Here is a 109,090-nt window from a genome sequence, read left to right as displayed (position 1 = left end):
CTCCATACAGCTGCCTTCCATCTCCGATGCTTCCAAAGCACTGGAGGGCCCAGTGCACTAGATACTTGCCCATACTGTCCCACACACCCTGCCACTCATGGCTGTCCAGCCTCAGGGAGAATCTCTTGGTGGTCCTCCTATATCGACGTCTAATCCTAGCCAAGACCCAAACCCGACTCCACTTAACTTTCAAGATCAGATTAAATGGTTGTGGGTAAAACATACACGGTATGTGTGCCAACATGGTGATGATCCCCATCACAATCAGCAGGCAGGTCTCGAGGGTACCCAAAGGCCATTCAAAACCTTCAGAACTCTCAAATGATGCTGGTGTACTTGTCACTGGGGCTGGTGTAGCTGCTGTGCTTGGAGCTGGGGTAGCTGTGCTGTCTGTTGTAGTCAGAGTTTGAGTAGCTGCTGTACTTGTCACTAGGGTGTGTGGGAATGTCTCCCTCCTAGGCTGACCACCCAAGGAGACGAAAAAAGATGTGTAATTGCTATACACTTCTATTCTATAGTTCCCAAAGTATAGAGGTGATGACCACACTGGGAATGCAAGCCAGATCAGTTTCATGATCAATGAGTCTATTGTATTACAAGTCATTACCATAAAGTACAATGAAACAAGCCCAAGGCCTGCAGCTGATGTACACTAACACAGCAAATACCGGCTGTAAGTAAGGTATGATGTGCTGAAACTCCGAGATCAAGAGCAACAACTTTGAGAGCCAACAAATCAGCATTGTGACGAGTGACTATTAATCCAAACAATGAATGCTTATCACAAATACGATTAGACACACTCTGGTCAGATCTGTCGTTATCTCAACCTTCTGTGCCTCACATTGGGCACCAAAAAGAACTGTCGTGGTTTAAGCCCAGCCAGCAACCCAGAACCACACAGCCGCTCGCTCACTCCTCCCCCTTCCTCCCCCCACTCCCGAAGGGATGGCGAGGAGAATCGAAAGAACGTAACTCCCATGGGTTGAGATAAGAACAGCCCAGTAACTAAGGTATAACACAAAACCACTGCTGCTACCACCAATAACAATAATGATAAGGGAAATAACAAGGGAAGAGAATACAACTGCTCACCACCCACCGACCAGCAATCTGTCCCTTCCAGGTAACTGCCCCCAGTTCATATACTGGGCATGACATGCTGTGGTGTGGAATACCCCTTTGGCTAGTTTGGGTCAGGTTTCCTGTCTCTGCTTCCTCCCGGCTTCCCCTCCTCCCTGGCAGAGCATCAGACTCAGAAAGTCCTTGGTCAGACTAAACATTACTGAGCAGCAACTAAAAAACATCAGTGTTATCAGCGTTGTTCCCAGGCTGAAAGTCAAAAACACAGCGCTGCACCAGCTACTAAGAAGGAGAAAAATGACTGCTACTGCTGAACCCAGGACAAGGTGCTTACTTGACGGCCACTGCAGTTCAGCACAGACTGTATGTGCACCACAATTGTACCACATCTGTGGGACAGCTGCTGGCGTCCTGGCATACGTGGAACGGCACCCCATCTACAGGCAGCTGCCAGCACAGGGACCAGCCAGGCAAGGAGTGGGGACACGAGGATAGAGAAACCCCAAACTTTAAAAGAAATGACTCATGAGACTTTAACCCAGACACATAAGACCTGGAAGGGTCCATCTGATATGTGTCCTCCAGAAAAAGATAGGGACAGATCTTCAGCAAGGCCAAACTGATCATAATCCGAACGACTTCCTGAGCAACATACTATATCCACATGAGATTACTACCCCAAAATTCTTAGCGTTACAAGGTAAGGATTTTCATTTAGACTCGGTGTTGACACCATAATCCTCTTAAAGTCCAGAGAAATATGGTACGGTTTATTTCACCATATAGCAAGAAAAGTTTAAGGATGTTACTGCATTGGCATCTGTGGGAGGTGGGAGTAACCATGGTTTAGATGCATTTCTAAAAGTTTAAACAATAATAGTTCAGGCTGTTGGGTAAACTCTTAATCTAGCAGTTCTCAGGCTTGCCAGGAACATTCTGACTCTATGACAAATACTTCACAGTACTTTAAATGATGCCTGTAAGGCCATTTGGAAGCGGTGGTGCAGTAAGATAATGACATCACTTTGACAAATAACAAGAAATTTGGTTGTTTAATTTACAAGTAGAACAGTTCTTGCCTTTTCCAGTTCCGGAAATAAATAAATAAAAAGTCTTTCTTGCTGACATAAAATCTTCAGTTTGGAACTTCAAGAGTCAATAATCTCTAGCAGCCCAAAGCAAAGACACTATCTCAAGGTCTGAATTCAGGCACTCCATCAGTGTGTTTGTAGACAGCGAGAATGTCACATCCCTTAGAAGTCTCCACTGTCAAATATTCAAAAGGGGGAGTTTCTATTTTAACATTAAAGCTCAAGTCTAGTAAATGTTTCCAGCCATCTGCGTTGGAAAAGCCTGAAATCAAACCATCTCCAGTCTCTTGGCTGCTGCAGCAATTGTTTTCAAATGCCTATGCACAGCAGAGCCTACCATGAGTCCACTCGCATCTCTTCTAGCTGGTCTGCTGGATCTTGGCTCATTCCCCAACACTTCACAAAGATTCATGATAAACAGATTATCTGGGCTTCTTCCAGTGCTCAGCAGGAGCACAGCAGGATCAGACACGCTGAGTGCTGAGCACAAACTGGAACTGGTCTGTGTTTCTGTATTTCCACTTTAATTCTAGTCACTGCAATAACCTCATTTTCAGAAACTTTAAATCTCATAAACATGTATATATTCCTAGATACATGTGTAGAATACATATATTAAACATATGTCTCAAGACAGGACTTGTCAAAATATTTGGCATTCATGTTATCTGTGGATGAACATATGAGTGCACATAGACATACACACAATTTTGGAAGGCAGGGAAAGAGGGCAGATCAAACCTGAGTAGGGCCAAATCCTCACATAGCTTGGTTTCTGGAATGGGAGAGGAATGGAGTTTTAGTATTGACTGCCATTACAATTAAGTGAGGCTAACAGGAGGGTAACAATGTGCAAGCATGCTGTAAATAGTGGCACACTATAAGGTACCAATGGGTGTAAAGGGAAACTAATTTTACAGAAAGCATAGCCAGAGATGCCTTAATTTCAGTACAAAGGTAAGATATGCCTTACCTAATTTTTAAAGTCACACATACTCAGTGACCAAAACTTTTGTCCCCCAGACATTATTTTAAATGCTAGAAGTTTAAATTACTTTAAAAAATACCTGCTGTTAAATCCCAAGGGGGCTACAAGGTCCAAGACTTGGAGATAGTCGATATGGATGGACTGGAATTTTCCAGTTTCTGTCCACTGCTATTCAAGAAGCAGCATTCCATTGTCATAAAACTAAAAAAATACTTACAAATTTCTTAGTTTTCAAAAGAATTGTTTACCAAAAAACACACTACAAAACATTTTGCACCAGGCATTATTGATAAAAATGTTCTCATCAAGAATCAGAAATAATTTTACTAACTCCTTTCCAAAAATCATATCTCTTGTAGAAAGTTTTTCATCTTGGACTCATTTCACCAAATCACAAATATATTTTCCTCTAAATTTCTCCAAAAGGATTTGGTTTTGTTTTTAATTGAAAAACTTGAGATATATACCTTGATAAAAGCAAAACAAGAAACAACCAGACCAAGTCTGAAAAAGGGGTATGAAGACTGAGGTGGTATTAAGCAACTATGACTAATTCTGGATGAGAAGTGTTTCTTCCTGCCATGTAAACAATCATGCAAGTAGCCTGTTACTCATCACCAGCTGGCCAGTTTCTCCTAAACACTATGGTAGAAGTGGCCTTGTGGAACGCACAGCACGCAGAGTGCTGCCAAATACAAGATAGCAACCTCTTTTCAACGACTCAGGGTAAATAGACATAAAAGCACTTGTGTATGTGTGTGTATACATCTATGTATGTGTGTATACATCTATGTATGTGTGCATGCATGTCATATATCTATGTATATCTTTAGATATAGATATGTAAGTGTGGGTGCCACAGATTCTGCAGGTCTAATCCATTGCTGCAGGCAGGGGAGCTTGACTCACACCAGCACTAGAGCCAAATCCACACCCTATGTTTCTCAAAGGCACCTCTTTGCCAAGATATCTGGTTTGTCTGTTCTGTTGTCCCCAACAGCAACAGTATTTCTCATAATCCAACATCACATTTCTCGCATTCTTCTAGAAGTTATGCAGCTCCAAATTTCCTCTCTCCTCATTATCTGTTCTCTTTTCACACCCCACACACATCTCTTGAAACATTTTGATTATAAATCCTTTATGATAAAAACATTTTCTTTATTACAGATGAGGAAGAGAGAGGGGAAGGTCCAGAGAGGCTCTGGCATGCCTGTGGTCCAATATTAGAAGGAACCGACTCGTCACAGCTTTACTGTAAGAAGAAAGAGGGCTGACCTTGATGTTTCTCCATCCCCAGAATATCCACTTGATGGTCCATAGCTGTTTGAGATAGGCTAAAGCACAGGTAGGGAAGTAAGGAGAGAAGGAAGCACAAAGCTGCCCCAATCTGCACTGAAGGACTCCAGATAAAAGGAGTGGCTTTGTCTCAAACTTTGCACAAGCTTCCTGCTACTGCTATGGCCACCACAACTTTATTTCAGTCTCACCTAACAGCATTCAGCATGAAAAACAAAATCCAACCCCTGCTGTTCAGATTAGATAGAAATAGATTTCATTCTTGTTTTCAAGTTAATGGCACCCTTAGTCGTATCGATTTTATAATTATTCTCTTCCATCAGAATAGCATTTTGGCAGTCTTGCTCCAGGCTTTGTAAGACTTATACTACACATCCTAATCCACTAAGAAAAGAGAAGGATGTTGAGGGCTTTTTGTTTGCTGGTTTCTGGGTTTTGTTTGGGTTTAGAGAACAAACAGAGGATAAGCCGTTCAGCCCTACTGGTTTTTAAAACTGAGGATGGAGATCACACCTCATTATGTTGGTGTTCTGTAAAATGAAAATAGATAATGTTTAGTAATCATCTTCTACTTCCTTGCAATAGAGCAGACATTAACAAGAGAAAAAGACACAGTGATATCAGGAGCCTTCCCTTAACGAAAACTGTTTAAAATTCTGAAACTCAGGGCATACAAAGACACTGTTTACATTCTGCTAGCAAATCTTATCTTAAAATATGATTTTCCACTTTGTTAATGTAAATGTAATCTTTAGGGAGAAAAAAAAAATATTATTTTCCATTAAGACGGATCAATGAATTGAAGCCATCAGCAAGAAAGTGCAAATTCATTCTAAAGCACAAAGATGTAAAGGCCAACCTGCAGACTTCAATATTTAAAGCTTTTCTTCTGAAATTCTGATAACAGAGTATCATCAAGCCAAATAATCAGTTAAATAAGCTAGGGAAATTGTATTACTATTCATTTGCAAACAGAAGCAAAAGAGGGAGGTGGAAAATGATTTAATGCAGGACAACCAATCCTCAGTTGATAGACTGTCACTTATATGACAGAATAAGCACCATGTCTCAAGGAGAAGGGATCCCAGCCAATCTCCTTCATCTAACGACAACTAGAATTTACTGTTGTTCATTAAGAACAGACCCCACTGGTCCCAGTTCATAACTGCCTGAATCAGGATTATCTGACCATGAAAAATGTGGCACAGTGATGAAGTAGATTTCTGGACTCAGGCATTCATGCCCTACCTCTCAAATGGGATACCAAAGCAAAGAAAGTTGAATTAACCCATATCCTATTCAGAGCCGTGAAATGGGCACACCCTTACCTACTTCTCTCCATTTAAGTGACCTGATGATGAAAATTCCTTTAACTCCTTGCAGTGCAATCTCACAGGTGACTTGCTCCTTCTAGGGAAACAGGACACACTATGCTGCTAATCACATGAGCTTCACCCAGCCCCAGATGTAAAAGCCACATCAAAAGTAGACATCAAAGATCTGCATATTGTAGAACAATGACCCAGAATGAAGACTAGACAGGACAGCATGAAGGCAATAGCTCTGAAGCTGCCTGTGAAAAGCCACCTAGTAGTGATTTCAATTGGCTGCCAAAACAAAACACCACAGGGGAAACCACACTAAATCCCCTAAAACCATTATTCTGCATCCCTACCCACTGGTCTTGTCTATGTCCTGATACGTGTCCAGGTACCACAGAGAAAGAGGAGAGAGTGAAAATAGAACATCATAGATGAAGGTCCACTGACACAGATTGCAGGCACAGGTGTACAAGTGACAGTGTACCTGCACAGAGATCAGCCTGAACATAACTTGATCCAAAGACAGGGAAGAAAGTAACTTTTAAAATCATGGCTGAACAAAATGCACACTTCAATAGCGTTCTCTGAACAGGGTATGCAGAGAGCTTTTCAGAAAGCTTTCAAAAGGAATTCCCACCTCAGTGAGTAGCAAATCAAATGCCATATGCCTGATTCACTTCTCATTGCAAGCTCCTCTCCAACTGAGCTGTTTGGGCTTATAACCACTCCTGAGACCAGGAAAAGCTGCTGCCAAAGTGCCACATAATTATTGGACTAAGTGTATATAAGCTAGTTAGAGAAATCAGGGCTGGTGAAAATGCCAGCAAAAAGGTTTGTAGGAAGAGGTTGTACCTGTATCTAGATCACTAAATGTAAATACAGAACAGGCAAGATTTGAAGAACACAAGGCAAATGTTTTGTTAATTATAATGCTGGTCCCTTCCCACTGTCATTTGTCACTGCTTCTGACAGTATTTGCTGTACAAGACACTGAAAAGGCCCCAGAGAATGGGCAAGTTACACCAGTCTCTCTGCCAGTTACATCTTGATGAGAAAGTAATAGAAAGCTACAGCATGGCACAATCTTGCTGAGATAAGGTGTATTTACCTGTATGTTATTCCTACCCATTGCCTCAGGCCCTCAAAAACAAACACCTTTTGAAATTTGAGGAACTAAAGAAAAACTAGAGTTTGCAATTGTAGAGTAATAAATAAACATTTGGCTACTTCGAAGTGTGAATGACAGTAACCTATTCAACACTATGTTTATGCAACACTGATTTGAAGGGAAGTAGGCAGGATTGCACTTCCCAAACACAACGGTGACTTGGTGCTAAAGTACTCAAAGTAAGAGTGCTTTGCGAGAGTAACTTTGCGTAGATATTCCTGCATCCTCTAGTGGGGAGCTTCTTAGACAAACCTCACAAGCCAATCTGGGACCTAGCAGACATTCACATGCGTAATTAGCTAGGCAGCAGCTCTAAAGAAAATTACATCTGTTTGTACCTAGCCTGACAAGTCAGTCAAATGGCTGCTTCTGGGCAGTGAGCCACACATTCAAGTATGCTGTCTTGAATAGAATGTTGTAATCTTGCATTGGTTTTGTATTTGCTGAGATTTTGATTCATATTTTTAATCAGATTACCATGGAGAAAGACATTAGAGGCTTAAAGTTTCTCCTTTGCTGTGAGGGGAAAATCTGTGTTTTGTAAACATGTCAAATGTTTATACAGTGAAATTAACAAACCCTGATGAAACTGAGTTCTGTGATACCACCTGATCTGCAAATGGATTTATGTTTGGTTTATCTACCATCCCACTTATCTTCACAATAAAGCTTGTGGGGCAACAATATGTTGAAAATAAGATGAAAGCTAAGCACAGCAGTTAGCTTCAGTTCAGTTCAGGTTACCCTGAGACACCAAATACTGTAATCACCTTTCCAGGGTTTTCTTTCTCTCCTTCCACCACACTCACTTTCCAGCTTGGTCACATACTCTCTCCCCTGTGAGCCACTGCAAGGCCTCCTTACCTCAGCTCCCCTCCTGAAGCTGCACAGCTTACTATTTCCACCTCAGCAGCCAGCCTGAGCATCTCTATATTGAATTATCTCTGAGGCCTTCAGGACATTCTTCCAAATTCATCAAGGTCATTTCAAATTTTAATCATATCCTCTCATGTTTCAGCTCTCACTGCCAGCCTGATGCCATCTACAAAATCGAAAAGCACACATTGTATGCCAACATTTAGATCATAAACTCGACTCCTAGGCAATGCCAAACCCTCTAATTTCCCCATGCTGCTCCTTTTGTCCCTTATCCCCTGCCCCTTTCACCTCACTTCCTCCATGGGGAAGCTTGTGTTCAACTGCTGCTGACTGGGAGTTGGAACAGATGATCTCCAGAGGTCCCTTGCAATCCTAACGGTTCTGTGATAGCCAATGCTATAGGCCAGGCACAAACCCTTACTCACTTCCACATGAGATGACATCATCCTACAAAGCTACTCATGGATGCAAGCAGCCCCGCCGCCACTGCTGCAGATGCATCACTCCACACCACATCTCACCTTGCCTCCCCCCCGGCCCTCCTGACACAATTTCTTTTTCAGAATGTTTAACTTCAGGTTTTAGCAGGAAAAATCCTTTAATCAAAACTCAAGCCTTCAGATTTTAACACAAGCTTCCCATTTTCTAAAATGTACTCATAATGCATAACCAGGGGTAGCTAACCCTCCCCCTCAAATCAAAATACTGCATTTCCAATCATTTACATTTGTACTAGCCATCTTTGGTCCTGTTTATATTATTTGGGTAAATAAAAGAGAGAAAAACATTTTTGACACAGTCCTACTTTATCACCTTATTCTATATTATTCCCTTTCTTTTTGTGAACCAGTACCTCTCTTACATGTGTAATAATTGATATAAAGTAATAACAGTAATACAACGTTTGAGGGAACAAAACTCATTCTCATCAGAGAGCCTGAAAACCAATATATCACACTGTGTTTATTTCCTTACTGAATGGGTCATCAGAAGATCTGAGAACTTCTCTGATGTTACACTGGCTGCAGTTTCACCTGTTCTGAAATACTGTTGTAGAGAGAGACGAAGTAAAACTGAACCCTGAGCTAGGAGTTCTAGCCTATGATCAAAACTATCAAAGACTAAAGGGTCTGAGAGAATGCTTATCAATAAGGCAGTGAATTTTGCTTAAATCTGTTTGATCTAAATCAATTTACATTGCTTTTGGCTTACCAGCAGAGCAAGGAGGATATAAGCAAATTAATAAAAGAAAAGGAAAAGGAGAAAAAACATCCAAGCTGCAACAAGCTTAGCTCTAGTTTGGTAGCCTAATATCATAACCAGTATGAAACAATAAAGAGCTACTGAAAATTCAGGTCCAGTATGCAAATGAACAGAACTGTAGAAACATCACCCAAACATTTAACAGGTACAGTGTAATACCATTAGCTACAGCAAGCCATTTCATCAGAAATAACTGGCAAGGAGCTGATGCCTAAAAATCAAACCATAAGAAAGGGAATTCTTACAGTTCTGTAAGTTTGGATTGGTTTAGAAAAAAGGAAAAGTGAGAGAGAACAAGATGAAGTGAACAAAGTGATGGTATTTTCCTGATTCATGACCAAGGAATCCCTCTGTCAGCAAGCTTCTGAAAAGCTTCAATGAGTAATAGCAAAAGCTGGGGGAGAGAATGTGAGCTTAGACATTTGATAAAAGACAATCCCAGCAGTGGATAATAAAAGCAATAGCTACTTGTTTCATATTTATTTTTGATCTTTGGCATTAAGATGAGTCTAATATATCTATAAAGACTTTTTATACATATTTTTCCCCAGCTTCATTTGCATAATTACTGACTCAAAAAACATGAAAGAAAGCAAAAGAATTGACTAGACCTAACATACATTAAACTAAAACTAGCTTCTATTTGTATTTCTTCTAATCAAGATATTCTTTAGCCTTAGAAAGCAGTATAAAATCAGCCAATGAGCAATACAAAATAGCAAATACATTTTTGTATGTAAAGCAAGAATGCCTGCTGCTATCGTTTTTCAGGATTTGTTGTATTATAGCAATTGGCATTTTATTTGGAAGTGCTATGTTCTGTGATAAATATGGAACTGGAGCATTGAAAAGTTTTACTAAACTAGACACATATATCAGTTTGACTTATTTCTCAGCAACAAAAACGGGCATGAACCCTCTGACTCTGCGCTTACTGGCAATCTTCCATGATCATGTAACAACCAAGATAGTGACACCAAAAAATATGCAGGAACATAAGTTAGAGGTTAAGATACTCACTACCCACACCTTTTTACACCAGTTCCACTGAAAATATCAGAGAAAAGTTTTAGATCTGATGGTAAATTCAGAGAGACAGAAATAGCATTCCCATGGAAAGACAGATCAGATTTTCCTAAGCAGGCTTTGAGACATACAAATATTGCAAGATTCAGTCATCGATGCCACTAGCAAAACATGAGCGAACAATACATTCTTAGGAGATGGAATTTTCAAAGTAACATGACTTTACAGGCTATTATGACTTAGACAGTCTCCAAACCCAGAGAGTATGGAACCACACACCCAAAACTGACAGAGGATGCTACAACCATATGTCACTATCCTGCCAGGATAGCCCTGACTAGGTGCATGAAACTTGCCCTGGCTGAATGGCACAACTCTGGGGAACCAGGCATTAAATCTCATCTTGTATGGATATTTTGCCATCAGAATCGCACCTTCCATCTGTACAATTAAGTTATGCACCTTCATGAATGTCTGCATATTGAGACAAGGGGGCACAAAACGGAATATATAAACCTTTAGAATCAGTTTTAAGTAATGTTAAGTTTGATGGCTTTGTAACAGTAGCAATGGAAAATTACTGAGGTGCATGATACATAGAGGAAAAAAGTAGACTACAGCTAGAGAACATACTGAGAATTCTTGTACAAGATAAATCGTTATAGTTGACATAGTTTTAAGAAAAACAGTCTAGAAGAACAGGATGCAGGGATAAGGAGTATCTGGGAATGGCAGGTGTCCAGGATGGGCTACAGTTAAACTAACTGATAAGTAGGAGGACAGAAGGATTATTATGTCTCTGGTGCTAACGAACCAATTAAGCTGGCATAAGCATCTACTGCGCGTGCTCCAAAGGTGGCCAGAAGTGATGAAGATTGTTGGAAGAAGTAAACGACCCTCAGAGACCACCACCACAATTCTGTACGCATGCGGGGAACTTTCTGGAAAATGATGTAATCCATACGTAGCCTCATGAATATGTATGTATGCCCAGTGGCTATAAAAGGACGATTTGCGTGGCAATTGGGGGACACATGTTAGGAGGAGCTACCCCCCGTGCCTCCCAGCACCGCAATAGAGAATACCTGCTTGTCAGCTTGAAAACTTTGTTGGCAAGTTTGTTCCTGGAGTTTTCTCTGAATCAATGTGTGTCATCATAAAACGAAACAATTAATTGCAAATTTACCCCTCGATAACAGTGGAATTCACTTCAGCATACTGATCTTGGCAACATAAACCTCTTCTGTTTTTTTTATATGGCACAACTGCAAGATCTTTGTGCGTTAATTCCCTTCTATAATATCATTTATCCTGCAGGATTCCAAATTAAAAGATCAGAATTTCTTGGCAATAATTATCCATTCTAACCCCACATTTCTCTGGTAAAATTTATGGAAACTGTACGACTACAGTCACCACTACAAAAATATCACAGTCATATGTCTTGCATCCCTTTTCTTACACACAGAATTTTCTATGTAATAGATCCTTACATTTGCATCTTTTCCTGCCTTAAATGTCCATGTATACGTAGTTGCAGCATTATTTTTCATTAATTTCATTTATGTGCCTAGTACTTTAAAAATTACATTTAATCCATTTTATATATAGGATAATCAGTTCCCTCACTGAGAACAAAAATTAATTTTGTTACAACATGAAGAATATTTACCTGTTTCTCCTAAAAAAGAGAATCAGTTGAATGATTTATCCATGAAGCCCACAATTTCTTATACAGCTAAATAAGAGGGAATAATCCTTAGAGCCGCAGCAAAGCTATAAGGCAGTATTTCTTACCTGGGCACTAATTCTACTCATTCACTGACACAAATTCAGAACCATAGACAGATATTTGAGGAACAAGTTATAGGAGAAAAACAAAACAAACACACACAGAAGTATTCCAAAGAACTAAGTTTTAAACCGTATTACTTAGATATGCTAATAATTAAATAGAAAAGTCAAAATAATGTAATAAAAGTATTACATTTAAAACCAGAGATATTGTTTAATGTTGCAAAGAAATCAGGGGGGGAAAATCTGCCTGAACATGTAAGTTCTTCTAAGATGGTAATAAACAGCAGCAGGTAGCCAGCCAGCTGGGATTAAACCTTGCCCATACAAAAGTGAAGTGAAGGTGCAAGGAAAACAGTGTATTTTGTTAGCTGCAGGTGGAAACCTTAGTAAGAACATGCAGTCCACTGCCAGAACACAGCTCCAGGACAAAGCCCATCTTTTATTCCCTAATCACTAATAAAAAGCTGAATGATTATGAATTGATTATGGCAAATATGATCAGTGAATGTAAATAATTCACCATCCTCCCCTCAAGCAGGAAATACGCAATGTTTTAACTGTTCTTAGAACATGCTGTCTCTCGATCTGCTGCTTCTACTCCACACCTACCAGACTGAAAAAGCACATTAGAAGCCACTGATGAAGTTTGGCAATGCTGAGGACCACCCTATGTCATGATTTACTTTAACGACTGAATTAATCCCAAAGAAAGACACTGTAATGACATTTCAAGAATGACTTCACTTTACACGACCTCCTGTCAACTGATCTCAATGAGAGGTGGAACAGGATAAGATTTCACTCCTAAAGAAAGGCTGTGCCATTATGACACCAGCATGGATTCACAAGAAAAGCAAGGGAGGGAAGCAGGAATAATGGAGGCATTGTTCACAGCATGATGGTTCAGAGCTTCAGAAACAGCAGTGAGGAGACTGTGTTATTACTTATTCACTCTTTTCAGTAACTGCTGAATGGGTTTCCTACAGAGTTAAGGCATTTTCCAAATGAGGCATTTGCTGAGTAGGTATGTCAGATTGGCAGCTGCCTGTCTAAATTTCAGCATGTCTACAAATCACCCACTTCAGGCCCTGCAGTGACCTGCCAAGACATCAGACTTGACTGGAAGCAGAGGAACTGAATTTCCAGGTCTCCTCCTCAACTGTGCATGCCAGAGACTACTTAGCACCTGCTAGTACTCACAGCAACCTGTGTGGAGGGTAAACCCTCTATAACAATCTCTTCTGGCTGTCCTCACATACATGACAGTGCGGCTACTGCTGTCATTTTCTGCTGCCAGTGGCTCAGCAATGGTGTAGGTTTTCTGTGCAGAGTACTCAGCAAGTTTTGACTTGAAGGTGGTCTTAGTAATTGGCTTCCTCCACCAGAGAGTAAATGCTGGTCAGTCCAAGTCTCTTAGATAGCCATTCTGAATAACCAGCTACATTCCCCAGCTGAGCTTGCACCATTGCTGTGTAGCAGAGACCAAACACCTACATCTTCTTCTCCCCCTTCAAAAATGCTTATTATGATGAATGGGAGATGACAGAGGGGAATGGGAACACTTTCATGCTCTTTTGTGTTCTGGTTATCTGCATGACACCCAACTTGCCCATGGATTGGAAAGGGATCAGTCTAGTTTATAACTGGTAAACACTTCAGGGTAGGGAAACACCTTGGAAATAAAATGGAGCAGATTGTGAACATGGCCCTGCTCTGAGAAAGTTGACAGAGACCACAGTTCAGGGTGTTGAATCTAGATGCACAGTGTGACTGTCCAGAAAATCAGCTGGAATATTATGATCATTAACCTAAGAAGCACCTCACTAAAGAGACTCTTCTTACATACCACGACATCATTGCTTCTCCCAGCTTCTTGGTTACCAGAGAAATGAGAACAGCAAATGTTTATCTTGTCCACCACCTGGAAGATTTTAACATATAGAATCATAGAACAGTTAGGGTTGGAAAGGACCTTAAGATCATCTAGTTCCAATCCCCATGCCATGGGCAGGGACACCTCACACTAAACCATATCACCCAAGGCCTCGTCCAACCTGGTCTTGAACACTGCCAGGGATGGAACATTCACAACCTTAATATGCCTTAAGAAGGAGTCCCACATACCTTAGGACTCACCCCAATTTCCTGACTTCAGCACCCAGCCATTTAATGGTGTTGAGAAAGAAATACACCTGCTTTAGCATTATGATAATCTTGCTAGTCACTATCATATTGTATTGTCCACAAAGCAGCTGCAAGAAAGAACTTACTGGAACCAGTCAGGTTTACAGAGCAGACCAGCATGATGTAGATAAACTGTATCAAACAACTACAACAAAACCTTTCATTCCCTTCACTAGATTTAAGCCTCTGTGCTGACATCACTCCATCTCTCCTGAGGCTACATGCCAATACTGCCACTGTCTCATGAAAAGAAATATGCATGGTAACAAGCTATAATGCTACTTCCAGAAAAAAAATACTTTAAAAACTGTGTGCATTTGTTTAATTTTAGGTCCTTGAAACGCCTCCTCTTCTACATTTGGTGTGTTTTAATAAAGAGCGCCATCTGTGTGCTTTCATGCAAATAACAACCAAGAGAGGAGGAACAAACTTACCTACAGATGAGATAACAAGAAAATAGAGAACAGGACTGAATCCACCACATGTCCACATAAAGAAACAGAAGAACTGTGAAAATCAAGAATTTTCCCTATGACTTACGAGAAGTGAGACAAAAAAAATGAGCGAAGAGATCCCAGGCAACACGCACTGCCACAGGGCACAAAAGGCAAATCAAAAGTGCATTCCCTACTTCTGCTCAACAAGAACCCAAGAGACATGATGAGAACTTGACATCCACCACCGCTTTGCCTCCACACTGAGCACACATTTTTGGGGCCAGGCCACACATGCACACACATATTTTGGTGTGTGAGAGTCCGAGTGAATTAAATCTATGCAAGAATTAATGTGAATGACCAAAAGCAAATTGCTTAGAGAGTTCATTAAAAAAAAGTAGAACAAAACCAACAGAAAACTACCTTCCCATAAAGTGCTCTTTCCTACATTAGCTATTATCTATACAGCAAATGGATAACAAAGCTAACGAAAGGTATGGAATAGGAAAATGTCATGTTGTCTTCTCCTGTGATATGGTAGAAAAGAGGCAGCAGCTGACAAAGGGAATGATTGATGAGTATTAGTGATAGAGAGAACTACTGAGGGATAAGGAATACAGGAGATCATTCTCACAAAATGATTTGAGCAAGAGCGCTCTTACAATCCCGATAATATTCGGAGACATTCACTTGCTCAGCAGAAAAAAGGGATTACTATAAAAAGCAAACATATAAAATGATCTTTCAAACTTTATAGTGTCAGGACTTTCAAAGAGCACAAACGGTGAAAGGCAGTCAAATTGATTTTTTTTAAAGCTATTTTTTCTGCAGATTGCAGCCAAGTAATCAGTTACACTCATGTACACTTAATGCATCTACACTTTAATGGCAGAATTCTCACCGACTTCAGCAGTGAATGGGTTATGTTTCTGTGCTGTACAAAACGCATATCCACCAAAGCAAGGGCTGCTTGCCACTGACCTCCTACTGCAAAGGAGAAATGAGTGAATTGAATCAAGTCCTTGATGTGACAGTCCTTTATGCTTTCCAGAATCTTAAATCTGGCATGAATTACCTGCTCTATGAGAAGGCTTATCTGGTAATTGTAATGGGTTTCTTCCTCTCCCACTCCCCCTTTTCCAATTTCCTTTTTAAGAGCTGTGTATAGTGGTGGGAAGGACCTTTTCAAAAAGGTTTTCTGTGAACAAGATTTAAATTACCATCATCACAAAAATGTGAATAATGCCAATGGAATAGTCAATGATCGTAATTCTAAAAACCTAGCTGATTTTTAAATATAAATCTATATTTATTACTGAAGAAATTAAGGCATTACTTGGCTTGTAGAATTATAGAAATGTACTGGTAATATTTCAAATTTTGATTTTGATCCAATGCCTAAATTAGAGATAATGCTGCCTTGTATAGTCATGATTACACACTGAACTCCTTAGCCTTAAGTGCTTTATTTTTTTAACAAGATGACCTTCTTCTGTGGAAGTATTAGTTCTGCCAAGGTGAAGGGCTTTGTGTCACTGTGTGCAAAAAGTGACTCATTTATAAAATGGTGATTCTAATTCTTTAAATCTTAAAGGACTTAATGTTTGACTTTAAAAACAAAATAATTTATGAAGTGAGGTGGGAAGGTGACGCATGACACGTTTCCAAAAATTGTAATTTCCTTATGCAAAATTCTAGACCTTGGAAATTCAAACCAATTTCAACATTTATACTTGTGAACCAGTGATCTGAACACTGAGAAAAGCGAAATTAAAAAGGGCAAGGAAATGAATCATGATGGGCTGTTTTCCCATAGCTTTTCCCTACCAAATGGCAGCTGGACTACTTTTGGTTTTCTCTAAAGCATTTTGGAAGCATTTAAGAACAGAGGGACAGAAAGCAGCCTTCTGAGAAGTTAGTTTGTCCAGTTCAGGATGGTAAAAGGAGGAAACATTTTGCAAAGAGCAGGCAAGAACACCCCTGGGTTGACAGCTCAGAGCCGGGCAGCTGCAGAAGCACCACAGTTACTAACAAGTTGGTATTCATCTGTCCATCTGTGGTAATACACATTTTAAAAGTTAGATTTGACAGTTCTGTATTTTCTAGTCTTGATATATTTTGCATTTATATGTCAGACTTCATGCACATTTGTGAACACATCAGGCGATGCTGGCATCAGACATTATTATATAAAGTCTATTTTAATCTAAAAATAACCAGAGATGATTATGTTGCCTCGCTTTGGTGGATTTTAAATGAAAGGCAAAATGGAACAGAATTCAAATATGTTTAGTAGAAATAGTTATTTCACTGCCTATTTTCCTTCTTTTTTAAGATGTTTTTATTTGTACTTGCAGATCTTATGCAAAACAGAGAAAGGTATCTGCAAAAGGAGAACTTGCCACTGAAAAGAATGTGTATTATTAAAGTGCTCCCTATAAAACAGATAAAAGGAAAACATACATGTTGTTATAAATGTTCTGTGTATATATATATATATGTATACGCACACAAAACACGGTGCAAATACCTGACTATATACAGTAACATGGTGTAAATGCCTGAGGAACATATTTAAAGATGCTGTCATTTGAATACTTGGCTGTACGATAATGGATATACAAATAAGGATATGGAAAAATAGAGCAGGTGTAGCACACACAAGTATTTTCATACAGAGGAATAACACAGGAAGCATTTAAAACACAAACATATCTAAAGAATCCAATGCACATTATAGAAAGATGGAAATGAAATAATGATTACTAAGCTACTAGAGGATGGGAAGTTTTTGTATCTTCCTGTGACATTGCAGAAGTTGGCTACTAGATGCTGTATTTGTTAAATGGAGAGTTTCTGTTGTCTTTAAGTGTTGTACTGTAAAATTACCTATGTGGTGGTGTTTTTATTTTTTCATTTTCAAGGCGTATGAAATCAGCTGCATTTTTCTCACCACAAGACTGTAGTATTTGTCTCTCTTAAGCCTACACTATAGCTATTATAGAGCTTGAGTGATATTTGCAAATATGCCTAAACTAACAGAGAAGGAGAACAATGAAGTAAGGACACGTTATTTCCAGAAATGACATAATTAACACAATACCAACAAGAAAAGGGTAAGAACTCGGGTTAGAGCAGGTAGATAAGATATTACAGAGAACTTAGGTTAGATTTTTTTAATGTCACCCATAGACTTGAGCAAGCTGAGGTGGGCCGGTAGATATCATGGATTGCTCAGGAAGAATGGCAGGATTGTAAAAGACAGACTGCAGGAAATACAAGAAGAACCTGGGAACTATTTTTAGTGAGGCTGACTTCAGTATAAGAACAATACTGAAACAAGATGTAGCAGTCACATAGCAGTTAAAAAGAATAATAGACAGTATAGATTTCCAAAGTCAAATTATGTCATATCAATTTTTCTCTTACAATAGAGTGAAAAGCATTGTTAAAAACAGAGGAGTTGAACATGGCATACAGTCAATGCTTTAAAAGGCTTTTGATAGTACCGCACATGATTATTCTCTTGCCGAGGCAAGAATACCATAAAATTAATGCAAAACATGTCAGCAAAATCACAATACTTATTTGCAATTTAATGCTAACCTGGAAAACTGTATTATGTGTTACCACACACCAGAAGGATCTGACAGATTCATGAATGATTTGAACGACGGGATACAGAGAATGTTTTTTAAAACTGCAGCTAACCCTGAGGTGGAAAGGCTGCAAGCCCTGCAGAGGGCAGAGTTACTTAGAACTCTGAACATTCCTGTTGAATTAGAAGACACAGCTCCTACTGAAGTTAGTGAAAATCATATCTTTCAAATTAAAGGCACTGGCATGGACATCTAATATAGACTTATTATGCTAATTTCAGAAACAGTTTTAAAAGGATTTTATATAAATGAACATTTTTCATTTTCCAAACTTGAGAATTTAAAATTATAAAATGCCATATCAAAGCTTTCTATCCCACTGATGTATTTATGACAGGCTCGTTAATTACTTGCATATTATTTGTGCATGAAGAACCACTAGTTTCTTCAGTGAACTTGATGAATAAGAAAACCGAAACATTTTTTTTTTTTGCATCTCTGTTACCTACATGTGGTCTTACAAGCTATCATGCCACAGAGCTCAAATTCCACTAAGCCAATAAAATAACTCATTTCTTTATTAATTTTTCTGTGACAGTCATTACTGTAATACCAACAGGCTAGATTCAATGAGATACTGGAAACATTAATAATTTTGACAACTTCAGACACATTGAAGTGTCCAACACCACTCACTAACTCCTATATTATACACTATGAAGTCCAGGGAAAATAATCCAGTTTTACTGCGAAGTAGCATCTGCAACCCTTAAATGGGATACTTAGATCCTCTAAAGTACACAGGGAATTAGCCACTGCAGAAAACGGGACTGAAAAGCTGGATCAATGAGCAGCACCTAAAGCTGCCATAAAATGAGTGACAGAAAAAAGCTGGCACAGGAGAGGCTGGCTTGTGGGACTGGGAAATAAGGACTGCTACTCCTGCCAGAAACCTTCATTCCAAATGCAGTGAGCTACCAGGACCCAGCTGGAAAGCACTGTCCAGAGGTCTCTTGAATTCCGTTTCAGAACACCTTAGGAGTTTCTTACCTCTGAGAGTGTGTCCCCATGATCTGTGCTATTGAACTGCCCAATTAATGTTCCCTAACCATGTTCAGCCTCTAGGACTGGCAGTGTACCATCCCCTAACATGAAAGAAGAGGGAAGGGGCATGCTCCTCCTTGGAGTGGCTGGATCAGTCAGGAATTTTCCGTAGCCCACATTTCCAGCAATAGTCCCAGAATTATTACATCCCTGTCCAGGTTTGGGCAATGACCCTCTGTGATACAAACATCAGTAATGGCTGTGCCAGTAGTAGCTTAAAAGATCACTGCTCATTCTTCCTATGGTGCCTTCTATTTCTTCCCTTGCTTCCTTTCCTTGCTTTGTTGTACACAACAGGGAATGTGCATTTTCCCCAGATTTGCTTCATTTGTCATCATTTTTTACAAAACTGTAAGGAATGGCTTTCTTCTCAAAGCAAGAACTACTGTTTTTATTAATTATTTGCAGAGTTCAGAAAAAGGGGGCAAACCAGTTGCTGGTTTTGCTGTAGCAGGAACAGCAATAAAGCACTAACACCTAGCTAGACTATAAAGAATACTCACATAGTAACATAAGACAGGCATCTCCTTTGCCCTTCAATAGAATTCCTGAAGACAGACACTGATGAAGACAAAAGTGTTGCAGTTCTTGAGGAACCTTAGAGAAAATAAGACTGAAGGCGGCCCTCAAGATTATCTAGTACCTACTCTGGTGTGTCTGTCTTGAGTATAGTTCACATGCAATAACTAAACTGTCTTCAGATTATGCAAAAATCACCTATCAAAAACATTGCTTTCATCAGAAAACTGTTAGTGAGTACGGTATTAAGTGTGGCATCCAGTCTGAATAATACAAGTAAAATGTAGACATGCAATATGTTAATATTATTCCCAATTTCCATATAAGTTACCAAGGGATTGTGTAATGGTGATAAAAGTTACCCACTGATCTTAATAACAGATTATAGGAATGAAATCAGCAAGAGCGCTGTTAGTAAGTTGTGGAGTAAATTCTCTGTTTATCACAGAAAACAGTTACCGTTGGGTAACTGTACTACTAATAACCTACTATTTTTTTACTTGTTAGGTAACTCTGAATCCAGAGAGAATAATGGATCACATCTGAGGCTCTTGCCATCACCCTCACTTACCTGAGACTGCAATTCCAAAATATTTGGAGGACACCAGCAGGCTCAGATCGCAGGAAGTGTGCCAAGTCCACTTGCTGGTAGAGAAACTGGTAACGGGTTTGACGGATTAGTGCACTTCTGGCACTCTACAAATGGAACTTAATAAAAAAAGACAACCATAGTCCCAAAATAGTTCAGAATAAGGAGCAGGGCAGAGATTGTTCTTGAGCTGTGTTGCAGAAAAGAAAGTGGCCAGATGACCAGTCAAGCAGGAAGACATTGCTCCCCATAATCAACTGGCTTCTTTTAAACAATCAGTATTTGGTGTTTTTCTCGTCTTTATTTCTCTGCATCTGCCACAACCCTACCCATTCTTACTCTTCACCTCCTCTACCAATTTTATACCTTCCTGCACAAAACAGGACGAGAGACATACTTAGGTCAGCTATTTACTGCTCTCTACTGCACTGCCAACAGTATTCATGCTGCCTGTGACTGTACAGCAGGATTACTCACTTGATACAGGCCTGATCAGAGATCAGGTACAAGTCAGGTGCAAGTGTCACTGGGGATATGGCAGTGAACTTCTCCACGGAGTTCAGACAAAAAAGTGTCTCTAAATTCTAACATAATACCCTTCACAGAGTCCTTTTTTAGGGACTTTGCACATGCGGCATCTCTGCTCTGAGACTACTGGAAACATCACTGGACCTTCCAGCTCCTGAATTTCGATTTGTACTGATCTGTTGCTTGATGTCAGGCAACTATCAGGTATTTTCACCAGAAAAAAAAATACAAACAAAAAACACAAACAAACAAGAAAAAACCCAAACAAAACTCACAAAACACCAACAACAAAAGCTTAAGGAAAAACAAAAAAAAAAAAAGAAATCATTACTTGACTAAAGCAGTAATGTCTGAGCAGTCACACAAGTTAATCACAGAAGACTGAGGTAGAAGAAAACATCAAATCCCCAACTCTAATAAGCTTTGAGCAAGCTATTTACAGTTTGTCAGAAAAAGCACTGCTAGAGCACTGAAAGCACTTGTATTTCCAAATACATCTCACTGGTGCCAAGCTGCTGGAACGGAAACAGAATGGAAATACTTAAATGTGATCTTAGACTCCCACTTCCTTCACATGGCTAAGCCAGGATGTTTTAGTAGTTTTCCTTTGGAAAGCAGACTGTAAAAAAACACTGTATTTTCCTGCCTGCAGTACTTCAACATTTTGAGCATGGAATGAATGAATTCCAGACCTTTCCCTGCATATGGATTTTGGGAAGGGGGGGGGGGGCGGAGTTTGGGTTTCTTTTAAGATGTCTTAAGAGAAGCTGAGGCTGAGAAAGTTGGGGCTGTTCGGCCTGGAGAAGAGAAAGATGTGTGGAGACCTCATAGCAGCCTTCCAGTATCTGAAGGGGGCCTTACAAGGATGCTGGGGAGGGACTCTTACATTAGGCACTGTAACAATAGGATAAGGGGTAATGGGTTCAGACTTAAACAGGGGAAGCTTAGGTTAGATAGAAGGAAGAAGTTCTTTACTGTGAGGGTGGTGAGGCACTGGAAGTTGTGAATGCTCCATCCATGGCAGTGTTCAAGTCCAGGTCTGACAGAGCCTTAGGCGACGTGGTTTAGTGTGAGGCGTCCCTGCCCATGGCAGGGGGTTGGAACTTGATGACCTTAAGGTCCTTTCCAACCCTAACTGTTCTACGATTCTATGATGTAAGATATTGAACCTCCAGTCCTAGGAACTGTCAGCTGTCAGAGTTCACATCTCTGCCAGATTACCTTTCATTTGTCTACACTCTGTCCAGTCCCCAACATCAACTACACTTGCACGAGGAGAGCATCTGTGATATCCTCTTACATATTCCTGGACACTGCAAAGTTATCTAGTATCCTTGGCATGCTATCTGATATTGCCCCACACACTCTTTTATATCATTGCTGGAGCACTGCAAGGGAGAAAAGGAAGCAAGAAGCATTCTACGTACCTTCCAACATGGGCAAGAAGACCCCAGCCCCACTCCACCTAGGAAGTGGTGTACTTTTAGTGTCAGAGATGCTTTTCAGAACAACTTACGTGCTTGGAAGGACAGGAGGAGAGAGACTTCCAGCATCCACTCTCACACAGGAGAGAAGTGTAACACAAAAATAGTAAATATGTTGGATTCTTGTGCTTCTCTCTATAAATATTTCCTTCAGTCCTCGGCACATCTGCAGTTCAGAGGTATTTCAGGACTTAATCCTCAAATTCAGATGGGACCCAACAAACATATTAGAGAGCACCAATAAAAAGGATGCAGCTCACCTTTGGTTTGCTACAAACTGCTCCCAAGCCTATCACCTACAAACAGAAACATCATATACAAACTCCCTCCTGAGAGGCAAAAATCCTCCTAAACCTAAGCCCTTGAAGAGATTCCTCCTACCTGATCTAGACTGCAGAAGTGGCAGACTTAGCTACTTTTTCTTTTACAGGAGCTTCCAAAGACATAAATGCAAGGAGATACCTTTAAATCTTCTTGCATCTAGGCAGGATAGAAAGAGGAAAGCAGAAGGAGCCACATATGCTAGGCACATACATTAGAGAAACTGAACTTTAGTCTGGGTATTGAAGTCTAAACACTGGTGCTATTTTATAAAGGACAGACACTCAAGAAAGACTCATTTCTAACAAAAACACAACATTTTAATACTGAACATCTTAAAAAACACTACAATACAAAACTGCTTTGAAGAGGGGATTCAGCTTCTAAGCAAAATTACATTAAACATTCAAGAAATTATGAATGGCAGGCATTCCCCAGTTTCCACACAACATCAGCAACTATTATTGGAGCTCTTAAGTCTAGAGCCACACAATTAATATGCTCAACTGAGGGAAAACACACGCCAAACACTTCAGTACAAATTCACACCAGAAGACTGCCCTTTAAGGCCTCTCAGTTCGGCTTAGATGACTATCCTACTGAGTTAAGGCTAATACAAAATCCTACATAATAAGAACCAGTGAGTAATTTTCATAGTCTGTGTGCACACATAGAGAAAGAGAGTCACGCATCATCCTACAGACTTTTATCTTTGGAACAAAATCTGACATCACTGCACTGTCACCAACAAGACAACTTGTTAGAAGAAGTGCTTCCCATTCTTGTAATCTAAATCTGATTTTAGTAATTACTAACAGTCCTTTTACAAAAAAACACAAAACCAACAACCCACAAACACAATGTCAGTTTAAGAGAAAGACTGGCATAGCCCCTAAATTTCTTTATCCCAACTGTTGTCAGATTAAGTCACAATTAGCTTTTTGGCACTCAAAGGCTCTGACACTGCTACTAGCCTGAGTCACTGAGAGAAAAAAAGGAGGTAGAAAGAACTAATACTTCTTAAAACCCTATACTTATTAGAAGCAAAAAATAAACATCACCATCTCCTCTGCAGACAAGATGGCACACCTGAGCTTTCCAGTACTCTTCCCCAACAGGTAATTATTTACCAAGTCCTAACACCAGTGAACCAACACACTGTAGTTAACAATTTGTAATAATAATCCAAATGGGATGTAACAGAACACGTAAAAAAGAGACTCAAGCAAGTTCACCTCTGAACAAAAGAACAAGTGTTCTATAAGCCAACCTGGCTTTTCCTCAAACTCTTAACAAGCAAAGTAGACATGAATGATGGTATTTTGTTGAGGTTTTGGGTCTGGGGTTATTCTGGGGGGGGGTGGGGTGGTGGTTTGTTTGTTTGGGGTTGGTTTTATTTTTTTTGTGGGTTTTTGTTTGGTTTAGGGCTTTTGGGGGGAAGAGAGGGGTGGGTGTTTGTTCATTTTAAGCAAAAAATCCATAAAATACTTTTTGCAGTTTCAGTAGTGATGCTGGCCTAAAACACAGCTATAGTCACCTGATCTAAAGCCTTCCTGAATGAAGGAAACTTTCACAAATGGATGCTGGGAACAGAAGTGCAGTTAAATTGAACTTCTTGCATGTTACTTACTTCTACATAAATCAGACTTACTAGGAGCTGCTTAAAGCACCCATGATGATTTTATCATTAGCTTCAGCTTCTTAGGCGAGGTCCAATTGCCCAAGTACATACTGAAAGTGTATCAGGTAGAAAAATAATCTTAAGTTTTATGCATTATCTTACATAAGGATGTTGCACTTAACTACACCCCAGTGATAAAGATCTTGAGCTGCCCTGACAAAACACATTACTGGTCAAAATGTCTGCATGCCACTACAAATGAATGGGCAGTGGATTTGGCCAGCTGCTGTTTGCTGATGGATCCAAGGCATGCATCTTTCCAGGTTTGAATGTACGGTCAGCATCTTCACAGCTACTACAATTTCAACATTACAACACAAGAGATAATATGTTTGAATGATAAAACACCACAAAACAATAGTCACATTTGTCTACATTGGATACATTCACAGCACAAAACTGATCAAGCTGTAGAAGAGGCAGCATTTTGAGAGACTGAGGAGGGAGTGGGAGGCAGACTTCCAGGTGATGACTGGGATACAAGACTGGCATTTTCAGGGAGAAGACTGCTGGGATTAAGAAGGGGAAATAAAAGAGATGCTGCTGCTGCTGCCTGCCGTTCTAGCAGAAGTCCTAAAGTATAAACATTTGAATTAATGAGATCATTGCCTGAGAGAAGTATGGTCAGTTGTTTCTGTATTTCTTGCAGGACCTGCAGCTGACTTTGCTGATTTAGAAGAAGCATATCCGTATTTTCCCTCATTTTCTGCACTGTACAAACAGAAAAGAATGTTAATGCTTGCTATGTAAGAATAATTCACATAACAATTTAGAAGCCTTTTTCTACTTACACTCTTCAAGAACAATATTCAAGTGATCCGTGTCAGGTTTTCCTGCACCACAACTTTGCTCTTCTTTATGATGCAGAGATGTAAATCCAGAACAGTTTGCATCTAAAAGCAAAACAGTACAAGTCAAGAGCCCACTTTACCACCAATTACTAGGTCAGCATTTCAAATATGCGTACACACAAGGTAAAGGCAGATCAGTAATAACCCTTCCTCTTACTCACATTTTAAACTTAAAACTTCAAGTCAGATGCTGAACCAAATTAAACCAAACCAGAACGAAGACAAAGCAAATATAGCCCCTGAAACATCTCAGGATTGTGTTTTATCACAATCAAGATACTTTCCTCTTGTTTCTCCCCTCCTTTATTTTTCTGGGGGGAAAGCAGGGAAAGGAAGCAAAGTCGGAGCAAGAGCTGCAAGGAATAGGACAGCTGAGATTCAGTAAAATACTCAATTTATAAATACATAAAACTCTTTGAAATAGTACCAGATACAGAAATCAAATTTCATTCCGAACCCACACATTACAAGGCTGATCACAAAAGAAATTTTAGCATACAGCTTCAATTACAATGATGCAGTAGCAGATGCAGGATAAGTTTATACATTTTCTTTCGATGCAGGTATACTACTAGGCTGATCTGATATTAATTGTAAAAATGAGATTGTTTTGTTTCATGAATTATAAACTCTTCAATCTAACAAAAAGAAAAAAATTGAGACAGAAGAAAAAAAATCATTAGAAGTGAAAGGTCCCATCTTTAAAGCTCATTAACAGAGTTCCTAGGCCACCTTTTTACATCTATGGACTGAGTGTTCTCAAACTCTACCTTAGGAATTCAGTTTTGAGTTTTGCCATTTCAGTAGAAGTTCATTATTACTTCCATTGTTAACATGAAAAGTTCTCCTGCTCAGATTTTTTTTCAGTAGGAAAACTCAAATAAAACTAATGAAAACAAACCAAACCAAACCTGAAAAGCCTCACACACAGCCTCATGTCTCAACTGCCATACTGTTACATGATGTGGTCAAGACACCAACATCCAGAACAATTCTATGGGTAGCTAGGCAAGATTCAAGATTCAAAATTAAAACATTTTTGACCAAGTATTAAGGGACTACCCATGTAAAGGTACAACAAAAAACAACCCACAATATTAGTTTTTATCCTGGAGTTTCTGGTCACTACAAAAATGTGGAATAGTGCAAAATCTCAAAAATTCTCTACTTTAATCAATCACCTTGCCTGACAGCCTGTACTATGCCACCAGTATTACAAAGGGGGAGCCAGGAGAGGCTTCCCCCTGCAGGCAACTAAAAGCTGCTCATTTAATATCCACACATAACAAAATAACTGATAGAGATTATCAAGTCTCTGATTCTCAGCCTAAATTCCTTCTGCTTCCCTAAACTTAGTATTTTGTTAGCCGAGCACTTCTGAAGATCTATTTCTAGACAACTATGAAGCAGGAATTTGTGGGATCCAAGAGCTTTAGAGAGTCTAAAGCCTAAGTTTCAACTTTGGCATTTTCAAGGCGCTTCTTCAATGACAGAGATAAACATATAGGAAGGGGAAAAAAAGAAGGGGAGAGGGAGGAACCCTAACCAAACAGAAAATACTCATAACCACAGCAAGGAGGTAAAAGTGTTTAGGAACAAATGGAGACCAGAATATCCAATATATCCCCTGTGAACTTGCACAGTTTGAAATAAAACTCAACAGATCTTAATTCAGTTACCTGCTGTTTGCTCACTGGGTCTTTCTGTTAAATGAGTCCACTGATGTTTGATGAAGTTGGAGTATAGACGGAAGCTATTTCCACCCTCGGTACACCTAAAGGGCTTCTCATCCATATGGACTTTCTGATGGTGGAAGAGAGCTGCACTGCCACTGAAGCTTTTCCTGCATGTGGTGCAGGAAAAGGCTTTCTTTTTTGTGTGGGTTTTATGGTGAGCGGTAAGGTTTGAGGCACGGCCAAAGGTTTTCTCACATTCTTTGCATTTGTAGGGCTTCTCCCCTGTATGGACTCTTTGGTGCAACACCAGGCTGGCCTTCCTGCTGAAGCTCTTCCCACATTCTACACACTCAAACATCCGCACTCTCGTGTGGGTTCGCATGTGGTTCAGGAGCCTGGGACACCCCTTAAAGCTCTTCCCACATTCTGTACACTTGTATGGTTTCTCTTCTGTGGGTGCTTTCTGGATATCAGTAATGAGGGCAGGTTTCCTGAAGCCTCTTTTTTGGTGAGAGGGGTTGTTACAGGCTTCCTTCTGCTGCCTTTCCAGACTGGCTGGCCCCATGTCCGGGCTGTGGGCTTCTGGTAGCTGAGGCAGTACATCTTGCTTAAGCTCTTCAGGGATTCCTTCCTCTTCCTCATAGTTACTCAAAATGCAGTCCCCTGATGGAGGAAGAGAGCAATCTGACACTCCTCTTTCCCTAATGCAGGTAAAGTGCCCCTTGTAAAATAACTGATTTTTCCAGGCCTAGCAACAACTTGCACCAGAGTCCCCTTCTCCAAAGATGAAAGGAAATTATGAAGATTGAGACAAAAAAAACAAGGAAAAGTGGCACAAGGAAGAAGAGAGGTAAGAAACCTACCTTTTCTCTTCCCTCCCCTCCCCATTTCCTTGTTCCCTCAGGGAATGGCAAAGGAAGACTGCCAAAATGAAGGAAGGCAAAGGAACATGCTGAAACACCTTACCTGTCATGAACACCTACTTTTAGCTATTTGTCTGAGACTTCGCTCAGATGCCTCATAGCCTGCTAAATTAGGATTAACGCTCTGTTTTAAAGCTGTGCATTTGGGTGGGGATAGCTCAACACAAAGTAAGTCCCCTTAAACTTTGTTAGGCAAAATTAACAGGGAAATTAGGATGTTTTCCACTTCTGTTAGTTATTTACTAACAGCATTTAAACTACTTCTTTTACAGGTTGGCACATCAGCATTTTTTCCCTAAACAAGATCAGTTGAAATTACTACAGGGAAACTGTCATGCATCAGAAGTCAAAGGAATTATTTCTTGATTAAAAAAAACCAAAACTAATTGCTAATTAACTATTACTATGTCTTTACTATCTAAATCTAGCATGATGCCTATTTTTACTGTAGCTACAAGCTAAATAAAAGGCATTTCAAGGAAGTTCACAAGGAATATTCAAACATGGTCCTTTCTTTCCTAAAAAATGCAACCTAGGTATTTCACAAATGAGTTTGTATGACCATGCACCCTACAGTTAGCTTCAGTTACCTTATTCTTCTGACTAAATTTTATATTTAGTACATTATTAACTGTAAGGTTCACCTGACACAGGCTTATCCAAGTTTGATTTCTGCAGGCATCTTAAAATATTTATTATTCACTCAAGTACAGGACTTAGCCATTAGTATCTCTGATCTAGCATTAAAACATTCAGTTACTCACAATACACATACATCCACTTAAAACATTAAGTTTCGTTATTCCACTAACAAAAACCAGGCTTTCTACCTTCACAGTAAAACTCTGCAGTGCGATTTCAGTCCTACCTCTATGACACCAAGAAACAGAATTCTACAAGTAACGCCCTTCAAAAGACAAAATGCTACTTACTTGGCCACATGTGCCAAGACATAAATACCAGCAATAAAACAACCAGAAACACCCACTTACTGAGAGAGCCTCATCTCTTACATTAAGGAGTTAGAGCCAAGAGACAGCTTTCTCCTAGAGGGATGAAGATGACTCCATCTTACAGGAGCAGTCATTCCCTCATTCTACAGCTGACTATTCACAGAAGCCCATGTAGGCCCCAAGTCTGTAACACTGAAATGGAACTGAACAACCCTCCATTCCCATCTATAGCTAGCGCTGAGGAATCACACTCCTCAGATGCAGTTGTGCATCTCCCTGAGACCTTCCTCACCAGTGAAAAAGCCTGAATAGAAATGTGCTGGCTTTCCTTCACCCCAAGTTAACTGTATTATCTTACTTTAAAACAGTTGCTTGGCAGAAGAAACAGAAAGAAAGACAAAATACCACCGAGCACCTTGCCCCAACCTAGCATGCGACACCATCCTAGCAACCAAGGCCAGCCAGTTAAGGAACAAGAGCCTCAAACTTCTGGAATTTAACTAGCAGAGCTACACCTCACCTGTATATCCTGCAATATCACTCTTCCCAGCCTCCTGGAGAATAGCGAATACAGACTCTATCACTGGCTCCATCTAGGCGAGCAAAAGAGAGAAGACATGTAGCGTGGAACCTTTTCCGCAGACAGAAAAAGGGGAGGAGCAGACACAGGTGCAGTGCATTCTGGCAGTGCCCACGGGGTACCTAAAAGGGCAAGCCTGCACTTGCTATCGAATACAACCTAAACTGAGTGATGAGACTGTTAGAAAAACAATCCTGAATTTCAGTTACTTGCCAGATGGGAAGCTTAATCAAGAGATCAGTGTGATAAAAAGCGGTCTTATCTAACCTCAAGCTCCCTTGTAGCACCAACAAGGTCTGTTTGAGGTCCAGGGTCCTATTCTTTCCTTAGCCTCACCACCTCCCGCTTCTTCTCAATCTCTTCCAAGTAGCACCTCCGCCCGCCATCAATTCCCCGCTTCCCTCTAGAGCCGCTCTACCCCTCTCCAAAACCTCGGAGCAGCACCTTCTGGCCTGCTCTCGGTTGGCCCCGTCCCGTCCCTTCCCTTCCGTGCCGCAGGCCCCCAGCCTGGCTGTTACGACAGAGGCCGTAGCTTTGCTCCTCCCCGAGTCCGCTGCTGCCTCTCCCTGGCCCGGGGCAGGCAGCAAGGGGCCCTGGGGCAGCAGTAAGCCCACCCAACCCCCCCGGCCCCGCATGGAGCCGGCAGACACGGGGCCGACTCCCCTGCCTGGAGCTTGCCGCCCGGCCAGTGCTGCCGATCCCCTGCTCTACTGGCACCCCTCAAAATACGGAGGGGTTTTCGCCTTAATCGTCCCGTGGTGAGAGCTGGATGTCTCTGCGGTTCCATTCCCTTGCATTCTGGCCGTGTTCACTCGTTGGGTTCACCCAGCCCTCACCAAGGCGTTGCTGTGAGTGGGGCTGTTTTGCTCATCGCCTGTGTGGCACAGAGTATAAATAGGGCATCGTGCCGGCTCTGAGAATGGACGGCGTTCCCCTGTAGAAGTGCGAGCTTTTCTCCACAGGCTTAATGCTTACTGCGGTGCAGCTTGGCAAGGTAAGGAAGGAAGGCAGGTAAAGAGGAAGACCGGTCCTGTTGCAACGGAGAACGTGCAGCAGATACCGCGGCAAAGAGAGGGCGCTGCTCTCAAAGGCTCAGAAACGACAGAAAAATGGAGGTGGTGGTCACCCTTTCACATGGAGCTTCAGCAACTAACCGCCCAGTAGTGCCTCTGCCCGCAAGCTCCCTCCCCGGCAGGCAGGAGCTGTGGTAAGGAAACATGCTGGAAGGCAAACATGCTGTGGGTAAGGAAGCATGCTGGAAGGCTCTGCACCCCTTCCCTCGAGCTGCATGAATTACTCACACCTCCCTAGCAGCACGTTTCCTCAGAAACGTGCCTGGATGGGTGTTGTTTTATGGACTTGCATGTGCTGCATGCGTAATGCTTCAGGCTGGGAGCAGGGCAGGAGAAGCGACTCCTGGGTTCTGCTCCTTCCTTTCCTGGGTTCCCAGCGTAGTGAGGTTCATCCAGTTTTTCCACAAGCTGGACTTCTCCACACCTTAAAATCCCTATAGTTCTGCTTCCCCATCTTACCCTTGGGATATTGTCAGTTCTTTTTCACTGATCTTCAAACAGATACAATAAAGTTTTTTGGTTTTGTTGAAACAGATTTTAGAAAAATAAATACTTGTGGTAAGCCCCCCTCTTTGTAATTATACCTGATAGTCAAATATAATTGCCTAACTCAAAATAGGTTAAAACATAAAGTATCATTGTATTTGCTTGCAAAGGCCATGACAGTTAAATGCCAATGCATTTCTTAATCTCCTCATTTTCAGTGAAAAAAAATAAGGAATTCTTCCAAGAGGTGGCAGTTCACCTTGCTCTCAAGGCAGAGGTTCAGAGGAAGACTAAATCTTGCTCACAATCCTTCTTTCCTCCAGAGAAGCTTTTTCTTCCTGTACAGTTCCTCCTCCTTTTTTTCTGAAAGGCAAACAGCGGCTGTATAAGAAATAAAGCATCCACCATGTAAGTAGAGATCATAACTGACCAGTCAGAGAACCAATCCAAAAGTAACCTGCAAATAATTATGGCCAAACAACTACCAAAGATTCTCCTGCTGTAACTTACAAACTTTTTTTCTACCCACATAAAGCTTAAAACAATCACAAGAGAAGGATCCATGTATTTGCTCTTTGCTTACACAGAACTTAAACAGAGAACAGAATCAAAACTGTGTTGCAGCTCAGTATCTTACCCGATGAAAAGCTCATCTGGTTGCTTTTCCATCTCGGCAGTGCAGAGCTATTTGGAATATGCAGGTGCACAGGATCTCAATGGTACCTGTCAGGTAACCAGAGGATAACACATCTGGCAGTTTGAGTATTACGTACAATTCTTTCTTTCCTTAAATGAAAAAGCAGAAGTTACAGCCAAAATACCCTTTTTCTCTCGAAATTCAGTGGTTGTCCAATTTTAGCTGTAATGTATAAAAAAAACCAGCAGGTGGAGATCTACTATTGCACTCCATTTATACGCTAGCTGCTTGGTGACCTTGTACTGGACCAAGACATGGCTGTACTTTGGTATTTTACAAATGCAAATATTAGTAAAGAATATCAGAACCTTGAATAAAGGCTTGAATAAACTTTAGGAGCAGGAAGAGGGTGAAAATGCAGAAAGATACAAGTTCTGCCTACAAGAAACAAGGAATGAGGCTGAGAGATTGTGTGGCTACATGAGGTTCTCATTTAAAAGTCTCAGGGAGCATTCCCAGTACCAGTGGGCAGATAATTCCTTCTAGGAACAAGTCCTGACCCACCAGAAACTTTAAGAGAAGTCTGTGGGTTTTCTGGGTGGTACAGCAGATGCAGGAGTTTATTACACATACACTCTGTAAATCAATAGCACTTTATTAGTTTAAGTAAGTAGACTAATTAATGAAAAGCCCTTTCCCAACAAGTTTAGTCATTAAAACTTTGATTTAGTAGAAATTTAATAAGAACTATAACAGCACATAACACTTGTGTTAAGGATTAGTTATACTCAAAAGCAGAGATTTTCTGGTTTAAATGAAAGGCATTTAAATGGCTTCAGAATACGAAAGTAAAATTTCAGAAGAGGGCATCTTTAAACCACGTAGGAAACAATTCATTTCTGTCACAAAGCCGTTTGAAAGGCTGGTTTAATATCCTTCAAATCTGCCACCACCTAGGCAATCTAGGAAACATCACTCTGTCTTACTGGGTGTGGCAGGAAAAAAAAATTAACACTGAAGCCATGGGAGAATCCTGAAATGTCCCACGTGAAAAGCCAGAGGCTGAAAACATTGGTGAATTCTGAAAAGCCAGGTAGGATTTCCCCTGTGTTGAAAGCATTAGGTCCACCACTTAAGGTTTCTAGAAATTGTCCCATGTCTCAGGTAAATCTCAGTGGGATCTGGGAATCTAAAGCCTTTAGAATCCGTTGGCTTCTCAGAAGGGATGCACTAGCATCCTAAACTTACCCCATGTGTCCTGAGACCAGGAATATGAAGACCAGAAAGACTCCTTTGCCAGCCTCACAGTGAAGAAGGCAATAAATGGATTTAGAGTCCCAAGTAAAAGGGCCTCTTCTTTCACGCTTAAAGTAAGTGATTGAAAGGAAAATTATTTGAAACTACCACAGATTTTGATGGACACCAGCTGGCAAGTAAGCACCATGCAGCTGCTCACTCTCATTCCCTACCCTGGTGGGATGTGGAGATGAATTGGGAAAAAAAATGGTAAAACTTGTAGGTTGAGGTAAGAACAGTTAAACAACTGAAATAAAGTCATAATAATAATACCCCTTCTACATAACTCCCCCCATTTCATATACTGGGCATGACGTGCTGTGGTATGGAATACCCCTTTGGCTAGTTTGGATCAGATGTCCTGTCTCTGCTCCCTCCTGACTTCTTGTGCCTCTCCTCGGTGGCAGAGCATGAGAGAATGAAAAGTCCTTGATCAGAGTAAGCATTACTTAGCAACAACTAAAACATCGGTGTGCTATCAGCATTGTTGCCACTCTAAAGCCAAAACACAGCACTGTGCTAGCTGGGAGGAAAACTAACTCTATCCCAGCTGAAACCAGGTGACATTCATATCCACAAATTAAATAAATGTTTTGGGATGTTCCCTCCAGGTTCCGAAGTTTCATTTCCATGTCCTGCCAGTTGTACTTGCATAAGCTGTGCAGTGCCAGAGCTGCTGGTATTTAACTATCTGCCATTTGTTGACTGGTGCAACTAGACTTTAGCCTCTGTTCCCCAGTCCAGTATTAGTAAAAATCACATTTCCTTACCTCCCAGGGAAGAGGTAATATGTCTAAGATTGTGAATGTAACTCATCTAAGACTGTTGAGTGTTTCACCTTAGGCACAGTAAGGCTCCAGGTCCATATTCCAGGAAGGAAACAAGGACAAGGACTGACAAAAAAAAACATGACCTCATGTATCTGGTGCAAAGTGTTCATTGCCTGTGAGATCAAAATGTAACTGTCATCCTGAGCTACGTAAGACATCTATGCAGCTGGTAAACATTTACTGGCTACATCTGTCTGTAATGGTATCAGCTAAACTCTGGATGTGAAAAGTGAACCCAGGCACAAGAAAGACTCTCAGTCATCAAGTCTGAAGATGACAAGATTATTATTGTGTGGGAGACCACATTTCAAACAGCATGAGATGATACTAAAATTACACATTTTTCATTTTACCTTATGGTAAGGAGCAAGTGTTCCTGCTCCTCTGTGTGAAGTAAAAACTGTATGTCCAACATGTGGTTTTGTTTAAAGAGGAGTAATCACTAATCCACACAGATTTAAAGGCTAATACCACAAGGTGGATAGAATTTTCTCAGCTAGGGTACCTTCTGTAGCAACAGATCCAAAACACTATGCACAGATGAGCAACATCTGTATATAACCATGAAATAGCTATGTTAGTAACCACCAAGCACCACAGTTTCAGCAAACCAACACAGGGCAAGTGGTACATATAAATCTGGGACAAAAATAAATAGCAAAGTACTAGCAGTAAGCACCTGGGCAGATAGGACCATGCCAAAATAAAACCAAGTGCTGAAAAAGCCTCAACTGTCATCTGACCTCAAAGTCCCAAAGGTGATGAGACATCTAAGTCTACAGGGAACCAACAGGACACTTTCCAATGTAACCAGAAGCGCACAGGGCAGAAGGAAATTCTCCATCAGCACAAACCAGAAAAGGGAAAGTGGTTTGCAGACCATTATTCTTCACAGTCTGTGAGACCTGGAGAGCCACATACCAATATCATTGATGGCCATGAACCTGTAATAGATCATACTCTGGGACTCATGGCAGACCACCTCAGACTGGTACATATAAGATGGTATGAACTGCTGAAAGGCAGGAGGAATCTGCACAGCATTTCAAAGGAGAAAGAAAGGAAGAACTTGGGGAGCTATCAAGAAGCCAGTGTCTGTGACCCAGTCCTTCTGTAAGAGTTTATCTTAAGAGAGTTTGGTTTGGGAACTAGAAGGCCGCATATTATTTGTCAACATATCGGAGGACACACAGCACTTGAAATGGGAGAGAGTCTGGGAAGGGAATGGTGTGAAAGCATAAGCAGCCAGCCAAGTTGATAAGTATTTTCTCTTGTGGTTCTGTTTAATTTTAAACTAGAGATATTTTAATGGTTTTGGCTGTTTTGAGTTTGGGTTGTTGTTTTTTTTTTTTTATCTTCACTATGAGTGTAATTTTTTCCCTGGTTAAACCTATTTAAATTACACATGAAAAGATGACCATCCATTTTAAAGCCCAGATTTACAGTAACCTGTAAAAATAATTTGGCTTATAATTAAAAAATAAACTGAAGCACAGTATACCTGTTGCAAAAGTCTTACAGAAGATCATCCACAAACATACAGTATTACAGCTTAGTTTCCCTTTCCAACCTGAATAATCATTAGGTGTGAGACCTATTACAATTACCACCTCAGTTTCTTAAGCATTGGTTAATAAATATCACAACTTTAAACATATAGCATTTCTTAGTTCTATTAATCATATTTCACTTACAAGACAAATTCAAAATTCTAGTTTTTTCTTCTCAACTATTCCAATTCCACAAGCATCTTGTCAGACCTGTGATAAACAAAGGATGTATTTAATAAATAGGAATTTAACAGTTTACAGTCATGGCACTGAAAATTTATGTGAGTTAAATAAACACATGTTAACTTATACAACTAATTGTATGTATATGTATCCTCCTCAATAAAAAAAAAGGCGGGGGGGGTATTTTGTGAAAAGATTACTCTTAGTTTAAGATTTCTAAGTGTTCATCAAACAATAAGTTTTTCCTTTAGGGAAGAAAAACCTTTAAAAGTTATGCCTACAAAATATGATTAATATCACTTACTTAATCCAAATTTGCTCACTTGGTGATTGAATGTATGATAAAAATCCGTACTATAAATTATTTTTGTATGAATTAAACTACTATAAATTATTCACAACAAACCATCCTGCTGTCATCCTCCAACATTTTATTGCTGTTATTCTTATGATGCTCACCTCTGTGAGTATTGTGTTTCAAAGCTTTAGCAATGTGTCCCTGGCCATCTTCCGAGTTTTTCTTTACCCAGTGAGCAATTGGCTCCATTTCCATTTCCTTCACCCATGTCACTTCAAAGATATGGAAGCACTGTGCAACAGAAAACACACATTCCCAAACAGCTACACGTCCTCTTTCATATCCACTTCCTTTGTGCCTCCACCCTCTGTGATGTTGATGTTGTCCTGTCCTAGGATCAGCATCTTCTTTTGCACTGGCATGTAAATGTTAATGGAACCTTCCTCTGTGCTGTACTCCTAATTGCCTTACTCACAATATGATCCCAGGTTCCGTCTTCCCTACCTGTGGTTATTTTCCAGGTATTCATCCCACATAACACATCTCCAGCTTGCAGATAACAGGCTGAACACAATGGCTACCACATTCTCCCCATTTACCGTTTGCTCCTTAAATTTTTTTCTTCAAGATTTTAAGCCGGTGCTCCCTTGCAGCCCCTGTGAAAAAGACATTAGCCAATGCTTTCTCCTCCTCCCACTGACTATACCAGGCACTCTGAGGGTATATTGTTCACTGATCCTCCCTCTTTTTTTCCATCTCATGAAACACATTATCTTATTTACACAACTTAGTTTCTCTCTTGCAATGGCTAATTTTCCTGGTCAACAACACTTACCTCAGTGGAGCAACATTTGGGTATAAGGTCTGTAAAACAATTACTAGACGGAGCTGTTTAAAAAGGACTGGGAATAAACCAGAAAAGAATTCAGGATATACAGTGGGGACAACAGAGCTGTCTTCCCACCATATTTGGTCAGAAGGAAAAGTTGGGGTAAATTTGTTCAAGGGCAGCGAAGCACAAAAAAAAAGTTTTTGTTTCTTCTGCTTTGAGTAACTGTGTATAATACTAGCATTTACCTCTGATTATTTAACAATCATAGTCAATTTTTAAATGAATATTCCTGTCAGTATTTAAGCATATAGAGACAAGTGTCAGTTTAGGTTCTGCAAACCTTTGCATCCTGAGCCAAAAGTAGGTGTGTCCTGTTCTCTTGATTGGCTTGGTACTTTAAAAAGACTCAACTGCACGAAGGTCTCATGAAAATCTAGGCTTCTTTCTTACCTTTGGTAAACCCTTTTTTTGGCCTGTGTGCTCCAAGTTTCCTTTATTCAGAACAACCAACATCCTCATTTACAGAACAGTTTGGGAACACATCAGGTGCTGAAATTCGGAATCAGAGAATGGTTTGGTTTGGAAGGGACCATGGGCAGAAGCATCATGCACTGGACTGGGTTCCTCAAAACCCTGTCCAATCTGAACACTTCCCGCAATGGGGCAGCCACAACTTCTCTGGGCAACCTGTTCCAATGCCTCACCACCCTCATGGTGAAAACAAACATTCTTATATGTGATCTATATCTACCCTGTTTCAGGTTAAAGCCATTGTCCCTTGTCTTGTCATGACAGGCCTTGGTAATAACTGTTTTTATGCACCCCTTTTATATACTCAAAGGCCCCAATAAGGTCTCCTCAAAGTCTTCTCTTTATTCTAGAGCCAGAATAAAGAAACATGAGGGAGCAAGCTGAGCCAGGCGTGATACAAGACATGCTGGGGAGTGTCAGGTGAAGAAAACAACTGAGACAATGGAAAACGTGGTAGTGTGAGGAAGCTTGTGGGCTGTGGGACAGGACTGAAGGAACTGGAAGCCATGGAACAAGAGGGCAGGATGGACAACCAACTGAGGATGCCCATGAAACCTCAGTCCTTCTTGCTTCCTAGTACCCGCTGCCCCCATCTAAGTGCAGATCCTACGCTTCGAGCGAGCACAGCTGTATCCCTGTGTCATGCCCAGGCCCGCTCCAGCCTCTGCTGGTTACATCCAAGTCCCTGAACAGGGCCGGGCACAGGGCAGGTCACACCGCAGGGTGGGCACAGAGGAGCAGCGGCCAGAGCCGGGGCAGATCAGGCTTCGCAGGATGGTGGCCGCCCCGGGGCAGCTGCCAGGTGCTCCCCAGCTCGGGAGCGGCCGGTGGCAGACGCCCGGGCTGGGAGGGGCTCCACCGGCCACCAGGCCGGGCCTCGCATGCCATCGCCTCCTGCAGCCCAGCGCCCGGCTGGGAATGGGGAATCTCCGACCGCCGCCGTGAGGAGCGGAGGGCAGGGCGGGCCGGGGCCGGAAGGGTTACAACCATAGAGGCCGACCGGCCTCCTCCCGGGAGCCGCAGGAAGTGCCGGCGGGGCGGGCTCCGCGCGGGGAACTTCCCCTCCCGCGGCCGGTGGCCCCGCCGCGCCAGCCGGGGCTGTGCCCGGCGCCCCCTCCGCCCCCCCCGGGTCGGGCTGGGGCCGTGCCGCCGGGCGGAGGTGAGGCGGGCACGACGGGTCGCTGGCCTCGGGACCGGGCAGCTGGGGCACCGGGGTCTGGGCTGCGGGGTGCACCCGGGGCGGGGGGTGGTGTTTCCGCAGCGCTGCCGGCTGTGCTGCCCCCGCTGCGGGGCTCTGGAGGGCCGGTTGAGTGCTGCCGCCAGGCCTCGCCGCTAACTGCCGGCCTCCCCGCTCCTGGCGCCCCATCCCCTGGCCCAGCGCCTCGGCCTCCAGTGCCCCGACCCAGCCCCCTCGGGCTGGCGCGGCGTCACCGCCTCCCCAGCGCCCGCGTCGGTCGAGGGTGGCGGGTGGCAGCGAGGGAGGATGGAGCTGGTCCTGACACCTTCGCCTCTCGCCTGGAAGCAGCAGGGCCGGCCCGGGCTAGGCGGGAAGGCACAGGTGTGGGGTGGCCAGGCTGGGTGGAGAGAAGGGAGGTGTGCAGATTGTGACTAAACGTGTTGGTTGTGTTTGGCTTCTTCTGCCGCTGTAGGTGATGGGAGCATGAGTGAAAATGAGGCGGAGCTCCAGCGAGATGGGCCTGAGGCAGCTGAGCGCTGTGGGACCCTTTCAGACTTTTTCATAGGGGAAGCTTCTCCAGGCCGTGAGCAGGAAGTGTCCCATCTGAGGCCAGACCCTCCCTCCCCAGACACGGGGCTGGAGAAGACTTCTCGCTGTGGCTTCCGAAAGCGTAAGGAGACTGTGGTGCACCAGCGGGCATTCATGGGAGAGAAGCCCTACATCTGTGTTGAGTGTGGGCAGAGCTTCAACCGCAGCTCCGACCTGATCCGCCACCAGAAAATCCACACTGGGGAGAAGCCATACATGTGTGCCGACTGTGGCAAGAGCTTTGGCCGCCGCTCCCACCTCATCCAGCACCAGCGCGTCCACACGGGTGAGCGGCCATACCAATGCAAGGACTGTGGGAAGAGCTTCAGCCAGAGCACCCACCTGGTGCAGCACCAGCGCAACCACACTGGCGAGAGGCCTTATGTCTGTGCCAAGTGTGGGAGAAACTTCTACCAGAACTCAGGCCTGCTCCGACATGCCAACTTCCACACAGGTGAGAAACCCTACAAGTGCTCACAGTGCGGGAAGCGCTTCAGTGACAGCTCCAACCTCATTGCTCACCAGCGGCTCCACACAGGTGAGAAGCCCTACAAGTGTGCTGACTGCAACAAGTGCTTCAGCGAGAGCTCTAAGCTGGTCATCCACCGCCGTGTCCACACAGGTGAGAAGCCATACTTGTGTCCTGACTGTGGGAAGAGTTTCAGCCAGCGCTCACACCTTGTCCAGCACCGTCGCACCCACACTGGGGAGAAACCCTACAAGTGTGCTGAGTGTGGTACCTGCTTCAGTGACAACTCTACTCTCATCCGTCATCGTCGTACCCACACCGGGGAGAAACCTTTCCAGTGCTCCCACTGTGGGAAGAGCTTCAGTCGCAACTCCTACTTAGTCTCACACCAGCGAGTACATGTGTGGTAGGGTGTGGTAGGCAGCTAGGTGTTGTCTGGGAGTGATCTAGGATGTAGCTCCTGGTCTCAGCCTGTCTGAAATGTGCCTAAGGAACAAGGGGTGGACAAGGATGTGACTGTACCAGGGCCCCTGGATTATATAGGCAGCTGGCCAAAGTAATGCCCTTGGCCCATGTTGCTCATCTCAGTCACCTGTTCTTCCCCTCAGCACACCTTGGGCATGTAGACATACCCTGAACCAGAGAAGGAAGGCATGCCTGGAAAGGTTTTCTGCAAGATGCTGCTTGGATGGAAGGAATGAGGGGACTGTAGGATAGGTGCATGGCCTGTTCTGGAATCTCAGAACTGGTGGGTAACTGATGTAGAAAGCTATCATACCTGAAGACTTTAAAAAACATTAATTGGAATTATACTTGCTGCTGAGATTGCAGTACACAACTCGATAGGCATATGGAGGTCGCCTGTGAGTTTGTGCTTTTAGCATCCTCATTCTGCAGAATTTGGGTTCACTTGTATGGTTCAAGTGGGCTGGTGTAAGCTGTGTTGCAAAATGGAACAGAATAACAGTGTACTAGGACTGACATGATTCCATACCAGTATTTCTCAAGTCCTGTTTTGACCAGTATGTGTGTGCATGAGTGTGTAGATAACATCTATATGTATGTATTCGCATACATACAAACTAGCTTTCATACTAAGTGTATCTTCACATTCTCATGTGAGCAATCGTGCGTGCACAAACCATGGCAGTAGTAAAAATGACCAGCTATACAACAGTACACCATATCGGTACTTCTCAAAACACGAAACATACTGTATATGCTTGCATTTATCAATAGGAAGCTGGGAGATACAGGTTTTGTACCAAAACATCTGAATTTTCATATCAGAACGTTCAGTTTTACACTGAATACTTTGTGTGTGTGTGTGTGTGTGTGTGTGTGTGTGTATAAGACCCAGAATTGAGTTGTTTTATTTATATATCTATAAAAAAAATTCTGGCTCCTATGGTTGCAAGTAATGACTTCTAAATGTCACTCAGTGTATAGTAATTTTCCTCCTCATTTTACACAGGTACATACTGGTGGCAGTTGTAGGATGCACCTCCCCTCATGGTTTTGACTACAAGGAATTGCAGTGCAACACTTTACATTGTTTGTATGTTTGACTTTTGCTGCTGGTCGTTTTAGTGGTGGTACGGACTGGTGTGCTTACCCAGGACTGCTGGAGCTTAGAAAAAAGTTTGTGGTTTTGTGATGTACATTACTAATCCTGCAACTGGTTTCATGGCTTCGGTAGGTCTCTGGAAAAAGGATTGCAGACTGAAGCCAGTGAAAAGACTGGAGCTGTGGTGGGGAAGAGATGAAGGAAATAAAGATGCTAAGAACATCCATGGATTTGAGCAGCTGTTGGCCACAGATGCTTGTGGATGGTTTGCCTTACAGAACTTGCTGCTCCCCAGGAGACTGCAGGGATCCTTTCTGTAAGCCCCAAGCCACTTTCTTGACACTCAACTGCTGATAAAATGTTACTTTCATATAGTTTAATAAAAAGGAGCTGTAAGGGGAGCATGAAATTACTTGCTGCTCCTAGAGGAACAAGGCACCTTTATGTGCAGCTGCTCAGGGAAGTAGAAGGAGCTTTCAGAAATAGGGTGGGCTTTGTTTACACAGGAACCAAAGCCTTTGTTTGCAAATGCACATTTTTGCTTTTAGTTTTGTTTGTTTGTTGTTTTTTCTTTTTCTATGAACAGCTTCAAACCAATGACTTACTGATTTCTGCCCACTTCTGGAAAGTGGTTTGGGAATGTGACTAATGGTCATCTAGTTGGTTCCAGAAGCATCAAGATTATCATTTGCTAGCAGACTTTCAGAAGGGATACTACAGTTCTCTGTTGGTAGGCTCATTTTTAACTAAATTGAAAGGTTATGCTGCACTCCAGCAGTAGAACTGATCAATTTATGTGTGTCTGTCCCATTCCACTTTGTTTCCTAAAGGAAATCTACAGCACTAAAACTGGCTGAGAAGCCCTGTTTGCCAGGGAAAAGAATCTTGTGAATGAAGCTTTTCTTCTGGCATTCTGAACGTAATTGCTCTAGCAGATCAATGAAATCAAACCCAGGTCTGCACATAGTTGGCCTCAACTCAAAGGGAAACCCTCGCATCAAGACTGATTTGAGAAGGCGAGGCCAGCTGCCTCTGAACATGCCTTCACAGCAGTCTTCAGAGCATTTATTTTCCTTCTACATGCTTTGTGAAGTGCTGTGTATACTTAACAGTGGTCTGTAAGTGAAAGGATGGAGATGCATTTATTTCTAATTTTTATGAACTTATTTAAAACTGTATGCCAAATCAAAGTGGCCTTAGGGTTCACAGCACATTGCCAGTGCAGTAGTCTTAGTGGCTTAGGACTGGATTGCTCACCAGTGTAAGCACATTTCTGGAGTTCCTTTCCACAGCCACTGTTAGTTTTTCCTGTTCAGTGTCACTTGGCTGAAATAATTCACTTCCCCTAGCCTGTGTGCTCTTTACTGTTTGTGATCATCCAGCTGGAGAAGAAAATCTGGGCACCACCCATCCTTTGCTGTTGCAGAAATTACAGGGTATGTTCCTCCTCTTCCAGGAATTTAGTCACTTTATAGGCAGCACAAACTCGAGCCAAATTCAGAAGGCAGAGGTACGGGCATGTGCAAAAAGTGAAGAACCAGAAGGTTTACTTTCACAGCAGCCAGCTCACTGGCGCTCTACCAGCCATCTCCTCCCTTAGGATTATAGTGGGAGACCACGGGGGAAAAAAAAAAAGCTGGAATAAAAAGTTTATTGGCTATTAAAATTTCGGCAGGCCATCCCTAGCATACTCCATCCCAGACCCATGGTCACCAGTGGGTGCCCAGGTCCTCCTGCCAGCTGAGGGAGCTCTGTAAATTCCTGCTGTGCTAATGGTGCTTAGATAGTGCAGTGAAACTATAGCACTTTAGAAATACCCGAGGCAAATGGATGAATGACATCTCTGAAATAAATTTTTTCACTCTCGTGTTGTCTGTTATCCCATCTTTTTTTCTTCCTTTCTCCCCAGAGTGACCTCTCTGGCATCAGTTTCTTGGCCCCTGGCAGGACCAGATTTGAAATAACGTGTTGTCCCTCACAGAGGAATGAGTATATACTTAGCAGAGCTGCTGTGCAATGCAAATAAGAATCTGGAGGTGCGGGGTATTCTTAGAATGGGATTTCATGTTCATGTAGCATTTCTGCATGAATCTGAAAAGCCAGAGGATGGCACACAGTGCTCACTATTCCTTTATGAGAGAAAGTGACAGAACCTTACTGTGCTGCTGGTAGATGAACCTGGTTCTATTATTGCTGCAGCTGGTCTGAGATTATCTTACTAGTTCTGTCACCTGGGTTGTATGGCATCCAGTTTTCCAGTCCCCTGCTGAAAAAAAGATGTTGAATAGTGATGACTGAAATACAACTTCTTTTACATTGCTCTTTACTGTGTATGACTGGGAAACCAAACTGCTTTTGATCTTGGACAAGGGGTGTGTTTTGTGTGCTTAATAAAATTTTAGGAGTATTTTATGTGTAATCTCTAAAGCACTTTTGAGATCTATCAAACAAAGTGCTCCTGCTTGCACAGCAAACTTCTTTCTGTCCACGTTTCCCCTTTCCCACAACAACAGTGATCTGAATAGCCAGAGACACAACAGCACCAGTACCCATCTCTGAAAAAAAGGGAAATACAGGATATTTCAGGAGGTGGAGCAAACAGAGGCCCAAAGAGGCATTGCTGGAATAGTCTGCTTTGCTGCTTATCCTAAACTCTGAAAGACTTTTATCCTTTCCATGCCAAACCTGATATATCTCATAAGTAGGCTGATACACCTCTCAACTGTCCCCTCCCTTTTCTCATTTAAGTCCTTGCTAGCTTGCTTAGTAGAAAATGCATGAATCCACCTGATAACACTGCTTTTGCAGTCCTAATGGACTTTGATATATGTCTGGTTTTCTTCTCAGAGGCCTGGCCTGTCTGGGATGCTCATTCACATGACAGGGACGCTCTCACATGTGAGAGCCTAAGAACTAGAGAGCATCAGAGCCTGACTTTGTAAGGGAAGCTATGAAGAGGCTTGCTATGGAGGTATCTGTATGTGAAGGGAGCTAACTACCTGTGAGACATGCTGGGTTGGGTGGGACAGTACACAGTAACCCTTCAAGGGTAAATTAAAGCACCCATTGATTAAAGCAGGCCATACCAGGTCCAAACATCTTCATGGATGCAGAGAGTGCAAAGATATGCAAACTCCTTTGTTTCCTTCCCTTTGGCAATTGCTGTACAAAGCACAGCCCGACTGGATGTAAGTCAGCATTGCTTGCAACGGACTTGTTGAACAGCCGTAATGGACATGCAGCTCAAAATAACTCTACCACATCACAGCACACCTTGGGTGCACAGCCTCTAAGAATTGACTGAAGTAACCTTGCTCTAAAAAAGCAAAGCTACTCACAGAACTTGCAGCAAGTCTCAGGAGGCCAGACCAAGTAAGCTGCTTGGGAATGCAGCTGGTCTGATACCTGACAAAGCTTCCCTGGAGAGGTTTCTCTGGTAATAGTGCAAGCACAACACAAAGTAAAGGTGTTACAAGTCATTTTGCCATCACAAAGGTAAGTGGTTGAACCAGGCCACCGTGTGAGGGAAAGGATAGGCAGACGAGATTGAAATAGGATGGACAGCTAGGAAGAAAGACTGAGGAGTTGGATTTCCTGAAGCTGCTGGGAAGACAAGGTGATTTGAAAATGGTAAAAGCTGCATAGGAGAAGGGTAACCATTCTCCAGGCCCCCTCCCCAAATAATTGATCCCTCATATCTGGACTTAGGGCTTTTTGCTTTCCAGAGCTCTTGCAACTGTGCTGCTGATTGCTGGTCATAGGTTGCTTTTGGCCATTGCCTGCCGTGTCTCTACCTCAAGCTGACCTTCACCACAGTACTGCTGAACCCTACTTAGCTATAGTTCAGATGTCATCTTTAGGCAGAGAACCACAGAGGAGGCTTCTCTGTGTCCCTATTCTGTCAGTGTTTCCCCTCACAAAACAGCAGTCTCTCCTTGCTTACCCCACACCAGCCCAAAGCATGTATAACATGCATCTGCCTTTACAGAAGGCAGAGCTTTTGACAGGCCTGTGTAATTCGATTTGCCTTTTCCCAGCCTTAGCAGAAGATCTTAGGATAGGGACTGAGAAGTTGCTTCCCACAACTCTGCACCTCACTGTTCTTAAGATGCCTCTGCTGGTCAACTCCTTCCGTTTCCTGCCTGATTTCTTTAACAGCTGACCTTTGAATTCTCTCTGTGCCTTCAGGCCCACAGAAATACCAAGCAAAACACAAAAAGTAGAGTTTGCATATAGTATGAATTAGAGAGATTGCAATTATCTTCCCAATTCATTCGACATATGATCAAACCTTTATGTGAACCTGGGGTCAAGCAGGAGCCCCAAGCTCTTCTATTTAAAAAAATAATAAAAAATATTTTAATAGTTATGACAAGAAGGAAGCAGCAACGGGAATGCAGGGGGCAAAGGGGTCAAATGTAACATTTTTTCATTGTGTGTACAGAGAAAAGAATTAAAATCACTGAACATGAGTCCTCATGTTCTTAGAAAGGTGAAAGAAGGTGGCAAAATACAATGGTAACTGTTCTGGGCCCTTGAAATCTAAGGAGGAACCTGGCATGGTTGACAGTGATGTTATGTCTCAGGCCTATTCCAAGCTCAGAGGTTGGTGTGAAAGCATTCAGTTTGCCTTAGGGCAGCCACATCCTGCCCTAAGCCTGAGGCACTTGCTTTCATATGGCTAATGTAGCTGCTAATGTTAATGTAATTGTGGGTTTCAACTGCATCTTCCACCTCAGTGTGTACAGCACCACTAATGTATGTGAACGAAGGGTGAATTCCTTTCTCAAGAAAAGTAACTTGAGAAGATCCTGAAATTCCTCAGGTTCGGAGGCTCTTGATGCTTCACCTTCTTTGCCGTAGTGCTCAAGCCAGCCAGCAAACCAGCGGCGGCATTCCTGGAGAGGGAAGCAGTGAAGTGCCAAGTCAGAAGTAGAAGGGACAGGAAAAGGAAATGACTGGTATTCAGAAACACTCAACCCAGGAGTCATGATCCAAAAAGAGTAGCCAGAAAAAAAACCACCATGTATTGGCTTGTAATATGAGAGAATAAATAATTACATATGCTCCCCTCCAAGCCTATGAATAGGTGAAAATCATGTCACTGCTGCTGGGCTCATGTAGGTTAGTGCTGGTGCATCACAGCAGTGGTATTATTTTGCTAGAGTTGAGAAGAGGTGTTCTTCTGGAACACATGTACAGATTGGTACTTCACTTTGTACCATGATGCTGATAAATTCATGTCTGTGAAGAATACTCTTCTATTCTCTTCCTTGGTGCTAGCACAGCCCCATAGCTGCAGTACCCTTACAGCACTTAAAAAACCATGGTAACTTCCTTCTTAACCCACAGAATAAACAATATACATCAGCTGAATAGCATACACTGCCATTAGCTCATCATATGAAGAACTGCTGAAGTGAGGCTTGTGTGAAGAGGTTTTCTGATGGCAGCTGTGCACAGTGAGGTTTGCTCTCTTGTCCCTTACAAGCACGAGTAAAGGATTCATTCCTGCCTCGCCGTTCATAAGGGTCCTTCAGCTGGCTGAAAAGTTTGTATTTCTTGTAGCAAATAGGTGTCTCCGAGGCTGGGCTTTCATGTCTTCCTGCAGTTGCAAGCAGCTCTCGCTGACTTGTGACAGCAGATTACATCGGATGGCTGAAGCACTTGCCATCCCCAGGCACCCTGGGCTATTTTTAACTCGGATTGCTTCCCTGATCCAGCACTCAGCACAGCTCCACAAACAGCAGGGTTGGCACAAGGGAGGGAAAACTGCAGTCTGGGGCGTGTGGTAACAAACATGTAAAGAACTCAGCAGTTCCTCAAATTGGTATTGCCACCATGCAGTCCACTTCATGAAACGACAGCTCCAGGGGAGCAGCAAGGAGTTAAGAGAAAGCAGGAAAAAATGCATTAAACAGAAATCCACCTTTTTTTTTTGCACACAAGGAGTACTTCCAGAGGAGGACCAGGAAATTAATCTTTTCAAATGTACATTATGCAGCTGGAATCAGTGCTCATCTCTTGCTAAGTATCTTTGGGGAGTGAAGCTGCCGGGTTTGTACTACACAGCTCATCCCACTGAGGCTATGGTTCCCCCTGCTTTTCTTTCCAAGTCAGCATGACTGTCCCCTCCTCACCTCTTCTGTGAGTCCTCTTGGTCATTTACTGATAGAATCGTAGAATGGTTGGATTAGAAGGGACCTTAAAGATCATCCCGTTCCAAGCCCCTGCCATGGGCAGGGATACCTTCCACAGATAAGGTCATTCCAAGCCTCATCCAACCTGGTCTTGAACACTGCCAGGAACAGGGCAGCCACAGCTTCTCTGGGCAACCTGTGCCAGTGTCTCACCACCCTCATAGTGAAGAATTTCTTCCAAATGTCTTATCTACATCTCCCCTCTTTCACTTTAAAGCCATTCCCCCTTCTGCTGTCGCTACATGCCCTTCTAAAAAGTACTAGTACTCCCTTGCTGTTCTGTGACAGTGCAGCTGTGTGTGCAACTGCATCATGAGGCAGACTGGAAAGCTTCAGTGGATAAAGAGTAATAGTTCTCCACTCTATCCTTGGTTATTTTTAGCCAGATCAGTTTGTGATCCAATCCACTGTACAGACACACAAACAGCTGTGTCAGTATGACAGGCAAAAAATGTTTGAGGGAAAGGGAGGAGAGGCTTAGATTAGTTGCATTTAATCATCACTGGTACCGAATGGGAAACTGCAATCATGAATGATTGCTTTAAATGCCCAGCAGCAATCATTTCAGCTTCTCTACAGCCACCTGCCTTACTCCTTATGCAACAAATAAGGCCTAGGGAACTTCAGAAGTCTGTGCCACGGAAATGAGATGGCATTGTGCCTGGTTTAGCTGCACCTTTCTCAGTGAATCCAGGCAAGCTGAATGCAGGGAGTCTAAACAAGTCTGCTGGTCTGCAAGGTAGAGAGGAGTTCTCATACCTTGCTTACCTGCTTGTTGTTTTGCCAGCCTGTGTGCTGAAATGTCAAGTCCTGCAGAGATCAAAGTTTGCCATCTGAGTAGTTTGTTTGGACACCAGCCATGAGCAGTTATCAGGACGTGTGCAAAATGTGTTTAGAAAATGCTCTAGAGATGATCTACTGGTATTTTAAAGCAACATGTGGCTTGCTTTGAAATGCTAAGTATTGCGGCACAAAATGTAAGTGGCACCTTCTCTGCTCTGCAAAACATTGGTATTTTCAGGTTCATACCCTGGGGCTCAAGGTAACCCTGCCTGCTTCAAGCTCTCTTCCTGCTCCCTTCCTCCATCTAGTACACATTTTAGACACTTGCAGGTTGGATAAACAAAGAAAAGCCCTTCAAGCCAAATGGCAGCTTGGCTTTCTCTCATGTGCTGTTGCCCTAACCTGGAAGTTTATTTTTCTTGGTGCAAGTGGTTTGATGTAACATAAGATTCTGGGTTTTGTTGCCTTCTTTGAGCTTTTTGCCGCTGGGATGCTCTCTCCTACTTCCTTTTGTCTTTCCCCAGTGGCATGCTCTGACAGACAGCATAAGGGATGGGGAGTCAGGGCCGATGTCCTCCTGTGTTTATGGGGATTGTTGCCCTGGCGTTATCTTGCCTGCTTTGGGAAAAGCATCTTCTCTTTGTATTTGGAGTAGCAGGTTAAAAACAGAAACCTGGCACATCCTCCAGCACCTAGAAGTGGGGAGTTAATTAGGTCCTCTGCCTGGAGTACAGTATTGCGGCACGCTCACCTTGGTTGGAGGAGTGACTCGGTGAAAACATGTCAGAGGGAGCGTATGTGATGGACCATGTGTTTTGATTCGTGGTTTCATAGAAAGCTCGTGAAAGTGACAAAAGCCTCTGTGGTCTTGGAGGCAGAGACTGAAAGAAAAAGGGAGGGAAGTTGTTCCACTGCAAAATGCTGAGGGAAAAATAAAAGAGCTGCCAGAACCTAAGCATGGGTCCAGAGTTGGACTCAGTGGACCAAAATGCTAATTTTATACTATGTAGTGATACTATACCAAAATGCACACACACACACAAAGCTTAAATTCCAGTTAGCCAGCTCCTGCTGGCACATTATATAATGGTCAAATAACATGCCTGAGACATATGGTATTTACTGACCACTATAAAAAGATAGTAATTCTGAAGCATAATTTAAAGATGAAAAGTATAATTAACAATCTAGAGATTTATTCAGAAACAACAAAAAAAAAGACATCTTAGTCAATTAAAATAACTTGCTGGGGTATATGACATGCTTCTCCAATAGAGTGCATGAGCAATTGCTGATGTGGGAAAAGAATGATGGAAATACTGTTAGATGAAGACTTTGTTCCACAAAAAGGCACAAGTACAGAAATGATTTATAGAATCACAGAATAGCTAAGGTTGGAAAGACTCTTGAAAGGTCACCTAGTCCAACACCCCTGCAATGAGCAGGGACATTTTCAACCAGACCAGGTTGCTCAGAGCCTCATCCAACCTAACCTTCAAGGCTTTCAGGGACGGGGCATCCACCACCTCTCTGGGCAACGTTGAGAACTGGGAAACCGGTGTTTCACCACCACTTCATGCAACAGGAGTGACTTCTGCCTAGATTCCACTCAGTATGTCAAGTTGTCAGCCAAAGAAGAAATGCCACAGCAATGGTGGCTCAGCAAAACACCTGACCTCCTACAGCATTTGCTTTTGAAACTGCAGAAAAAAAGCATATGGAAAACCCCATGATTTCATCTCTTGTTAAGAAAAAGATTTCCCAAGAAGATAATGAAAAAATTATGAGGAATACTGGTATGCTATCTCTTTAGAAATGCAGCCTGTCTCTTGGGAGAGAGGTCTTGCAGCAAGCACAGGAGTAGCAGGAATGCCACTGTTTGCCTGGCTGCTGGAGTCTTGGTTGGGCAGAGCCAGAAGGGAAATATCATGCTAAGAGCTCAGTCACAGATAGGTGGGAGAAGCCGGAGCACAGACAAAGCAGAAAACTGGCATGGCAGTTATCTGGGGGCTGGACTGATTGCAGGCATTAATGCAGAAGGCATCCAAGGTGATCCCCTGTTCTTTAGGTGATTTATTATGGATTTAGCAGGCCCAAAATGGGATTAAAAGGGAAAACATGAGGCATCTTTTTATTTAATATGTTGGTGTTTCTGAAGGTGAACTCTATGGTGCAATAGCTACAGCAGCAAGCTTTCTATCCTTACCTAACCCCAACTAATCCTTCCTCCCTCCGAGCAACAGCACATCAGCATCCATTCTTTCCCTATGTGGTTCAACAGGGAACTATTTACAACAGGGCAGTTACACTGACCACTGAGTGACTGTAACTAAGACAGCATTCAGCTGTGGAACACGGGAGGGGAATGTGGAGAGGGTTGAAACTGAAAAGGGAAGCTCTTAAACTGCAGAAGAATTTGTAACATGGAGCCACAGCCCCTGTCACAGATACTGAATGGAAAGGGGGTGGAAAATGGTACTCAGGAAACCAGGTTGACAGACAAAGGTAAACCAGCCCAGAATTACTTTTAGGCCAGAGGAATAAATTGGCTGTGTCCATTTTATGGAGTGCCAGCAGCACATTTAGGTGCTGCTAAAACCATACAGGAGGATCTATTGGTCCTTTTACCTGCAGGATAAAGCAGGCTGGCCTAATCCTGAATGTTTTCCCAGGTAATGTGCTGAGTCTAATAAAATCCCATTTTGTTTTAACTCTTGATTTATCCTATCAATTGAAAATAAAAGTTGAAAAGTTTTACAATGAAGTCAATTCAAACAATCATGAGTAGGAGTCACACCTAATGCGTACCTCACTAGCCTAAGGCTCTATCTGTTCTTCCAGCAACAAAAAAGCATTAAACCCCAAATGGCTGGTGCCAGAAATATGTGGCAGCTATTTCCTTGCTGCGCAGTGTGTGCTTAGCACTCTGCTCACCATCTTTTCCAATGGCCCATTATCTTCCAGCAGAGACCCTCCCATCAGCTGCAGCACCTATTTTCTTAGTCTAAGAGAAACTGCAGACACCCATGACTTTTCTTAGAAATTGCCAAGGAAAAATGAGTTATTTACCCACATTCATGCAAAGTCGTTTAGAAATTACTTGTGGATGAAGAGTTTTCCCTTCCTTGGGTAAGGTTCTTTGACTCACACAGGTATTTTGTGGGTTCTAATGACTACATGGGGTCATTCTCTAGCTTTACGTGAGCGCTCTAGAGTTACTACAAGAGACCTAATTAAGCCCTCATATAACAAAATTAAAGTCTAATGGGTTAGCTAGAGTTGATACGGACTTTTGCCAGGACTCTTCCAGACCCAGCGTCAGCCATCAGTACCACACAGCTTTCCGATGAAGCACCTCGAAGACCTTGCTGCAACACCCCTCCTGTGGTCTTTTCCAGTATTGCACAGGTCAAACGCTGGGACGTCACCTGGCACCTAGCAGAGAAATAACATTCTGCAGGTTTAGATTAACAATCCAGTCTCGTCAGCAATGGGAAAAACAGAAGTGGAATGGGGAAAATTTGATATTTTAAAACCAAGGGGAAAAAACACCCACCCACCCCCCAAAAAAACAACAAACAACCACAAAAAACCCAAGAGAAAACAACAAACAATACCCAACCCATCATAGAATCATTTAGGCTGGAAAGATCTTTAAGATCATACAATCAAACTGTAACCCATCTTAGGCTGCATGGTGCATTTTGGTCTGTTTCCCATTCTTTATTATGATCCATTTCATTCATAAATTTCACATTTTCCTTTGCAAACAAACAGCAGGTAGATTTTTTTTCTGAAAGCAAGAAACCCTTAAGAACATTGTAATTATAAAGTTGATAGAAGGAGTGAAAGCTCAGCTTTGTATGTTATATATTATTACCATTGTGGGTAACACCTGATCTAAGATTTTTATCAAACCTAGAGGTCAGATTTAAAATACTTATGACCCTATTTCATGCTGCAAAGGTCTCATCCCACCATAATACACCTATTTCATGACATGAATGCATTAGGCACAATCAACTGAGAAAAGTACAAAAAGAAAGCATTGTGAATTATCCATAGCATTAAAACACAACATTAAAAAATAGAAGTGTTCCTGCCCCTGCCCTGCAGTATAAACCAAAATGTTGCACATAATATTACTGTAAACTCAGCCACCACAAAACTCAGTTCAGAATACTCCTTCCTCTTACAGAGATAAAACAATTGAGAATGGACCATTGCATTGCTTTCTAATTACACATTTATACATTTGTATTTATAATTAATCAAATACTTATATTTTCATTGAGAAATTTTATGAAGCAAGCATTTTATTTATGAAATTTTAAAAGTCTTTCAATTTTTCAAATTATTACACATACAAGTTTTCTACATAAGCAAGAAGAAATACAAGAAAAGTTGTAACCACAAAGACATGTTTTGCCTAGAAGAGCTGCTTAGCCCTGGATGAAACACGTCATCACAGCAACCTAAAACTCCTGCACAGTCATCTGAAGTTTCACAACTCTACCTCAGATTAAATACCAATGACCTTATTCATTCTTACAATTAATTCATTGTAAATAATTCTAAAAAGCACATTTTATACCATGTCTCAGTATGTAAAACATCTTCTGCTCGTCCTGGCCAGAGCTTGCTATGCCCCACACCTACCTCCAGCAAAAGCTAAGCGTCAGCACAGCTGATAAATGGCCCCACAGCTTCTTAACCAGGCTTCCAGCACTCGCTCTTCCCAAAGATTAGCGTTTGAACTCGTGAAGGGTCCAGGGTGATTTGCCATCTGTAACTGCAACAAGGAAAGCACCCCCAATTGTATTATGTTTTAAAATAGCATCCTATACCACCCAAAATAGAAGCCACTTTGACTTTTAGGGGGTGTGCATTAAAGCAAGTACTAAGGACTCTATGAAAGGTCACAAGGAAAAGCGAAGATCTATTAATAGGCTTGCATGTGCTATACAGCAGTTGACCAATACACTGGAAATGTTCAGGGGGTCTGGAACTGAAAACTACCCATTACAACCACTTTTATAGCACTGAGATCAAAATCAAGGAAGATGACAGACCACGCTGTTACAGACTCTTAATTCCTTGGAGTCCCAAGCGGTCAGCATTACATAAAATATTTATTAAAAATGAATGCCATTCCATGAATAACTTGCATGTATTATGTAAAATATTTATTAAAGATGAATGCCATTCCATGAATAGCTTGAATGCTGCTTAGTTTGAGTAACAACAATGCATTTATCTATCGTAAATGAAGTTCTGTCAACTACCCAAGACTGCCAACCAGTCTTTTATACTTCAGTCTATAACCCTTTTCATAAGTAAAGTTTATAAACAAGTTTATAAACACATTTTATACAACCACATTTTAGGTGACATACTTTAAAACACAGCTTTCATACAAACACACATAAGAAAGAACAATTAATGCAGCTCATTGGTAGCTCTTGACAACAGCTCAATGGGAGGCAAAGCAAATACAATAGAGAGAATAAAGTGTCTGTGATGTAGCACCTCTAATCCTGGCCTGTGGCTGCGAGACAACCATGTTTACATAGGAACATGAATTAGAGCTCAGGTGTATGTTCCACCTGAGTTAAACCACTTCCCATGTTACTACTTGAATGACCCTATGCTGACTGAATAAACCAGAAACAAGAAAAAGCAAGAAGATAAGAGAAAGCAACACCAAACTCTTGACCCCTTCAGAGGGGCTGGAGCAATAGCACAGCATCCCTCCATAGTGATTTCAAAATACAGCAGCTGCTGATGTGCTGTTGCACATGCTGCCCTGGTGCAGAAGGGATCTAGAGGGAAAATTCAGACAATTGAAAAGAGTCACTGTTAACCTCTGCAGACAGACATCTTTATATTTGGGGACCGTTTCTGAAGCTAGGTCCCATCTCCAAGTATTTCTTAGCTACACTGGAAGGTTGGAAATGCAACTTTAAAACCTGAATACCTAGCTGGATCATTGGAGTTAATGAAAAAATCATTTATTCCATCGCTTTCCACTTTCCACACACAGATCCTTCTCTGTCAAGCTCCTCTGCCACCTTATGCAGAGAGATTTGGAGTCTACAACAATATATACACACACAGAGACACATAAAATCTGTCATAGTATATCTCTACATTGTATAGTGTCCAATATAATAATATGATATTGGGTAGTCTATAAAAAAAAAAAAAATCTGCCCTTTTGCATATACACAGTGATTCCTACAGTTAATTAAACTGCAGGTATGCATACACAAATTCCCTTCCCCTCTAACTGAACAAACAGGCTTTTTACAGAAACCACATCATCTGTGTTTCCTGACTGTGTTTTTTCAGATTCTGACTTGCTCATCCTTTTCCCCTCTGGGCTTCTATCTTCTTTGGTCTTAATACTTCATCATTTCTATTTCACGCACCCTTTACAGAGACAAGCCACAAAACCACAGGAGTGAAACTGCTGATTTTTTGAAACCCCAGCTCTCAGAGAAAGATGTCTTATCAGCACATCCTCATCTTGAGTAAAAAATCTTGAGTAAAAATTAACTCTCTACTAAAAATGAAGAGAATTAAAAAATATTACTTAAAAGGAAGACATTGTGCATATAACAAACTGAGAATAAGTCACTGAACAAAACAAGAAAAGCTCCTTATTCAAATATTCAAGAAGCATTTCTAGGGCATGATTCACCTACTCGTAAGGTGAACATCTAAAATAGGCCAGATGAATCACTGCCTAACAGTGTCCATTTCTCTCCAATGACTGTAAAGGGAGCCCGAACTGTAGAATCATGGAGTCATAGAATCATCTAGGTTGGGAAAGACCTTCAAGATCATCAAGACCAACTATTACCCCAGGACTGCCAAGTCCACCACTAAACCATGTCACTAACGGCCTTGTGACATGGTTTTTGAACACCTCTAGGTGAAGACACCCATACTGCAGCTACTAAGACGTGAGCAAACAAACACCACCCCCAGTCTTCCCCCGATTGCCTGCCTCAAATGCACCCCCCAGTTTCTGCAGGAACTACCCCAAGGAAGCAGGCCCTTGATGGAAGGAGAACAATAGCTCTGCCTGATGCCTTTGGTTGCTTACCTGCCCTTTTCCAGCTTTCTCAAGAGAAGCATTTAACGAGAGCTGCTGCAGCAAGCAGGCAGAGCTCTTCTATCCCACCCCTCCCCTCAAGAGGTTTTGGATGAAATGAGAAAAAAGAATGAAAAAGTGTTTTCCTACCCCCTCTTCCCTGTGAACACAGGGTCAGTCTGCTCATCCTAAACTTGCTTTCCACTTAGATATATTCAGAGTGAGACAGAAGTCTCAAAATCAGAAGGCAGTTCAAACGCTCTATCCAATCTTTATTAAAATACGTATTTTCAGACTTGGGGATCAATTTTATGATATACTTTTGACAGGCTCATGGAAGTTTTTTTTCTGTAGTTTCTTGAGGAAGTAAGGCTTTTTTAACACACTGTCAGTCCCCCATCAGTCACTTAGGGATGAACTGGCTCATTTCAAATTTAACATGCACATAGAAGAATCAAAAATGAGCATGTTCCTATAGCCAGAGATCAGCAGATGGGTACAGCAGAGAGCTCTCACTGGTACCCCCATGTGAGGATCAGCAGGGAGAGACTGGCCCTTATCCATGTTGTTTGGCAGTTTATGTCATATCTTGTCCAGGCAGCAGATCAAAATATTTGGTTTAGGGACACTGAATCTGTTGGGAATGTGGGAAGGACATAAGGATTACTGGGAGGGACAGAGCTGCTGGGAAGAGGGAGTGCTAATAACCAACAGCAGAATGTGCCACTTCTCTAATAAAGTATTAATGGGAACATTGGTAATAAAAAGCTAACTATATGCTGCTTGAGGTCTTCAGACAGTAAAGATTTAGTTCTGTAATGCTGCACATGACCAGGATTTCCACTAGTGTCTACTGAAGTAGCTGATACAAGGTTTGTCAAAGAGCTAAATGTAGGGCTATGCCAACTCCAAATGAACCTGGAAGCTGGTGCTCTTAAGATAGAGAGGACTGGGTTTTGTAGCCTGCTCCCTCTAGGAGTTCCTCAAATGCTTACATACCACAGAACATGGGGAACTCTGCCTCCCAAGAGAATTACCAGAAATTAATCAGAAATGTAATTAACTTGTCTTGAAGACAGTGTGAGAGAGTTGGGGTTCAGCCTGGAGAAGAAAAGGTTCCAGGAAGACCTTATTGTGGCCTTTCAATATGTGAAGGTGACATATAAGAAAGATGCAGAGACTCTTTGTACAAGGGCCTGTAGTGAAAGCTCAAGGGACAATGGCTTTAAACTGACAGAGGGTACATTTAGATTAGACATTAGGAAGAAATTGTTTACTGAGAGGGTGGTGAGGCGCTGGCACAGGCTGCCCAGAGAAGCTGTGGCTGCCCCATCCCTGGCAGTGTTCAAGGCCAGGTTGGATGGGGCTTTGAGCAACCTGGTCTAGTGGAAGGTGTCCCTGCCTGTGGCACAGGGGTTGGAATGAGATGATCTTTAAGGTCCCTTCCAACCCAAACCGTTCTGTGCTCCTATGATCTGAGAGCAGCTGAGGAGAGAGATGGTGACTTTTCTGAACCTGGGAATCCAGGATGAGCCCGTAAGCCAAGGAGGCCACTTCCTGGCAGGGAAGAGGAGTGAACTGCACATGCTGGTTCCTGCGCTCAGCAGGGCCCAGGGGCCTGGCACCCATGCTCCCAGCACTTGGCACAGCAGAGCCCCAGCACCCACGCAGCATCCTCGCCCGGCCCCAGCAGGCATCCCATCCCATCCCACCCCATCCCATCCCAGCAGGCCAGACCCACTCTGTGAAACAGGGTGCCCGGATGGCAGGCTACAGGGTGGAGTGAAGCAGGAAGCCACCACTGAAACCACACAGGGCAACATCAAGTAGCTCAGCTGGCCCAGGCAGTGAGCACCTCTGCAGAGATAAGAGGTTTGGAAAACAGTCCCTGGGAAGAAGCGGGAGAACTGGGTTTGTTGAGTCTACAGGAAATGGCTGGAAGGAGGGCAGGACGTGATAATGCAGTTGCAGTGCATGAGAGGTTGTTGTGAAGAGAGGCAGTGATTGCGTTGCTAGAAGGACAAAGGTAAGATCTAACTGGTTTAATTTTCAGGAAAGAAAAGAAGAAAGGAAAAAAGAAAACGGCTGGATGTTGCAAAAGCTGTCTCTGAGTAAGGCAGAGCTGCAATAGATTACTAGCTGGGGAGGTTGTGAAACCCACTTCACCAGAACCTCTAAGAAGTTAATCAGACATCACTGTGCTCTCAGTAAAGAATGGACTACCGTGCTATTTCTCAGACTTTGGAAAGTGGACGTCTATCCATACATATCATGTGGATCATTAAATATATGGGTGATAAATAAAAAGTTCAGCATTTGGACTTACAAATCCTGAGTTTACTGCTACAAATGCAAGCATTTAAGTTGAAAATAACATTTGGATAGCAAACTTTGATCTTTCCTCTCAAAGAAATTGCCTTGCAGTTCTGGGGCAGGTAAATACCAGCAAGGTCTTTTAGCACTATTTCTGTCATATGAGTTACCTTATCGCACCTCCTTCGTGCTACCAACCCTTTTCCTCTGTTATCTCCTGCTCACACGTAGCAGCCTGCAGGGTTGTGTCCTGCAGAGAAGCACTGGCCACTTTTGTGTTCTTTCAGGCACTGTTATTTCTACTGAAATGCCTGCAGTTATTTCTCCACCATCTGAGGTTATGGGGCCATAGGATACCTCAGGCACTGGGACAAACCAGATTGCGTGGTTCTTTTGATACCCATCATGGTGCAGAATAATCCCAACATACAGAGTATACTGAGGCACGCAGACATTCCCAGTCCATTTGGACATCTTAGCTGCATTACCTAAAGGACACAGAATTATAGAGGGGAGTTTCTTGAGATGCTGCATGGGTGTCTAATGCTAATTGTGTAATCAGATACTGAGTTCAGTCTGGCCTTTCACCACCAAATGATCCCACTCCCAGTAAGTAACTGAAAAGCTTGGCTAGCCAGCCAGCTAATGCTTGTGGCACACCTGGCTAGGGCTACAAGCTGACTCGGCAGCTTGCTGGCAGTCCCTGGACAATACGAGGAGGTGATCCTCAGTCCATCCCATGCAGATAATGTAAACTACCTTGACACTGCCAAGTCATTCCCTCTGCTGGGAAGTAAACTGCAATGACAATGGAATGACTAAATAGGCTTGGTAGAGCTAGGTGGCTCTGGCTTATAGAGATTTGGGTGATCTGGTGAGACACTTGTCTCATCAGTGTTTTGATATACACATATCTTGTGAGCTCAGGCACAGTGCTACGTGTATTGGTTCATGGCTTTCATCCTCATAAATGCTGTTCTTCATGCAATGTTTGAGGGAATAATCATATCTGATGAGTTTTTACCCCCTCTATTCCAGCTGATAGTGTTGCCCCAGCTGAAAGTAAGGAGACATATCATCTAAAAATTCGTACGAAAATTAACACACTTTGACCTTTACATTCACCAACAGAGGGTCCAGATGGGAGAGAAACCCCTTAGGTTCTGTGAATGTGGAAGGGTTTTGATAGGAATTCTGACCTGACAGCATCAGCTGGTTCACACTGGAGGGAAGCCTGATCTGGGTACTCCGTGTGGGAAGAGCTGGAGCCAGAATTCATCCCTTACTCAGCATCAATGTACACACCGCAGCAAGAAATCAACACCTGAATGGTGTGCTGTGAGTCCTGCAAGACAGGCACTCCTGCCCCACAGATGGGATAAAAGTGAAGATATCTAAGCCACTGTTGGGAGTCTTGGAGGGAATATGTGGCACAACCCCAGACACTTCAGAGAACAATCTGACAGTGCTTCAGTGCAGTGGAGTAAAAGTGGCTGGGTGTGAGTATGCTATTAAGAAGATAGGCCTTGGGAGGTAGTGTTGGTTCTGTGAGAATCACTAATGAGGGAGGAGGAGGTCCAGGGAAGGGGGAACCCTGAAGTGGTGATAGAGAAAGAGATAAAAAAAAGGAGCAGATTGAGTGAAGTCAGCAGGACAGCAAATGGCATCTTTGGGGTGTTAAGAAAGCTATCTGGGTGCTGGGTAAGCAAAGAAAGCACCTGCCCAAAACAGGAAAGAAGGTAACTTTATGCTCGCTCTGTTCTGAAAAAGCATGGTACAACATACTCTGGAGTTATTATGAATCATTATTTGCACTTCATTAGTCACTGTTAGCTGTACCCTGTAAGTACTTTAGATCCTAGGCTACATTAAGACCTTACAAGGATTTGTTTCCCTCAACTTCTGTCCTTTGACAGAAGTCGAATATCTAGATCTCATGTCTACCACCTTATAGCTCTGACAAGCTAAACCTTAAGCAACTCGTTGTCTTTGGTCTTTGATTTTTTATTCTCTTAGATGCTTTGGAATTCACCAGCAGATGTGAAAATTTCAGAAGAGACAGAAGAGACTCTGGCTGTGACAAATGTATGGCCAACACAGGACAAGCGCATGGTCTCTACCTCAGCCAGTTTACAATCTAAGCCTCTAAGGTAATGTAGCAAGTGTTTTTTCTAAGGTAAAAACCCCACTCTTTTTATAGGGTCACTCTGCTTTTATGTTTTACTTTCAGTATTATTCTTGTGCCATTCTTAATTAAATGCAAAGAAAACTAAAAATACCACACAGTGTGAATCACAAAAAAGGGCTCTTTTGTGTGTTAAGGACAAAAGCTTACTTCATGAAAAATGTGCTCATAGAAAACAATCCTTCTTCAGTCTGCCCTTCCAACAACAGAATCATAACTCCAGACAAACAACTCTTCCTCACCCCAATGTGGACTGTTGTATTTTTCTCTGCAAGCTCACATCCATATTTACAGCCCATCATATGGGAAAGGTTTCGTTTTCCATGACTGAGGTGAGTGAGGGGCATGGGGAAACCCTCTTCTGGCATAAAATGGGTTTTATACCACCTCACCATCGAGAAGGTGATTTCAATAACCTCATTCTCTGTTATTAAATTTGTGGGCCATTATAGGATTCATATTAAGTTTAGGGTTTTCACAAAAGCCACCATGAGTGGCCTAGCTGGGTTTTGGTCTTGTGTTACCATGGGCCAAAAAGAATATGCATTTCAAGACCTAGCAAGGTCACTGATATTAAGGATCAGAAACTCGGTGAGAGTTCGGTTACAGTAAGGGTTCAGTCACGCAGAAAATTAATGTGACCAGGGCAGTGCTCTCCAGGTAGACCCTGACAAGGGATGTTATCCTGGGCCAACACCACGCAAGTGGAGAACCATAGCATTAATCTCACTGCAATTTTTGTAGTAGGGTGAGGGTATGGTTAGGACTGCGTGATGAGGGTGGCAGGATGGGTGGGAGATAAAAGGGCCAACCTTGGCCCTGCTTCTGCAGTGTAGGGGAAGAAGAGGGATCAGGTAAAATCCATAGAAAAGAGGTTTCTCCTGTTGCTGTCAGGAATGGGAGAAATAATTGTTGCACTACAGGAGAGGGTATCCCAGGTGGTAGGATTTGCTTCCTGTGCCTGACAACCTCTCTCTGTCTAGGGAAAGACTGAGGACTGTTTCTTTGGGCTACAGAAACCACCACAGATCCAGAGTAAACAACCAGTCTGCAGCCCCATGCATCTCCCTGCTGATGTGAGCCAGTTTGACTTCTATGCCTTGAGCTGAATGAGGGGCTCTCGTCTCCTGTGGCTGAAATCACAGAGATTTTGCTTTGAAAAAGCTGAAACTATAATAAACCAGTAGATCTTTCTTGAACACTCTCACAGAAAGCTTTAATAGGCACCCAGTGCAACTGCTTGTCTGAGCCCAACAAAAAATATCTGAGGGAGGAAAAGGTGTGTTTTTAAACCTATTGGTTTGATGCTATACAGACTTCATCGGTGTACAGGATCACGTGAAACAGTCTAGTATTTGTGTTAATGGCATCTCACCTGAACACAGCCGGGAGACAGTCAGGAACAGCTTCCCAACAGGGGGCACTACGTTATTACATATAGAGGCTTGGAGATCTCCACCTCAAGGACTCCTCGCATGCGAAGACACAGAATGTGGAGCAAGGCACATTTCAGCTTTGTTTGTCCTCCCCTACAAAAAAAAAAAAAAAAAAAAAGCTGATGAAAAATTACTTCGTTTATTTCATTAGAAGTTACACTATTATATGTAATTATATCCACCAAAATAGTCAAAACAAAACCCACAAACCCTATGTCAAGGTTGCAGGGAGAATGCAGAGTTCCTGAACTTTTAAGTGCTTGATTTCACAGGCACTCAAGAGTCTGTTAATACAAGCCAGGGACTTTTGTGTGCAATTTGTTAATTAACAGGGAATCATCTTTATTGGTGCATGGGACAGATTAATTTGTCTGTGGGCTGGATTTTGTGTCTAGCCAACAAGAGGAAGGAAAGTGAAGGGCTGGTCTGAGTCATTACTACTGACCTATACCACAAGCAACAACACACGGACATTATCGTAAGAGGATCTCAGCTAGGAAGAAGTAGCTTCCCAGCACAGTGGTTTCCGAGTGAGCATGGATGGGCAGGAACGGGGTTGTGGCAGAGGCAGCGCTGCTGTTTGAAGCACAGGGGAAGGCTTTAGAATGTCATTCTCCCACCTGCACTGCACACACCGAGGTGCTGCAGCTGCCTGCAAGGGTGAAAAGCTGCACATGGGCATGTGCAGTGCTTTCTGTATCCAGCTCCTACGCAGCAAGATCCTCCCTTTCAGGTTGAACCAGAAGATTATTTGGCAAGCCCCTTGGAGGCAGCATACTTCTGCTTTCATTTTTGCTCTCCATGCTGAGGTCCTAACTATAGTTCAGTGTTTGAGCAGCTCCGTACTACAGTAAGATTGCTTGCAGTGGTGTGACTTTGTATTCCACCTGTCCCTTACAGTGATTTATTTCTGTAGCTCACAGTTGCACAGAAAGCCTGAAGAAACAACCACAGGACAGCTGTCCTACCTGAATCTGAAGAGAGCAGAAAGAAGGAATGAAATTTCCTAGTTGTTCTGATAGCAAATTGATTTATTTGTGGTCAGCAGGGCTGACCACAGAGGGCTTTGAATGTCACATACCCCCCAACTTATGTTATTGCCATGAAAGCCATATATGAGAATAGTACAAAGGCTTGCCTTGGCAAGTTCTTGCCTTGGCAAAAGGAGTGGGAGTATCTTAAGAGTCCCACCAGTCTTTTCCTAGGCTTCTCAAAGGGTGCTGGAGTAAGAGAAAATGGAAAAATAGCCACTGTCACAGATCTTCTCTGTATAGGCCTTTTCTTACTTCTAAGGAAGGAGGAGAAACATCAGTGTGTGAAGTCCAGGTAAAGGGCAAGGCTGGTAAGAGACTCCAATCCAGCATTTACTGCATGTGTATGTGAGAGACACGTGTATGAAGTGGGCTGGGAAACAATTTACTGCACCAAGACATCAGGACTTTCATTCAGGTCTGCACAACGAATTAGCTGTGCCTAATTCAAGCAGTTAACTTCTGCACAGTTGCCCTCTCTGCCCCTCTGCTGCCACCATGCAGGAAGGACAGCTGGACATGACACTGACAAATTCCCTTTTGCCTGTTTGCTGATGCTGATCTCCACTGGTTTCTTCCATCCCAAGAGGCCAAGTTCACAGGCCATCCATCCTGCCAGTCTGCAGGGAGAACGTGATTCTTAGACATAGATCAAGAGTACTGCAGGAGTAAAAAGAGGAAATTACACCTTTGAAGTGTCCAGGCTATGAATTACAGCCATGTAGCCAGAGCCGTGGAAAAAAAAGCACATAAGAGCAAAGCTGTTAGCAAATTAGTCTCCTATTCAGGGAAGGCAATAACCAAGATGGGGCTTTTAAGAACTGGATCGCAGTCAGGCAGCTGCAGCCTCACTGTCTGGACCAGACTTTGCAGTATCCTCAGGAAGCTGCTACTCCCCTGCACTGCAGCCTGCAATGTTCTCAGCTGTTCTTGCAGATCTCTGAAGGCCAAGCGTACTGGAGATCAACACAGGATTTGGGGAAAAAATAGCTTTTTCCTCTTGCAGAATCACACACACAGAAATTGAGAGCGCTGCAGGAAACCAAGAGCTGCCTCCTAAAGCCTCCCTGGGAGATACAACAGAGGATTTCAGCCTGTGAGAGGCACCTGCCAGGAACAAGCAATAACCAGAATATCCTTTGCATAGAGCATCTCAGTGAGGAGGAAGCGTAAGCCAAAAGATTTCCTTAAAACTGTAACTGAGCTAGAAATTTCCTGTGTCAATTGGTGTAAAAGAACAGCTGTTTGGAAATGTTTGCATAACTGACTTTCGTTAAGATTTTTCAGAAGTTGTTTGTGGTATTTCTGGATAGCGAGACCAATGTTGTGTGTTCTGGATTAACAGGAATTAACACTTTTGATGACAGAGTAGAGGCAAAGCCCATTAAAAGCTTTCCTATCTTTCTCCTTGTCTGACTACTCATTCCCCAGTACAAATTGTTTTTCTCCATAATGTGCTTTAGTCCTTTTGGAGGCACCTTAATAATATATAGCACCATTTTTTCATCTGTTGGGTTTTTTTTAGGATCCTTGTTCACAGATATTGCCTTTGTCTTTCTTAGTTCCCTTTTGTAGATCCTCTTCAGGTAACCCATGGACCTCCTGATGTGTGTGGACAACACACCAGAAATTACTGCAATAGTCTTACTCAGTAAAAGACATGTACACCAACATTCAGTGTAAAGTACCAAGGAATGCTGTCATGGCTGTTCTTGGTCATTAACCATCTTTTCCCTGCACTACTTCAAGCTCTACATTTTGGAAAAAATTGTTTCTCAAGCTCATGTTATTTAGCTGCAGGGACACTCCCATATAGATGTCCACATATTAATCAGGTCGGAATAGGGCTTGAAAAGCCATACATTCAACAGGAAGGAATGTGATGTCCTATTGCATTAGGTATATCAAATGTTAACTTTTGCAACTTTGGCTGAGGAAAATCTTTCTAGCAATGTAGAAACTTAGACTGCAGTATGTAATCTTTAAAGGCTGGGCAGCGGCTTCAGAGAATATACCCCATTTAGTTATAGGTCCTTTTTTCCCCCAAAGAATAAAAAGAAGCTATAATTTCAAAAAAATGTGCTATATATTTAATTTAGTCTAAGAAGCTTCCTGCTTTTACAAGAAGTCCATTATTTTATTAATCTTGGGAAAAAAAAAGGATGCAATATTGAACGGGACTTTAGCTTTAAGCTGTTTCCTTCTGTCTTTTCAAATAGCATGTAAGGCAATAAATCTGAAGTTTTAGGTTGTGTTTTGCTGTAGCTGATCATATGAAATCCTGTGCAGAAGCTATGTTGTGTGGATTTTTTCTTCTTTCTTTGGTTTGTACCTAATGCTGTGAGCCATTCACATTAGTTTGTCCTGCCTCCTGCTCAGCTAACAATATTTGTAACATGTGAGGCTATTTTGCCTGCTTTTGCTATTGGAGACTTGCCATTCCTGGCTCCAATTCAACCAAAATCAGGGAAGGTCAAGGAAACCAGCATCTGCGCTGTGAAGCCCATACCTTTCTGAAGCCCTGGCATGAGCAGTCATTTCCCTTGACAACAGTCCAGATTTCAGTGAAAGAGCTGTGGTTGTAACTGGGAAAACTCAAAAGCCTCGACCAAGCACTCATCTTCAAAGAAAGAACTAGTTTCTTGCCTTTTAAAACAGGAAGTAGCTTATAATCAAGGGAACTGTTGGGCAGCATCAGGCTAAATGACTGTATGCAAACAAAATACACTTTTGCATCTTACGTGGCTGACAGGCAGGGACTCTCCAGACAAGCCCTTACCCTTGTGCCTCTGACAGCAGCCTTTGTCTCTAGCTGTCAGTCTGAAGTCTCATCCATTTGTTGTTTATATTTTCCTGGCAGCACCTGTAAGGAAGTGGGGTTTAGCAAGCAACCCATTTAGGACAATGGCCCTATTTGCACATCAGGCAAGACCACTGCTATTATTTTGGGAGAAATTTGTACAACACACTAAATGGGCCATTTATTTTTAATCCATCCTACCAATGTAGATCTTCATAGTAACTGGCACATAGTTCATCATGAGGCAAAACTATCACTCCGTGGCAAATAGGTATCCATTTGGACAGAGTCCCTGCTGCTTTTTGTATGGAAAAAAAAATAAAAAAAAGGATGAGGTTGAATAAGGATTATAAAGATATATAATTTAAGTGAATTATTTTTCTCCTGGTTTTATTCTGTAAGAGCAAACAGAAAGTGTCTAGGTCACTGCAGACTAGTTGGAATTCCCAGGAGAGAAAGCCCATTTCAGTCTATAACTGCTCCTCTCAGCATGTATGTGCTCTTTGACAATATGTATTTTTGTCTTAGAGCTACTATTATTAACTCAGATTATGTTGTATGAATGTGGGCTTATAACTAGTTTCACATAGGAAAGCAGCTCTAGCCATATTACCTGAAGGACTTTCCCAGTTCTTCATTTTCCTAATCCTTTCTGTCATAGCCACCTATCCCTGGATATATGCTGTAACAAGTTTCAGGAAAGTTTCCAGAAAACAGTACTTGCCTATGTGAAGTCCATGGTCTCCTGAATGCCCTGGGATAAATGCCAGACAGCAACAGGAGTTCACAGCTGCATCCACAACTGTCACTGAAGCAGATTCCCAGACTATGACAGGCCCAAGCTCACTTCCACAAATGAAGAACTACTGTTAAGTAAAGAAAGAAGCAAAAGCTAAAAATACTGCTCTTTCTTAGCTGCTGTCAAGGGGGAAAATCAGAGCATGCACCTTATGGTAAGGATACACCTTAGCCTGAATCAGCAGGTTCAAACTCATATCTCTGAGAAACGGTTTACACACTGACACACCTTAATATTCCACTGTATCCTCTGCCCTAAGAGACTGAACCCAAAGGGACAGTTAGAGGAACATAAAACCACTTTCAATATAGCTGTATTCAAGATAAAACCAAAAAACACTGGTGAACTGTGCAATCTGCCATTTTGTCCCCTCCTTTATTCCAGCATCTGCTGTCACTCAACAGGCGCTAGCACTTACAAATCCAACAGGAAATGGGACCTGTGCTACCAAAGCTGAGCTGAGGTCTGGGAGAGCCTGCACTTCTCTCAGTGTGCTGGAGAAGAGCCTGTGAAAATGCAGTGCTGCATACTGGGACTCTGCTAACTGCTGAGAGCAAGCTATAAATAAGGGGCAGGAAAGGAGATGACTGAATTTCAGAAGGACTGTTACTGCTGGGTGTTCACAGCAAGCCTTGGAGGAAATGAAGGAAACAGCCAGGACCTGACTCACTGGGGATGGGTGTTTCACTTGCTGCTTGTATAAACTTAACTTTGGTTCAGCTTCCAAACTCAGCATTGTGTTTCTTGCCATTCTTACGATGTTTTTTCTTGCCATATACACAGGTTTGCATCTGTTTGGAGTAAGGTATAGCTACTAAATATGCCCAGGGAAGTTATTTGTTTTTCCAAGGAGTGCAGGCTCAAGCAAATGATTTTAGCTAATTTTAGGAAGAACTTCAGATTCCTTTCCCCTTACACCCCCCCCCCAATACTTCTGATATGTCAGCATCTTACCTAAGTGTTACTAAAACCTGCCAGATTTTGTCTTGTCTGTCTGGCTTTTTCCATTTACAACCACATTCTTTGCATACAGTACGAGTTAAACCCAGAATAATGTGTGCTATGGAGTGGTGAGGATGGGAAAAGGCAGGACTTGAGCTGGACATGATGCTTACCAGGATGATGTCTGAGTGGGAGGTTAGTGTCTGAACTGCCTCTCAGCCCACTGAGGTTGCAGTGTGCTCAGTCAGTACAGGGGCACTGCAAGAAGGAGAACATCAGGGTACAGCACCCTGCTCCTGGTACTGCCAGGTCTCACTGGAATATGTTTCCTTGGATACAAAGCGACATGCCAGGTACTCAGTTGGTGCAACTCGCCATTTGGTGGGCTGAGAGAGCAGACAATGCAGCCCAACCCATGTGGGACACCTCTGCAGTAATTTTGCATGGGTCCACACAGAAGATAGGAGTCCAGCTCCCACCCAGTTAGGGAAAAAGATCTTGGCCCACAGAAGGATTTAGCTATTGTGATACTGAGAGCTGCACATTATGACTTCAGGCACTTCTTCACCCTATGTAATATAAAAAGAAAAGTTAAGCATTCAAACTTCCTATGCAACAGACAGGGAAAGCAAGGTACCTCAGGATATGATTCATAAAAGCAAATAGAAAATTGCCTCTGCAGCTGCTGGAGGTGCCAAAGGGAGGGTAAAGGTTAAGCCCTTCTTAGACAATGAGATGTCCTTTTCTGAATGACAGAGGTGCCATTTTCTAGTCAGGATGCCCAACTCCAGCCTGCTGCTAGGAACTTAGAAAATGCAATAGGAAGAGGCATCGCCTATTTATGTAATGTCCCAGAGGTTTTGAGCACCAACTCAAAAGAGACATGATCCAGAGCTGATTTCCCCAGTCTCTTGACTTGCGGGAATTTGAAGCATCCCTTTCCTCTCTGCTGACAGTAAACACAATGATGTGGAACAGGAATCTCAACTGCATTAGCTGATCCGCTATGATGAAATAATCCATGCACATAAATGAATGAAAGCATTAATTGAATCAGAAAGCAGCAGCAAGCATGAGTACAACTGTGCTGGTGGCTGGGTAGGGCTTTCACTGTGCTGCTTCTTGGGGAAGTTTTCCTGCCTGGGAGACCCCCCAGAGATTATGCAGGGAAGGACAGGTTGAGGGCTGCATGGGTGTGGACTACAGGGCTTCTCCAGTGGCTGGTTCCAGCTCCTCTCCTCTTCTGCTGAACTCTTCAGAGCATGTCCTGGAGGATACACACCTGCAAGCCTCATTACATGATTAGGAGAAAAAGGCTCGGCAGAGGTGACACCAGATTATCAATCTGAGGAGAAAGAGAATGTAATATAGATAATGCCTTCCTCAGTCACCTGTCTGCATAATTCTTTGCCCACCTTGCAATCTTTGCAAATATATATACTGTGGTAAAGTGCATTCTCACATAAATGCTGTATTCCTTTAAGCAAATCCAGGAATCTATGCTGAAAAAAACAAAATTGAGGCAGCGGACAATGAAGCAACCTACTCTGTTTATTTGGCATGGAATGAAAACCCCAAAACTTCTGAGCTTTCCCCCCTTTTTTTTTTAAATGAGCACAATAATCAACTGTGTCAAGGTTTCCCTTTTCCTGCTACTCCCAAACACACGTTGTCTTTCATCTACTTGTCCTCCCATTTTTTTTCCCTTTATGTATGCCTTTCTTTGCCATGCTCTGTTCCACAATCACACGTGACGGAAGTCTCCCTATGGACCCTATTGCTACAGTCAAACTGGCAGACAGGGACAGAATTTCCCTTATAGGGAACTGATATGCTGGGCCCTTTTCAGTCCACATCTAAGCACAGCACCCAGAGAAAGCTTTGATGCAGACAGGGCTCCTCAGGATATTGACCTGTGTACCTAGGAGAGATAGGATGCCTGAGAACGGTAGCTGTGTGTTCAGGTTTTAATACGGAGTTTTTCTACCCACATCCTACTTAGATCCTTCCGAATCCAGGTGTTAAATCTATTTACATTTATTTGACAGATCTCAGGTGTGATCTTGGGATCTCCAAGCCCTGCCATGTGTGGCAAAGGGACAACTCTCCCAATGCCAGGCACTTTTCTTTAAAACCCCTACTGCCCGTTGGGAGGGAATACAAACCAGGAGGGTACAGGCATGCAAAGTTAAGGAGTGACCTTAAGGAGCAGTAATACAAGAGACTCAGGTAAAGAGAAAGAACAACAACCAATCAAACAAAACCATTCAAACCCTCCCCCTTCCTCTCTCCCCCCCCCCCAAAAAAAAAAAAAAAAAAAAAAAAAAAAAAAAAAAGAAAAAAAAAAAAAAAAAAAAAAAAAAAAAAAAAAAAAAAAAACTCGCCCTGCCCCGCGCCGTCGGAGCGCGGCTCGCTGCCGGCCGGGCTCGCCCCGCACGCCAATCAGGGCGGCCCGCCTGCCTTCCTGTAGGTGTGCCCGGCTCACCTGGGAGCCTCGGCACTCATGACATACCTGCGGCCCCGCGGGCGGCGGGGAGACTGCGGCCGGCTGCTGAGGACGAGGGGGGGCGGCGGAGGAGGCAGCGGCGCCAGGGCGAGCAGCGCTAGCCCCGGCACGGCGATGTGAGCCCGGCGCAGGTAAGCGCGGCCGGCGGGGGCGGCGCGGCGCGGCCCGGCGGGAGCGGCGCTGCCGTGTTCCCGGGAGAGGCGGGGTGAGGCGCGGGCCTGGCGCCGGATCCCCGCGGAGCTCGGGCCGGGCCGGAGGAGCGGCTGCTCCCCCCCCGAGCCGGAACGGCGGGCAGGCTCGGGGAGCGGATGGGAGGGCTGCCCACCATTTTAGGACCCGAGGGGGACTGGGCGGAGGGATCTCCGGGGACGTGAGCTCTCGCCCCACCCGCGGCGGGCCTGCTGCGCTCCTCTGCGGGGCCGGGCCCGCGGCGCACAGGTGTGGGTGCCCCTGGAGGGCCGCCGTCGGGTCCCGGAGAGCCGCTCCCGCCGGCGGGGCGCTGCGTGAGCTCCGGTGGGCCAGTGCCTCCGGAGGGGGAACGGGGGGCGGGGGGGTGGGGGCGTCTCCTGCCGGCCCCGGGCAGGCGGCGGGGAGGGGGGGGGGGGGGGCAGCTTTCGAGGAGGCCTGTGCGGGACGGCAGCGCCCGTTCCCCGCCCCGCTCCTCCTGTTGCCGGCAGCAGGTAGGGCCCGACGCACAGGCCCGGTCCCAGGCGCAGCTGCCAGCAGCCTGGCAGAAATGGTGCCTCCCACGCCGGAGCGAGGTCCTACGGTGCTTGCTGGGGGTTCAGCTCCGGGAGTCCCGGCGCAGAGCTTGAACTCTGGACACCGTGTTGTTTTCTTCCTTGCTCTGCTGGCTGGCGCCTTGTGACTTTTATGGCCTGTCGCGGAGGGAAGGGAGGAGAACGAAAAGGAGAGGTACTAGCTTCCCATCTCCGTCCTGCAGCCTCTTCGGAGCCTTGCCACTGCAGCAGCTCTGGTGGCAACCTCAGGACTCCAAACAACATGCTGCAGGGACTTCTGAGCTCTCACGGTTCTGGCCTGACCCATCTACCCCCAGCACCCGTGTCATCCTAGCGCTTGGTGCTTCCTCTATTCCTAGAGGTTGGATAAGACCTGGATCAAACCTGGTAGGGAATACAGAGCCAGGGAAGGCGATCTGAGCTCGACTAAACTGTATTGACTTCTTGCAGACTTGGCCAAGTCTGGAGCTGCTGGATGGGGATGCTGTTGGCTTCTCCTTGAGCTGTGTGCCTGGTCCTCTGACCAAACCACATCTGTAGCATGTTAAAAGTTTTGTGACCTGATTCCATGGTGCTTTGGAGTTTCTCGTACGTTAAATGGCTTCTTGGAGATGGCTTGGATAAGGGCAGAGATCCTTTTAAAGGGCTGCATAGGAGGGAGGTGGCTTGGTTTGGAGGAATAATGAATGGGTGACCCAGATTTCAGACTGAATTGGGTGAGGAGGAGGCATCTGCAAATCGGACATGAAGTTGTACCAAATCTGAGTTCTTCTTAATTCTTGGTTATTGTTAATACTGGGAACAGCTCAGCTGGCTTCTGTATTTTGCCAGCTCTCAGTTGAGGGTAGCACTGAGCTGTCTGTACAGTAGCAGAGCCATCTTATCAAATCTGTGAGGTTATACAATGTAATTGCAAGTGACAACAGTCAGCCAGGCTTGAGGCTGGTGCTCTTGCTGAAGCCCCTTGTTCCTGCTGTGTGAAATAGTGGAACCCAAATACTTCCTCTGGGAACCTTTTGTGCAACCTGAGAGATTTTGCTGGGAAGACTCTCTTCCCTGGGACCTTTTTTCTTTATTATTTCATCCTGTTAACTTTAGATAGGCATTCTTAATCTTGTTCTATTGACTCTTAATCTTACAGTTCACTTGTTTCAAGTGCTTTCTAGAGCTAGAGCCAAAATTTTTTTTTTTTTTTTTTTGTTTAACATATTCTACTCTGGAGTCTGGTTTAAAGTGGGCTGTTATATTTAATTAGTTTGTATTCATGCAAATTACATTCACTCTCCATGGTTATCCCAGACAAAGTTTAAGAAATAGCCTGCAAGGGGTTTGAAATTCATAATCAGAATCAGACTTTTTTCCAAGAATATTTGATTCTAAGGCTTACCATGCTTTCTGTCATCTGGTATCTTTCCAGTTTGATGTTGGCTGCTTGGTTACTGTGTAGCTAAGTTATACATAGCTAGTTTATTTCTGTAGTCATGCCTGGTAAATTCTGTGATTCCTTTCAGCTTTGCAGCTGTTGTATCTTTTAATGAAGTACTTAGAAGTGACTTTAGTGCAAGTATAGTTGCACTCTATCATTTAGGCACTTGGGCTGTACAGAGGGAAATTGTTTCCCTTTTCTGAGAGATGAGCAGTTGATGTTCATAGTATCAGCCATTTGGGGACAGATGCCTTATTCTGACCCCTGTCAGGTATTTACATTCCCAGCTGGTTATCACTGCATCGAATCCAAAATTCTATTGAAAAGTACCCAGTCTTGATTTCAAGATACGAAGTGATAGACTGCACTGGTTCCCCAGGTAAATTATTCCAATGGCTGATTACCCTCGCTAATTTCTTATCTCAGTCTTTCCAGCCTGGTTCCTAACCACAAAGTCTTGCTACAAATTTTTGTGCTAGATCAGAGAGCCTGTTGCTGCCAGGATGACACATTCCAGCAAAAAGGTGGCCCCTTGTACCACCAGCTTACAGTTGTTGCCTGTGCTAACCTCTTGCTTCTGGGAAGAGCTGTAGTCATAGGGGCACTGGTATGATTTAGAGCAGCAGCTAACTGTGCCTGTTTATGGTGTCTGTGCTCAGACAGGGCTTTCTGAGAAATGTAACTGAATAACTTGCGTTGCTTGGAGTACAGCTTCAGGTGATGGCTAATCCAGTGTAACTACAGGCTGCTGCTGAAGGAACAATCAGTTCTCATCCAGTCCTGACTGCAGGCTCCTGCTGCTTCCCTTGGATCGGATCTAGTGACCAAGTGGCCTCAGATCAATTCAATCACTGCTCCAACTGAAAATTAACCCACTTCCTTAAACAAAAACTGTGATCTGGAAGTTGGATCAGCCTGCTTGGTGGCCAGATAGTGCTAGGTCTGATGCAGAAGGGTAGCATGCCACTGGGCATGAGTAACATGGAGAGGGACTACCTCTTTCAGGAGCAGCTCCATTCCTGTGCAGGATTGGATGCAAGAGGGAGTCATACATTGAGTTCCTATGTTTCTATGCTTGGATAAACAGGCTGTGGTTGCACAAATCCTCTCGAGCTGGCACTGCTGTTGAAAGAAGCCGTCATGCCTACCTGTTCTCATCCACATCTGTTACCTGCTCTGGTGCATTGTGAGACCACACACGTGCCTATACAGCCAAAAAAGAAAGGGCACTGTTGGACTGGGAATAAGGGCAGAGGATGGAACTCTATTGGCAAGCTGAAGAGGCTGGGGACACAGGAATTGTCACAAGCATACCTTAGCTTAAATCTTGATGGAAGCTAGTGTATTTTTTTCACCTTCCCACTGCAGCAGGTGTGTGAGAATAGCTGCCTTGATGTGCTCAGTAGCCCAGCTTAACTCTTGAGTGACTTGGGAGAACTCAGTTTAGCCAAGACTGGGTTTAGGTCAGCTGCATTTGTGTCTTTGTCAAGAAGCATGTGTTGGAGTTAGGCTTTGTGTGGGAAAGAGTATTTGACATACAAAGAAGGTTTGTCCTTTGGCTGTGGTGTACTGATACTTATGAAAGGTTCACCATTGCAGAAAAGTTGCAAACTACTGTATTTATTTTAGATGTGAGGTTCTTGGTGGTTTTCAGTGCCTGAGCAAGGTAGGGGGTACCCTTTTGGGAAAGCTGTGTTAATCTTGTTGCTCCCATTAGCAAGGCATTCCAGATTTCTTGCTTTTCTAGTGGAATTAATTTGCTGAGACAAAATCCATTCCCCGTCTATTGTTTTAAACACTATTCCTTCAGGTGCCATGCTGAACACTTGTGGGGACCTGTGGTGGAGACTCATTTTGAACTCATGGATTGGTGATTGGATTACAGCTAGGTGAAGTCGAAGAAATTCCCATGACTTCAGTACAAGCTCAGTGCAAGGTCAGGGAATGGGCTATTGGGTTTTGATAGTGGGAAAAATTTAGAAGGGGGGAAGGTGATTACAATTACATGTGTACAAATGTACATATGTAAATAGATGCATATGTAAATGTATACAAAATAAAGGGTATTCTGATGCTAGGAGAGGTTGAGGAGTGGCTATAGAAACTGTAACTGGATAGTATACAAGAAGTGAACTGAAGTGGGAGGAAACATGTGAACCTGCTGCTCAGCGAATACTGCATTAAAGCAGAACTGGCCATAAATTAGCTTCTTGAGAACATATCCTATTTGCAGTGAGTCACATAGAGGTGTGTGACATTCAGATGTCAAAGTACCTTTGTAGTCTCAAAGTGAACATCTGTCTGTACGCAGGTGCTCGGTGTGTGAGGTCTGTTGCCTGTGGCCTTGGTGGTGCTCAGAGTGCATTCAGCACTGGAGTTGCTGCTGCTGATCATACACAAAACTTCCCAAATCCTCACCAGGTTCATGCTGAGGTGGTGCCCAGTGGGATCCACAAGCTTGGCAGGCCCCTGCACGTGGCACCCGTGGGAAGAGCAGAGTCACATGCAGATGAGCAGAGGGTGTGACTGTAGAAGGAGAGGTGAGGAATGGCCACTGCTTCATCGATGGAGCCAACAGTAGAGTTGATGGATCCAAAATACACCCTTGAGAGGGGAGGGGATTAGTATCCTGGTCATGTTGGGTCACAATTCTTTTGAGTCACAGAAGCCCTGAGATAATCGGGGGACATGCGGCACAAGGCATGAATCTTGGTTACTAGCAGACCTGCGGCATGGACGTTGGCGCTCTTCACAGCTGCCACAAGGTGGCTGCAATGGCTGCACTTGCGTATTCATTTGATAATAGAAATAGATGCCCAGATCAGTGTTAAGCCAACACACGCATCACTTGTGGGAGGAGAGGTGGCAAGGAGATGCTTTGCCCACAGCGTTGCTGGGCAGCTACAGAAAAATAAGCATGTGTAAGCTTTATTTTATGTGTTCTTTATGCTCATAAGAGCTTACAGGTGTAATGATCAAAAGTGCCTACGTATATTATTTGAATAGCATAAATAGTAACTGAGCCCTTATGACTTTACTACAGGTTCCTGTCCTGTGAGGAGATGCTAGTGGAAACTGTAAAAGTACACCACTAAGAGTATAGCTTTGCCAGTATACTTCATCTTGTAGGAAAAGAAGGGATGCCATAGCCATACCAGTGCCTGGGGATGCTCTGATGCTGTAGCTGTGTCTTTAGTGCATCCAGTCTCTAGGCAAAATCCTTTTGGCATGGATTAACCCTGAGCTTCTGTTCAGATGCAGAAACTTTGTTGTAGGTATTCCATAGTACAGGCATCTGGGGTAACTCTGTGCCTTTGAACTGTAATCTAGCTGCAGCATTTGAGTTGGTCTCCTTTCTGAAGTACTCTGAGATCACTGTTTGTTTTTGGAGGTGAGGACCATCAGGTTGATAGCAATGAAGTTGAGTAGGTGCAGTGTGTATCTCTTTCCCTTCTGTTGCTGGATTTATAGGAGAAGAGATGTTCTGAGTATACTGCCAGCTCTGCAGGGCAGGAGCAGTGTCTCACCACACAGTACTTAGAAGAGTGAGGATTTGGTTGTGGTTGTTGGTATTGAATATAGCTCACATAACCTTTCCCATTGTTTGTTGCCTCTCTGTATCTCTCTTTCTGTAACTCGCTTCGCAGTGTTCGCATGGAGCTTGATCAGGCTTGAGACTGAGTACAGTATAGCTGATGGATCTTATGGGTGTTTTGAGAATGGTGCACTTCTCTCTCCCTTTTCTACCTCTCCTCAGGAAAGGTGTTTTTCTCCTGCCTTTCGTAGGCAAGAAGAGGCTCAGGGTGGGCAGTGGGGGTAGTACTGTGTAGGATGCAGTACAGCACACAACCCTGCGAAGGCTCTATGCTGTGATAAACCACAGGGCAGAGAGAGGATGGGGAGACAAGCGAAGTGGTATTATCCCTGTTTCTGTAGCAGATTATGGGTCATGGCATATTTTCCTAAGCGTACAAGTGATAGAAAGAGATGAGTTTACCCCTCAAGTCTCCCAGTAATTTCTTAACAATATCTGGTGCTATGTTGAATTATGGGAAATGCATCACTGTCACTTCCCTCCTCATCCCTGAGTACCACTGGGAAGAGGGGATGCTTTCTTAGTGCTTGTGAGAGGACTGAAGGGAAACCTATAAGGTGTTCCTGTAGGCACAGGGTCAACACTGCTCATTTGGGTGCAAGTCTCATGCCATCTGGGAAGGCAGTCTTCTGACATTGCTTGGGCAGTCCATCTTATCTTCCTGTTTCTGCACAATGAGTAAAACTGAGCTATTTCGCTTCAGAGAGGTGCATAGGAGGGAAGATGAGCAATTTGGACGTATGCTGGAGCAATGAGATGTGCCTCATCCTGGAAGAGCAAGGCCAGGCATGTCAGTTATGTCACAGTAGTGTGTGCTCTGACCAGTCACAAGGGACAGTCAGGGCCATATAAAACAGCCTAAAATTGTAGCTGTGTGTATAGAAAAATCATAGCAGCTGAGTTGCCCAGGGGGTGTTATCAAACATAACAGAGCCATTTTTTCTTATTCTGTATGCAGCATAATTTTTACCTATCTAGCTGCAGAGCGTGTAATAACAATAATATCAAAAGCATGAAAATAGGCATCTGTGTGTGAAAGGGGAAAAATGGATTGACTGTCTCTGACAGTTGTAGCAAAATGACTTCAAAAAAGAACAGAACAAGAAAAGATGAGATGTGCTGCATTGCATGTGCAAAGAATCTGGCATAATCAGACATCTCAAGGCAATATGGAAGAAAATCTGCCCTGAAATGTATTATGTTTTACCTGAATGCCACCTTTGAAAAGTTAATTTAAAAGATGGCATTGGGCACAGTTTGGTTGTGACAGTGGAAAAAGACTGGAAGTGTATTTAAATAATGATGAAGTACTAACAGATGTGGGAGCCAAATACACAAGTGTTGAGGTAAGAATGTGCAAAACCACCAACTTGGTTTTAAAGAATGGTTTGGTAAAGAGACACAGTTTTGTGCTTAGAGGTAGCAAAAGCTATCTGATGCTGTATGTCCTAAGCTCATAAAATAGATGGAATTTCAGAAGAAGTCTCATGTGAAGGTGGACACAGTGTGAAACAGACAACTGTAATTATCTGACATATGTGAGGTTATGGGGTGGGGGATTTCTTTGACTGGGCAGTGGGATCCCGATAGTATAAGTATGATCCCAGAGTAACACTGGTCCAGGTGAGCTGAAACATCTAGTTATAGACACTATTTTGGGTGAAAAATGTGTCTGTTGTTTGTACTGAAAAACTGCAGCACAAAAGGAAAATATTTTGGGATCATCTTTTGTATCTGAGAGAGCCTGGAGGCAAAAAACACATAAGGAAAGAACAGACTGAGCAGTCAGTATATTTTTGTTGGTGAAAGGATTGCTTAAATAAGTCTTTGCTTAGGGTTGCAATCAGATACAAAGTTTGTAACAGGGCTTTGCATATTCAGTGTGCTGAGCAGCCACTCCCTGACTAATCCTGAGAGTATGTCTATGAGGTAGGAGGAGTTAGTATTACCTCAGTTGCACAGATGACCCTCAGAGAGGCACAAACTGCTGGAAACTGCCAGAATTTGGATCTGACAGTTCTGCTGGATGAGGTCTGGGGATGAAGGCGCAGTTTTCGGTTGCCTTGAAAAACATTAGTTACAACCTAAGCCTTCTGTAGATCCTTCTTTTAATGAATGACTACAGTGGGGAATTGAAGGAAGGAGAGCACCTATTATCATAACATGTATGCTCCTGTTCCATGCTATATTAATTACTGATGATGACTGTTCTTTGTGGACCCAATAGCTTGAAATTTGTAGGTGATAGCAACCATGTTTAATTGTCCGTAAGCTACAGATGTTAGTGGAGGCAAGACTTAAAGCAGCAGTCCTATGGATGTATCTTTGTTGCCTTCTGTTAGAGTAAATGCTAGTAGAGCAGGAATAGTAAAGAGTTTGGAGTGCAGGGTGTTTCCCCATGACTATGACAAAAGCAGTAATGCTGTGGGTATGGCTGTAATTACACCTTCTTTAATGCGATTGCTTCTTGGGAGCCATCTAGTGTCATCTGTGTCATATGTCCTGTGTAAAGCATGGCCAAGGGTGACAGAGTAGATTTGTCACATCAAGACGTGTGTCACTTCTTCCCTTCAACAGCCTTGTGTCAATGAGTCGAAGCCAGATACAACTGTGAGTGCTGCAGGATCTGCCACCAAGCAAAGGCAGAGCCATTGCTCATAAAGCAGTAACCGCATTTGTGGCGTTAAACCCTCCTGCTTTGCTGCCCCTCCTAGGCAAGGACCACTGCATCAGCCTGCTGCAAGGGTGGGACCTCACTTGTCCTCAGCTCTCTGCTTCACTTGCAGTTCTTCTGACCTGTTGAGCCAGGGACTTGGAAAAGCTGCTCAGTTTGTGCCTGTGCCTGTCCACTAATATGCTGACCAGCTGGCTGTCATACATGGAAGAGGCAAGGTGCTGGGTTCAGTAATAGTCAGCATTTGTGACAAAAGCTGGGTTCCTCAAGTGCAGCAATCTGGAAGGGGTAACCCTGAGGACCCATTTCCCATATGGTGGGGGCATTTGGGAAGCAGACTCTAAGAAGGAGAGCTCTCACTGTTTCCCTCCATCTTGGGCATGGTCCACTGACATCTCCACCCTCTTTCTTGGTACCCTCCCAGCTGTTCCCACTTCAAGCACCTCTATTGCTCTTAGTTTTCCCAAATTACGGTGATTGTACTCTTTGTTGTCTGTAATGATATTTATTTTTACAGCAGAGCATTTTGCTGTGTGCCAGGTCTGATAAACTTGTTTAGGTGAGTTTGATGGGCAGTGTCAGAAGTTATGACTGTGAGCTGCCTGTGAGGCTGAACTGGGGAAACTCTGCTGTATCTCATGTTTATGTGTTTCTTTATGCCCCACTGATCAAAGTGTGCTGCAGGTAATGGGAAAGACAGTGAGCCGAATCCTAGATTTCATTAAATGGGTTCCTACAGCTTCCCAGGGGAAATTTCTCATTCACGCTAAAGTATGCACAACTTCAATTAGAATATAGCATGCACACTTGCATAGGGTGGTGGATGCGAGTGTACCGAGGACTTCACATTCCTTGGCCAGAGCTGGCATTATTTTGTGATCGTGTCATAAAGAGGTAAAGGAAATTGTCTTGGGTCTGTATTACATTATTAGTCATGGTGACTGTTAGGAGTTAAGTTGCCTCATGTTCTAAGTTCTCACTAGCACACTGAAATCATGAGCTTGGGGTGAATTTAAGGTACACATACCTTATTTTGATCCTCTGCATCACCATCTGATAGGGTGGAACCTGGGAGGGTAAAGAGAGAGGTAGTTTTATGTGCCACAGGGTTGAGGAAAAGAAAGCCATAGGCCAGTCAGGAGTCAGAGTTGGTGTCTTCAATGGCTGCCAAAGGGCAATCTCAGGATTTAAATTGCTCAGCTAATACCTGAAGAGCCATGGAGCCATCAAGGGGTACTACTGTAGGACATCTTGAAAGGTGATGATGGGAAGCAGATTCTGTCCCCTCATTCATATGCAGAAAAATGAAATGGATTAAAATATCTGTAATTTTTTCATCTGCATCTGCACTCACATGGAAAAGATATTGAAATTAGTACATCATGGAATGCTAGTAATATTTCTAAGTTGGCATAAAATCTATAAACTAATGCAGACTTGGAGCTGGTACTGTGTGTAAAAATAGGTGGTAATAATTTTTGCCCATTAGAAATAAGAAGAAATACTGCTGAAATAGGAAATATAGGTATTGTTGATCTGGCTGTGCTAGTCTTTTTTTTTCTTTTTTTTTTAACCTGTAGGGTTCTATTTTTTTCTTTTTTTCCCCTTTATTAATGATTTTTATAATATGCTGTGTTAATTACAGTATTAGGAACCAAAGCTAAGTCTTAACTACAACATCTGTGAGCTGTAATTACTACTATAAACTGTGAAGTAAGGTAGTGGTAATTGGTGAAGCTAGTTATAAAAAGCATTTCATAAGATTGATGTATATCAGTTACACCATTTAAAACACTGATTTACACAACTTTTCACTGCTCATTCTGAAAGACAGGGTCACAAAAATGCCTTCCCCTCCCCTTCCATTTGCAGTATTTCCGTGCTAGACTTCACAGATGGTTTGAGGAGGTTTCCAGGGCTTTCCCTAGCAGCTTCTTCATGTTGTTACTTGTTTTCAGAGTTGCTCACAGGGGCTGGCTCCTTTGAGTTCACCTGGCTGCTATGCACTGTCCTCTTAGAAACCCATTCCTTTGCTGAGAAGAGAAGGCTGAGTTTGGGTTCACGGGAATGGCGGAGTGAGTGGCAATAATGAGAAAAGGAATCATTAAACTGTAAAATAATGGCTTCCTTGTTGTCAGTCCGATTAGAATATCTTGCTTCCCGTAGTACCTGCTTCTAACCTGGAAGGGCAGCAAGAGGGCTGGTACCATGAAGGTGAATCCCGTGTGGGCTGCTGAGGGTATACCTGTACCAGCACTTGGAGTCACATGCAGCAAGACACCTACGCTGGAGCGTCAGGGGCTTGCGTGTAGAGCCTGGGTGTGGTTTCACCAGAGCTTAGGTCCAAGTTCAGGTTTCTGCTTCCCCGCTCGCCTCTTGTTCCCATCCACTCCTTGCCCTTGCTGCTATGGCTCGTACCTGTGCACGTACAGCTACTTCAGGGAGCACTCCTACTTACCTTTATTTATTCCTTGTTTTTTTCCTCCTGTGTCACGCCTTTCTGGGTGTTCACATCACTGCTGCTGGGTTCTTTCTTTGTCTTGATCACTTCCTGAGCTGGCTCATGTGTGGTCACATGGGATAAGATGGCAGCAACCTGGATGCGCATTGCCTTAATCTGTTCTGGATTTCAGGGCACCATGTCAAGTCTTGATCAGAATTTATTAGGACCTGGTTCCAGGTGGGTTGAATGTTTTGTACAGTCAGCAGTGGTGGAAGGAATTGAAGGAGCGCCACATCTTTTTTTAGGACTGGGCCGTGAGCAGATCAAGTTTGCAGAATATCTGCAAATACTTAAATTGGGCCTGATAAAACTGATTGTTCATCTTTGTTAACCCACTAGTACCACAGCATATTTCTTCGCCAGTCTTTAGTTTCTTGTATCTCCTGTAGTTCACTGGATCATGTCTGAATACCCTGCAGACAAGTTCAATATCATCACTCCCTACTGCTGAAAAACAGTGATCAGGGAGAGGGGGAAAGGGGAACTGGCCTTGATCTTGTTGGTCACAAGTTAAGACTTAACATTTAACATATGCTTAAAAAAATAAGAAACTCAGACAACAAGATCTAATTTTTGAGTCATACTTTGTTTTTCAGGCCTTTTCCACACCCATTAAAAGCCAGACATACATTTTTCTTAACTGTAAGCCAAAATTCTCACATAACCACATGATTCTAGGAAGTGGGACTGTATGAAAAACAGAAAATATTGTGATGTGCACAATAAACCTGTGCCAGTTGGCCATGCAGGCATTATACTGTAAGTAATAAGTTTTCCATGTGTTTGCATTAGTACCTTCCTATTCAGCACCCACACAATTCCTGTGGCTTTGGGTGTGTGAAGCTATTTTTCCACGGGGAGAGGGAAGGGGTCCTTGCTGGTGCTTTCCCACATTTACATTTCTTATAACATTTTATTTGTATCTAATACTTTTTGCTCCCAATAGCAAACACAACTCATTGTGCTTGTTAACTTCTTCAATCTAAGCACAGCAATTAAATTTCCAAGAAAGAATGGTTTGTTCCCTGAAGAGCTGGGTTAGGGGAGGGTTGTACCAAAATCCTTTTCCCACACACATCCCTGCATCTCTTTTGGATGGATTTTCTTTTTTCTTTAGCTGCAGTTTTCAGTACAAAGCTTCATCACTGTTACAATATTACCCAGTGTTTGTGATTATGATGCAAGTCTTATTTTTTTTTTAACTTATTTAATAAATCTCATTACCAGAGTCATAAGGGAATTAAAAATGCTATGGGAGCTAAGGTTGAAAACATGTATTCTAAAAGCACAAAGTGTGTTCAAGATTTTTTGTTGTTGCTGTCTCATGGTATCTTGATATCTCAGCAATTTTTTATTGTTAGTAATTGATTACCAGTTGATGGTACTAACAATATTGAAGCCAGATACATGGTACATGCTGTAGGTATAGCTGTTATGGCTGATGAAGTTGTGCTGGTAGGAGTCATTAGCACAGTATGATATACAAGTGCAGTTTTGTTATTTTAGGAATTGCTTTGGTTGCACAGGATAATCTTTACATGTTGACACAAAAGCAGCATTCTGCCAGTATATTTATGGCTGGGTATATTTTGATGTTTAGCTTATCAGTCTTCCCATACTGCTGAAAAGTTCCAACTTTGTATCTTCTGTCCTGTAAAAGGTATTGGTAATAGCAGCAAGGAATCATACAGATCTCAATGTAGAACTTGATCCGGCTGTGAAAGAGGTTATATTGCATGTTTGCCAGAAACATCAGACAGGATAGCTTTGGAGGCCCTTTCTGCAGGGGAGGACAGCTTGTCCCAGTTCAATTTGCTGAATATTGCTCATCCTTATCTGTCTGTAGCTTAACTGTGCTCAGGACTGCTACAGGTAACGTGACAACAACTGTGCTCAGCAATGGTTCCACTGTGCAGTCTGGGCAAGGCCAAGCTTTCAAGTGTGTTTCCAAGCCCTTTGATGTTTTAATGGCATTTGCATCTGTCAAAATGGCTTGGTGCAAACATTAGCATTCTTTAATCTGAGACTCAAAAACAGCAGCGTGGGATTCTGGCTCATGCTTCAGTAGCATAGTAAGAGACTACAAAATTTCTCCTGCTAACTAGAGAATGTCTCCAATCTAGGCCCTGAATCACTCTGAAGAGAAACTGGGAACTCTAGTTCATAGCAAACCTGCACTCTAGGAATGTGTATAGCTGGTTGCTAGCAGCCAGCACAACCATAACACACATCTTGGAAGTACTTACCCTGTTTTGTGCCACAGATGTTTTCTGTTGGTCATCTCTCTATCCCCAGGGTTTGTACAAAGACCTACACACACCTAATGCAGTGACTCTGTGTTATTTTCACTGTGGGAATTCTTAGCCAGTCTGCCCAGTAGTGTCAGTAGTCTTTCTACTGAGCTACAACAGTGAGAACCATACACCATTCTTGTTTGGTCCTGTGCTAGAAGACTGCAGAATATCAAGGCTTATCATTGCTTTATAAGTATAAAACTTAAGCTCTGCTTGGAGTGTAATACTTAAGGTCTACTTAAAGTGAACTGGGTTTTCTGATACATGGATGACCCCATTTTATCTTGAGACTGAGTCATTTTTACTGCATCTCTTGGAAGTGCAATGTGCCATCCAGACCATAGTCTTCACTTACTGTTTGGCAGATGTTCAGTAGCAATTTCCAAGGTGGAATTTTGTTCAACCCAAATTGATGTTTCTTTGGCACTTTTTTTTTTTTGTTAGCATTAAGTATTATAATCTACTTAAATGGAAACAAATGCAGGAAAGGTATCCTTATTTTCTTTTTCCTCAGTTAGTGAATCATTAGATAATTAATAGGCTCAGTATAGCTTGAGTGTGCCTACTGTGAGTGAAAGCTAGTGAGATGCTGCTGGGAGTGTTTAAGCAGTCAGGCAAACAGTCTGCACTGGTGTGACCAGCAGGTCTCGTTCACTTTTCCCAAGCTTCAGTAGCAGCTCAGATGCATTTTCCAGGAGATCAGGTACTCTTGACAGATTTGTTTTTGTTTTCCTCCTTCCTGAAACACTTGCAGCAGCTCCTAGTTCCCAGAATGCTAACAGCATGTAGACAGTTTAGCACAGCAGTACATCCTACGTTAATTTAACACATACCTTTTTAGATTGCTTTTTCTTATTCTTTATGCTCTTTCCTTCAGCAAGCTCCATCTGCTCTCCATACCCTCAGAGCTGTGGCCACATAACATTATTTCCCTCCTTCATTCTTATCTGTAGCACCCTGTGTAATCTCTTCCTGAGCTCGAGAGTTTTGATTCCACTCCTTCACCTCTCTCAATAAGCTGTACAGTGATAGAGCAGCTCGGGGTGGTGCGTGAGGATTGGTAACCATTTGTTTGCAGAGGAATACATGCAGTGGGCATTTCTCATGTGGAGGGAGCATCCATATGAAAGCAGGCCTAGGCATGGCATGAGTAGCTCTATCAAAGTAAAGTTTAGACTTGTGGTAGGGCAGGCTTTATGTTAGAGCAGTTGCACCAACCCCTTTCCTGAGTCTCTCACAAATCGGAGAGCAATTGTGTCCTCCCAAGAGAGATGGTAACTGGTGGCAATTCCCAGAGACCTCTGGATTTTGTATTTAGAAAGGCAGGTTCTGAGCTAGCCCCACAGACCCAGCTCCTTTTAAAGTGTATCTGAACCGTGTGACTGAGATGCTTAAGCCGAGCTGAAATATCAGGAAGGGGCTTGGGGAAGCCTTGTTGCTCTCTGGGTGGCTGTTACAGCCTACGTGGAGCACTTTCCTGCCAGAGCTGCAGCACTTAAACCTGGCTTTAGCATTTCTGTACTAATATGTGGCCACACCAGAAAGGATATAGAATCATAGAATGGTCAGGATTAGAAAGGACCTTACAGTCATCTAGTTCCAACCCCCTGCCATGGGCAGGGGCACCTCACACTAAGCCATGTCACCCAAGGCTTTGTCCAGTGGGGCCTTGAACACCACCAGGGATGGAGCATTCACAGCTTCCTTGGGCAACCCATTCCAGTGCCTCACCACCCTCACAGTAAAGAGCTTCCTCCTTATATCTAACCTGAACTTCCCCTGTTTAAGTTCAAACCCATTACTCCTTCTCCTGTTGCTACAGTCCCTGATGAAAAGTCCCTCTCCAGCATCCTTGTAGGCCCCCTTCAGGTATTGGAAGACTGCTATGAGGTCTCCATGCAGCCTTCTCTTCTCCAGGACCAAGTGATGGGTTGTTTGGGAAAGCATTTGTTTTCATAAGAAAATCAGTGCCCTTGTCCATGCTGCCCAAAGGTTTTGAATGGATTTCTCCTCTCGCAGCCAGAAGCCCCTGCTGCTGTGTTGGTGAAATGGAGTGCTTGGTGCACTGATAGGCAGCCCAGTGGGCTATGGAGCATCTCTGCTGTTGCAGCTCCCGTGACATGTAGGGCAGGGTTTTCTCTGCCGGGAATGTGCTCACAGCAGCCTGTGTGTGTGGGCCTCCCCAGTGCCTGGGGCAGGGGGAGGGGATGGGGAGCACAGCCCAGGCTACCCAGTACTGCATGGGGAGGGTGAAGATGTCACACCAAAAGCTAGGTCTGTCCCCTGTTTTGGAGGAGGAAGATCTTGAGGCTCCACTTAATTCTGTGCTGCCTTGTTTCCTGGCTAGCTGAAGGGCTTGTCTGTGCTTGATAGCACTTGTTATTTCTCCTTTCTTGCTTGTTGGAGGAGGTGGGGGAGGGAAGCTGAGGTACTTTCTATTTAAAACCCTGAAGTGTTTGTCATATCCATTCAGGTGAATTAACCCACACTGGAAGGAAGTATGACATTGGTTTTTGTAATCTGGGAAAGCCATGGATGGATGTGTGCATCATTGCAGGAATTTGTCCAGTAGTGCTTTGCTGCCCTGTTTTGCTCACCTGGCCACATTCTGCATCCTGCCCTTCTCAGTTCTTGTGCTTCCTGCTGCAGTACGACCAAGCATTTCCCCTTTGTTTTCATTTCGATATGTGGCCAGCTGTACTATCTCACGTCTCCAGCTTGCAGTGTGTTTGTGCACCCAGAATCACCTACAGATTAGGTGCATGTGAACTGAAGTCCTGGATTTCCAGGCCCTCTTGGGAGAAGAGCGTGGCTAACTTCACGTTCACAAGGGGACAACAGATCATCTCATTTGACAAATAGTGTCAGCATACAAGGGAGTGATAGCAAGCTCAGCATCTGATCCAGAGAGATGTGAAAGATCGATAAACCCCAACCGTGGTCATGGTGAAGTTTCTGGGAGAGTTTGTGTAGCTTGCTAGAGGCTGGCAGTTGCCAGATGGGTTCCTGTAGGCCGTCTGTCATGTTACTGGCCATACTGCAAATGTTGTTGAAAGCTTACTTTGTCTAACCCAGCTCCTGGGGTCTTCTGGGCCCCTCTGTAGTGGAGCACCAAGTTGACCTGCAGTGGGAGCTTATCATGGCAGTGCTCCACAGACAGTCTCTTCTAGTAGCTACTGGGCTCCTGTACGTAGCTCCTCTATATGTGAAGTCATACACAGTCAGTCTTGTTTTACTATTTCCTCTCCCATCTCCACGAAATCCTTATTGCAGAGACATCTGCATCTTTCACGACAGTGCACCAGCCTGCAAGCAGGAGCTGAACTGCTTCCCTGAGTAGATGTGTAAGTCCTCCCCCAGTGTCTCTGCAGAAAGTTTGCCTGTCCCTGCAAACTTCCCAAAGCTTCTCTCTTGCTCTCCCTGAGGTGTGCAAAACACCTGGCAATAATATGATGAGACAAATCTCACTTGGCAGCTTCCAATGTTGATCTGCTGTGCAACTCCCTCTGTCTCCTAGTATCATCATGGAATCAATCCAAATGCAGCTTTAAGCTTCTCCTTTCACCTGTCCAAATCCCTTGCAACAGAGCCAGGGAAGTGGAAACTGGGTCTTTGAGCTTAATTAGAGGAAATTTAGTGTTGTATACATCCGTAACAGCACAGTGAGCAAGAGTTGTTCTTCCTCTCACAGTGTGGGCTTGAGTTTGAGGATCTTGCTGTTCAAGCTTTTATAGGCCATCCTGTCTTTAGTACTAGTAAACCTTTCTGAGCCATCAGCTCATGTCCAAGATCACCAGCGTCCCTAAACAGTCTTTCTGCTCTTGGGGAGCCCATTTTTGAAAGCTGTCTGTATTAGGTGTGAGAAGTAGTATTTTTCTAGTTGGGTAGTATGGGAGGCTCAGGTAACCAGAAGAACAAAGAGCAGTGTAGCACAAGAGTGATCTGATATGATCATGGAACATTTGGTAAAGGAGGGCTCAATGTAAGTAAAGTTGGTCCTGTCTTGGACAAGGTGTCTACAAGTTTATGACCCTGCTGCTTTCTGTGCTTTGTCAAGCTCTCCTGTTTCTGTGCTGGAGCTTCTTCCTGACAGTCCTGTGCCTTCCCATGTGCAACAGTTTCAGAACACAGTTTGGCAGCACCAAAGTAGTTTACTGTTAGCTGACAGTGTAAGATGTGGCAGAAGCCCTGTGGGAGCTTTCTGAATGGACATATCTCTTTGAAACGTACTGTTTGTTGAAGTTACAACTATTTACAACTGCTCACTACTTTCTGTGTGGGATCACAAAAAGCTATGACTATAGAGCCACTTCAGCACAAGGAAATCAGTATTGATCTCAAAGATTTATGTTTCTATCCACTTTTCTTTCAATGTTTATGAGTCTCCCAAGTTGAAATTGTCACGCGTGCTCCGTAACAGCAAAAACCGGGGGAAAAAGCCATCTTTAAAGTCATAGGGAAATTAGGAATGCGAGAGGAAGAAAGATCAGGTTGTCTGTTTTGAGCAAGAAAAAGAATATTTTCTTGCACGAGCTTTGTGAAGGGTCCTGAGCCAGGCCTTGAGGCTTTTTTTTTTTTTTTTCCTTTGCTGCTAAACAGCTAGCAGGCTTTTACCTGAAGAAATGTGGAATGGTTTCTCTGACCATAAGATGCAGGACTATGTGTCTGGAGTCTTTGACGTCTGTAAGAGAGGATGAAGGAGGAGAATGCTGAAGCTTTATCCAAGGGGAAGTCTGACTGTGGCTGCACATTGCAGCAGATTCTTCTGGACTAAATTACAAGCTCTGGTATGACTGCCACTGTATGTGAAGCAGCCTGAAGCAGCAATTTATAAGCCACTTCTGATAAGCAGGGGACAAGGAATAGAGAAGACAGGCTGGGATATTAGAGAAGGTGTTCCAAAGGCAAAAGAAAAGGGAGGGGAAGTAACTAAGGTTTGTCTCTTTCTCATGTCTTTTAAGGTACGGTTTGTTGGTCATGGTAGAAGGCAGAAAGATTAAAGCGGTGAATCAGATTCCACCATCCTTTCACAGACGTTTCCCAAATGTACATTCCCCAGTGCTTTGTCATGTCTGACTTCAAATGCAGTAATGGATGGGAAATTCCACTATATCCTTTGGGAAACTGTCCAACAATCCTAAGATGACTTTTTTCTTTTTTTTTTTTTTTTTTTTTTCCCTTCCTTAAAAGAGTGGACTGAAATCATGATGTAGTTTTTCTTTGTAGTCCATGGGTATGTCCACACACACCAGAGGTACCATGTCTTTAACAGCCTTCAAATATCTCATGTTTTGTGATATGTCCCAGTTACCTGTTAATCAAATTCTTACATTCCTATATCTTGTTAATCAATTCTTGTGATCAGTTTCAGTAAAGCCTTGTGTTGCACATACACAGAGGTCTGTAGAGAGAGCCATCAGCTCCAGTTATAAGCTTTTCCCTGTAGAAATCAGAGATCTTTTAAGACTTAGCTAGCCACTAGAAGAGTTCATGAGTATTCATCCACCATGCCCCACCAAAATTAATGGAGACTTTGATTTTCTCATTCTCTGAATGCCTTCTAGTATCCCCTTTTGAGTTTGAGATAGCTAGTCATTGCCAACGCTTGAATAATTAATAATAATTTAATAATTAAAGTTGCACTGCAGCTACTTCAGAGAGGTCACCATCTCTGCTCTTTGACCAAAATCACTTTCTGGATTGGCATGTAAAACTAAAAAGACGGTAGTAGTTTTATTTTGTTGTTACTCTGCAAGCTTACATTGGGTGTTTACCTACTCTTGGTCTTGGTATTTGTTTCCCAACTCTTATGACCCACTAAGTATGTTTTTGGTTAGCTGTTTTTTTCTCAGCTGCATCAGTACCTGTTTTTAAAAGTCTCTTTAAGCCAATGTGGTGCACTATATCATTCTGTAGTAGTAACAGAAAAATGCATTTTTCTTCAGGAGGATGTGCCACTGATGGAGTCTGAAGAAACCAGTGAGGGAGGTACCACTCCCCCAGAAGCCAGCAGCGCCACTGGGGAAGCTTGGGATTCTACAGCAGTCGAAAGAGAGCATCATGCCCCTTGTGCCTCAGCCAAAATGAACACCAGCATGTCTGACTCTGCAAAAGGAGCAGAGCTCAGCACTCCCAAAGACTGCCTTGCTGCTCCAGGGAAAGCAGCAGAGATGCTGCGCAGACCCTCTAACCCTGTGCAAACAATGCCAGCAGGACTGGAACAAGAGCAAGGTGATGCAGAGCCTCAAAAGGGAGTCTCAGAATTGGAAGAAGAAATGCTTTTAGAGGAGGGTGAACTGCATTGTTCTCTGAAACTTCAGCAAGTAACGCTGGTTGACCTGGAAAGCAACCAGGACTCTTCCTTTCTCAGGACAGTCCAGGATGGGCTGGCCCCTGGCAATGCCATCCTGCAGGCTGTGGACCTCAGCGCTGAGTTTTCTCAATGCCAGGCAGAACTGGCTTTTCATGGCTCAGACTCTCAGGCCCATCATCTGAAATCTCCTTTGGCTGATGCCACTTCCTCTCAGAGAGAGACATCTAAGTGCTTGTTGGTGTGTAAAACTGTTTCAGAGGGGCATTATAAGGCTGAACCATTTCTGGATAAGATCTCCACGGATTCTTTGCAGGAGATTGATGCTGGTGCAGAGCAAAAGCAAAGCAGCGAAAAAGTGGCACCAGCAACTGATGAGCAGCCTACCTCAGAGGAAGCAGTAGAGGGCATGGCTAAACCTTACACTTCTGAAGATGCTCAGGAAAGTGTAAGAGCACTCAAGAGTTTAGAAGAGAACATAGAGTCTTCCTCTTCCCATCAGTTGTCTTCCACCTTAAGAGATGACAACCAAGAAAGTTCACTACAAGCAGAAGGAAACTTCTCAGCTGGTGAAACAAGAAATAGCACTATCATCACAAACCAGGGAACAGTAATGGTTCCTGAAGAAAACTCATCCACTTCTAAATGCCTTCATCTTGAAAATGATCACAGAAAAACAGAGGGCAGACCAGCCTCTCCAGCAGAGTGTGCCTTCCAAGTAAAGGACGTTGCTAAAAAACATGAGGAAGTGAATACTTCACAGCATAAGGAACCAGCACAGGAGGAGGCAGTGTCAGAACTTCAGCAGGAAGAGGAGTGCAAAGGGCAGAATTTGCCAGAAGGAGGAAAATCTTCAGAGTCCAAAGATCAGAAAAACAAGGAACAAATTAAGCAGGAGCGACAGCAGAGGGAAAAGCTCAAGCTGGAGGCTTTATCATCAGCTTTTGGGTCAGAGATATCTTCTGTTCACAGGCATAATATGGACTTGTGTGGTTTGGAGAATGTTTTCTTGGCTGAGCAAACAGGATCAGCATTTCCTCCTGGGGAACGTGTCTCTGGGGATCAGCATTCTGGTGATGTACTGCTGAAAGCTCATGTTGCAGAAGCAGGTTGTGGGTCTCGGCCACCTGCGGTTAGCCCTCTGTCCTCAAATAACCTGAACCCAGGGGGTGAGACTCCAGTGGTGCCTCCACACACATGCTACATCTCTGACCAGGCAGAAGACCTGGAAGACTCTGGCCGGTTTTCCATTGGTGGTCAGGATGTTGGAGAAGCTGACTGGGATGACAGGACAAGACTGGGTAGGGAGGATGAGTACAGTGATGGACATGGAAAGGGTGTCCATAGGTTTGAGAAAAGAGATGCACCACCCCATGGACGAGTGGCAGCATCTTCTAGCACAGAGGATCCAGAGACTTCTGTTACAGCACACCCTTCCTCTGGTACCAAGAATTTAGAGCTACCTGATACCATGGATCTTCATCCTATTACAGAAAATTTGGGAAAAGCTGAGCTTCAGGACTTCATTCCAGCTTTACCCTCAGAGCTCACCTCTGTGGTTTCAACATCTGGCACACAGCAAGAGGGTGGTAGTGGAACAGCCTCTGTGGCTCCTGAGGACCATCCTGTCTCTAACCTGAACAAACTGCTAGACTCATTAGAGAAGCCAGATGCTGCTTCTGTACAAGTGTGGGACCCAACATCAGGGGAAGAAACTGCTATTGGGAGTACTGATCCAGGAGAGGCTGATGCTTCACATCAACTCCTGACTTCTGAGGAAAGCTTTCACGAAGACCTTAGTGGCCCATCTTCTCTCTCTGTAATGTGCACGAGCTGCCTTCCTCTAGAGGGAATCCCTCCTGAGGATAGGAGGACTCTGGATATCATTGCAGGGCCTTTGGAACCACTACAAACACTAGGCAGGACTTCCACTCCCCTGAACCACCCAGGGACAGTTCAGCAAACCCCCCCAGAAAAAAGTGCCATTATCCAAGGAAAAGAAATGGAAGCAAATGTGGATCATGAAGCACAACAAATGCCTTTACTTGATCAGTCTGACTGCAGTGTAAACCAAGAAGAGCCTGGATCCAGAATCTCCAGAGTCCTGAGCAACCTCACTTGGCCTTCTGAAGAAGATATGGTCCATGCCATGAACCAGCCAAAACAATCTCTGTCCCATGTGTCCCACTCAAGCCTACCTCTGGTGTCTGAGACTGATGCCAAACAGCTTGTTCATCCTCCTTCCATTGTCCAAAGACCCCGTCAAGCTCAGGCCCCTGCATTTTATGCAAACCACCTTACTCAACCTCCAGCCCTTGAAAGTTACCAGCCACTGGCTCCTGTAATCTACTCCATGTCACATCTCAGCTGCGGTATGGAGGATAATAAGTTACTGTCCATTCACCCTGCTATAAGCCATTCTGTACGGACTGCCACCTCTGTGTCTGATTCTAACACTGTGGCCTCTGCTTCTGATGGAGACCATGTAGCAGAAGATGACCTTGTTCCATTAACTAGAGAGTGGGAGCTTGGTGATTCAGGTACCCATGATACAGAGACTTCTGATGACTCAGGGGTCAGTTTGTTAGCCAAAAGCTTTTCTGCTGTTGGAAATGAAGCATTGGCTGGATGCTCTGAAACAGTGTACCAGCACATGGATATGCAGTGTGGAAAATCCCCACCTGACGACCATTCGTGGCCCTCGCTGGAAGGCCTGATAACATCCACAGGCTCCAAGAACAGAAACTCTGCACAGCCACTTCCAATGCTGGCATTCACCAATCCAATCCACTTCCTCCAGCTCAGCCCTCCATCACCACCAACCACCAGAAGGACCTGCCAAGAGGAGGACGTCTCTGGGGATCTGCAATGGGAACAACAGGCAGGCATCTTTGGTATGGACACAAAGAACATCAAAGCTCCATTAGCAATCACAGAGAAAATGGAAGGTGAGAGGAGGGTCAAGCAAAGGCTAGAAGGAGAAGGGGGAGAACGCCACTTGGTTGCTCAGCCAAAGGAGGAAGTGCGCAGACATTCACCCTTGGAAAAATCATCAAGTTGGCCTGACAAAAAAACAACCGGGGTCGTTGCACAGGAGCCAGCAGCCCATCAAGAACACCCGATTAAACGCCGAGTAAAAAGCAAGGACTGGCACCGTCAGGGCCTGAAGAGGATGTCAGTACCCCCAGACATCTTGCAGGGTGAGTCCTCTCCTCCATTTCCCTCCCCATACTCCCCAGACTTACTGCAGATACCAGAATTTTAGGTTTAAATTAAATAGGCAATATGATAGGCATGACAGCTTGAGAGCTCAGCATTGCTCTTGTGCCTTGCTGGTAATACTCCTGTAGCCCCCATGCTGTACTGTCTCAAGCTCCCCCATCCCAGTTCTCCCCTAGCTCCTCCCTGCTATCCTGGAACCAGTGTATCCTGCTTGTTCTCAAATAGGCCTGAACTCTGGGGCTCAGTCCCTTCGTTTAGCTCTGACATATGCAACAGAGAGCTTATCACGCTTCACCAATCCCTGACCCCTCAATGGCGCATCCAGTTTCTCCTCTTGTCCCATCTCCGTGTGTTGTGATCTGTCACCCTTACCCAGTAACACGGGTTATTTTGGCCTATCTGCAGGAATGAGTTTCTTGGTGGGGCTCGCTTTAGAGCCTCTGCTCATCATCTTTGCTGCCATCACGTGGCCGTTGCGTTTTGCTGCACTTGCAGCAGCCTGTTTCCAAGCAGTAGGCAAAACGCATGCACACACCCTCAGTACCCCGTGTCTGTTACCACGTTTTAGTTCCTTGTTTAGGTGCTACCTCCCTTTATTTTGCAAAGGGCACCTCGAGATTCAGATTTGACCTTCTGAAAGAGATGATCTTCCTGAGAATGTAGGTTTTGAGATTACAGATAAGAACACAAATCTGTCATATCCAAGGTCCCAACTTGCATAGAAGCCAAATCACCAATGTCACAAACAACAGCATGCATCTTCTGTAATGTAGCTTATTCAGACAGTATTGCTGTTGTGATGTGTGTCTGTTCTTTATTATACCTTACAAAAGCTTTAAATATATTTGCTTCTTCTGAGCTCTTACTTAGCTTATTTTCCAAGCTGTACAACATGCTAGATTTTTGGCACAGAAGAAAAGGAGGGGAGCGTGGAGGGGTGTAAAAGATTTGGCAGCACTTGAATCAAGATTTGTTCATGTGTTTGACCTGTAAATTTTTAGTTCTAAATTTTAAAATGTTCAAGGCAGCAGTACTGTCTCTCCCCTGACCCATACTTGCTGCTCAGTCTTTGGGTTTTTTAACTCCTTCTGCTTCCAACAAATTTTATATATAATTTTTTCACATCTTATTGAATTAACTCCCTCACAAAGCAAAAGAAAAATCCACGCTATCCCCATTTTACGTAAACAGAAGATCACTCGAGCAGCTGTTTGTGAATGTTCACATAGTACATAAACCTGAGAACTGGATTGCAGCATTCATTCTTAGGCTGCATCCCTTGTGAGACTCTTCACAGGAGTGACTTTGTTAGATGTCCAGTATTTCTGCCCCAGAAGTCACCAAGACTTTTTTGGGGCTCAACATCCACAAAAGAAAGTCGAAGACTCAGATATGACTAATGACTTTGGGTCCATTGATCCTCTGATGTGTGGCCAGAAGTGTTGAAAGGGGAGAAGCAGCACCTGATGATAAGGCCTGGAGCAGCATCTTCACTTGGACAACTGGAAAAGGAAGTTCATTGAGTTACTGTCATTGCTGAAAGTGTCAGCCTTTGTATTTATATGCAGATGTGGCTAAGTAACAGATGTAAAGTGTAAATAATGTTAAGGATTATTAAAACTGGAATGTTTCTGACCCAGAAATACAGTTTAGGAGGATATCAGTACTCCAACCCAAGACCACCACTTAGGTAGCGTATAGATGAGTGGTATCTCTATTGGGTTGTAGCTTGACTCTAAAAACAGACCTATGTGTTCTCTTTCTACTTGCCTTATATGCAGAAATTCCTACTGTTCCTTCAGAGGAAGAAGCTCACAAGTCACACAGGGAGCTACCGGTCAGTTCAGAGACAGTTATATTGCGGTAAGTCTCTCAAGGACACCTTAGAGTTTGCCCCACCCCTGTGTAGCACGGACACCTGATGCTCTCCATTGTTTCTGAGGGACTGAAGATGATGATAAGGCATAGAAGACTATAATAAAATGACATAAGCCTATGTTTCAGTCTGTGCCCTCTGAGTGAGGAACCCATTGCAACAGAAGTGTTTCTGTCCCTTTAGGACAGTGTTTCCATTAAGCCAAACTTTGTTAGGCAGAGTATGTGGGGCTTGAGCTCGTTGGAAAGAGAGGTTCTTGATATGACAGGTCTGTTACTAAGATTTGGATAAGCCATCTCTGGTGCTGTGCTCTTCATTCGCTCTTTGCTTCCAAATCTTTATTCTCTCATAGAGAGAAGAAACCTGCAGATGCAATGGAGAACTTCAAGCGCCGGCACTCCAAACTGATCAACTCCTGTAAGTACCTTCTGCCTGAAGTGCTGTGGCAGACCCCTTTCCTCCATCAACTCTCACCCTTGGAGTGAGCATAAAGGAGATGGGCTCCTGCCACATGGTAGGAAGGAGAGAGTGTTAAGAGCGTGGTGGTCAGTGGAGGGAGTGAGACCAGAGTCGTGCAGTACACTCAGGCACGCTATAGCAGGTGCACGTGGTCTCATGTATTCAGTTATCCTAATATGAGACAGTAATAGAATTTTCTCCAGATTGAAGCAGAGGGTTAAGTATCTTCTATAAAAATTATGAATGTATATGCCTCTATTCACAGCAAGATTGCTGTATCAGGAGTACAGTGATGTGGTGCTGAACAAGGCCATTCAAAGCCAGAAGAGAGTGGATTCTTTCTCAGAGGATATAGAGTCAAGTTTTCCAAGTTCCCCACGGCTACGGAGGAAAGTGCTGTCTCCCCAGGACTCATATTTGCAGCGTCTGTCAGTCTCATCTAACGCGTCCCTCTGGCAGGACATCCCCATGATACGGGGCAGCAGAATGCTTCTCAATATGTCCCGTGATGAGCAAAAGCTGCAAGAGGTAATGGACACATCTCACAAGATAGATGGGTGGTCTGTAGTGAAGAAAAGAGTCCCCAGAAGGGGGGTGGTTAAAGTGCAGAGCAAGTATTCTGATGTGGGAATGAAGGTGGTTGAATGCAGAGGTCACTTCTACCCAGTGCTGAAGTTCAGAATGGTAGAGAAAAGGAGCATTGAAGGACTCTGGACTATATCAGTAATTTCATGAAAACAGACATGGGGAATTGGAATGAGATAAAACAAGGAATGTTTTTTCCATCATTCTCCACACACAAGGTTATGAGAGATGCTAATAAAACCACAGTGAATTGTAGTTTTTGTGGTAGAGTGTGAGTTTACTGAATTGACCTGTGTGAGCTGCAGGGCTGAGAGAAAACAGGAAGATGACGGGTTCAGCAAAATGATACATATTGAAACTGAGTAAGGAAAATTGGAGGAACTTAGAAGTGGATGGAAGGACCCAGAGAAAGGCAAAAAACCAGCATGGGAAACATGAGGAAGGAAAAAAAATGTGGGTGATGCAGATGGTGGAAAATTTGTGGGAACCTAGTAAAGTGGAGTTGGGGGGAGGGGAAATAAAAAGTAAAATGAGAGCAGGTAGCTGTATTTGTTTTAAGTCACACCGCAAGTCTGTCTTCTAAAGAAAGACAAACAGACTATATATAATGGCATGCTTATCATTCCTAAAGCCTCTCTTCTGTAAATACTACTTACATCATGCACTGGGAGGTTTTCTTGTTTTGCCCCTGTCTCCTGTCTGTAAGATTCCTCACAGACTCATGTAGTCTGCTGATGCTGTGCTCCCTGATTTTTCTCTCTCAAGGCCAAGTTTGAGTTGATAATGTCTGAGGCTTCGTACCTGCGCAGTTTAAACGTGGCAGTGGACCACTTCCAGCGGTCAGCAGAGCTCCAGGCAATGCTCACCAACCAAGAGCGTCAGTGGCTCTTCTCCCGCCTTCAGGATGTACGTGATGTCAGTGCAAGGTGAGATGTGGCCCTCTGCTTCCAGGACTAACACCCTCCATGAACCACAGACACAGCCCATCATGTCCATCAGTAGCATCTCTCACTCCTGTTCTGCATGTTCACTGGCCTTCAAGGTAGATGCACACATGTAACACTTCGTGACTGCATATCAATGATGCCCTTCAAGGAATGTTCACCTCTTTAGGTGACAGGGCAATGTAAATCTTGGTGTTAAGTTCTGGATATTATGGTGCAATTGTGCACAGAGCTCATTGCAGGAGATCAAAATGTTCAAAACGCTACTGTAGCCATGTGCTATTGGCTTCAACTACAACTAAACTTAACTAACTAGACCTCAGTCCAAACCAAGTGCAGCTCCTGACAAATACATAACAAAAGAAGCAGCTGCACAAGCCCTGACCAAAGAAGAAAAAAGAGCGGAGGAAAAAAAAAAGACTGAGTTACAGCCATCACTTGACAGAATCTAATGTGAATCAATTGAGCGTAAGTCATAAAAATGTAGACATGACACCACATGCAAGGAATCCTGTATGTTGTAGGATTCTGTTCTGCTTTTCTCCTGCAAGGCTTGGCTACACATATTGCTAAAGTAGTAAGGTTTGCTGTTATCTTTTCCATTTCTACTAGTGGGATTGTTCTGGTGATATCTTAATTTTCAGTTGTTTCCTGACAACTTCTTTAAAAGTGTGATCTCTTAAGAGCAGAGGTCTTTTGCTCTGCTGCTTCCCTGCTATCTAGCCTTAAATTGTCATGGTACAGGCATTGTGTTCTCTCTAGAAGTAAAGAGCTGTCTTGTGCTTATATGTGGGCTATCAGGATTTTGGAGGACTGAAGCCATTCCTGCTTTACTGAATGACACTGGTATTTCCCTCTCCTTTTATGTTACCGCAACCATGTGCTGCAGTTTCCTCTTTGACTTGGAGGAGAAATTTGAAGAGGACATGTTCACCTTCCATGTGTGCGATGTGGCTCTGAAGCATGCCCCTGAGTTCCGCAGGGTGTATCTACCATATGTAACAAACCAGACATACCAGGAGCAGACCTTCCAGCGGTTACTGTGAGTTTATTCATTCGTTGCACCTTTTTCCCCTCTTACTTCCTTGCTGCACCTCAAATATCCACTCTTTCAAATGATGGGGAATGCAAGTGATCACAGGCTGTTGGCCATTGCTTTTACTACACCCCCAGAATAGGCAGGAACCTTCTTCAATTCAGTAGCATTTGGGACAGTAGGACAGAGCTGCTGCAGGCTGCTCTCCCATAGCATTGGAAAGGGAAAGATTAATACCTGATTCTATTGCAGCTCATTCTTTGTCTGCCTTCTACAGAAGGCTGTCTTGGATAATGGTTTTCAGACTGTGGTTTTCAGGTTAGTAAGAACCAGAAAGCGATAAAGTGAAACTTCCAGACATAACTATCACTAAGAAAAATATGGCTGCTGCCGAAAAAGTTTAAAGTGGCTATCCAGGAGTCTTTAAAATGGGGGCAGAGAACACCATCAGTCTCTCTTGCTCTGGATCATGAAGTGGAAGATCTCTTGCCCTCCTCTTCTGTACCCAGTGGCACAACCAAGCATTCATCAGGCACAGGCCCAACCCTGAGAAAGGTTTCCTTGCAGTGCTTCCCTTCATAACAACCCAATCCCAATGAAACTATGCTAATTCTAGGAGGAGACACTGTTCCAAACAGGCTATTCAGGCACCATCTCTGGGTGCTGCTGACAGGGAAAGATGTAGCCTCACAATTTGTTCCCATCACGGAAGGCTTAGTTCCACACAGAAGGGATCTCCAGGATATTGTCTAGGACAACTTCTATTGGGCCTACAAACTTCTTCCCCATCTTTTCAAGGATATGTAGTTGGCTATTCTGATGGCTGGTGCTACTCTCATATCATTAGCAGATAAAAATGTGCTCCTGCCCAACATGAAAAACTGGATGGCAATGGCTGTGTCTAAAGGGGTAAGAGAGGCATTGGGGGAAAGGCAGCTCCTCTCAGGAGTAGCAAGGGAGGGAAAGCAGCTGGTTCCAGGCCCGAACACAGCCCCTGGAGCTGGAGCATTCAGTGTAAGGAAAGAATGCAAACCACCGCTGTCTCTCTGAAAGGTGCCATACTGATGCAGGGGAAAAGAAATACAGCTGTTACTTCTGAGTCTTGTTCCAGAGGGCTATGGCAGAAAGAGGAAAGAGGAAAGTTGTACTGCTGTCCTGTAGCTGTTAGAAACCCATACTTGCTCTTCACTAGCAGTGGTGCAGCTTCTTAACATCTGTCTCTTGCCCCAGGGACAAAATCTGACTTGTTGGGAGTACTCCAACACTCACTGAAATATAGTAGGAAGACTTTACTTATTTGCTGTGATGCCTGGATGTCTTCTTTCTTTACCACTCCCACAGAAATGGAAACGCAGGGTTCCAGCAAGTCCTGGAGAGACTGGAAAGTGATCCAGTATGCCAGCGCCTCTCACTGAAATCCTTCCTCATCCTCCCTTTCCAGCGCATCACTCGACTCAAACTCCTCCTACAGGTAACTGTGGTGGTTCTTTGCTTCCTAGTTCTCAAGATGACCCTTCTTCAAGTTTGAAAGTCCAAGCATGGGGTGTAAGGACTGCATACAGCCCTTTATGTTGCATCTGTGACAAGTTTGGCAAGATGCTCTAAAGCCACTCTATTGTGTATATTGTGAATATGCCTTTGCAAAAACAAACCCATTTATCATCATATTTATGCCTGTTGTGCATTAGACCAGCACCATAAGTTGAACATGATAGCCTGTGTGAGACAATGCAGTTTGTATACTGGTTATGACTTTTGTTGCAACACTACCTCAGTTGTACTCCAGTAAATATTTTATGGAATCTACTCAGAACATTTGATTTACATAGTATTGATTTTCATTTTTTTTTTTTTTTTTTTCTTCCTGCTACGAAAACAAAGCAAGGGTTCCTTGGCTGCTCTCTGAAAGGCAGCCTGTCTCTACTCTTTGCCTGCAACATTGACTGATAGGAGCCTTCCAGACAGGGAACCTGCAAATGCCTAATGAATTAATTTTGATCTCTTTCTCTGAAATTCTTTTTTGATTATTTGAGCCCTATTTTAACAGCAGAAAAGGAGTATCAGGCAAAGAACGATTCTGTTTGTAAGGCTGTTAGTGCTTGGATTAGTGGTTGCTTCCTGTGCTATGTAACTTGTACATGATGGTAAATATGATTTAGATTTTTAGGGGTGCTGTGTTCAATGCAGCTCATCAGTGACATTCTACAGCTCAAATTTCTGGCCTTCCTATCTCCGTATCTCATCACCTACCACTGCTTTAATTTCCTTTGAAGCTGACATGTTTCTCCTACCCCTCCCAGATACACGTGTCCAGCTTTCCCTGTTTGCATTATGAAAAAAATCTTTTCTCACACAGAATATCCTGAAGAGAACTCGGCCTGGATCTGAGGAGGAAGTACAAGCAACACAGGCATATGATGCACTTGAAAAGGTAAGGCAGTCAACCCATTTTGCTGCCCAGCAGAAAGGGATCTGGGGGTATTGACTGATGATGCCTTCAACATGAGTCACAGCATGCCCTGGCAGCCAAAAGGGCCAGTGGTATCCTGGGATGCATTAAGCACAGTATACCTAACCAGGTGAAAGAAGTGATTGTCCCAGTATACTCAGCATACAGTGGAGTCTGAGATTGGGGGGCAAGATGTCCTATGCTGAAATCCTTGGACTCTGGCTGTGTTCAAGCCAGTGTTATGTCTGTGATGCTGTTACGTAGCTGCCCTGTAACACCTCAGGATGGCTATGTAGGCAGCTTCTAGGCTGAAGCACCTCTGTTCCATTGTGTCCTGTCCTCACAGGTACTGGCAACAAGCTCTGGGTTATGGAAAATCAGGGCTGATGTCTATCTAACTGGCCTCCTGTTTTTACAGTGGAGCATCTAGTAAGAGCTGCTTCCAAATTACCAGCAATTCAGTCTTTTTCAGCTGAGAGATGTCTCTCATATTCCTCCCAGTATCCCAGTTAAAACTTACCACAGAGACTTCATCTAAAGAATGCCTTTCTTAAGAAAGAAGGTATGAAGGAGTTCAGTATGCTTACCTGGAAAAATACTTTTTTGCAGGAGGATGCCTAAGGAATTGTCACTTATATTGACCCTTGAAGGGCTCCTGGGAGTAGTACTGATCCCACCAGGCAGTTCTGTTATCACCTCACTGATTGTTTTCCTCTGCAGCTCATCAAGGATTGCAATGAAAATGTCCAGCGCATGAAGAGCACTGAAGAGCTGATCTACCTCAGCCAGAAGATTGAATTTGAGTGCAAGGTGAGCTCATCCATTCCCTGGGCCTTGCTCTATCCTGGTTTATTTTCTCTTTTCTCACAAAGTCACTTGCACTGACTTTTTGTTCTCTTCTCCAATACACACAGAACTGTTGAACCACAGTATCATACACAGGTCAGCTCTTTACCCAATTGTTCACATCAGCCTTCAGCTGAAGGTGCCTACCATGACTTATACCTGTCTAGCTGGAGGGGTGAAAGAACACTTCCTCTAGAGAAAGGCAAAAATGCAAATCCAAAACTCATGGATACGGACTTCCTTGTACATGCTTGACATAAATGTTTATTGCTGCCCTGCAGATATTTCCACTCATCTCACAGTCCAGGCGGCTTGTGAAGTGTGGTGAGTTGACAGCACTGGACTTCAACACCCTGAGTCCAAAATGGAAAGTCACCACCCGTCCCATCTACCTACATCTTTTCAATGACTGTCTGCTCCTGTCTCGGCCCAAGGAGTGAGTGCTTCAACACAATTCTTCCTGCCCCTTCTAAAATACCTGTCTCTTTCTGGCTCTGTGCTTTGGTGAGAGTCCTTTCCCTCTGCCTGCCAGCAAGTGGCAGCGTTTGTCAACTCACTCTCCTAACCCTACATTATGTGAGTATCACAGGAGTATGTGGAAACTGATAGTACCAACTGTTAATTACAACATACTAATAAGATATCTTCTGGTCCCTAGAGCAAGTGCAACACTTATAGGGATGGAAAGGCAGAATATAATATGGAACACTTTAATAATAAACATTATTCTAGTTTTACTTGGTAAAAAATTGCTTCCTAAAGGACAGTATGAAGACTAGTGAATGTGCAAATCACTAGTTTGTCAAGACACTAAAAGAATGGTTGGTAATGTTGGGTTTTATGGGGGTGGTTTTTATTTTTAAGCTGTAAGTTCTAAAAGAAAAAAATCTGACAGGACAGAGCTTGGTATTTCTACCCTTTTCATTAAATTGTCTCTCTCTTCTCTGTCCTTTTGAGACTTCTAGCAAGAACAAAGCTTAAGGCCTGAATAGATGAAGATTCATTAAAAGCTTTTTGCTTTCCTAACATCAGAAGACAATGTGAACTCACTTTGTCATTCTCATCACTTTAAAACCTCTTGCTTTCTTCCTCTTCTTTACCTGCAGGGGTGGACGTTTTGTTGTGTTTGATCATGCTGCTTTCTCAGATGTGCGTGGGGAGAAGTGCGAGATGAAACTGCATGGAACAAACAAAAATGTTTTTCGCCTCTTTCTACTTCAGAATTACCAGGGAAAGAGAGTGGAGTTTTTGTTTCGTACAGAGACACAGTAAGAGCTCAAGGTTACCCTCAGTGTATCCCATTACCATAGCCAGACACCTCCTAGGAGCCTGATAGTTGTCCCTCAGCTACCCCAATGCTGAAATATCAAATGCAGCTGCTGACCAGAGGACTTGAAAAAAAACAACCTCTTCCCATAAGGAGACCCTAATGAACCACCTTGCTTCTCTCTTATCATAGCTGCTCATGTAGTACTACTATCTTATGTCATAACATCAGCCTCCAAAAATAGTTTTGCCATTTCCCATCTCCCTTCTCCAATTCCACTTTCTTGGCTTCCCCTAAGTACCCCCTCCCTGACCCCTCCTGTAAGCAAACCTGTATGCACACACACCCATTCCAGTCATCAGACTGATATCCCTCACACTGGATCCTGACACCTCTCTGGTGATGTTTTCCAGCAGTGAGAAGTTGAGGTGGATCTCTGCTTTGGCTCCTCCACGAGGAGAACTGGACCTCCTGGAATGCCCTGGTAAGACTTCTCTGCTGCTACAGCAATGGGGGTGGGCTGGAGTCACTGCAAGGTGGAACATCCCAGAATGATTCCAAGGCAGAATACTTGTCTTTTTATGAATAAAGAAGATACTCATGGGCTTTCTCTCACTGCCAGGTTCTGCCAGTTATTTTACCTGGTTTTACTCTTCCTACTAGGTAGAAGACCTGTAACCTCCCTTCCAGTTCTCTGCTTTTTAGTGTTTGGGCAGTCCCTTATACCCTACCTGCTCTGGGGCTGATGCACACACATTTACTGTTGTTTTCTAGTATACAGTTATGATCTTTCTTCCCCTTTAGATGCACCACAGGTTCAATGCATAAAGACTTACAAGGCTCGGGAAAATGATGAGCTGGCTTTGGAGAAAGCAGATATCATCATGGTTATGCAGTACAGCAATGATGGTGAGCAGAATAAACAATGGGTATCTTAAATTATGGGTTGGAAGTTACTGTAGTAGTGTACTTTAACAACACAATCAGGTTTCAGAAGAAGCCTCTCCTTCCTGACTGTTAGGTTCAGAAGGAGAAGAGAGTCTTCATTTTCATTAAGGCACTTTATTTGGAAGGTGAAAGGGGTCTCTTTCTTTGATGTTAGGGTCTTTTTGGAGGGGGCTTTTTGGGAAGAATGAAAAAAATGTTTAACTCTTGCCTCATGTTCTGCTTTTCCCCTCACTGTAGGATGGATAGAAGGAGTAAAGCTCTCAGACCGGGAGAGAGGCTGGTTCCCCTCGGAACATGTGGAACTCATCTCCAGCAAACATGCACGACAGAAGAACCTGAAGGAGGAACAACGTGTGAAGAATGCCAAGCAGCAGGTCTTCTGCAAGAAATAAGACTCTTTGGACATGTACAGTCTCCCTGCCACAGGGAAACCATCTTTTTTCTATTGTGCCTCAGAAGAAACGCCTCTGCGAAGAGCATAATACAGCACTTTGACAGAATCAGGTGTTTTTTGCCAAAGAAAGTGGGAATTCAATCAGGAGAAATCATTCACTTCCTCTGTATCACCAGGACTACGGCAGCAGTAGGAGGAAAAAAAGTTGCATGTGTTGCTTGCTTTGTGGTAGCAGGGAGGGACTTCAATTGGACAGAGATCTGGGATCTGGACCTCTGAAAATATGTTCCTGGTTTTGACACTGACAAGTTGCAGGACCTTGGGCAAGTCACTTCAGAATTCTGCATCATTCTTCCCATCTGTGAAATGGGGGTAAACTTACCTACCTCACTGGATGTTGTGAGGCTAAATTCGCTAGTATTAGTATACTAAGAGCTTTGAGTTCCTGAGAAGGAAGGTGCTAAGTGCAAAGCACAACAGAGTTGAGAGTTTTTCATTTGAAAATCCTCCTGATATCTTGATGGTATTGATCTCCATAGTGTAATTGCCACTTAGAACAATTTATCTATTTGATCGTGCAAGTCTACTGTTTTTTAGATAGGCAAACATTTCATCTTACCTAAAATTAACTCTGTCTCGGCATACTGGGGAAGAGTCCTTGACAGCACTAGGAAATCCACTGGACTTAAGCAAAGTTATTGGAAGCCACTGTGATGACTTCCCCCACCGTAAGAGGTATCAAGCTGAAGAATCTGTTTCACAAAGGTCACCTCTCTTCTGAACAAGTGTCCCAATAAGCCATCTGAAGTGATTCTGTTTTACTCCGCGTCCCACTAAAGTGTAACAGTGACTTTTGACGAAGATTTTTCTATGTGTTGGTACATGCCCTGTACAAAATAACCATGACTAGGTATATGCAATGAAGTGGCACTTTCCTGCTGCTCTTAATCTGATAGCTGACGTGGTATTGCATGCACCATTTTGCACACTTATAGAAAACACTGAGATATTTAGCCACTGTAGATAAAGTCAAAATATGTACCAGGGACTTTGTTCTTTTTTAGAACTCTCTGGTTTTAAGTCCAGTTTACATGCAGTCCTGCTTTTGTGCAGAACCTGTCTATTTGAGGATATGCTTTCAACTGTAAAATACTGTTTCTTTGTTAAAGTGTTTGCATTCAGTCAATGCAAGATCAAGTAGAAGAATCAATACACCAAAGAAAGCAATGTGTAGCCTTCTTGCATTTAATATATTTGAAGAATTGGTTGTCTTCACATCTCTAGCTTTCTTTCTCTGTAACATTCTGCCTTTAATTTCCATTTATGGTGTATCTAGTATAGCTTATTACAGCCTATTTATATCAATTATTTTAGCTGGATTAAAAAACCTGTTGCTTTCAGTCCTAATAAACTCATGCACTTCTCCAGTTAAAATAAATTTGTTACTTAGGTTTTCATCTCAAATGTAAGTAATTCAATATTTACTGAATATATGTTCAGTATGTTCATTATTTTTTCTATATAAATTTCCTCTATAAGTGAATATTAAGTACAAATAGCTATACTTAGTAGAGGCAGTGAAGAAAGCTTGCTTTAACCATCCATAGCTTAAGCTTTAGGGCATTAACACCAGCCCTGAAGTGGCTGCTGCTACAGGTTCCCTAGTGGTGTTAGTTATCATTAATATATCAAGGATGACCTACAGAGGGATGACCTAAAGGGATGACCTACAGAAGATGGAAGTTCAGTAGACTATACCAGTAAGACAGGATGCAATAATGAGATTGTCTTTTAAATCTATGGTCCAGGCTACAATCTGCCTGCACTGTTTTCCCCCTAGACCAACTGAAGCTGGTTCCTACCTAAGAACAAAAGTTAGGCCTACCTGAAATGAAAAAAGTGATAACTATGAACTGGCAGTGTGCCCTTGTGGTCAGGAGGGTCAAGAGTATCCTGGGGTGCATTGGGAGGAGTGTGGCCAGCAGGTCGAGGTGATCCTCCCCCTCTATTCAACCCTAATGAGGCCACGTATGAAGTACGGTGTCCAGCCCTGGGCTCCTCAGTACAAGGAGCTACTGGAGAGGGTCCAGTAGCCCCAAGGATGGTCAGGTGTCTGGAGCATCTCTCTAATGAGGGATTGTGGCAGTTAGGCTTGTTTAATCTAGAGAAAACTGAGAGGATATCTCATTAATGCATATCAGTATCTCAAAGGTGAGTGTCAGGAGGATGGTGCCAGAGTCTTTTCAGTGGTGCCCAGTGCCAGTCTGAGACATCCCATATCCATATCAGCTTCATCTTTGCTATGTGTATCATGAGGAGGCAGGCCATACTGCTATTTTCACTCAGAAGTCATCTTGTTAAGATACTTGAAAGTCAGGAATTCTTTATTCTTTCAACTTCTGCTCTCAAAAGCTAGCTGGCATATTGTTCATTAAAGATTCCCAAGGTGGTTTCTATGTTAAGTTCCATATGTTTCTTGTTAATTGTCTCACCTGTTGAGACAGATGAAAAGCTTCAAGGCCACTGTTATGATTGACAGCACTTCTATACTGTATAACTAGTCAGCTCAAAGGTTAACGTCTTCCTGTCACAGTTACAGCCTTTATTTCCCATTGTCAAGTTTTTGTACGCTTAGGAACATTTAAAGAAGCTTATGCTTCTAAGTGCTTATGCCCTGTTTACTTTAACTTCTTACATTTCAGATAGGCCTCAATTTTTCACTATTTTTAATACCAGCACCATTCCACCACCAAAATCCATAAACAAATCTCCTGAATTGCTTCATGCTTTTTGGAACTGATTAACATCTCCTTGGTTTGTACAGACTTAATAGTACAGTATCGCTTACAACTGCACAGTCAGGAGACAAAAATCAAGTTGACAGAATACCCACCGCATCCTATTAAGGTTTTAATTATGAGTCAGGATCTTGCTGTGCATTACCTAATGTAGGTAACCTGACTTCCCAGAAAATCACTATTAAAGCAGAAATACAAGCATAGAGTTTGTCAGCCAAATCCCCATACATTTTTAGAAAAATCCCCAATGAAGGTCCACAGAATAGGACCACTGTCTGAGAGACACCAGTGTATCTTGATCAGCTGGTATCAAGATACCAGTGTATCTTGAACAGCTGGCTGTAAATTAAAGCATGAAGAAACCATCAGCTTCCACAGGAACCTGTGGAGACTGGTACATAGTGTATCTGAACAGAAGGAATTCAGTATTTCTATAGAAAAAAATGAAAGTGTTCAGAGGGCAATTACACTCATTTCTTTTTTGTGGTAAGAACAAAGATGAAATACAGAATGAACTACATTTAAGAAGTTTTGTTGAGAGTCTGAAAAATTAATGGTCTATGTCTGAAAATCAAATGACATTCATAAATATATACATGGCTCTAAAAAAAAACAACCACAAACTCACAGCCCTGGAGACCTCTGTTGGTCCCTCCTAAAGGAAAATAAAGTATTCTCCAGAGTTCTTATTCTCTTTCACAAAGCTAGAAAAAAACTAACATTAAGACTAGAGTTCAGTAAATAAACACATTACTCAGAAACGGGAACCTCTAAAGCAGTTAGTGATTTTTATCTTTGCGCTTTTATCTAATATTGAAGAGGTGCCATCCCCTCTAAGATCTGAGTTGTATTTTGTCAGATGAATGCTGCTAACAAGTTAAATGCCAGTTTAGCCACAATAACATCCCATTGCATTTGGTAGCTGTGCCAGGTGCACTGATAATCTTCATTATACTGCCTCCAAAATGCTGTCACATGTGTTTCAGGTTACGCTCATTTAACATAGTGAAACTACTCTCCGGTGAAAGCATTTGTAGCAGCAGTACCTTTGATGCTGGAGTGAACCTTGAAACAAAGACAGGACACATATGTAGAATGGTGCCATGCCAGCAATGAGATATTGAGCCACCAACAACACAGGGATGAAGGATGTTTTGTCCTGGTGCAGCAGAAGACAATTAAGCAAATCACATTCTTCCAGCAAGCACCGTCTTTGCTGTTTGCAGACACACAACTTGTATTCACAGCCAGCTGCACTTCACTTGGTAGTTAGGAAAGCTGTACACAGAGAATGCAAGAGCAGAGGGTCTGGCTTCTGAAATCATTGTTACCCAAGCTACAGCACGGGTCTCTCCACCCACTGAGTGTGAGAAGGCAGTCACCAGGCTTGGTTCACACCTGCCCTTCATCTTGTGTAGACAGGTGAGCGCACAGAGCTGGTTACCTGGGCAGATGACAACACTTGCAGTAGTGTGAGATCACCAACTGGCTGGTGCCCCTGTTAGGAACCTTGTTTTCTCTAAGAATTGTTAAGCACTGAAAGGACGCAGAATACAGGACCTAAAAGTCAAGAAGCACCACTCAGCCACCGCTTCATGGAGAGTGTGAAGCACCGCTAAACAACTGTGGCCAGAGCACATAAAAGAAATAATGAATCTGCCTTCCTGACAGCCCACAAGAAAAGATAACAAGGTTCATCTCATTCATATTAAACGATCCAATTCTGTAGCATCTGGGTTTCTAAGGTGTGTTATTAGAGACATTTAAGCCCTCTCATTACGGGACCTCATGCTGTTTCAGGTGCCCTCAGACGTGCCAGAGGCCCTTCTGTACTCTATATGCGAGGACCAGGTTCCTCCCTCCTCGCTGACCGGCTCCGGCCCCCCTCAGCCGCGCTGCGAATGAGGGCGAGCAGGCGCCATCCCGCACGGCGGCCCGCAGGGGATGGCTCCTCCCGGCCGCAGGTAGGCTCCCAGGTAGCCCTGGTCCCGCTCTCGCCTCTTGGGTAGCTGGCGGCCCAGGTGGCCTTGATGAGCCTGCCAGGGCCGGCAGCCGCAGCCCGCGCATTGGTCGCTGCTGGGCGAGACATTAACTGGGGTAGGTCGGCGGTGCTTCCGCCGAGCCGGCATGGACGGGGCGGGTGCGGACGAGGAGTGGGCGCTCGAAGGGTCGGGTAAGAGCAGAGCCATGGGGCCGGGGGCCGAGTCTCATTAACGCCCTGGGGGAGGCACCAGGCAATGAGCATAATGAGCAGCCCCGGTGAAGGATAATGACTGTCGCCTCGTCCAGGCTGTTATCTATGCGGCGGTTGGCAGCCATGAGCCGCTGCTTCGCCTCATCGCCTCAGGCAGGCTGCCCGTGGTGTCTTGGCGGGAAGGCGCAGTTTAGCCCGCGGTGCCTTGAGGTGTGGATTGAGGCAATAGCTGCGTGGTCCTGGTGTCCCATGGCTTGTAAAAGCGCCTGGGGAGCCGGTGTGAGGGTTGGGTGGTCATCCCTTCATATCCCTTTGTACCACGCAGGGGTTCATACTGCCTCTGGGCTTCTAGGCTCCCGGCACTCACCACCTTGACCACTGTCCAGTTTTCCTCCCTCTTGTCCGAGCTTGTGTGAATGGACCTGTGAAGCTGATGTTTCTGCTTGTGTGTGTGTGTTCAGGTTGCTTTTATGCTCCAGAAAAAACTTTAAAATCTTGCTGTTGCTGTGCCAAGTGGTTTTCTTGCTCCAAGAAACATCTAAAGAGGTGGCAGTGAGAAGAGGATTTTGCTTCCTGTCCGTGCACCTTCAGCAGCTCAGGCATTCCAGACCCTATGATGTTCCCAGTCAGTTAAAATCCCTTCTATGTAAGGCTGTATTTATCAAAAAATAGAACAAAGTAGGATGTTTGGTCTGGTCTCTCATCATTTGAGTGATGAAGAAAGGAATGGTTTGGTTAACGCCCTATTTGTTACCATGCAGGCCTATCTTCAGACTTTATTTTCATCTCAGTATTTTTCTTTGGCAGTCCCAAGACGTTGTCAAGCCTTTGCTGTATGCGTTAGAGACAGCAATTTACTTTCACTGGGAGGAATATTCCTGTAGATGACACAAAACTCCCAGGTGTTAATCTCTTTCTCTGCTGCAGATACAAAGTATATACACAAGACTTTGAAATGTATTTTGTGATGTAAACGCACACCGGTGTTTGCATAAAAAGAAGTAAAAAGCCTTCTCAAATCAAAGCACTAATCTGAAAATGCTGTTCCTGATTTGAGGCCGGGTGAGCTGAATGGATGACGGGTGAAAATTTTCCCTTTTTCACATAACAAGTGAGATGAGCTCAGGAGTGAGGAGGATGGTAGAAAAATGAATTATATAGAGCATAGCCAGCTTCTGCCTCTCTCAGTTCTTGACCTTCCCCATCAGGATATTTCATCTCATTTAATAGCAGTGGAAACTGTTGCTACTTAGCATGATCAAATTATTACAGTTGCATAGTTTCCTGCTTCTGTCTCTTTCCCCTGCAACTAATTCAGTTCTCTTAATCCTATAAAAAGCAAATTAGAAGGTCTTGGAAGCAGCCTGACGTCCCCTTGTACTTCCATAAAGATTGTCCTATCTGACTGGTGGTGTGGGGTTCCATCTTGATAAACAATTATTTAAGAAAGAAACACTGAGGCAGAAAGCAAGTTCTTTATTTTGGCATATATGTATATATCAAAAGCAGGACAGAGTGAAATGAAATTATTTAAGATACTTCCCAAATAACCACATTTCTCTGTAGGCACATAC

At 43.4% G+C, this 109,090-nt stretch overlaps 3 protein-coding genes and 1 long non-coding RNA gene across 7 annotated transcripts; 2 read left to right on the top strand and 2 right to left on the bottom strand.

The window, feature by feature from the left end:
- Nucleotides 1-24,123: 24,123 nt before the first annotated feature.
- Nucleotides 24,124-30,376, bottom strand: LOC130607356 (zinc finger protein 79-like). The gene is made up of 5 exons (XM_057424389.1): nt 30,182-30,376; nt 29,286-29,358; nt 26,893-27,552; nt 25,154-25,255; nt 24,124-25,073 (listed from the first exon to the last, which is right to left on the bottom strand). Exons 2-5 carry the CDS (start codon nt 29,356-29,358, stop codon nt 24,766-24,768), a joined length of 1,143 nt encoding a protein of 380 aa, XP_057280372.1. The 5' UTR covers nt 30,182-30,376; the 3' UTR covers nt 24,124-24,765.
- Nucleotides 30,377-37,860: 7,484 nt separating this feature from the next.
- On the top strand, nt 37,861-58,387 carry LOC130608343 (zinc finger protein 239-like). Of its 3 annotated transcripts, none has more exons than XR_008974517.1 (3): nt 37,882-38,220; nt 38,711-40,043; nt 58,296-58,387. XR_008974517.1 is itself a non-coding variant. In XM_057426214.1 (2 exons), exon 2 carries the CDS (start codon nt 38,722-38,724, stop codon nt 39,703-39,705), a length of 984 nt encoding a protein of 327 aa, XP_057282197.1. In that variant the 5' UTR covers nt 37,861-38,002; nt 38,711-38,721; the 3' UTR covers nt 39,706-42,612. The 3 variants fall into 3 exon arrangements, 1 of the variants encoding a protein (XP_057282197.1); XR_008974520.1 differs by lacking the exon at nt 58,296-58,387 and adding an exon at nt 50,857-51,118; XM_057426214.1 differs by lacking the exon at nt 58,296-58,387 and having other exon boundaries at nt 37,861-38,002; nt 38,711-42,612.
- Nucleotides 53,010-64,942, bottom strand: LOC130608363 (uncharacterized). Its single transcript, XR_008974522.1, has 3 exons — nt 64,689-64,942; nt 60,902-60,971; nt 53,010-53,667 (listed from the first exon to the last, which is right to left on the bottom strand). It is a non-coding gene; the product is annotated as an uncharacterized LOC130608363 (long non-coding RNA).
- Nucleotides 64,943-68,961: 4,019 nt separating this feature from the next.
- On the top strand, nt 68,962-103,988 carry ARHGEF5 (Rho guanine nucleotide exchange factor 5). Of its 2 annotated transcripts, none has more exons than XM_057426196.1 (15): nt 68,962-69,087; nt 88,134-91,698; nt 93,502-93,583; nt 93,949-94,013; nt 94,321-94,583; nt 95,406-95,566; nt 96,474-96,626; nt 97,962-98,091; nt 98,977-99,051; nt 99,790-99,879; nt 100,197-100,351; nt 101,022-101,183; nt 101,596-101,666; nt 101,987-102,091; nt 102,368-103,988. In XM_057426196.1, the coding sequence occupies exons 2-15, from the start codon at nt 88,149-88,151 to the stop codon at nt 102,520-102,522; spliced, it is 5,217 nt and encodes a 1,738-aa protein (XP_057282179.1). In that variant the 5' UTR covers nt 68,962-69,087; nt 88,134-88,148; the 3' UTR covers nt 102,523-103,988. The 2 variants fall into 2 exon arrangements, with proteins under 2 accessions (XP_057282179.1, XP_057282187.1); XM_057426204.1 differs by lacking the exon at nt 68,962-69,087 and adding an exon at nt 69,260-69,394.
- Nucleotides 103,989-109,090: the final 5,102 nt, after the last annotated feature.

The sequence above is a fragment of the Pezoporus wallicus genome, unplaced genomic scaffold (assembly GCF_028554395.1).
Source record: "Pezoporus wallicus isolate ANWC-B61680 ecotype Strahan unplaced genomic scaffold, APGP_CSIRO_Pwel_v1 scaffold_3294, whole genome shotgun sequence".
Lineage (NCBI taxonomy): Eukaryota > Metazoa > Chordata > Aves > Psittaciformes > Psittacidae > Pezoporus > Pezoporus wallicus.
The sequence above is the reverse complement of the archived record's forward strand: the minus strand, read 5'-3'. Positions and strand labels throughout refer to the sequence as shown.

Bases quoted from the DNA above. Each gene is read 5' to 3' on its own strand.
- LOC130607356 (XM_057424389.1), bottom strand. From the start codon at position 29,358: ATGGAGCCAGTGATAGAGTCTGTATTCGCTATTCTCCAGGAGGCTGGG. The intron at 27,553-29,285 runs GTGAGGTGTAGC...TTCCTCCATCAG, and splicing joins TGATATTGCAGGATATACAG to GGGACTGCATTTTGAGTAAC. The intron at 25,256-26,892 runs GTAACTGAATTA...TTTTGCTTTTAG, and splicing joins ACCCAGTGAGCAAACAGCAG to ATGCAAACTGTTCTGGATTT.
- LOC130608343 (XM_057426214.1), top strand. From the start codon at position 38,722: ATGAGTGAAAATGAGGCGGAGCTCCAGCGAGATGGGCCTGAGGCAGCT.
- ARHGEF5 (XM_057426196.1), top strand. From the start codon at position 88,149: ATGGAGTCTGAAGAAACCAGTGAGGGAGGTACCACTCCCCCAGAAGCC. The intron at 100,352-101,021 runs GTGAGTGCTTCA...CTTTACCTGCAG, and splicing joins CTCCTGTCTCGGCCCAAGGA to GGGTGGACGTTTTGTTGTGT. The intron at 102,092-102,367 runs GTGAGCAGAATA...CCCTCACTGTAG, and splicing joins TATGCAGTACAGCAATGATG to GATGGATAGAAGGAGTAAAG.